This window comes from Melospiza melodia, chromosome 16, assembly GCF_035770615.1.
Source record: "Melospiza melodia melodia isolate bMelMel2 chromosome 16, bMelMel2.pri, whole genome shotgun sequence".
NCBI classification, from domain to species: Eukaryota; Metazoa; Chordata; class Aves; order Passeriformes; family Passerellidae; genus Melospiza; species Melospiza melodia.
In genome coordinates, this window is record NC_086209.1 from 7,359,594 (window position 1) to 7,503,772 (window position 144,179).

At 40.7% G+C, this 144,179-nt stretch overlaps 1 protein-coding gene and 2 long non-coding RNA genes across 6 annotated transcripts; 2 read left to right on the top strand and 1 right to left on the bottom strand.

The window, feature by feature from the left end:
* Positions 1–40,338: 40,338 nt before the first annotated feature.
* On the bottom strand, positions 40,339–56,552 carry LOC134425925 (uncharacterized). Its single transcript, XR_010029803.1, has 5 exons — positions 56,393–56,552; positions 54,753–54,799; positions 53,819–53,879; positions 41,803–41,889; positions 40,339–40,505 (listed from the first exon to the last, which is right to left on the bottom strand). It is a non-coding gene; the product is annotated as an uncharacterized LOC134425925 (long non-coding RNA).
* Positions 56,553–57,041: 489 nt separating this feature from the next.
* On the top strand, positions 57,042–87,134 carry FMR1 (fragile X messenger ribonucleoprotein 1). 4 transcript variants are annotated; one of them, XM_063170494.1, is made up of 16 exons: positions 57,042–57,219; positions 60,875–60,930; positions 65,297–65,349; positions 66,212–66,305; positions 67,308–67,379; positions 67,658–67,806; positions 68,802–68,895; positions 68,984–69,100; positions 71,766–71,936; positions 72,039–72,117; positions 74,415–74,524; positions 77,858–77,944; positions 80,745–80,940; positions 82,245–82,424; positions 83,363–83,445; positions 85,176–87,134. In XM_063170494.1, the coding sequence occupies exons 5-16, from the start codon at positions 67,365–67,367 to the stop codon at positions 85,335–85,337; spliced, it is 1,443 nt and encodes a 480-aa protein (XP_063026564.1). In that variant the 5' UTR covers positions 57,042–57,219; positions 60,875–60,930; positions 65,297–65,349; positions 66,212–66,305; positions 67,308–67,364; the 3' UTR covers positions 85,338–87,134. The 4 variants fall into 4 exon arrangements, with proteins under 4 accessions (XP_063026564.1, XP_063026561.1, XP_063026562.1 ...); XM_063170491.1 differs by lacking the exon at positions 60,875–60,930 and having other exon boundaries at positions 57,059–57,219; XM_063170492.1 differs by lacking the exon at positions 60,875–60,930 and having other exon boundaries at positions 57,059–57,219; positions 82,281–82,424.
* Positions 87,135–91,574: 4,440 nt separating this feature from the next.
* Positions 91,575–94,030, top strand: LOC134425872 (uncharacterized). Its single transcript, XR_010029801.1, has 3 exons — positions 91,575–91,633; positions 92,674–92,745; positions 93,982–94,030. It is a non-coding gene; the product is annotated as an uncharacterized LOC134425872 (long non-coding RNA).
* The last annotated feature ends 50,149 nt before the right edge of the window (positions 94,031–144,179 follow it).

Consider the following 144,179-nt stretch of genomic DNA (forward strand, 5'->3'; position numbering starts at 1 on the left):
TATCAATGACATCTACTCAAAACTTCATACATTAAACAATAGGAATTTTCCAGAATTATTGACCTCAGCATATCAGGGTGGATAGAACACTCAAGAAAGCTAAGATATTATATTCCAAAACATAATAATAAAAGCATCTGAGAGCTCCAAGCATTTGTTACTTACTAAGAATGTTGTACTTTAACAAATGGAAAAGAAAGAATACTTTTAAAGATATATATTTCACTCTTTTAATTTTCTTTCTCTTTTAGACTAACTTGTCTCAGCCCATTTGAACTGGGACAAAAAAAGAAGATGAATAAAGCTTGATGAAGCAAGGATTCCCGCAGAGACAAGATGATTATGAAAAAAAGGTAAGTGGAAAAAAAAACAGAATCAAAAGAGATTAAAGTAATTACTTCAGCTAAACTGTCCAAATAATATTAAGGCCTAATCCTACAACTTCTCACTCTCAGTAGGTTTCTGTGCTTTTACACCACTTGAAGGCACACAAAAGATGGTGGATTGAGGCATTTAGAAGACTTCTTCTATTATCCCCATGGTGGATATCTGAAAATTATAGCAGGAGAACTAGGAGCATCAGTTTTACAGTTAAAGATCTTTATGTATAGAATTAAACTTTTTTAAAAATTGTAATTGTACTTATTCATTAATACTTTTGAGATATATATATATTTATAAATAGCAAACAAATGCTGTTTCGTTCTTTTTTTTTGGAGGCAAGATACTATGAACCAGTTCCTTTTGCCATGCACATGTCACAGCAGATGGTGAGTATTAACATCCCTCCACTTCTCACAGCAATAGTAAGCAAAGTCATGTGTACATCAAACTGTGGTTTCCTGTAAATGTAATGAAAAATCTGTACAACTAAACTTCCACCCCCTTTGAGCAATGGGAAATATTAGCTTCCATCCAGTTATGTGAAGACTTCAGTGCTTTTGGGTCCTGCCTGGTTAAATGAAGGTAAAAGAACAAAAATTACATAGAACAAAAATTACCATTAAACAGAATAACACCATGTCTGAACTCAGGGCAACATCTCCAAAAGTTCAAGTAGGTGCCCTGAAACTCACTGTTAAAGAAAACCAGAAATACTAAGATTGCCCATAAGTTCTGGAAACTTTTTTTTTCTTTTTTAAATAGTCTGTTAATGGGGCTTTTTAATATCAAGGGCTGCTTGAGGCATTTGAATGATCTTTATACTTGGCATGTTATTAATGCAGAAGCTCTTGGAGGGATAAAAGTGTTTTGAAGTGGGGTGCTATTTTCATAAAATATAGATCCAGCTAATAGGTCTAGAAAAATCTTTTCTCCTATTCATTATCAAACATTGTCATGGAGGTAAAAGCAGATGATAAACTCAGACAAACTTTAATTCACAACCAAAACCATGGCCCACGCTGACAAGCAGGGGCAACCATGATGATGCTGCAATGCTTTCTCAAAGGTTCCAGGTCTCTGTGCTCCTCCCATAAATACACCATAGAAATTCACCAAAGGATCCTTGAACTAATGTGAAGGTGATATTGCTCACCACAATACAGTAGTTTTTTCCTTAAGAATGAGATTAAACAGTCTGAAATTTAAGCAATGAAGAGGAATGGCTGCTTTCTCCTCTTCATGGTTTCAGTACATCATAGACATAATGGATATTAATCTTAGAGACTTAATTCTTATCTTGTTTACCACAAAAAAACTCATAGGCAACTTCACTTAAATACCTGGATTTCTACCAAGGCTATCAAATTCATTCCCAGCTATCATCTTTGGAGGTCTCCAATATATTGCAACATGTGAGACTGGATCCAAAACAAGAACATCATTGACCCAGTCCTTGGACCAGAGCTGGTGTATGGATACCAAATTGTGCTATTCTACACAAATCTGCCCTTTTGTGCTGCCACAAGCTTCTTGATGTGTGTTTCTTGTATGAAATATGGCCTGTGTAAACCTTTCCCAAGGACTGAGGTCAGTGCATAAGCCAGGTATTTGCCAGTGACAGTGCCCTGTGTCAGTGTGGACACCAAAATTATACCTGGCAAGACACAGCAGTGTGGCTGCAGTTTGGAACTTTGGGTTTCACTTCATGAGCTGCTCTGCTCTCAGCCATGTTGAGGGGACTGGAACACATTTTACACAGAAAACCAAGAAGTTCCGACACTCTTGCATCTGTCTGTGGAGAGGAACAGGGGCATTACTGATGAAAATATCCCAGAACAGGTTCCTGATGCCCACAGACATGGGGAACACTGCTCCAGGTACCAAAATTAATCTAACATAAAATTTCGCTGACACTTATAGATCTCCATCAGCACAGCGTAATGTGGTTCAGTGTGTTTCTTTTCCCAAAAAAATAAAACAGGAAAGTTTGGTAGAAACAGCCTATGACAGTTAACAGCTCAGAAGACTGGTAGCACTAAAGGGCTTTGTACTTTTATTGGCTCAACGAACAAAAGATTGCCTGGAAGTTTCATGGGAGCTCTGGGTTATCAGTCCAAAGCTGAATTAAATTAGAAGTGATTGGGAGCTGTTACCATCTGTTGAGTGTGTGGTGGTTCATGCAATATGAGTTAATATACTTTAGCAGACAGATGGGCAGAAATGTGCAGGCCTTAGTCATTCAACACCCCTGTTAGCAATCTGAACAGAGAGATCAGGAACATGGACAGCAGAGGAGTGAATTTCTTTCTTTTCCCCAATAAAGTCCCCTCCATCATGTTTTTGGCCTTTTCCAAGGATGTTTCTACAACTGCTTCCTATGTTATATATTTTGTGTGGTTAAGAAAAGGATTATTCTTCCCAGGTGCTGCCAACCTTGTTCTTTCTCTTGCTCTAAAATAAAATTTAAAAACGAACCAAACCAAGCCACATTTCTGTTTATGACTTCAAGTGTTAAAACCCACACAATTTTTTTCATGGACTGAATGTCACAGCAGTTAAATGATGATGTGGGAAAACATCGCCATAAATCATATAAATTATGAAATCACACTCTCTCTTCCTTCTTTCCTCCTGCCCAACATAGGATTCCACGCCTAAAGTCACTTCTTTTCCCACAATACCAAGAAATTCCAGTCAGTACTGACAAGGAAACTGTTGTTTAACGGACAACTGCATTGTTTCTTGTAAAAACTGCTTTGTTGTAAGAAATTTTACATATCTCACTAGAAAAATCCCTTTCCTGTGCTACTTTGGCTAATGAAAATGAACTGTTTTAAGCAAGAAAAGAGGAAAAGAGAATAGAGCACTGCAGTGGGATTACAGAGGCACCAGAGCAGGTCTGTAGTTAATGCCACTGCTGTGTCCTGCCTCCCTCTCTGTGCATCAGTTTCCCTACTGCAATTGGCAGCTCTAAATCCACAGCAGCCACCATCAATCTCCCAGAGCCAATGCCATCTTTCAGGTTTCCAAATATCTCCTGTCCCCTACTTGTCTCAAATCATGCCTCAAATTAGACAACAAGATTTTGGAGCCAGGGGATTATCTTTTAATCTTCAAAATATTTACCACATTTTCAGAAGCATATGTACACAGAGTTTCATAAAAAAAAAATCTACATCAGAGATATATCAAGGTTGTGAAATCAGTCACTCAGCATTACCAAAGGCCAACATAAAGGCTTCACATCTTTTGCATAGCCATATTTTTTCATCAAGTGCAGCTTTCATGTATTTTCTGTGTACTTTTGTACCAGAAAACCTGTCTTTTCCTGAAATTCTTTTTCATCCCTTATGCTAAAAATGTGTGTAGTTGGTGTATCAAAACACAAACATGAGAAGAGTAATTGAAAGCTTCAGCACCATGCATAAAACAAGGGTGCAGCTTCAATAGTTCCTTACAAAATTTTCACATGGAAATTGGTTCTGTGCTTGTGACCAAAACAAAATCTCAGTGCAGTGCAATCAGAAGAAAATATGCTACATTATCAATGTACTAGACCTTTAAACTGGAGTTAAACAACCTTTCAATATATTTAAATAAAAGATTTATTTCATCACAATTTTCAAATAATGTATCTTACTAAATGACCAGCATAAAACATATTGTCTATCAGTTGAGCAAGGTAATACAAAATAATATGTAAATTTTAAAAAACAACAGAAAACCCTGGGATAATTGTCTTAAAGTATGTCTGAAGACTCCTGCTTTCTGGGAGGTGGACAGCAGAAGATGAGGGTGAACCGTAGTAAACAGGGCGCAGGGGCTGGCTGAACAGCTCTCACAGGCAAAGCTTTAGAGAGAATACTGAGTATGTCTGTTCAAGAAAGTGCAACATGAAATAGCACTCATGCAGGTGACAGATGAATGAACTAATGTCCCATCATGGTGCTCAGAGCTCATGAACTAACCATCTTCCATCTGAAATCTAAAACAAAAGCACAGGCTGATTATGTATTTTACTCTCAGTAGTACTTGTCTCCAAAGGAAAGCTTTAGCCCATAAAGCTCAAGCCAGATCCCACTCTGAGTAATTATATTCTGCCTACAGTAATTATGTTCCCTTTGTAGCTTCACAGGGAATAATGTCCACCCACTTGCTGCACCGAGCTATTTTATTGCGGCACAGTTGCTTTGAGCAGCTGAGGATTGCTGGGGTGGGAGAGGTAACCTGGGGCCAGGAGAGCTGCTGTGTGTGCTTGGGGGCAAACCTCACCCTGCTGAGTGCCCCAGAGCCCGCACTGGGGCAGGCACTCAGAGAAAGTTTATGGTTTATGGCTGGAGAAAGGTTATGGTTCCACAGGGGGTATTAACTCCAGATAATTCAACCTATCAATATCTCACTAACTGCTGTGGGATCTTACAAAGAGAAAGGCACCCTGTGCAAAGGGCAATCAGGTCAGGAGCTCTTGTTAAATGCAGCAGCACTTTCCTGTGCTGTACAGAGCAATAAGAGACACAGCACTAAGTACACAGAAAGCTTGAAAACACATCAAAAGAGCAGTGCCTTCTCTATTCTTGATGTGAGTTTCCTTTGTTATTAAGGTTTATATCAAGAGCAATTGAAATTAATGGATGTTTTTTCCAGGGACTTCAGGGCAATCTTAAGCATTGTCATTCTACCTGATGAATTTAGTATAGTCTGAAAAAGCCTCAGCTGAAGCATGGCATCAACATGAAATTCAGAAAGTGCATTAAACACAAAGTCTGAAAGGATGTTGCCATTCTGCTTCAGCAGAAATGGAATCCAGTGGAAGCTGACTGCCTGGATCAGTATGGGTTAATGGAACTGTGTGTGCAACTAGCAACAACTTTGTTTTCCACAAAGGAAAAACAGCAGCTGTTCTTCTGCAGACACTTCCTCAGTAAGGAGGTTTTTAAATGTCATAAAGAAAGAGAAGAAATCTTTCACTCAGAAAATGGTGAGGTACATGTAAGAAGGGCTCCCTAAACATCACTTTGTGAAATGCAGCAATGCCTGGCCTGTTGCAAAGTAGCCCATGAGCTCCTTCCAGTGCTTTTTCAACAGCACTTGCTCACAAACCACAGAGAGGATGCACATTTTAAGGACACCCTGAATGCACCAGCACTATTACAGCTAACTCAGTGACTCTGTCCTCCTCCTTTCCATGTTCCTCAGCAGATTATGTCAGTCCCCTCTCAGATTTCCACCTTGCTCTTACAACTCTGATTGTTGCTGGGAGCCCTGTCTCTCTGACTACTAGCTACTCATAGCAAGTGCTCTGCATTATCTTTCAGTAAGCATTGAAATATTTTGCTTTATCCTCAAAAAGCACTATAGAACTTCTAAAATTATGCAGATAAATACATATAACAACCTTGAATTTCCTTGCTCTGTTCATTATGTCCAGTAAGCTGTATCTTTCCAATTTAGTATCGTGGTTTGCTCCTGTGTTTTCACTGCTTGCTGCAAGCTGGGGTGTTTTTTAAAGTACTCAGTGTGTAATGAGCCTGACTGAATTCAGTGGGGCCCAAGTAGTCAGACCTAACCCCATGGTTTAGCACCACCTAGGTCTAGGTATCCGTCTTCTGCATATTCAGTACTTCAACAAAAGTTTTCATGAGCTTTTGTCCCAAGATATTTTTGCTGCTGATGAACAGAGGTCTGCATCTGTCTATTGTGTTGATGGGATCCAAGAATAAAGTCTAATTTTAGTAGTTCAAGATAGAAAGACAGAAATCAGCCAAAGCTGAATAAGAAGCTGAGTAGAAGATACAAGCAAAAAAGAGATTCAAAAAGGAAAATCACATGAATCAGATCTATTTATTATTTCAGCAGCTGTCTGCAATTTACCACCATGAATAACGAGTCAATCACAAAATCAAAGCATTTTTTATTAAACAGTACCTTTCACAAGGTGCTGAATATTATTCTATTACAATTAATAGCCCTTATAAGACATCATAACATCCCTCTATAGACATTGACCATTCTGGCCACAGGGAGCAGTGGAACTGAAAGATAATGCTTATATAATGATAACACATTATATCAATGCATAGATGAATATATCTAAATGAACCATGCCCAATCTTCATAAGAAAGGAAGATTTCTGGTTTGGTTTTTTGGTTTTTTGTTTTTGTTTTTTTTTTTTTTTTTTTGTCAGGGCCTACGTCCTAATGAAACTCCAGCATCAACTGTGAAATAAGAGACAAACCATGATAAAGTAGAGAGAGTATGACTGGACAAATTGTTTTCATTCTGCAGAGAAAAGCATAATAAATTAACACAAGTCCTGGTGTGGTCTGCTTTTCAAAGTGATGGCTTCAACATGTAAACAAGTCACAGCAGAGGGAAAACAGCACTTTTATTGTGAGACAGTGGACACTAGTTTATTCTTCATCCCTTGTTTTTCTCCTTTTAAACTTCTTTATCTAAATCATGAACTGGCTTCTTCCCTTTTTTCCTATTTCTTGTATTTTCAAGGCTATTAATATTCAGAATGGTTGATCTGCTCTTCTGTCTTGCATTGGGACTTCCTCAGTGGCTGCTGGGCCACGCTCCTGCTGCCCTTTTTTGAAACCTGACACTGCTCAAAATTCACATTTCCCATGGTGACCTTCCACAGTAGTTAAGAGCCTGTATTAAATGGATCTATTTGCCACTGAAAGTTTTCCACGTCTTCAGCCACCACTTACAGATTCTTGTGGTGTGCCAGCAGCAGGCAGGGAGGTGACACGTTCCTCTCCTTCTTCAAGTGTTTTAAATGAAGCTTTTTCTCCCTGGGCACCAGTGGTATTGGAGGTACAGGAGCCTCCTCATTTCCTGGCTCTGTTTCTCTGCAGGGCCTGTGGCCTGAGCCTCAAAGATGAGTCTCAGTGTCCATAAGCTGATGGACACTCATCAGCTAATAGAATTTGAAGAGAGAATCTACATGTGTTCCTGAAATACATTGTGAATATAATCTCCATATAAGCCTCTTACAGCACTCAACATCTGTTCTGTTGACTGACACTTTCCCCAGTGCTGTTTCCCCCACAAATCCCTGCCTAGCTGATTAATGTGGAAGTGAAACTGGTGTCTTTTAGGGCTGATTGTGTACTTTAAAAGGGTGCTTCTACAAAGGAATGTTATTTTGGATTTTAAGACCACTTGTTTGCCAAGAGGATTTGGTGTTTTTCCCTGACCTGAAAAGAGAAACCCCTCCCTTTTCCTGACTGCAGACATTTTTGCTGCTGTAAAGTGCTTCCAAGAAAATCCTGACCTCACTCAGCACACAAAAAAATTACATTGACTCCAGCATGGCCAAGGTTTCAGGCTTGCTCTCCAGATTATTTGTGACATAACTGTTTTGCAGGCAGTAATTGGATAAGCATCCACATTGGATAAGCATTAACCACATTAGTTATGTTTGCAATCCATATTAATTCTTATAAAAGAGACATGGTGTCAACAAAAAATAACCTGTTTGTGAAAAAGGAGCAAAGAACACGATTCAGAAAATCCCCTTCCCAGCAGAAGATTTTTCTTTGCTGGTTATTTACATTTAGGGACTGATGCCATGCATACAGAGCTTCTTATAGGGCATTTTTGACTGATTCTTTAAATTCCCTGATGTCCAAAGAAGGGATTTTTAAAGCAGCTATTTTGCAACTGGTTTCTGCTTTGCCTTTCTTCATGGGTAGGACATTGCTTCTGGTGTCTTTTCTTTGTCCTTCTATTTCTCAAACTGATAGAATTTTACCAAATGTGTCTTTCCACATAGCTGCACATAAAAATACTTCACATAAATTTTGTTTAAAATTATAAGAAAAAAAATTATTTAGTGTATTAGAGTCATAAAAGTTTTTACTGAAGGTTTCACTATGAGAAAGTTTCCCAGCTGAATCCCACCATCTCTGCAAACAGAACAAGATGAAGTAAACACCTTCAGTAACAGACTTTGGGTTGTGTATTTTCCCTTAGCCCCTTGGTTCAGTCACTGGGCTCCTGTGTTTCCCAGCATTTCAGCTGTTTCCCAGCTCTTTCAATACCATGGCACATGTATCTACAGGACTTAAAACACACTTGTGTCCGCCCAGCTTCAGCAGCAGCTGTTTGAAGAGATGTAAGATAATTTTAACCAAAAAAAAAAAAAAAAAAATCAATTTAGTGTTTATATACCCACAGGTTTACAGTAAGCTGAAACTGGTAACCCAAATCACAAAGAGCTGAGTAAATCTGGCTTTAGGTAAACTTTGCCATTCCTGGGACAGCTGAGGAGAGTCAGGGGGGCTGGTTTGAGCAGGGGGTTCCTGCCATGCACACGAGGCTGTCTCAGCTGTGCACTCTCCTTCCCACTGGGACAAACATGGGAACTGAGTATCAAACACAGAAAGGAAGAGAATTTTGCCTCTGGACATGTTAGATAGAGCTCCCAATGCTTTTATTTCCATCTCTGTAGCACTGTCCTTTTAAAACAGCAGGTGTCTGAGCCTGTGCCCAATTTCTATTGAGCAAATTTATAAAGGATTGGGACACTTTAAATTTTTCCTGCCAGCCCTGGTGAATGACTCAGCAAAGCACAAACCAACTGACATGTAAGCTGCCATTGCTGTCCACAGAAATACAGCAATCACCTCCAGAGGAAGGGTTTTATCCCTCACAGCATCTCCAGTTCATGCAAGAATTATATATAGGCTGTAGCAAATATTTACAAAACCTTTCCCTGGATATGATAACAGTATCTTTAGGGTTACAAATCTGAGCTCTTCTTCTAAACTAAGGAGCTACAAAATAACCTCAAAAAGAAAAAAAAAAAAAAAAAAAAGTGTGGAATTTTAAATAACTGTAACCCCCAAATATCCAGATGCTGTAGCTTGGAGTACAACATCAAATATTGTGAGAGTCATTATAAAAAACACAAGACTTGGCATGATGGAAGTGTGGCAGCCCATTAAATTGTAGCATTTTATAATCAACATCTGGCATTCCCAACCATCCCAGCCCCAGGGCCTGAGCTCTTCCCCTGTGGCACCCAGAGCCCACCAGGACAGGTCACCTTCCTCCATCAGGGCACAGAGAGGGGGGAGCAGGAATGAACTGCCTTGGACAGAGCTGTGCCAGCCCTCCCACTGCCCACACTGGCCAGCATGTGTCAGCTCAAGGCAGAGCTGCTCACTCTGCTTCACGTGGATTAACAGCCCAGGATTCCTACAGTGGCTGCTTGGAGGGATAGACTCACTAAAGCGCAGCTCAAATAAAACTGTTTAAAATATTTGGCTTCCTGGTCTGTGTGTTTGTCAAAAGGCACCTTCATTAGGCGACCTAAAAGCAAAACCACACTCTATAGAAATGAGGAATTTGACATAAAATCCAGAGAAAAGTTAGGAGCTAGGGAGACTGAAATAAACCAAGCTGTACTATCAGAAACTTTTCTTTATGTGTGTTGGAAAAGTGCTTCTCTCAAGAAGTGTTTTCATTTGCATTTTATTCTTTGATAATTTCCACAGCAGAGAAATGCAAGATTTGAAGCTGTGCATGTGCACAGAGCAGATCAGATGCTCAGCTGGTACAAATCCCTGACATCAGTGGAGCACTGCTGATCCACCCCAGCTCCATGTCTGCACTAATATATCTGCAGACCACTGATGTGAGAGGGCTGCTTTGCACTGTTTGGCTACAAATGCCTTGTGGCCAGCTGCCCAGGCATGGCCTCCCACGGCAGGAGTCAGTCCCACTGGGGTACCTGTGCACCCACTTGAGCCCTTTCATGAGGGTGATGATGGTCAGACCATTCATGATCTTTTAGCCAAAAATTCCATGGGATTTAAACAGGTTTACACACTTAGAGAAACAAAAGAGGGGTGAAACAGCTTGTTCTCTTTGAGCTCAGTCACTGGTAACCACTTAAGGCTTAAAAAGAATGTTTTCCTCCAAGCCAGTTCATTCTGTAAGATATTTTATCATGAGGCTCCCTGACATACGTGGGGGTGGCAACCTCTGAAGGAGGGATTACAAACTCACTAGACCTTCAGGTATGACCTAACATGACAATCCCAATATTTCTATCAAATATTGAGTGGCGCAGAGCATGAAAAGTGTACAACTACCTCTCTTCCAGTCATTTATTCTTTCTAATGGATCCTGGGGATAATGAATACTTTAGTGTCTGTTTATAATAGATAAATGTTCTACAATAGTGCCTCTCACTAAGAAAACATAATTTTAACTATGTAAGAGATTAAAAATAACTAGAGAAATATTGTGACAGATGGTGCTGCTCATGCTGCCTTAACATTTGGGCATGTTCTGTCTAATGTTTCTTTCATTCTCCTGATTCAGAACAGAAAATCCAATTAAATTAAGCATGTTGTAGCATTTCTGACATTTTTGTTCTTGTTTTGTTCCTTCATTTGCTGATGAAATCAGTCTGAATTTAATGCTCAGTTTAGATGAGGAATACAAGGCCAGGGGAGTAATTTGCTCTGAGCAGACGTTATGAAAATTTTTCTGCCACACACTGAACTACTGCAGAGGGCCAGCACAGACTTCAGGCTCTGAGGTTTTCAGCCCTCTACCTCTTGAGGAAATGCAGTGAGCTGTGCTAAATAAGTGATGATTTTTCTTAGGGAATATAGCTAAAATTTCCCAGGGGGATAGGGAGCTACATGACATTGGATTTACATAATACTTTCCTGGATTTTTCCCCATTTCAGAGGTCTTATGCCTGCCTCTTTAAAAGGTGCAGGAGAGATGAGAGCCCATTCCCAAATTTCTGTTCAAGCTGAGTTAAGCACAGTCAGACTCAGGTGTACCACAAGTAGATATTTTTTACCATATCTGTCACAGGATTCTAACAAACATGAACTTTAATTTCTTCCGTCAGCCTTAAGATATTGCCTTTCCTTTTTCTTATTTCCAACCAATTTTATGTTTCTGGTGGAGGAAGGAGGCCATATCCCAAAGCTCCATATCAGAGTGCTATAGCTCTCATTGATTGTGGATCCAGACAGAGTCTCTCCCTCTCAGAAATGTCCCTGTTTCACAGGAGTGAGGCTCCACCAGAGAGGAAGGACCCAGGTGTCCCCCCTTTCCTGCCTCTGGTCATTGCCCACGTATGAATCAGGTGTTGGCAGCCGAAAAGCCACTCTTATGCCTCAACTTCTCAGGTTTTTTTACCAAATAAATTCCATTTCAGCCTATTTTAGCTATTCTTGGACTGCATAAATATTAATTATTATAAACTTTGTACAGACAATAACATCAAACATTAACTGTTGTCCAAATCTGACACTAAAATTTGATCCAACTGCACCCACAGCTGATTTTAAAATCCACAAGGATTTTAGAAGTTTTAGGGGGTCCTGTCTGGAATTCATGACTCATTGTGAGGGTCTTCCTTATTCTTTGCATCTCTCGTCTCTATTGAACCATTCTAATCAATTTCCATGCAGTAATTAATAAAGTGCCCCTTACCACTGCACTTATTAAATCTTGTCAAACCACTGTTAAACAGTGTTAAAGTCCATCTAGCTTATTGAACTCTGACAAATTACTATTTTACTTCAATAAAAGAGACTGCTGCTTCTCTTTTTTAAGTGGGTTGCATTCCACTCATCCATGACAAATTTGGATAGATGTCAGGATCCTGAACCTGGATTCACAACCCACCTTGGCAGGGGCTTTTAAAGAAAACTCCAGTCCTTTCTCAGCATGAACAATGGTCTTTTCTATACATCTTACATAGGTTCTTCCATGTTTTGGAAAGGGGAAGGGTAGGAGGGATATGAATTCTCCTCAGTCAGACTCACAGGCTGGCACCAGACAAGTCTGCAGGTGGGATTCCTACATAAGGATCTCAATATATTGATTTTATTTCCTTATTTCAGCTCTATCAAAATGTTTTTTCCATGGGCAGGGGTCTGTAATTCTTTGTTATGGCATTGAACTCTCCCTCCTGTGAACTCATCCCACAGGTGCCTAGAGGACTCCTAAAGGAAGTCAATGCTTTCTCCAGCTGGTGCCTTAATGCTGGAAAGTGGAAAACACCTCTCTGCTGAAAAGGAAACGTCTCAATGTCATTCACTCTGGCTGTGTAGAGCTGCCTGCACCTTTTCATATGAAGAAATTCAGAGAGATCTGCACACGGAGCACAGCACAGGTCAGTGCTTGGGGCTGTCCCGGGCAGGCTCTGGCAGCACCCAACCCCAACCTCCCTCTCACACCCCAGTCCTGCAGTGTCCATGGGGGGATCAGAAACACAGCTCCAATTTCCAGGGAAGCTCACCACCAAGAAGTAACATATGAACACACTGTGGCCACTTCAATCATTTTTAGGTATTTTGTCTCTACCACTCCCAGAGGAGAGTGAAATTTCATTCTGTTGCTTGGAGAGGTGAAAAAATATGCAATAAATCATTTCCACAGAGAAGAAACAATCCCGCATCTTTAACTTCAGCTTTGGTTCCTAAATATGTCCAGCTGCCTTTACAAGAAAGTAGTACTCAGTAGGTGTGAGGCTATTTGTTATTAAAAGAGTTGCAGCTGAAAGCTTGGTGGCTATATGAAAATTAAACTTAAATTGCATTTTAACTGATCAATATCCACTTCCTATGTTTTTTTCTAGGTATTTATATATGAGTTCCTTTATAGACTGAGAGTAGCACACTGTGGAAAACTCCCTTCTTACAACTGGCAAAACTCAAAGAAAAGACAGGGAGTTAGGCTTTAAAAAGATTCAGTTAAGGGTTTTTCTTTGCTATTGCAGAAATTTTTTATTCACTAGACTTCGAAGATGTTTCTGTGATATTTCCATGCAGCAGATCCTGTTTTATTCTATCAAATAAAAAAACGCAATCTGAAGAAATCTAAAAATATATGATCCCCTTCATATTAATATGAAGTTATTTCAAGTGAATACAAGCTTTCATCCCTCTATTCCTCTCTACATTTTGCAGGTTTTCATTTGCATTCCCTATATTGCTTTTGGAGGAAGAGGTAACTTATTTTTAAGATTATGTAGGTGATTTGCTTGTGGGCTGTCTGTGTGTTGCCCAGGTACCTTTCCTGCTGTTTTGGCAGGATTGAGTTTCCATAGCATGAGAGGTAAATGGTTTTTGGATAATGAAAGGAATGATGAGTCGAATGAAAGGAAAAGTGATGCACAAGCAGAGAGTCATAAAAGAAGAGGCAGGCACAAAGGATCACAGGGCTATGGGGTGTCTCATCAGAGTCTAGGGAAGTTAGCTATCCTGCCTTCCTGCAGGGAAATAGCATAGAATCATAGAACTATGAATTCTTTTGGCTGCCAGGGCACACTGTTAACTCACATTTAACTTGCCATGAACACAAACCCCCAAGGTTTCCAGGAGGAAGAGAAGAATTTAATCTCTGCCCTGAACTAGAGAGACCTCCTCAGCACTGTACCTGCAGAAATCCCAAATTCCTCTCTCACTCAGGCAGAGCTGCAGCCAAAGGAGCTCCTGCCCCTCTGCTCTGCCTGTGAATTTTCAGTTCATACCAGATCAGAGGGAATTCTCAGCTGGCTGCAAAGCTGCAGCTCCTGTTTATCCTTGCTGCTCCTCTGTGCCCTGGCTGTCCATCAGCAGCCAGCGCCCCCCTGGCCCAGGGAGCACTCCTGGGGCAAGGGCAGGAGTCTCTCTGTGTGCCCAGACAGCACTCGAGACACTGAGCTTGAGAGCTGGAAATAGCAGCCCCTATTCTGCCAAAGGCTTTCAGTTTGCTGTACTATTGATAACAGCTGAAAACACTTTCTCACTGCATATGTGTGTTCCTTCCTTATCCTCTCCATATCTCTGGCTTCAGGAGCAAAGATAGTGGGACTGCTTCCCTAACATCTGTTCTTTGAATAATTACCTTTCTGGGCAGAGTGGATTTGGGGAAATGGCCATGTCTCACCCAGCCACTCACACATTTTCCTGAATAAACGATTCTATCTGAAAGAATATTTTGCATAAGCAGAATTAATCAGCTTGCTCCTGCTCTTGTGGTCATGGAGAGCTAAGCTCTTGTACAGATTTCATGCACTGTACAGAAGCTTCACTATGACAAAAACAGTGAGAGAGCACACAGCTAAAACTCCTTTAGAGAAGCAAATGGTAGCCAGCAAATAAGCAGGAGCATCTTCCACTAACTGCTCTGCATGCTGCCAAGCACTGTTTTCCCAAAGCAGAAAAGGAGACCATTCCTTCTCTGAGTCTCTTGATTTTAGGGGTCCATTATATTTTTCAACCATATTTCCCAATGGATTTATGTGCCAAACAAGTCAGCATCAATGATGCCAACCAAGGAGTTCTGGCATTCTGCAAAATGCCAAGGATTTCCTGGCAACCCAAAGTAAACAGGTATGGGGGACTGGGCAGAAGGGATATTTTCACTGAAGATCCAGTCAGGAGTTTACCTGTCCTTCTTTTTAATGGGATTTCCTTTGCAGATGCTCAGATGTTTTGAAACCTAAAGCTTTATTGTTACAAATACTGCTGCAGTGCACACCTCTGTGACAAACAATTGTCAAAGCCATCAGCTTCTGCTGCCAATTTATGCAAAACATTGGGTGAAATAGACTCTCACATGTCTGAGTGATTGTCTTTGAAAAGAGTTCTTAAAAAAAATAGATGTCAGGTTCTTGGTGAGTCTCATTATTTACTCCGGGCTACAACATCTGAAGGCAGATTTTGCATCTGGCTGCTGTCACAGTGAGTGAAGTCAAAACATCCTGCTCTAGCTTTTGTTTACATACCGCAACCAGCTCCCCGACTCGGTGTGCATCTTGAAACACAGCAAAAAGCTGCTTAAATATGTGTTCCCTGACATAGTTCTCTTTGCCTAGGATGGACTACAGCAGTGATCCTAACTGCCAGAAAGAATGCTAGCATTAAGTTTGCAAACAATGCTCAAAAAGCAGGACTTTTTTACAAAACAAAAGTACTTGGAAAATCTGCCAACCAATGCTTCAACCACTGCCACGGGGGTTCTGCAAGAAGGCATCTCAAATTTCACTCAGAACTTCTGTTTGGGAAAAAAAAAAATCAGGGAGGAACTGAGCACTTGTGCCCTGATGTCTTGTCTGGCACTCACTGAGCATGGTGAGGGAATGTTGGAAGGGGTGAGGCTGCTCATAAGTGGAGCAAGGATTAGAGCAGAGGTGGGCTGCAAAAAGCCCCTCAGAGTGTCCTCATGTGCTCTCTGAGGGGTGCTCCAGCATTCTGAAAGGGAATTTTCCCTGGAGAGCTGGTGCTTTCCTGTGGCTGGGGCTGGCCTCTCTCTGTACCTGCCTGGGGTTCCTGGGAGGCACCTAAATCTGACCACCAAGTCAGGAAACCAAGAAATCTGATATTCCAAAGTGACTACATGAGATAAATTCCCTCTCCTTCTAATATAAAGTTCAGTGTCCAATTATTATTTGATCTGCTTGCTTTTAACACATCAAGGAGCTGGGAGAGCAGAGAGCTGCTGAGCAGAGGTTTCTGTGCTGACAGTCACCTTCCCTCAGCTGCTCCCAGAACATTCCTACTTGGCAAAGGCACTGAGAGGGTTTGATCCTGCTGACTGCCAGACAGAAGGGGAATGAGGAGTAGGGACAGACAGACCCTGTCCTTGAACACACCAAAGGGTTGAGCATTCAAGTTGATTTTTCACTCCCACCTTTCTCTCTCACCTGCAGGTGAGTGATGTTCTCATTCCAACTTCAAATAAAAGTGTCTGAATAACCTGATGTCATCCTGAGGATAAGATGTAAATGAAGGATTTATTTTAAAGGGAGACAAAGCCACACATGTTCTATTCCGTAAAATGCTCTTCCCATGGAAATTAAAGGCTGTATTATTTGGACATGGATTACTCATTGTTTCCCTTTAAAAATGTAAGACTGGAGCAGGATTATGCTACAAAACTTTATTCTTAGTGAGAGCAAGTTCCAGTGGGAAATTCAGTCTTTCATGTTTGTAATTTAGGGATGATGTTGGTCTTTACTATGCCACAACAAGTAAGACTTCAGAGAACAGAATGAAATTTGTATGTAATATTAATATATAGATGCTTCTCATCTCAGTCTTTGTTCTTGATTTAACATTTGCATGAAAGCCCATTGCTAACTTATTTAGCATTTTGGCCTCATAAAGGAACTGTGTTTCTTATTAAAATGCTACTACATTTTCTTTCGAGCCTGATCATTCTCTGGTTTATTGTGCTCAGCCTCCTGTGATGAGTGTGTCCTCTTCAGCACAATGTGCAACCAGTAATTTTAATGTACAAAGATCACTTCAGCTGACTTATCCTTGGAATGAAAAAAAGTTTTGTTCTTGTGCCTGGGAACTTTTTAAAATGCTTATGTGCATGGCTGAATGTTTCCAGTATCACAGCATCCTGGTTTTATGTTCCATGCAACAATTTTAATTGGAGTAGACTTTATGTTCAATTCTAAAATTATGATGTTAGAGGATAATAACATCGACATTATCATTTCATTATCCAGCTTAATTTCTTAAAAATAATGAGTTTGAATTTTTGTAACAAATGAGTTCTGAGGCCTCACTTCTACGAACTGAGCAGATATGTTAGTCACAATTAACAAAAGGGAAACCATTAAAGAAAGTGAAGGAGGGATACTGTGCTAAAGCTACAGTCTTCCTGATATTTCAAATCCATTTCCATCACATTACTTAGTTCCTACTTCATGGAGTCAATGCCAGCTGGTGACATTCACTGTAAATCCTAAATGGTGTCCCCTGGCTTGTTCCCATATACTCATTCATAGATGGAGAAAGAGAAAAGAAAAATGACAAGATTTTCAGCCACTTCAAATGATTCCTTGTTGGAAGCCCCCGAGAGTTCACAGGAAGTCCCTGCAGCACAGTTAGTGCCATATTATAGAAAACATGGAAATCCATGTCAGCTAACCCAACACCATTTCCACAGACAAGCTATTCTTCATCTGAAGGCTTAAAAAAATAAAATATCTTCTCATGTCTGTGTGGCTCCTTGATTCCTATCAATAAGTAAAAACACTAATTATCTAGAGTGTCTAGACACCATGTTAAAAATCTAGCACTATGAGATCAGCATATGCTGAATAAAATTATTTTAGAGTTCATGGAAGTTTGCAGACAGCTCGAGCACCCTCAGACAGAAGATGGGAAAGAGATGGAGAGAGAGAAAGAGGATGGAAATTGTATTCTTGCCCACTGTGCATAGGACAAGAACAACGGAATTAGAAAGCTATGGAGAAAGTTTAAGTTGAACATAAGAAAAATGTTGTAATGCTAAGAATATCAAGAATGGGACTGGACTGTAAGGTTAGAGCCTTGCCATCATCTTAGGTTTTTAAGAACAGCTTAGAATGATAAATTACTCTTGACAATTCTTTTGGTGTAGTTCATTCTGCCTAAGGGGGAAGAGATGGACTCAGTTATTTCTCAAGGTCTCTAGGAGAGTTTTGTGTCCATCATGCTCTCTGTGTGATTCCACAAAACTGGTACCACAAGGAACTTGAGCTGAACTGATGCATCTCACTACCAAATCTATCTCAGTCTGCCAGGTGCAGTCCCTCCAACAGATAGATTTGGGCAGAGCAGTCCTAAAACCAAAACAGACCCCTGGATTTTGACCTGTATCAGAGAGCTGCTAGTGAATCATTACTTTTGGTGTTAAATTGATGTTTATGAAAACATGCCTCTACCTTGGACCAGGAAACCCTGTCCTCAGTAATGCCCAGCTACCAATTTGGGATCTCTGGATAATACCCAAATATCACACAGCTGACCACATTTTCTTTTCAGGCTTTTATCAGAGGTCCCTAAACCATGAGCTGCAGCCCAGCTGGTTGGAAAGCACAGGAGTGTTACAGCTCCCAGAGTGTGAGTGTCTGCTGCCCCTCAGAAAGGAGAGGAGTGGGCTCAGTCCCAGCTCCTGCCTGGGAACAGGCACAGAGGGAGCCTGGCTGGCGCTGCAAACCATCCTCCCCCATCAGCCTGCACTGCAGACCCTGCTCCAGAAACCAGCAGAGCCCAGAGCTGGGCCACTGAGGCTTTTTTGTGCAAGGGTTGTTGCACAAAACCACAAGAACAGTAAATTAGAGACAGGAATGGAGCAAGACATAAAGGCCCCCATGGCACAATCTTAAAAGAATTTAATATTCTGAGTTATTTCACTTTCTACTGTATCCACATGCCATTTATAACACAGACAAAGCAATATCCAGAAAACAAATTAGGTGTAATTTTCATGCTAATTATGCTACATTCATCTATCCTTTTGTCGTATTTATTTTTATACTGTGTCTTTAAAACATAGAAAGACAATAATATTAAAACACAGAAATCAAATTTTAACATTGTTTTGCCTTCTGCATTCTTTCTATTTTGCATAATAATTCCCAGGTGACATTTTATCTTGTCTTCTCACTTATATTCACAGATGACAGTTATTTATTCCCTTGGCTGAAGCCTGGGGGATTATTTTCAATCGCTGCACAACAAAACCTTGAATGAGAGGTGCAGGTGTTTTGAGCAAGGGCAGGAGGAGACATTAGAAGGTCTAATATTCTTTCACTTGTGACTGTGCAAGCCAGGAGTAATGTAAATGAAGTTAAAGAATTCACCAGTTTTACAGTGATGTATGTGCCTGGGAAGAATTGGATTGATCACCAGCATTTATACAATATCATGTCACCAGTTGATCAACCAATTCTTTCTCATTGCTGTTACATTCTTCTGAGGCAAATTAAATTGTAGATTTAATCCATCAACCGGTCCTTGGGTCAGAATAGAGTTGCAGCTATTTACAGCTATTTTAAAAACATGTTTCATAAAGGGGCCCAGGTTGAAAATATTGTAATTTATTTATCAATGTTCTTTAATATTTCAGGAAGTTCTGATTATAATTTTTATTTATTTATATATTTCAGGGTTTATTTAATATGCCCATCATCCTCTCTTGATGATTCTACAAAACTCATATCTAAGGAACTTGAGCTGAACTGATGTGTCTCAACACAAAATCCCTCCTAATCTGTCCCAAGAACGCCATGTAGTGCCCTTGTGAAATCACAACATTCAGAACCTATCTGGGAGCAGGGAAATAAAATTTTATGTCTGAGAGCTCTCATGGATCTCTTACCCAGGACTCAAAAAACTTCAGTCTCTTGAATTACATTTCCCAAAGGATCTTTCTAGCAGTGAAGAAGAGCAGGATGAGGAGATTTCTACTCTAGCTGGAACATTATATCATCTTGGGCCTCTTAGGCTATGAAATAACACAGGTAATTAATTCCCATCCAAAATGACTCTGAAAAAGTGCTGAGCTTCAGACAGACACCCAGCTTATATCCTGCTTACATCTGAGAATAATCCTTGGCTTCACCTCATAAAGGACAAACATAATGCAAGGGTTTATGTCAGTATATTTGCTGTTTATCCCTTAATCTTTTCTCTCCAAAAGTGAAATCAAATTGAGAATCTACCATTTTCTCTATTTAAAGAGACTGGCTCTGCATCTGCTCTCACAACTGCAAGTTTTGCTACTGTTTTCCCAAATATGGTTCTTTAGACACATGTGCTGAAAACCTAGTAGTCACAGAAATTAGTCTAATTAGACTAGATTAAAATTACACTCCCAAAATTATTGCCGAGCCAAAGTTTGATGCAAATTTCTATTTGGTTTTTATAAGCCCCATCTCAGCATCATGCCAATTTTCACATCTGTTCATGCTAAGAAGGCAAGACTGGTAGTGTTGCCTCAGGTTTGAGCTTTTCTATTTTCCAGATTCTGTGCTGTTTTAGTGTGTGGGTCTGGGCTTCGCATGAGGGGATGGTGAGCTCTGTGCACAGAGTTGGGAGACAAAACAATTCCTGCTCCAGCTGGGGATCAAGGACAAACGATCCCAATCTCAGGCCCAAGAGCACAAACGCCATGGGCTGAAGAGAGAAAAAACAAGAAGGATGGGAAGGATAGTGTAAAGCTGTAATTGGACAATTAACTCCAATATGCAAATGGACCAGAACTTAGAAAAATGAGAGACCCCGTGACTGATTGTCCATTTTATGACCATTTTGGTTCATTTAGGGTGTAGGCCTGGCTGGGCTCTTTTGCTGCCCAAGGTGGATCCATTGAGGCCTTTTAATAAATCCCTACTTTATTCTTTAGCTCTGTCCAGTCCCTGCTCTCCCTGTTTCACAAGGCATTGGCAGCACATCCCTCCCTTATTCAGAAATCGCCTGCCTGAGACACAGCCTGACCCACAGCAAGCCATGATGAGGAATTCCAGGCAATGTCAAAGGTTCAGCTGAGCAAAACCAAATGAGCAGAGCCCATGACACATCCTATATTACAGCTAACCTCATGTTTCATAGCAGTTTGAAGCAGCACAGAAGACAGCTGGCAGGGACTTGCTCATCTAACCAGCCAGCTACAGACAGATGTTGTGCATGAAACAGAAGCCATGGCCATTGACACATCTCACATGCCAGACACTGGGGCAAAGTGACTCAACCTGACACAGAGAGGAAATTGTGTATGACATGTCCTTCACTTCAATGAGTAACGTGTCACTTCTGGCCCAACTTTTTATCTGAAGCATCAAATGCTATGTGACAGGACTTACATGCGATTTCTGGGGTGCTAAAAGTTTGCTTATGTACATATAAACACACTAAATATAATAAAAAGCACACGACTATGCAACAGGAAAGCAGAATTTCTGCAGTTAATTGCGTTATTGGAACCCCTGATCAGGATTTTCAATTTTTTGATTTCTTAATCTGTTTTAATAATACACCTTATAACTGCTGTCCACAAGCATTAACAATCATATTCTAGAGAGGTAATTGCCAACTATTAATTCCTTCTTACAAATCACTGGTTTGCTTCCAACAGTGATGTTTCTGGCTGACTGGACTGAAACATGATTCTACATGAATGGGAACATCAGAGATAATGAGAAACTCTGTGAGAAGTGAGACTGTGAAGTGGGCAGTATATGGCTGTGACAGCACAGATTAAGAAGTCTCCCCTGTCCTTTGTCAGGTGCTTCTGAACAGCAGTGCTTTCTCAACTACCTGATTACACCTTGAGATTTCTTTTCCAAAAGCAAGACTCCAAATTTGATAGGAAATTGGTATTTTATAGTGATGACAAAATCACAGAGCTCAGAGACAGATGGAAGCTCTTTCACAATATAATTTCTCCAAGTGAAGACTAGCCATGAGCAAAGTTATAATGATGTGAATGAAAATAGAATCCCTGTGTAACTATAGGTATAATCATTATATATATACATATATATACACAGAAGGGTCCATCCTAACCTGTGCACAGAGCGTCTTTGGAAGAGATTCACCCATGAACACTTTCAAGCCAAAACAATTCTTATTTCCTGCAAATTTTATGCAATGTTCTAACCTCACATAAATCATAAAGGATTTAAAGTCGGTGGCCTTACTTGTGTAATAGATTTCTTTATTACATTCAGACCAATAAAGTCAGTACAGAAGGAGGAATTGCCCCAGAATCTCTGCCCAAACAGCCCTGGGTCAGAATTCCAGACATTGATCCAGCAAAGTACTGGATCATGTGCTGAAATTCAGACAATTAAGACACCACTGGTGAGTTTGGCAATCCTTCTGTAGTCTACAAAAGCTTTGTGGACTTTGCTAGACTATATGTTAATTTAAAAAAAAAAAAAAAAAGCTCTGAAAAAGGTGTACTTCCTCCCAGCTTCTCCAATTAGAGATTAGGAGAAAACAAAATTATTTCTGTACAAAAGGATGAGCATCTTGGCCAAGAGCAAGCTGCAAATTACCCACCCACCTCCTCATTGCTCACTTATAGATATAAAGGGCCTATAATAAACAGAGAAATCTGGGATAGGAGGTCTTGTGGCAGTGTAGCACCTCCAGTAGTTTGTACTCAATAATTAACATTTTTCCTTGATGCTCTGCATTACTAGATATTCCCAAAGCATATGCAGCAGAGAGCAAAACAGATTTACAACGCTAACAGGAATTTTATTAGTGGCAACATTGGCAGTGTGCATGCAGGCAGAAAGCCAGTGGGTAACAAAATTGGGTGAGGTTTTCTGTTGAATTAGTCATGCTCCAGTGTTAATCAAGCTTTTGTTTCTGATACTTGACTTTGCAAGACCTGGTCCAGCTGCCAGCATTCAGGGCTTTAGCTCAGGTATTAGAAAACTGGATAGTGACTGCAATAAACCTCAGAATTGATTCTGAAGCTCTTTATAGCTCTGCCAACACATTCAGTGCCTGCACCAACTCCTGAGTTTCAGTGTTCTGTGGATTACACCCACCCCAGAGGCTGCACCCCTGCAGGGGCAGGTGCTCCCCTGGCCCCACAGCTGCTCTGCCCATGCTCCATCTCAGAGCTGAAAGGTGGCTCCAGGACTGACCACCCAGCCCTGTGGGGCTGCTGGGATCTCTGCTACCGAGGATTCCCAAATTCCAAATGTGGCCACTAGCAAAACCAGCAGGAAAAAACTGCCAGAAAGTTCAAGACAGATGAACTGTGTGTCCTTCTCAAAACACCTGCTGTCAGGGTTAAAAAATTTTTTTTTTGAAGATTTTCTGATTCATTGGGAGCTGAAAACACAGCATTGAGATCTTATCCACATCTAATCCCATAAAATGCAAATACCCAATGAGTCAGAAATAAAACCTATTTGATATCTCTCCAGTTTTGACTTGCTCAGTGTCAATTACAAATCCCAGAATTGGGATTTGTGGATAGCCACATTATTGCCTCCATTTCCTTCAGAAATAAGGACATTATGACCATGCAGACAGGTCATTAAGTCAGACAAGTCTTCTTTACTTCCTGTCTGTTATTTATTTACAAAACAAATATTTTAAAGAATGAGATGTGGTGTCATATGGACATACACTATCCTAATTCGATCACAGCTTTTTAGACACCATCACCAATGTTTGTTTTGAAATATTTCCATGCAATGGAGGCATTAGCAGCTGCTTATGTTGATTCTCTGCTGGCTAATAATAATCATCCTGCAGACTTTATCTTTGTTTGGTCACTTCTGTGACCCATCTGCTCTGTTTAGCCCTCTGCTCTGGCAGAACCAGTGGCATTATGATTACATGGACCTGTATCACTCTGACAAATATAGCTGAAATTTACTCATGGGTTAAAAATATCACTGTGAGGGAGAGGAAACACAAACAGATATACAGATGGTCTAATTGCTTAAGTCTTCCTTCCTCCTGAAGATAAGCTTTAGAACTGGTGATATAACAGACTGATGTCAACCAGTGTGCCATGGGAATGGGCCTCAGTGCTTGAAGCATGATAATGAACTCCTCTAAAACCTTACAAGTGCAGGCAATGTTCCAGAGCACCTTCCCAAATAGGAGAGCAGTTGGTGAAATACGTTAAGAACATGTGTCCCTTGAAATTCAACTGTAGCTTTTAAAAAGAGGGAATCTAGAATAATGAAGGGAAAATACAGTAAGAAGTACAGAGCAGGAACCATTTGCCAACTGGAAACAGCACAAAGGGAGCATCAGCCTATGCCAGGCTGCCTGGGTCACTGCTTCCTGCAGTGAAATACAGCAGCTATTCACAGCTGTCATCATTTTTAAAACATATTAAGCTACCAAATAATCTTGAGGTAATGTAGGATTATGTTCCTCTCCTGTTACAATTGGCTTTGAACAGCTGTCATATAGTTATTAAAACATCCTATAAGCAACATAACAGAAAATAACCATGCACATAAATAACTCTGCAAGTTGAGAAACTATTTTTTTCTTTCTGAATTAGCAATTGAATTAGTAACAAAAACTTTTCACCAGTGTAACAATTCAGGCTGGGATGGAGTTAATTTTCTTCATAGCAGCTTGTGGAGTGCCATGGTTTGTAATTGTGACCAAAAGAGTGTTGATAACACACCAATGTTTTGGCTATTACTGAACAGCACGGAGGCCTCTTCTGTTATTTTCACCCACAAGTTTTCTCACTTTTCCCTTTCAGTTCTCTCCACCAGGCTGAAGGAGGGGAATGAGTGAGCAGCTGTGTGGGGCTGAGCTGTCTACTGGGTGGGTTAACCCACTAGACACAGTTTTTATTCCATTCATCTTGCTAAACTGAGTCAACACTGACTCATGCTTTCAGGTGTCTTAGAAATGTTTGATAATGCTGAGCAAAAAAATGAATATATAATCAAGGAGTACCATGAAGGAGTCCTTGAAAGAAGCTGGACTGCTTCACCTAATTCCTGCTACATTTTAAGTCAGATCCATGAGAGATTCATAAACCATGCCACAAAGTGCCTTCAGTAAATGGCAGCTGATGCTTCTATTTTGCTTATATTAATGAAATATCTCACAATGCTAAAAAATGCATCCAGTTGTTAAAATACACAATGAAATGTCTAAGATGGGTGAAAAGGTTCCTCTACCAGTATCTGATGGGCCATCAATAAGTGCTGCTCCTTAAGGGAAGGGCAGAATGGAACATCAAGAAAGCAATATATGTGCTCAGCTGGAAAAGATCAAAGACTTGAAAATCACTTTTAACAGACAGGGGTTGATGTCACGCTGGGTTCCCAAATTCTACTGAATCTTATAGATATCAAAAAAAGGTAAGGACATGAGTTGTGGTTTTTCTTTTTTTTTAATGTGGCTTCCCTTAGAAAGCCTCCATTGGACAAGACTTCTAAGCCATGGAAGTAGAGCAGTGGCTGGTGAGTCCCACAGCTGCTCTGTGCAGTATGAGAGCACTTGCAGGATGAGAGGCAGAATTGAAGGTAGCTCAGGGAACAAGAAAGCCATTCAGGAACTTAAAAAGAAAGGTTTGGGCTTTGCTTTCTCATCATTGGGACATCTCCATGTTTGGTCTTCCAAGGGACAGTCCAGGGACACACCAGGAACAGCAGGGAACCTGGCTCCCTCTGGGTAATTTTGGAGTTTTGTTTGGGTTTTCTTATTTTGAACTGCAATTCCTTCTTCCTTAGCCTAATTTCAGTAAGAATGGAGGCTTTCACCCAGAACAGCACCCTGTAGGAAGGACACTCTCCTGGATGTAGAAGCTGCCACTGCAGACACCCTTAACCTGAGGAACCCCTGAGACAGCAGCCTCCCACCAAATGAACACATTCAGACAAACAGAACAAAATAATCGTCTACACAAAGTTCAGCCTTTGAGCTCTGGTGCAGCTCTAAATAGACATGGAAGCTAAATACAGACTTTCCCCTACATCTCCCTCTCTCTCTCTGACACTTCCTATCCCCTGAGATCTACTCCATCTGCTATGAAGCCCTGTGGGGAACAGCCTCCACCCCCAGGCTGGAGATGAGATTCAGCTAAATTAGCACTGTGACCTCCCCAGTGGAGCAGGGCACGCAGTGTGGGGAGGGCAGTGCTAAAAGGCACAAATGCCTTTTTGTTTGGAATCCAGATCACTGGGAAATAACACAGGCTCTGTAGGGAAATGTGGCAGAAGCCAGGCTGGAATCTGGTCAGCTCTGCTAGAATTCCTCCAGATCCTTTTCAGTCCTCCAGGCACACACCCTCCCTTCACTTAGAGGATCTGTTTATTCCCAAACAATTTATCCTTTCAGTTTTCTTTGGTCCATCCCAACAGAAACACTTCCTAAACAGCATAGAAAATTGTCAGATTGCACTTAGCTGGAGAAGAGATGGGAGTGAAACTCTGCTGGATTGTCCCCTGACTGACAGCAGAGCCACAGCATAGACTCAGTGATTCCATGTCCCTCCTGTCAGCTACTCAGGAGCAGCTCCTGCACAGCACCTAAAGTAGCTTCAAGCTTATCTTTGGCAGAAGCCTTTTTTACAATTTTTGCCTTCTCCTTTATTTTTACTTGCCAAAACTCCTGTGATATTGTCACCAAGGCTCTGCAGCTGTCCCCAGGGGCAGAGGCTAACACAGCCATAGTTCTTATGTGCTGGTTGAACTACCAACTGGTCAGACTGGTGGGTTTTTTAACCCTCACTAATAACAGCCAAAAGCATTTTAAAAAGGAAAAAACACTTGAAAGCTTGTCATTTTCTGCCAAACACTTTACACAGAAAAATAGATTTTGTTAATACCAGTTTTCCCAAGTGTCTCAATTACCTGAAAACACTGCTTAGTTTAAATGCTACAAGCGAATATAAGAGAGAAATAAACACTGCGAGCTGTCAAATCTAAAATTGAGAAATCTTATTATAACTTATGTACAGCTCACCCATTCCCTAATGCTTCAGCCTGGGGAAGGAACATCTGGACATCAGGAACACTCATGCTACACTTTCTCATGGCTTGTAGCTGTTCCCAGCTTGCTCACAGCCCTGAGCACAGCCACAGAGGGGATTCAGGTCAGGAATGCTGGGCATGTACATAGAGTGTGTGGGAGCAAACAAACTGGGCTGGGGTTTTACATGATCCTGTAAAAAGGGAGATCTCTACCTCCCCCCCTCTGAGCATGGGTGTCTCTCATCACACACCATCACCACCCACTGATTTGCACTGATTTCCCCTGGCAGTGTTTTGCAAAGGTTCAAGTCAAGGATTGATATTGTCATCTTATCACAGAGGTTCCCTACTGTTATCTCCTCATCACAAAAGTTCCATACCTTCTTGGTGCTTCTCATGGACACCTCCTCAGAGCACTGACTCTTTCTTCTTCACAAAGCAGCCACTGACTCCAGGTCCCTTCTCACCCAGCCACCCCACTCTTTTATAGCATCTTCTTCTCATTGGGTACAGCTGTGGCCTGTTAAAGTCAGGCCTGCTCCTAATCCTTGATAATTGGCCCAGCTGCAACTCCTTAGGGGTAAGATTACTTTCTACACTATCTTTATTTTCTTATATTCTATCCCCCTACAGGTTGGACCCTCTTCCCTGTCAAGCCTCAACAAAGCAATTACTGACCTTTGTGGTGACTGCACATACTCCTACAATGAACTGATGCCTCCTTCAAGAATTCTTTAGCAGGAATTCATAACAGCATGGACAAAGCTTGTCAAAGGACAGCATGTTAAGCCCTTCCATCAATTTACTTAATTTCCTTTGGTTTTACTTCACCCAGAATGTCCAAGATATTGGGTCAGTAACCAGAGGTGAGACTTTCCACCAGCCTGGGAAAGCACTCCTCACACAGGCAGAGAACAGTTTTACAACAGAAGTCAGTCCAATACTGTAGCTGAAAGGAAAGTAGAATATGGGTCCTGTGTAATAAGAATATGGGACTTTCTATGTAGGTAAAAGGAAAACTTTCTTACAGCAGCCAAATATTGCTTACTTTTTGGCTTGTATAATTCCATTTAATTAGCAAAGAGAGTAGGATTAGTGCCTTGGTATTATAAAACAGACCTTGTATTTCATTGACATATGCTTGAAACAACAGCCACAAAATCATCTGCAAGTAATTAGGCATTCTTGTGGATCTCTTGTCACAAAGCTGGCACACCTCAGAGAAGGATGAAGCTAATGATCAGCATTTTTGAGAAACAAAACCCACTGCTTTTCTGTTCAACCAAGATACTTTCATTATTCATTTTAAATGTTACAGATCGAATCAGTTCATTTCTGGATATAAATTCAATCTCACCCACAGTCTAAGCAGGTTGATTTCATCAGACTGATAAAAACAGTGGAGCTCTGGAGCCTCCTATGGGGAGGATTCCACAGCCTTTGAAGATCCAAAGTCTGTCACTTTGACACAGGTTGTTAATCTAAGCCTTCAGGCTATAGGATGAAACACCCTGGCACACTAATTTTCTGAGGTTCTGTGATGGCCTTGTTTTAATCACACTCTTGCCCAGGCACTGCAGTTCTGAGCAGTGGCACGAGGCCAGCCTGCTTCCCAGATCTGATGATCAAGTACCCACTCACAGTCCAAGGGGTGTCAACTGCCAAAATGCACACCTGAATTTATTCTTTGGATTTCATAGCAATTCCACATTTTCATTTGTTCAGCAGAGCTAATTTAACCATAATGTGCCTCATTATCAGCTCTCATTGCAGCAGGTTATTAAGGAACTATGACAGTGTGGGATAGAAAAGCTCACATTCTAGGCAAGTACAGTTTGTCCAACTGCTGAAATTTGCTTTTTCTCTCCTGGTTCTGATAAATGTACGTCACGTCTCACCTCTGCATGGCTTTTGGCTCTTGCTCAGAGCTTGCTGCACTACTTACATACTCACACAGAACATGCAGTATATGCAGTGCTCTGTTTGTGCTGTTATAAAACATAAAGTAAAAACACCTACATATGTCATATGTAAAAGTAAAACTATCAATCATAAGCAAATCTCCTGTTGAATATTTATAAAGACCAAATTGGGTTTGGAAAGTGTTTTACATTAGTAATAACAGGGTCAATAACTTTCCTAAATATATATTCAGTATGAGCAAAATGCTCCTTAAGAAGGGGACCAGCAAAACCTTGTGTGGGCTGCTCAAATCCTGTGTAGAACCTAGTTTCAGGAATTAAAAGTTAGGGGGAGTGGGTGTCATAGTGAGCCTCTGCTGAGGGTGAGAGTAGCTGTAGATGTGTGTGTGCAGCACAGAGCGCTTGCTGCAGCCTGGACAGGCACATTGAGCATCCTCTCCTCCCCCTCAGTGCCCACCCATGACAATGAAGTCATGGAAACAGTGGCTCCTGTGCCAGCTGGATGAGGCAGATCAGCACAGGCTCCTCGTTCTGGCAGCCCTGTCAGATACCGGAGCTGTGATGCTGCCTCTCACCTGCCTGCCTGCACTGGCACACACACAGAGCTGCAATTCTGCCTCTGCCTGTGTCTCTTCTGCCAATGTGCTGTGTCCTTGTCCTGGACATGGGCTATTCCATGGCTCTACCCAGCCCCAGGCATGGGAACCAGCTCATTTTCAGTGCCATGATGAGACAGCAAGAAGCACAGCACTGGCCCTCAGCACCCTCACTCTGAATGAGATCACCCACTCGTGGCAGGAGCTTCTGCTCCACGATCCAGCACAGAATGAATAATACCAGAATTACAATTTCTGTACTCTGGGTACCATCTCACAGCTTTATCCTCAGAGAACACACAGCATGCAATAATATCATGACTCTGAGTTCTCACTAACTCTTATATTGCAAAGGGGAAAAACTTCTGCTTGCTCAACTTGGATTTAAGGAAAAATACAGAACACTGGCATTTCAATTTTATGGAACCAAAGATTCTTACACATTTCAAAGCACAGTGAAGTTCAGAAGATAGATGTCTCTTATATTCTTCTAGCCAACATATGGGAGAAATGAAGAACCAAGATAAGTAATTCACTATTTCATAGTGACCATCATTATCCTTCATGCTTTTAGATGTCTGCACTGATGAGCAATTACATCTAGCTTCATGCAACTTTATGGTGGAGGAAAGAAGAATGGTGTTCATCATCCTCTTTTTCATCCTTCATGCCAAGTGCTAAGGTCATGCAGAAAATTAGAACAGGTTATTTTACCCCCATTCTCTTTTTTACAACAAAATTGTCATGAATTGTACACCATTTTATGAAATGGATTAGAGAACAGGATTGCCCAAAATAACAAGGGCTGAATTTGATAACTAAATAAGCCTTTTACACTCTTTGCTTACTTTCCTGTTCAAGGATTTGGCCCACACGCTGCCTGGTCTGAATTCCATGGGATCTCTGCACATTCTGGGTTTACGTGAGAAGCTGTATGTACTGAATGAAAGCTTCATTAAACATGGGAACTTCCTGGCCTTTTCTCTGCCTTCACCCTTTCCCTTTGATAGCTGAATGTGCTGCTTTACTCACGGAAACCAAAGTGCCCTGGCAGGAGGGAGGCATAACACAGGCACGTGCCCTGAATGCGGAGAGCAGTGAGCGCAGCTCTGGCAGCACAGCTCACAGCCAGCCTGGCACCTCTGCCACCTCTGCAGGGCTCACAGGGCAGCCTCAGCTGCTGGGGAAGGTGAAACAGGAAAGCTGTATGAATATGATTGCCTGGCAAAAGATTTTGAGAATATGGAAACTTTAAGCGAGATTGAAATGAAAGCAAGTTTTGAAATACCTCAGTTACTGAACAACGAAAAAACAATAGTATGGCCGGCTAAAGGTAATCCCCTTTTGATGGAACAATACCCTCTGCTTGCAGACAGGTCCCAGGGTCAGAGCAGACCCTACAGCTTGGCTGAAGGGGTCTAAAGAGGAGTTTTTAGGGTTTAAAATGTAACACAGTATGGTAATGTAGTGATTCTTATAGGCTGTATGTAAATGCTATAGGATTTGTATCTTGTTTTAGATTGGTTAGTGAGAATTAGAATATTCAACACAGAAGATTTATTGTATTGTAACGGGAACATTGCTGTCTTATCCTCTTTTACTCTTTATCTCTTTTACTCTCTCATCCTCTTTACCACACTCTTGCCTTCCCTCTCTCTCCCATTCTCTCCCCCTCTCTGGGGCCTGCTCTGAGCTGTGGCTGGCAGCTCCCAGCAGGGCCCTGTACCCAGGCCCTTTGCAATAAACCCCAAGTTCCACAACCTGGCTGCAGAAATCTCTGGTCTCTGTCCATCCTGACCATTCTACCCCTGTCACTCCTGCACTCAGCACACACAGCAAACACCCTGTGTCACGGTGCAAAATTACCTGCTGAGGCCAAACCTCAGAGCAGCGAGCTCCTGCTCTGCTTAACTGGAATGTGAGGATATGGGTCTTGTAAAAGAAAATGCCAATAGCGTGTGCCACTGTGCCCTTTCCCTCCTCAGCCTCTTTTCCCATCTCTCAGCAGTTCATACCTGGCCAGTGAGCCCAGCAGTCCCACATGTGCTGTGTGAGGTTCATTTCTCAGTGTGAATAAAGCGCTGTGTGTACATTGAGGGGAACAAGAAGGCTGGTTTCAAAATTGAACATGGATAAAATGACAATGTAAAATGCTGTGTTCTTTCTGGCTTAAAGTGGAGTTCTCACACATCCATTGAAGCATTCTGCTTTGGCAATTTCAAATGAAGAAATTTTGCATCACACACTGGGAATTTATGACTACTCACACACACATACCCACACACAGAGTATTTTGACCAGTAATAAAATCTTCTTATTTCTGAAAGAGCTACTGAAAGTCGCAAAGTTAAATGGGATGTTCAGACCAGCATCAACATTCTGTTTCTTCACTCCCCCAGCACCTCTTTCATGCTGTGTTTAAAAATATTATATTTTCATGCAAGTTTTACACTAATAATAACACAGCTAAGAATATTAAAATACAACTAAAAAATACCCTTAAACCCTCATCATTTACTCTAATATCATAATACTGCTTTTTCTACATGCAATTCTTATTCTCTTGTATTTCAGGAATGGTTCCTTGATGCTGTTTAAAGTAGCTTTGTAAATTTAATGGTTCACTGTGAATTATTAAGCTTGCACAATATATAACTACTTTTTATAAATGTTTCTTGTTGGTCCTCTAATCATTTTAAAGTGCAATGACAAATATAGGGTCAAACTTAATATCTCATGTCATCTCTTCATATAACAGTGCTTTTGTTTAACAGCATGAGCACCACCCGAGAGGAGTCTGCTCTGCCAGTCCACCTTCAGCAGCTGAGCTGCTCTAATTGTTCTGGCATGCCAGAACATTTTGCATTAATGTTGAAATGTTTTGCTACCCATGAATTATGTTATGTTGCAACTTTTTGGCATGTCTTCTGACTTTCAGTGGGGTAAGAAGCTTTTATCACTAACACTAAGGGGTTTCAGTTGTGTTTTTCCAAGCCTGTGTTCTGGGCCATATCTACGAGGAGGGGTGCAGAATTGTAAAATTCACATTTCTCTGCAGATCAGAGGCTGCTGCACAGGAGAAAGGATTCAATCCCAGGTAGGAGGAGACTTGGAGATGCTGCTCGGATCCTGCAGGATTGTCACCAGCAGAATCAGCACAACTCCCAGCTGGTTTCACCCTGCTGAGCACTCTTGCATTGGCTGATCCTGACATGTCCAACAGATGGGAGCTTCCCATTCTCTTCCTTCTTTGCCTGCATGAATCTCCCACCACAAGGAATCGAGGTACACCAGACCTTCTGTGCAAATTAATTAGTGGTGCTGCTGGAAACACCATGAAAAGGGAGTTAGAGAAACTTCTATTGTTGGTTTCCTTTAAAGGGCTGATAAAATGTAGCTTTTTAATGAACTTATAGAAAGACAACATGCCTTTTCACCCATTCTCCATTACTGTCAATATCTTTCTGATTTAATCCATGTTTGTGAACTCTCTCAGTGTGGATTACAGGTTACCATGTTGAGCAGCAACATGCCCATGTCTGCTGAAATGCTGTAACCACATCTAGTTAGAAAACTTATCTGTAGGAGGATAGAATATAAGTAAATAAAGGTATTATAGGGAGTAATCTTACCCCCTAAAGAGTTCCAGCTGGGTTAATTATTAAAGATTAGGAGCAGGCCTGATTTTAACAGGCCACAGCTGTAGCCAATAAGAAGAGTGTTATAAAAGAGTGGATTGGTTGGTTGAGGAGAACTGGAGTTGGTTGCTGTGAGGAGGAGTCAGTGCCTAGAGGAGCTGCCTACAAGAAACATTGAGGAGGTACAAAACTGTAGCAATCTGGAACCCTTGTGATGTACTGACAATAGAACTCTTACACTATAATGATAACACTTATCTTCCTCTTCTTTTAAATCTCTGCCTTGTTTTCTTTTATTGCAAGTACTGGACACTAAGATTTTTTTCATGTAAATAAACAAAAAATTGTTTAGGTTAGTCTGAAGGAATGGATTGTGTTTTGGGTCAGTTCATTTTTCTGAAAATTACTGCTAATTTTTCTGTTAAGTCACCAGAGCAAAATGAGGTATTCACATAGTTCTAATAAGTACCTCACTGCTGGGCTAGGAGGCTTAATTAAGTAGGATTTGTGAAGTAATCTGAGAACTCCAGAAATGCTGACTAAGATTCATTTATGCCATTTCTCCTTTTCCTACATCCTCCTTCATTGGTAGGACCCTGACTCATCACTTCCCTGGCGCTAAACTGTGCCCTTTCCCTCTTCAGCCTCTTTTCCCATCTCTCAAACCCCCTGGCAGCAGGGGGGGAGGTTCAGAAGATCGATGTCTTTTGGTGCACTGTTCTATACACCAAAGAACAGTGAGAATGGGCCTGCTTGGGCTTCTTAAGGTCCAGCTCTGGTTATTAAGGCTGATGGAATGCAACATAGAGGTGTGACACAAAACTGATCAAATATTCCTATTAAAGAACAGATTAAGCATATCAAATTCAGGTTCTATATCATGTCAGTAAAAGACTGATGTTTAGCTTTTCTTCCCGTGATAATTCATGGTTCAGTTTTGCCCTCCATTTAGGAGGGGTGGATATTGTACCTTCTGCACAAAATCCCAGCTTTTTTCAGCTCCGAGTGCAAGCTGGGGGTGCAGATGAAGCACTAATTTGGGGACAAAAAGGACATCCAACATCATCAGCTTCTTATCTCCCTCTTTAGGGTGGTGAACTAATTGTAAGAAAAGAAAACCCATGAATCAGTGCCTGGTAAATCTGCCCTTTGCTGTCCTGCAGAGAGCTGGCTGCAGCCATCCAGGCCTGTGACAGCTCTCGCCTGGATTATTCTCTATTTGTGCCAGGGTAAGAGGCTCAGTCACAGCAGCTTTGATGGGGATGAGAGATGGCAGACAGTTATGAGGTAGGACAAGCCAAGGGGAGCCTATTATGTCCATCCTGCAGTTTGCTCTGATTAGTCACAGCCAGCTCTACAACAGGGCTTTGATGCTGCCTGTACCAGGGTCCATGTGGGGCATTTACCAAGCACCTCCTAGAGCAAACCCCAGGAACAGATGAGAGAGAGCACACTGCACCCTCAGAGCTGTCCCAAGCACTGAGAGCTGCTCTCCCAAGGAAGGACAGCCTAACACATAGGGTTGCACTGATTTAGAAAAGTGTGGATGGATTTTTGCTCTGAAAACAAATTAGGTTTGCCTTTTTTTTTTTTTTTTTTTTTGTTGTTATTTGAACTCTTCCCAGTATGTTTGGGGGTTTTTATCGAGTTACTAGAAAACAAATTATGTTGTGCCTTCAGCAGTCAAAAAACCCACAAAAAATTTATTGCCAAAGACAAGGGAAAAATTGTTCTGTCTTGTTTGTCAGCCTCTACCCCTGATGTTGGGTTTTTTTTTATAAAACTTTCTACCCTATTAAATGCTATTTTCTCTGCAAAGTTTTGATGATAAAATGTTCATGCACTTTGTTCAATGGCAAATTTCACAGTATCTCCTACCATCTGCTTCACTGCAAAAGATTTTCCCTATGAAGACTAAATATATAAACACAGAAATGCAGATTTCATGTCAGCAAGTTCTTCTCCAGAGATTAGGAACTATTTGCATGAGCGGGAGCTGTTAGCTTGATTATATCTTAATACTGAGCCATCCCTAAATTGCTGGTTAAATAAAGCCAGACAAGAAACAGATAAACTCCAGGGGTTTTTATTTATATAATGTATATAATTGAGATAACACAGAATCTGAAGGAGCTGTAAGAATACAAATCTATGTAAATAAAGAAATCAGATCTATGCAAATAACTGACCTGGGGCATGAAGAAGAAGGTTCTGGTTAAATTAAGTTAACTGTTTGAGTTGACAGACCTTCCTTTGGAGAGATTTAACACTTCCTTAAACATTCATGTATGAATCAACTTTTTTTAAACAAGATACAAATCCCAAAACCTTATTGATCTGACAATATTTTCATCCAAAACTCTTTCAAGTTGATCTGAATTTTAATCTTTCTTTCCTTCCTCCTTAACAGACCATTTATGTGCTCTGGTATTTACTTATTTACAGGGAAACAACTTGCTGCTGGAATGAGAGGTGGAGTATCCTGAGCTCAGTGCCCCTCAGTGATGAACACACTGAGGACTGTGGTGTGCACATGAACTGAGCCAGTGCACCAGGGTGGGACATGGAAATGTGATTTAGTCCCAGAGAGAAGCCTGGCTGACACAGACACTTAGCATTTGTAGGAAGGCAAGCCTTGTCTGACCTGACCAAGTGCAGCTGGTGTATGCTGAGCAAAAGAGAATAGTTTCAGAAACCATTCTTTTGAGACTGCTTGGGGTTGTAAAGTCTAGGATGTGTTTGCAGTACTGGAGCTCAACAATGCATTGGCAGGAGAGAAAGAAATGAAGCCTGATCTTTTTACCCATGAAACTACTCAGAAATCATGAAAGCTTGATATAATATAGGGCACTTAGAATGTAAGTGCTGTATTGAACTTTGTTTCTTTGGCCAAAAATAACTTCTCAGTCTGAGACACCTTCCATATGAATAGCTGCTACTTACAGGATCTCTCCTGCTTTTCTACTTTGTCCTTATGCTGGAGTGGTGACCTTCAACAGAGCTAAACAAGCCAAATCTCTTGATGTGAGAGCATTCCAACTTTGAGACATCTACACATCCCAGGAATATGAGCCTGTGGTCATGGGGAAAGTGAACAAATATATTAGTCCATCTTTTAGGAAGCCCTGAGGAATGGTTAGTGTGTGAAAGAAAGTGTGCCTGCCATTTCTGATTTAACAGCTGGTTACCTGTGTTTGAAAACTTTCAAAGGTTTACTGCCATTAAAGGCTACACCAGGTTGTTTGCTTTGAACTGCTTAAAAGCAGAATTCATGGTTTGAGAACTCATTCAGGCAATTATGTGGCTTCAGTTGGTCAGGTACTAAGTAGCAGCAGTGATATCCAGCACAGGCCATGCCCAGCACTGCTCCTCTGTGGTTCTGCTCTGGTTCTGGGTTTGCACTAACTAATCACTTAGTTTGTACTAATTGATCTCCCTCCAGGGCCATGGAGCACTGCCTTGCCCTCAGAGGGATCTCAGCTAGCCTTGTCACTTTTTGTAGGAGTGCCATAATCCTTTAGAAACCTGGGGAATCATGCTAAAACTCACTCTGAAATCTCTTCTGGGTGCTCCAGAAACAGGCTGGTCACACAGGGAGGCAGAAATACCCAGAAACATCCTTCCTCTGCCTCCCCATGACACCTCAGGGCTTGGGGGGCCAGGTCTGCATCCATCACTGCTGAAGGAGAGGTACTGAATGCAGTAATTATCTCAGCACAATCAACACTGTTCCTAACAAGAAAGGAATAAAACACTGAACAACTCATCCCCAAACCAAACTTCCACAGGCAAAGGAGAGGCTGCTCAGCAGTGTACAGGGCAGCTGGGAGAAGCTGTGGGTTTCTGTTAACAAAACCTGCCTCTGAAGAGGAGCAATGGCTGGATCACTAAAGTGCAAAATATTTCTCATTCTCTGCAGGTACTCCACAAAAAAATGATATTCCGATGAAAGAGAGAGTGGATTAAGAAAAAGAAGATAAGGAATGAAGGAAGTAAATAATGAAATTCCCATGTTGAGCTTTTGCAGACTAAGATAAGCATCTGAGGGCTTTCAGTGATATGTATTTTCTATGGGCTGTTTTAAAAACACTAAATGCAGAGTCTTTTCTGGTTATACCATGTTTGGAAGAAGCACAAGGCATTGTTTTAGGAATAACTGGATTTGAGAGGCTTGTGAACATTGCTGTTTGAGACACAAAGAAACACTGATACATTTTCCTCAGATTTTATCAACTCTATTGCAGAACTGATGAACTTGCAATGGAGCAAAGGGAGATTTTTCATTTCTAGGAAAAAAAAGGCATCTTTAATTTGTAGCAGTGTTTCTCAAAAAGGCTGTAGATTTTTCTCAGGTTAAAATCCACATCCCCTTCCACAGGAATTCATCAGTGCTTCTGTGGTTTGGTGTGTGACTGTTTACCCTTATGTTCACTCTTCTGCTTTTTTTGAGACATGTAAACCTAATAACATTCATTTACATTCACTCTGCTTTCATCTTTTTCCTATTTCCACAACGATTATTGGAATCCTATGCAACAATGGTTTTCACTTTGGTGGGAGGATCACTGAGGCCCTAAGTGAAAAATCAGATTTGGATTCCCCTCTCCTTCATTCCTGTTCTAATAATCTTGTATCCTCAGCTTTTTAACTGCTTCTCTGTGCTGCTCTGCACCAATCAAACTTTCTATAGAACTAATTTCAAAGTACATCAGGGCTGATCCCTGAACTGAACTGCTGCTGCACCACTGGATTATGCATTTTTTAAATTTATACAAGCTGAACTAGCTCTGTTAGGGACTGAGGGAGGGAATAACAAACAAAAAATTCATTTCATCCTTCCAAGGAGCCTGAATCTATTTTCATTCATATTCTACATAAATGGAACCTGCTCCATTAATGAGGGGCAATCCCATACGGTGATTTTTCTGGAGTGTGCCCATCACTAGCTCTTTATAGGATCTCTAGATCCTAGAGAAAAGGATGGATCAGAGGTGATGCTCATTAGCTCTTCTCAAAGTAAAATGCCTGTGGGGCCAGCACTTGTGGAGGTGTTGCCACCTGCAGCTAAGCAGACACAGGTAGCTGGGCTTCCAGGGAATGTCAGGTTTTGGCAGGGCAAAGTGCTGCAGCAAACTGAGAAACTGAATTTCAAGGTAGAAAAAATTGATTCCTAAAAGATTGTAGTTTGTCTTACAGGAATGATTTTGTTTCTTTTTCCCGGCTTTTTACCATTCCAGTGGTGTTTCTTTTAATAATGTCTTTTTAACAAATTTGCTGTAAGATAATAAAGGTAGCACACATTGTCCAGGGAGAAAAAGAAAAAAAAAAAGCAGGTCTTGTAGGACATTTAATTCCTGAAGAATCTAAGAAAGCAAGGAAATAATTTTCTCCCATTAAAGTACATTACAAAGACTTACAGGAAGCACTCAAAATCCAGTAAATTTAAAGTCTGAGAAGGAGAAATGAGTTTTAGGGAGTACAGGTAATACCTCCCTAAACAAAATCTGCTTTTCAGCCTACATTTGAAACTTTGTTTGGCTGCCCAACTTGCCCCTGAGCTGCTGGGAGAAGAGCACAGCTAATTTGTATTGTGCTGTTCCCAGAGCTGCCCTGCACACAGCAGCAGCCATGGCAAGGCTCAGAGTGGGGCTGGACCTGCTGTGCTGCCACTCATCAGCTCCAGGTGAAGCACCACAGGCTCCACAGCCTGCTCCTTCTTGCCTGCTTGGTTTCCATCCTGCAGTGGTGCTGGTTTTCACTGTACCCTTCCTCGTGGCCTTTGCACTCACTGTGCTGGGACAGATGACTCCTTATTTTTAGTCTGAATGTCTGTTGCTATTAAAAATGAACATGTACTCACAAGTGTAAAATTTCTCAGTAAATTACTCACATGTGTAAAATGTCTCAGTAGATTTGGGTGGTTATGAAAGTAACAACTTTTCAGCAGGTGCTGATGGCTGCACATCCAGCACTAGGAGCAATGTGTAGCTGTGTCTAACCCAGTCTGTGGCCCAGCCTGGTGTGCAGTGAGGAGCCCACAGCACAAAGGGCACCTGACAGGCTGGGCACAGCTGGCATTAAATGAACAGGTGGGGTTAAATGCTGGGGGTTGCCTCAGAATTGCTCCGTGACACAGCTCCCCAGCTACAGATGCTCCTTAGCTGAGATATGCTGGAATTGAGATCCAAAGCTCCGTGGTATCAGGTGGATTCAGATTCATTTAGTTAGACACAGGAAATCTGTTGATATTGAGGAATGTGATCTGGTGTTGATTTGTCTGAGCAGCGTGGTCTGACCTAACAACTGACCCCACTTTCAGCAAGATGTTGGCTTAGATGAGTTCCTGAGATCCCTTCCTGCCTGAAATACCTTGTGGTCCTGTGCCATTGGGCTTTGAGGGATCAAAATTACTTATGAATTTATGAATTCCAGTTAAATTCAGTAAATAATTCTGCCTAGAGAACGGACAAACATTTTTCAGTTTATGTTAATACTAGATTTTAAAAATTATATATTTGAAAAAGTTAAATTGTTTCACTCCTATTTTTTTCTAAATGGCAGTTCTCATTGCAAAACATATTCTTTCTATTTGCATGTTTTTCTCAGTGAAGTTGAGGAATTTCTTCAGGGCCTTGCTTTGTTACTTTGAGTGAAGTCTTTGCACTTCACAGCAGCAACCTGAAACCAGCAGCTTTTCTCTCTCAGACTGCTGAGAGGGAATGTAAAGGAAGCCCTTGTGACATGACAGAAGCAGCAAGATATTATCTTCTGTTTAAACTCTTCAGAAGCCCTTTGAATGAAACACAGATTTCTCCTCCTAAGTTCAAAAACCAATTATTAACTACATATCAACCTTAGAATATTTTTTTCTGCCAGTCTGAGGTTAGCAGCAAACAACAAAAAAATTAGTAACAAAGCCTCACACAACCTCATTTTCCTCTAAATACAAAACCTGCTCTCTGTTCTGCTATTCCAAAGCATCTAAATTACATTGCTGAGACTTCAAATTAATTCACCCTGGCATTGATAGTTTGGCCCCAATTGTAAGATTTTAGGAAAACTAGAAGGATTCAAGTGAAAGAATAGACAAAGACTTTATTGCAGATTTCTTGAAGACAAAAAATACAGTTCCCAAATCAACAGAGCACTCCAGCTCTGAGCATGAGCACAGTCTTGACTGGCACATACATTAAAAACAGATAAATACTGTCATTGAAGTATCTGCTTTTTTTTTTTTTTAAAGCCCATAGCAGACTTGCATATTTTTCTTATAATGGAGGAAAACCTATAAGTTGCACAGATTCTTCTTGGTGCCTTTAAGAAATCAAAGTGTCCTAGGAATTGTCAGTGTGACTTATTCCTTATGAATTTTCACTTGAACAGAAGAAGTCTGTAGATTACCTGGAAAAAGATGGGAAAATACTTCAAATAATGTCCTAAATAGGTACCATGAAAGCTAGCTTTGGGTTTCTATCCTGTAGAGCTGGATGCTAATCACAGAAGCAGATGTAAATCTTTAGTAAATTCTCTGATATCTCTTAAAACTATTTACCTTGTATAATTTAGAAACTCCATTTCTTGAAGTATACATTTCTCCTTTTTTCACCTGGGGAAGTTTTTCACCTACGTGTAGAAAGGTGCTACTTTATTTGGGAAAAAAAATGTATTTTTTATTTGAAGATTTCTTTGGCAGAGGAGAAACTCAGTTGTAGAGTTGCTCTTAAAATCCTGTGGGAAATAAAAGAACAGAATATGCTGAAGGGTGGTTGGGAGGAAGGAAAGGAAATGTCTTCAGATATGTGTCACTATATTATTCTGATCTATAGAGGCCTTTCAGAGTGTAATGCAATGCAATTTATTTTAGGTGGCACAGCACCCCCACAAGGCACAATTTTGAACTGAGAGATGTCAAAATTGGGAGTGGAAGCATAAAGAGCCTAGCAGGGAACTGCTGCTTGCTTCTGGCACATGCTTAGACAAAAATCCATTGGCTGTGAGTAATAGCGGCTCTGCAAGCAAGGTGGAGAGAAGTGTGCAATAAAAGGTGAAACAGTGCAGTGATTTCTGGTGCACTTTTCACACATCTCTGTGTGTAGTCATGTTAGGAGAAGACTGCAATTCATGTAAATAACTGTTGTAACAAATATAAGGATTAATTCTACTAAACAGAGTATTTTTGAATTCTGAAGGTGTCTGAATACCAAAGTCTGTTTGTATTAAGAAGGGAATTAGAAAGAGGTTCTTTTCCAATAATCACCTAGCCCTTCAATGAATAATCAGAAGGAGCAATGCACACTATTTAAAATTAATAGCCTTAGCTCTCTTTCCTTGGAGGAAACTAAAACCCAACAGGAAATTCAGGCTGAAAGGCAATTTGTATGCATAAAACCATGCACATAAAGGCTGGATAAACATCTGTGGCTTGGATCACCCTGAAGTCCACAATGCCCCTCCTGCCCTGGAAAAAGGAACTGCACATTTGTTACACATGGCACGGCACTCAGTCTCTGGGACCTTTTAAACTTTATACTTCTGAACACGTTGCTACTTTCTGCCTTCTAGGACAAGCTCAACAATTCATGCAGTAGAAGATATTTTGGATTTGCACATAAGCAAGCCATTTAGTGCCTGAAACAACTCTGCATTATAGGTCAATAGGAACTCTTTAGTCAGCTTTTTCCATTTTCTGTGTACAGAGGAAATTTCAAAACATGTCACTCAGCCTAAGAAACAAGCTGATGCTCAGACAAGTTATTTTTAAATTTAGGTCTTCACAAACAGAATATCTAACAGACTTCTTAATATGCCACTCATTTGCTTTACATCTACAGCACCATTTAGAAACAAGACCAGTTTTGCTGTCAGTCTTGCTACCTGCTTTCTTGTACCACTACCTGCACCTGCAGTACTGGATGCCAGCCTGTGTGGTTAAACCAGGAGCAGCTTCAATTATAGCTTAAGCAAACTCAGGGGGTTGTGATCTAATGGATTAGAATGCTTACAGTGCATCTGTTTTCATACCTACCACACATGAGCTGAGGAGCTCTGAGTTTGATTCCACACAAATAAGAAGTCCTGCATTTTTAATACAGGGGAGATGTAGGGCTTAGAGCTACATGGCAAAACAGAAAAAGCAGGTGAGTTCCAGCCCTCACTTTCCAGTAGGTACTTTACCCATAGAAATTCTCTATTATGGTCAAATAGGTCTTGGATTGCTCAAATTAATGAGTTTGTACTGTAATCATTGTGACACTGCCAATAACTACCTGAGTTGAGAGCACCTTAAAATTTTGACTCCACACACCTCAAGCTTGTTCTCATTATTCATTACAAACTTATTTCAGATCAGAGACAGAAACCTACCAGTGCCTCTTTCTACCTCTGTCCTTCTGTTCAGAAAACACAGAATTCTGCCTTAGTGAACACTAAGTGGAAAGCATTAAGGTGGTTTGCCGTTTTCATTTCCTTCATTTGTCTTTTCTGATGAAATATCCTTCTTCTACCCAACCATTTCCACAAGTACCATACTCAGCCTCAAAGTCTCTGGATGCCTTGCTGTCTGAAAGACTTTAAGTTCTACAACAGTGAAAAGTGATAAAAAGGTTTTCTATTATCTTCCTCCTTCAGCAGTTCCTTTTTTCCCCCCACTTTCTATTTAATATAACCTAACAGACTTACTCATAACTCCTTTCCAAGTTATGGCATAAATTTAATAAATGCAGAAATCCTTTAGCTTACATTGCATACACTCTATATCCTTTCTCTAAAATCATTTTGCCTACTCCTTCTGTCAATGGCTTGGAGCAAGGACAAACACACTCTAACTTTGCTATGCCAGCCAAGTGAGCTCCCACTCCAGGCTCTCTCTGATGCAATAAGGCAGCACATGTAGGAAGAGAAAACTGCAGGAAATGTCTGAGAAGCTGATTGCCAGAAGCCACAAAACAAAAAATAAAGGCATATATTGCCTTTTTGCAGATAAGTTTGAAAGAAGTCTGAAATAGAAAATAGAAAATCAAATAGGGAAGGAAATAGGGAATGATAGACCAAAGAAAGCAGCAGAAATCTGACAAAGAGATCTGGGAAGTCAGTATGTTAAACCTGAATTATTTGCTGAATACTTCATATTCTTACAGTATTCTAGATGCAGTCCACTATTTCTATTTCTTTGATTCTTCCAATGATTTTATTTCTTTGGCTTTTACATTCTTTCCACCAAGCAGGGCTTGTTGTTTTATCCTGAGCTCATCCCTCTCTTTTATAAGCCACAGCCTCAACCATGCACTCAGAAACCCGAGTTGGTACCTGATGCAATGAATTATTTTGGTGTTAGAGGACCCCCACCCAGTCTGCTGTGTACTCCAGAGCAGTGACAGCAGCCTGAAGCCTTCGGGTGGGATCAAACACATCAACCAACACCGCCTTTAAAACAAAAGAATTCCAGCTACAGATGCAGTCTGCAAAGTGAAATCTCAAACTTTATGGCTCTCAAAACCAGCTGCAATGAAAACTTATGATAAAAGGGAAGAGATCTTGATTATTTCTTCCAATGTTAAAATCTAAATATAAGTAGTCTAAAAAACCCAATTTTTTTAGTGGATGTCACACTCCAACAATACAGGCTGCCTGCAACAATGCTATTAATATAACCATTCTTATTAGCACATTTTTACCACAGGAAACATGATGTTATTGTTTCTAATCTCTAACATATTGAATAATATTTTCAACAAGATAATTCCAAACACATTTCCTCTTGTAGCTATTTTATTACATTTCCTACAGATAATGCTTACAAAATTATCTCACTTATTGTTATTACTGTAGCCTCTGGCTTAGGAGACAAACTCTAATAAAAAGAAAAATTCTGTTTTACATTTTTAGTCCTAGCAGGGATAAAACCTTCCTGTCTTTAGCCTGTATTATCAAAGCCTACAGTGGAAAGTGACCAAAAATCCATAAATAAATCCAACTTCTAAAAAAAATCTCCAAACCTCCTAGTGTCAATCACCCCTAGCCTACCAAACAGGACAAAATACCTTCAGCAATGCTTCTAAAGAAGTTATAATTAGTTTGTTTTATATGACTGAAGGCTCGTGCTGTATTTCAGGGGAAAAAAAGAAGCAATAAATTGAATAATCACTTGCTAATGACAGGCTTTCACAGTGAGATAGGAAACCCAATGTTTTTACACTATGGAGTATCTGAAACTATGGTGTGATAAGGGAAACTGGGAACTAATGCAAGTTGTTCTGTTTTATAGTACTGACCAAAAAGAAAATTTAATCCTGTTTTCTAGCTGAAAAAGCTTTTTTTTTCTTTTTCTCTTTGCACAAGAATAGCTGGTCAAGCAAGCAGTTCTAGGTGACAGCAAACAACTGTAATGCAAATGCTTTCCTGGGAAAATTGTATTTTTACTTTTCTGTGTAGTAGCTGGACAGTTAAAAATGAGTACCTACTATTATTTTATTAAGACTGCCATCTGATAAGCACCCATTTACCAAGAATACAGGTTAGGAACCAAGGCTTCATGTTTTGACAGACACTGTTGTAAATTAAATCAGTTTGGATAAGTTCCTAATGGTGATTAATTTGACATAGACCAAACAGAGTAAAGTTTTCAGATAGATCAGATTTTTATTAACAAAGGTATTTCCCTACAAATAGCTACTGAAGAACATCCTGATTTTCTTCCATCTACACAGATTCATATCCTGAAAACAAAAAATTTGCCCCAAACCCTAGCAGCCTAAGTTCTGTTATTTTATGTGGTAAAGTTTGAGGATTTTTCTACCTTTTTTTTCCTCAGTGTCTCTCTAATTTTGATCCAAATCTCTGGGATTTGCCTTCCTGTCTGCAGAAAGCAAAGAAGATGTGTAGCTGTTGGGAGGGTTGAAAGGTTTGCCCAGCATGTGCTGCAGGCTCTGAGAGAGCTGGAAATGTCTCTCCCTGGTAGAAGGATCATTGATGTTTGTCTGATCACTGTTTACTTAATTTCGACTGAAAACAGTCTTAGAGAGACCTCACTTGTGGTTCCTTTTCTGTCTTCCTAATGCCCTGTGTATTTTTATCTAAATATAGACCCTCACTTTTCTCCTTGGATAATTCTTGATCGGTTCTGATGCACAATTTTGTCAACCACAGGGGCACAAACAGCCTCTCAATCCCCTTTTCCCATTAAACAGAATCTCTGAATGACTTATTAATAACTCCTTTTCATGTTGGGAAGCTGTCAAAGTTAAAATCAAAGCAACAGCTGTAGCAAAACCCATCAGCAATAGCTAATTTCTACATACCCGAGCAGGGGCTGGTGTTTGACAGATCTGTTTCACACACAGAACATTGTTGGGTCTACTCTGCTCCTACTCAGGTAACAAACAAAACTGTTCTTGACTTTACTAGGAATCATTCTTAGTTGTTTGTCTTGCTGGGGTGCCTAATTAAGACAGACCTGAGGGATAATTCAGGGAGATGCTGTGCCATCGCTGCCCACGCTGCTGTCCCCAGCCCAACCACACCCGGTGGCTTTTCCTGCTGTCCTCACCAGGACTCCTGCAGGACACGGGGAAGGGAGAATGGGCAAACAGACGCCCTGCCACTGCTCTCACAGTGAGTATCTTGTTTTTTTCACTCCATACAGCCTCACCACCAACAAAGTGTTGGCTTATACAGCTGCTTGACCACCAGTACATAATTCTTTTCATTTACAGAATCAGATTTTCATCCCTTTCAGTGATCTCTTCTCTTTGGCCTTTCATCCTCGTCTCAACTGCATCATCCAGAGTTCTTTCTGTCTTGTCTGTAAAACTCTCACTATCATTTTGGTAACTGTCATATTCCCTAATGCTTTAGCCCAGAGGCTGAGATTTATTTATTCTTTGTCCAATCAATAACAAATAGTTGAGACACTACCTGATGAGCAATATTGTCTCAATTCCTCTCCTCAAGTAACAAGAGTTGTGATATTCCTCCTCAGGCTGTTGTAAAGCACATAATGACTTTCCAGTGGGCCAAAAGCTTTGACTACCTTAATTTTCTTCCCTTTTATGAGTGACATAACTAAAGGCTTTGATAGACTTTACAGTTTACCATATGAAGTTTCTTGTTCTTAGGAATTTTGGTACAAACACAATTTGTTATGAATTTTGGTATAAACACAATTTGTGTTTATACCACTTGGAAGCTGTTTTACATGAAAGTGCCACACTGTTTCATCAAGACAAATTCCTTCAGTGAGTAGGATGCCTCTCATCATAATGTCATCTAAGAACAATTGGTGTGTTGTGATTTGGACTGATAACGTTTGTCTCTTCCTGGGAAATGTTAGACAGCCACTTCAGAGACATTTTTCTTCTGTTCAGAGATGCTTTTCTCAGCAGTTGGCTAACTGTGTCTTTTGTTATTTTATCTTTCCATGTTCATCAGCTACTTTTCAGCAACACCTGACATCCCTATAAATCCTGTGTGGCAGAACCTGTGTCCACACTCCAATCTTTCTCTGGTATAGTTTCCAACTCACACATCTGCTGCAATGCACTCAGCAGATGAGTTTTAACAAGGCACTGAAAGAGTCAATAAAGAAGAAAAATAGTGCCTCTTAAGCTTTATTTTAACCACAGATGTGGCATTTTAATATTTAATGAGAACTGGACATGGACATCACTTCTTGTTCCATCAAATAGCATGAATATCTGAACATGCCTGAAATGCAGAATTACTGCACCATTACAGAATCACAGAATAATTTATAGTGGAAGGCATGTCTGAAGGTCATGCAGTGCAACTCTGTTCTTAGCTGGGCAGCTGAGATGCTGCAGACTGAAGCAGGGGATGACAGGATGAGCCTTGGCCTCATTGGAACAGTAGGAAAGCTCTGGGGCACCTCTGTTCAGCAGAGCCTGCACCGAAACAACCTTGTCACAGGACCCCAGTGTTGGTGGAGAGGGGTACCTGGTGACTCTAGAGTGAGAAAATTACCTGTGCTTGCTTTCTGCATGTCACCAACCCAAGGTTCTGTTTTTCAGCCCAGGGGATGCCAAGCTGCCCACACTGTCAGGCAGCCAACATGAAAACAGCCCCTGCAGAGGAAAACACCTCTGCAAGAGGAGCCCTGTCTCTCCCTCGCTGAAATCTGAAGTTTTCCTTCCAAAGTTAAAATTTTCTTTCACTAGCTCTCAGGCCCAGCAATTTTTCTTATTCCAAGAAATTCAGAGAGCACTCATAAAATAAATATACCAGTCTTGTTTTCCTTCACTGTCTGAAATCTCTTCTGAAAAATGTTACATGTACAAAAGGAAAGCTGATGCACTGAGTGAATCACACCTCTTCAAAATGCAAATCAATAATCACAACTGACATCTAAACACTGGAGTTCTGCCAAATCTTTTGTAAAGGTGTAAATTGTTAATATAAAATCTAGTACAGGACTAGATGTTTTGACAATAATATTAACAAAAGCAGATGTATAAAGTGGGGAGACAAATGAGTTCTGACAAAACTCTACTTTGGCAACTTTCCTTTTAATGTCGTGATGGTCTGCTGAAAATCTCATTTGCTTTGGTTAACTGATACATTATTGAAGTGGAGCCTTTCAAAGTGTAAAGAGTGCAGCACCAAAGTTTTTACTGTTGAATGAGAAAATTTAGTTGACTTTTCACTACAACCCAAGAGAGCAAAACCTCACTCTCAACTTTCAATACATAAGATTTTCTTCGAAAGGCTGTGAAAATGAAAAAGATCTCTAAGCCGAAAGGAACAGGACCATTAAAGTAAAATAGGTTTAGTGCAGTTAAAGGGTACATAAGGGAACTTCAGGACTTGACACATGTACTGCCAAGTGCTTGACAGTCTCCTGAGAGCCTGCAAGAAATGGACGAACACTCTAGGTCATGTTATTTAAGACAGCTCTCAAAATTAAAATACATTCACCACAATAAAAAAAAAAAATCCTTTATAATAGTCTAAATTTACCATTAACAAAAACAAAAATTAAAGGTATTATAGGCTCTTAGTGTGTCATTTGTTTCAAGCATTTCTCCTGGGTTCTGTGAGACGCTGTGAGTCCCGAGGCGGTCCGGAGGCAGGATTTAGGGAGCTGGGGCGGTGTGCTGTCCCCACAGCGATGTGAATGCAGTGACAGCATCACGAACCGGGCACTGACACCGGGCACCGGCACCGACACCGGGCACCGACACCGGGCACCGGGCACCGACACCGGGCACCGACACCGGGCACCGGCACCGGCACCGGGCACCGACACCGGGCACCGGCACCGACACCGGGCACCGACACCGGGCACCGGGCACCGACACCGGGCACCGACACCGGGCACCGACACCGGGCACCGGGCACCGACACCGGGCACCGACACCGACACCGGGCACCGACACCGGGCACCGACACCGACACCGGGCACCGACTCCGGGCACCGGCACCGGGCACCGACACCGGGCACCGGCACCGACACCGGGCAACGACACCGGCACCGGGCACCGACACCGGGCACCGACACCGACACCGGGCACCGACACCGGGCACCGGGCACCGACACCGGCACCGGGCACCGACACCGGGCACCGACACCGGGCACCGACACCGACACCGGGCAGCGGCACCGACACCGGGCACCGACAGCGGGCCCGGAGAGCCCCGCACGGCCGGTCCTGGGGCGCCCTCGTGTGGCCGCAGCCCGGTACTGCAGCCTCGCTCTGCTCGTATCAAGTGACGGCAACAAAAAACACCCAACCAAAAACAAACAAAACCAACTACAACAAAAAAGCATAACTAAAAGACTGCTATTGAAGGGTAATTTTTCCTTTTGCTTGTTGTTTTTTTTTTTTCCCACACTTCATCTGTTGCCTCTGCATAAGATTACAGCATTGTTTTCTGTAACGATTTAGTGGGAAAATACAAATCATTTAAGTTATATATGGTTCTAATAGGAAGTTAAATATCACAGTCTGTCCAGAGAATGGCATTTTATATAGTAGTTCCATAGCTGTTCTCACCAGGGTCAATACAAATAACATTAAGGCCATATAAATGTACTGGCATATATAGCCTTTGAAATACAGACTTACTGCTCCTCGACATCCCTGGGAATTCTGCTATGGATTGGAAAGAGTCATGTGATGTTTTCAGATTAAATTCAGCTAAAAGTGCAGTATATTCAAGAGAGGTATTCATCAGCCTTCATAAATCTCTGTATCAGCTTCAGACTGAAGCCTCCTGTTCCTGCACGTAGCAAAACAAATGCCTGATGGTCACCCAAAGGATTTACAATGGGCGCTAGAAAAACATGCCCATGTTCTGTGTTATAGAATCAGATAAGTAATCTAGAAATGTCACTCTATTGACTAAAACTTCTCTAGTTTAGATGACTAGAAAATTAGACTCTCTAAGCTCGTGAGTTCCATCTTTGATATTGTTGCTGATTGGGCACACTCAACTTAGGGAAATTAGTTGAATGTATTACCAATCAAAATCACACCAGGAAAATGAAAAGTAAAAAAAAATCCTAAAAACACCTTCCCCCCCCACCTCTCTTTCCTTCATGGGCTTTGTTCCCAATACTCTACCTCCTGCCCCCAGAGATGCCAAGGAACTGATGGTCACTTCATCAGTTCAAGTTTCTGCTGCTGGTCTGCCATGAGAAGAACTTCTTTCCCTGCTCCAGCATGGTTCCCTCCTATGAGAGACAGCACTCTGAAAACTTCTCCAGTGTGAGTCCCTCCCACAGGGCACAGTCCTCCAGGCACAGCTGCCTCAGAATGGGTCCCCTGTGGGGTCGCAAGCTCTGCTGGTAAACATGCTCCATCCAGCATCAGCTTCTCTCTCCATGGGGCCTCCCTGTCATGAGCCTGCTCCAGCACAGCCTTCCCATGGCTCACAGCCTCCTTTGGGCACATCCCTGCTCTGGGGTGGGCTTCTCTCTCTACCAGGACACCAGCACAGCCTTCCCATGGCTCACAGCCTCCTTTGGGCATCCCCCTGCTCTGGCCTGGGCTCCTCCCCGGGCTGCAGCTGGATCCCTGCTGCCAGGCCCCCCTGTGCTGCAGGGCACAGCTGCCTCTCCATGGCAGCACCAGGGGCTGCAGGGGAACCTCTGCTCCAGCACCTGCAGCACCTCCTGCCCCTCCTTGGGCACTGCCCTGCCTGTCTGCAGGGCTGCTCCTCTCACACATTCTCACTTCTCTCTTCTCTGGCCACAACTACTCCCACTCAGGTTTTTTTTCCCCCTCTTACCTGTGTTACCACAGAAGCATTATCATCATTCCTGATGGGCTTGACCTTGGCACCAGGGGCAGGTCCATCCTGGAGCTCTCATTGGCTTTGTCAGACCTGGGGGAAGCTTCTGGCAGCTTCTCACCTGCCAGGCCTGTGATGCCCTTGTCACTCGCTACCAACACCTGGCCATGCAAGCCCAGCACACTGATGAGTGCCGCCCTTTGACACACAGACAGGGGCTGGGCTGGCTGAAAACTCAGAGAAGACCCTTGTGGAGTCCATCCAGGTGCGCTGACCTCAGCACAGCCATCTCCATCTGCATGGCTACCCAAGGCTCTGCTTACAGCCACTGCAGTGGAGGGCTGCATTGTGAAGCCCTAAAGCAGATAGCCTTCTGGAAGTAATGGGTTAAAACATGGAATGTGAGGCCTGTAAAGCAGGGCCTAGCACTAGAACACACGGAGAAAGCACAGCACTAGGAAAACAGAGTAACAAATTAGATAAGGGGTAGAGCATCATGACAGGGGAAGAGATAGGTATGGGAGAAACTAATGGACTAAGCAGGTTTAGAGCCAGCAATGTCGAAACGATCCTAAGGGTTTTGCCAAACCACGGGATCTAAGCCAAACACACCGGGAATTGACCAAATTAGGAAATGAGTTCAAAAGTTTAAAGAGGAAGACTCATCGGAAAGACCCCGTCTATGATGAAGGCAACAGGAACGACCACCTGAAAATTCCCCAAAAGAGATGTCTCCACCTGCGCTCCGCCCACGCTCCGCCTACACCACGCCCCATATGAATATGCATGATTATGTACCTGATCTGATGTAATCCTATACCCAAAATTGTATATAAGGCTTGCTTTTGCTATGTGAACTCAGAAATCCATTTTGTGATTTCTCCGACACGTCGCAAATAAAAATACCTCCTGCTTAATTGACTTAAGTTGAGTCTAATTAGGCAGTCACTCTGCCTGTTTGGGGCAAAATTCGGTATCAATTGCCTCCCTCTCCACACAGTCAAGAGAATCAGGGCCATTTTCATGCCAGTAACTTTTGGATACAATTCTTAATTCTATGAAGGAAATCCATTCCAGATAGATCAAAGCACCAAAATCTTTCCTTTTCTAATCACAGCATCAATGCCTATAGTTATGATGATCATAGACTTTTAAGGTTTTAGTTCTCAGAGAAAAAAGCTCATATTCAAAGGCTGTATGTTCAATCTGTGTTATACACTCAGATGAGTATTCCAGAAACATCCAGAACCCCCTGACCTGAACTGAGGGCTGTGTGTCCCAGCACACACTGCACACAGGGCAGTGGTTAACCACCACAGAGGCAGTTATGGAGGTGTCCAACCACAGGAAAAAACAGAACATTTCTCTTGTATTGCATTCTAACCAGTTGTATCCCACATCTTCTGAGGGTTTTTTTCTGTTTAAATTAATTAACTTTCAAGATATACATGATTCAGAGATATTCAAGATACACATAATTCATTTTCACTTTCATCTCATGTTATTTGGTTAGTGATTTAAAAAATTAGCTGAGTAAACCAACATGCAGTTTTCCATATGAATGTGAATGTTGTCTGTCAAAAAGGACTGTTGACAACACCAATATGCTTCTGCAGAGGAAATGACATGCAGGTTTAGTCTAATGATAAATGCATTTGTGGGGTTATGACAGAAGAGGGTGGAAACTTATGAGTGGGAGCTGAAACTGAATAATTAAGCAGCAAAATGCTACATAGTACACTTTTAAATTCATTGACATGCAAAGAAAGAAAATCTGCTACTGAGAGTTGTGAACCAACGTGATATACAGCCATAGTTCTGGAAGACTGCAGAAATTACTATTAATTTTAAATGAGACCTGTTATTCCAACAAATAACATAACATAAAGCAAATAAGAAAGAGATTACCCACTAACACAATTATTTCACAGGTGAGTTGAATGACAATGTTGTTTTTGGAATAAGCAAACTGAGCTAGCGATTGATAGTTTAATAGGTAGTATTTCAAAACCACATATTTTTAGAAAATGATATCTCTGTAAACTAAAAATTTTAATAACCTCCTGAAGTTCAGATTCCAGTATTTATTTCTTTGACTCTTCTCTGTGAAACTGGGAGGCTTCTGTCCTGCAGGCACAAAGTACTCTTAAATCCCTCAGCCTTGTTTCCATATTGAGGTCAGGAAGACACAGTACACCAGAGAAACTGAAAACCACTCGTGGAAACATATAGCTACACTACAGTAGAATCTGTGGTAAAAATGACCCTTGGATGGCTCTCTACTCCCTGGCTACTATGCAGAAAACTACATATTCAGAGGCAGAGGTGAACTAATGACTTAGAAAATAAACAGTCAAGTTTCATTGAAGGTCAGTTTAAATAAAGACAGAAAATAGACTAGTTGGCTCTTCCCACTAATATATTTTTACAAGGTTAAAGATTACCAACCGTCCTCATACACGTAATGAAGGATTTTTTTGGTTTAATCATTTGCAATATTCAGGTTTGTCTTTTTGAGATTGTTCTGCTCTTTTTGCCTCTCCACATGAACACTACCTCACAGAGTATTTTATTGGCATTCCCAGAGAAAGCTCACATTATCTATTCAAAGAACTGAATGAACAGGCATCACATAATCTGATTTCTTGTCCACACACACTAACATTTCAAATCCTCCCTAGTTTAGTTCAGCTTGTCTTCACAAGCTCTGGGAATACCCACTGCTCTACACCCTGATTGGGATATCTGTCACTTGTGTGTATCACTTCAGCCAAGGAGAAGCTAATAAAACTGCAATATTTTGGTTATATTTAACCTTCAGCTATTATTGATTATTCATAAAGCAATGCCTAAGAAGTTTTTCATCTTTGTATCTCTATTAACTGCAACTGCTTCTTCCAAGTGCTGATCTGGTTATTATAACATCACTATTTCAGTGAGGTTATAGAAAAGCCTTTCTTGAGGATATCATGCAAATTAGCAAGAAAAGAACATCTGAGCATCTTTATCAGAGTGTAATAGTCTTCTGTGCCCTGAAACTTTTGAACTGACAAGAAAACAGCCTGGATTGTTTAGTCTCATTGAAACAACTCACAATCCTATGAATCTCACATGAATTCAAAGTCCCTTTGTCTCAGTATCACATCAGAAATAAGACACATATATTGTGACTTCCAGTCTTAAATGGAAATATGGAGGTCTGAGCATCACCTGTATGGCATGCCACAGATCATCATGAAGTCAGCCAGGAGAGGCTGCCATGGGAAGTAATGCACAAGGAAAACCAGCAGATAGAAATTTGAAAAGTTGAGTTAAAATCTCTATGAGTCTTGTCAAGACTGAAGCCCAAAATAGGTAAGTAAGGAAGACTGTATAAAATTCCATTAAGAGACTCTGATAGTTAATTGGATTATCATCTATTTAAAAGATTGTTTCATGAGTCACTCTTATCTGTAGTTCTGGCCATCCCTTTAGGTAAATCTCTCCAGGTGAGGATAACACTCAGTAGTTCCTGTCACTCTCAGCCCAGTGTCTATGGGAAGAGTCTCTCACTGAGCAGGGAGGGTGCTGGGGAAGGCTCTGATGGTTGCTGCTCTTCTGAAAGGGTGGCACCAAAGGCTACATTTTAAATTCTTAACTCCTTCAATGTATGGAATCAAGGCTGGCATTTCCTGGTGAAGGTCCATGAACAGATGGAACATCTAAGATACAAATCCTCAGAGAAAAGTATTAGTTAAACTGGTACCAATGATCAAGGGTCATATCCTGTGATATCACTGAGGAGTGTCACTTACCTGAGCTTTCTGTCCTTCAGCTTTCCTGAGGAGATGGGAAGAGACCTTTTTCTTACATTCTCTATAAATATTTCAGAAACCATTTGAGTGAATCAATTAGTGAATAAAAGCCAAAGTTGTTTTATTTTGCCTTTTAATTATTTGGATAGTGAAAAGAGGTATTTCAAATCACGAGGAGCACAAATCCAGCCAGCAGATCAGCCTGCAAGCACCAAGCTGTGCAGATCTGAGCAAGAAACAGAAGCACTGGGTTTCCATTCTACCCCCAGGACCAGACCTAGGACTTGGGACAGGTCAGTAGAGACTGGGAAATATGAAAGAATTCAAGGAGGTGGAGGGGTGGGGAATTTTGGTTAAATCATAAAAGCACTGCACACATCAGGGCTGGAACTAGATGATCTTTCATGGTCCCTTCCAACCCTAAACCTTCTGTGATTCTATGATTATATATCAGTGAAGTCTAATATTTCAATTAAATAACATTTTACCTTTAATAGTAAAAGACTGTAATGGAATTACTGAGATGTATTTTTATAGTGTCACCACATTTGAAATAAAGACACATTGGAAGTCTACCTAAGAACTAGTTACTTAATTTGTGAACACATTGCAGAAGGCACAGACAGGTCAGTCTGAAGATAGTTCAAAGTAAAAATCAAAGTAAAATAGGAAAACAATAAGTAATTTGAAAAGCAAGAGGAAAGGTTAGGAGTAAATGAGCAGACAAACTAGGGAGTGTGCTCTGCAGATATGTACATGCTCTCATTAAGCAGACAAGGATTAGAACATCACTAGTCAGGCCAAAATAAAGAATGTTAAAGTTAAGCAATGGCAAGGAAAATTTAAGTTAAGCATTATGGAAGATTATACAGAACAGCAGCTTTTATCTTGGGGAGAGTAGAGAAATCATCACTGGAAGAGCTAAATTACACACCTCCATATTCTGACTGCTCAGAGATAATCTGCCTTCATGACAGCAACCTATTTGATTAAAAAGAGAATTATTATGATAAACAATGAATGGGGAAAAAAGAAAACCAACAAAACTTCATCTAATTTTCAGAGCTGGGCATCATCACTCCTGGCAACTGTTGAAATGTTGAGTTGAACCATTTACATGGTTTCCAGTTAAAACAAAATAAAAACAAAAACAAAAACCCAAACATGAACAAGTCACAACAGTGAGCCATGGCATCTAAATTCCTTCATGGAGACTCTGTAAGATCTAATCTGTCTAGTGGGGTTTTAGCTGTACAAAAAAACTTGTCATTGCTCCTCTATTCATGTTTTTTTCCTTCAGTTCCTCTTGGACCCTCTGCCATCCCCAAGCAGGTCAATCCTGTGACTGCTTGTCTAATGAGTGCAATGGGTGTAGAATTTCACCATGACTTGTGTAGGGAGAGCATCACACACAGTGAGAGAAATCATAACCATAGTAATACATTGTGATTTTTGAGCATAAAGGGGATTTTTTTTCCCCTCTGATTCTTTGCAGTTATGTTAGAAAACATAAAGATGTTAATGTTTGTGCAGGGCTAATGTAAGGCTGAACAAGAAGCTTTTGTGCCAGTGCACTCTAAGTTGTAGATGTTCCATCATACAGGAGCTCTTTATTCAGCACCAGGCTCTACAGTGGGCTGTATGTGCAATGTCACATTGAAATGTCCATGGGAGTTTAAGTGCAGCTGAAGGATGCAGTCGATGATATTGGAGATCTTTCCCAAAATTATGGAACCCTCAGTCCTAAAATAATAGTATGTGTTACATGGAGAACTTGTGTGTTGAACACAGGAACTGCTACAGGGCAAGGCACAGGAATCATCCCTTCAGCTCAGCTCCTCTGGTGCCAGACCCTTGGGAGCTGTTCAGGTCTCCAGCAGAAGCAGCCCTACAGGAGCAGGAGCATTCCTAAGGCAGTCACGATTCCCAGAATCGCAGAACGCCCTCATCTGGAAGGGACTCGCAAGGATCATCAAACTCCTGGCCCTGCACAGAACAGCCCTAAGAACCCCACCCCGTGCCTGAGCATTGTACAAACACTTCTTGCGCTGTGGCAGCCTTAGGGCTGTGACCACTGCCCTGCAGAGCCCGTTCACTGCTCGACCATGCTCTGGGCGCAGACCCTGATGCTGATACCCAGCCTGGACCAGCCCTGGTGCAGCCTCAGGCCATCCTCTCGCAGAGAGCAGTGTCTGTCCCTCAGAAGGAAGCTGCAGGCTGTGATGGGGTCTCCCCGTAGTCTCCTCCAGGCTGAGCAGACTAAGTGCCCTCATCCTCCTCACACGGCTTCCCTTCAAGGGCCTTCACCATGCTCGAGGCCTCCTTTGGACAGAAGCTCGAGCTGTCTTGTACTGTGGTGCCCAAAACTGCACAAAGAACTCAAGGTGTGTGCTCAATTCACATTTATTGTTAACTCCTGGCCATGGCCAAGCAGGCAGAGCCCATTCCACAGCTGAGCCTTCTCCCCCCACAGCGCAACCCATCAGGGACCAAGCCCCAACCCCACGGGCCCAGCCGCCATATCCCCCTCCATCCCAGGAGCCCCCGCGCTGTTCGGACCGTCATTCCCTTCACCTCGCCCAGGGCCCCGCAAGGCCATCGCTCCCCGGGGCCGTTACTCGGCGCCGTTTCAGGCCTCAGCACCGCCCGCACCGCCCCCGCCTGGGCCGAGGCGGGCACACGGACACGGGGCCGCGGCCCCACACGGACACACACTCCCCGCCATACGGGCCTGGCTGAGGCTGCCGCGCGCCCCGACCAGCGCCGCTCAGGCCGCGCGATCTGATTGGCCGGCAGTGCCGGTCACTCAGGCGCGCGGCGCGGCACCGCGCGACCCGATTGGACGCCAGGGCGGTCACTCCGGCGCGCGCCGGGCGGGGTGTGGCGGAGGGGGGGAGGCGGGACCTCGGCCCCGCAACTGCCGGGTTCGCGCGCGCCCCGCGCCACTGCGGCTGCGCGCGCGCGGGGCCGTTACAGAGGCGGCGGCGGCGGGTGGGCGAGCGAGCGGCGCGCGCCTGCCCCGGGCCCGCTCCCGGCCCCGCCCCTCCCGCGGTCACGTGACGCGGGCCCCGAGCGCTCGCGTGCGAACCGGGCGCCCTGCGCGCGCCCCCCGCGCGCCGCCCGCCGCCGTTTCGGTTTCATTTCCGGCGGCCCCGGGCCCGGAGCGGCGGCGCCGAGCGGAGCCCCCGGCGCTGCCCCCCGCTCCCGCCCAGGGTGGCCACACCCCCGGGCTCGGCGTGAACCGAGCGCCCCCGCCCCGCACACACACACCGCTCCTCCCCCGCCTGCGCCGGCACAGAGAAAGGGAAGGGAGGCGGCGCCGGGCCCGGGTCTCCCGCACCGCGCACAACATGGAGGAGCTGGTGGTGGAGGTGCGGGGCTCCAACGGGGCCTTCTACAAGGTACCGGGTGCTCGCGGCCGGGCCGGGCCCCAGGGGAGGGAGCGGGCACGGCAACGGGAGGAGGAGGAGGCGGCGGCGGCTCCTCCTCCCCGCGCTGAGGGAGAGCGGAGGCCCCGGGGCAGGAAGGAGGAGGGAGAAGCAGGCAGGGGTGGAGGCCGCGGCGGGTCCCTCGCGGTGGCCGCGCAGAGCGAGCCGGGGGCCGCCGGCGCTGAGCGGACTCGAGGCCCGATGAGGAGCGAGAGCGGGGAGGCCTCGGGCCTTCCCCCTTTGTGGGAAGGGGCGCCCGGGGCCGCCTCGTCCCGGGCTGAGCGAGGATCAGCCCTGGGATGGGGCATTAATTGCTAAATCCTCAGCTTTTGTCGCTACTTAAGGAAAGTCTCTCTCGGCGTCCGGGTTTCCAGGAGAGCTGCACTGCATGAGCACGGCCTGCAAGGCGGGGAGGAGGGGGGCCCTCGTTAATGCACATTCCTGATGAAATGCTGTGGTGGATTCTTGCTCCTAATGCCATGCCTGGTGATATTAAAGACCAGGCATTGCTTGGCCAGATCTATCTGTGCTGAGTCCCTGAATACATATAGATATCAAATCTACCTCTTCTTACTGAAATTATTTAGTGGCATTGTATGTTTGTTTCCAAGCCCTTGTGCTTAATAAAGCCAACCCTGAGCCTTGAACATATGAGCGCTGAATATGTTTTATTAATACCGTCTAGTATTGTGTGGCTTTGCATGAGTTGAGTTGTATTAATCAGCGTATTAATAGGGTATAATTTGCAGTTTTACAGAAAATAAAATTCGGATATGGTTGGTTTGGGCCTAGTCTCATTGACCTGTTATCAGCATACCAGGAGCAGCCATGGATCAGTTCCTGTAGGTTTCCCATGGTTTAAATGATCCTAGGACTTTAAAAATTGGGCCTAGTTATAGTGCAACATCCAATATTTATGTTAGCATTGAAGGACCGGGTAGAGTTTCGCACTCACGTGTTCCTGTGCTAAGCCAGGTAGATAGCCAAATGATGTAGTTCCAACACCTCTGAGTTTTTCTAAGAAAAACAGACCTCTTAAAAGCTTATTTTTAAAATTTGTGTGCTGTCCTATTCTGAAAATAATTTTTTTTCAAAAAAAAAAAAAAAGAAGTAGTATGAGATACAAATCAGTGGTAAATAAGCATCCTGTGAGCTCACAGTGCTGTAGTCAAAGTTCTAGATCTGTATATTGCTTCCTGGAATTAAATAATCTAGCACTTCTAAAAATGTTTTAGTTTTTAAAGGTACAGTATTTGGTCAGAAAGAAGCAGAAGGAGTAAATGCATTGCACATTAGAACTTTTAATGAGGCTTTCATCAAATTATAGTAGTTACACAATGATGTGAAGGAGATGATGGTAATAATGACATGGTACTTTCTTTAGTGACAAATATTGAATAAACCTGGGAGAATTGAAAGCTTCTGAAACTTTAATTGTTTGTTTTCAGATTTGACACCATGGGGGCCCAGTACCCCTTGTGTGTAGGTGAAAGCTTAATTTGAGCATATGTTCATGGAAGCTTGGTCATGATTTAGTGCACCCAGGTTCTAACCAGACATTGCCCCAAGCAGTATGGTTATGTTTATCTTTTAACTTCTAGAAATTTTGACAGGAGTTTTTTTTGTTTCCTCTTTCTCACTAACCAAGCAGCTTTGGTTAAATTGTCTAAAGGGAAAAATGGGCATATGGATTTATCTGTCTTCACCTGAATTACCTCTTGAGATGGAGCATCGCATTTAAAATAAATGCAACATTTATTTTTAAAGAATAAAAAAGTGGGAGTTGTTTTACACTCTCATGCAATAATATTCAGTATAAACTAGCAATTTTCTTGTGGTTTCCCCTAATTTGAATTACTTGAATTCTAATTACAGATTTCTCTTTCATCATGATGTCTGACTATCACTCTGTTATAAAGTAATATATCTAATGTTTTTCTTGTGAATTTTATGCCCATCTTAGAGATGGCAATTCAGTTGTAAAAAATGAATGTTGACCCAGCCTAGCAAGAAGTGTGCAGTGATGTCAAGCGTGAAGTTAATTGCAGGATGATTTTATTTTTCCATTTTACAAGTTTCTTTAAGCAGCCTCCTGAGAAGTGATTTACAGCAGTAATGTTTCAAACAAACCAAAAGCAAAACAATTCTTTTATTCAATCTCATGTTTTACTGATAACAGGTGAAGATTTATTTGGCTTTGAATAATTCTGAATTAATGAGAATACGTAAATTTTTTGGAAAAATACACCTCTCCTGTTACTAAGACATGGAAGGGGGTGGAGTATGAGGCTGCTGTAGTCAGGATGGGATGAAGTGGCTCAAGTAGGCACCCAGTTGTGGCTTCAGCTTTTCATATCCTCCTTGCAGGTCTCTCTGAGGACCTGAGCATTTTTGAGTGTACCCACCAACATCATCTGGATCTTTACAGTACAAAACTGCCCACATAAGCCCTGCTGAAAGTAACAAACCAGTGTTTTCTGAGATACATCCAGAGGATTCATGTCCCACACCAAGCACAGGAGATGGTTTGAGGATGCCTTCATAGCCAGCTGTGAGATCCGAATTCAAATTTCATTCTGGTCAGGTGCACTGGAATACTGGAGTGTGTTGATGTGACTGCTGTAGTGCAGGCTGGTTCTTTCTGAATGGAATTCAAATACTGCTTAGTGCATACTCTGTACTCTGATGATTTTTTCCCTCCTTGCCGAAGATGAATGATTCCATGGAAAGCACAGTGCAGTAAGTGGGCATGATTCAGGGATAATTGACAGTCTGGTACCTAGAGATGCTTAGTCATGACTTGCTATGTGCTTGGGCCCAGAATCCTTGGAAAGAAAATGTTAGATTTCCTTACTTATTCCATGAAACCTGGTCCAACAAGCACCAGGACTGTGAATCCAGGGAGAGGAAATTGCCTTTTTGCAGCTCACAGCCAGGTAACTAGATCTTGAAGGTGTGCAGTATTAGCACATATCTTCTTATTATCTTTTCTTGTATGGGAGTAGTAAATTGGGTTTTGAAGTTCTTATTCACAGAGGACTAATAGATAGCCTTTGCCTTATCTTTTTGGGATTATCTTTAGGTGTTTCCCTCTAAAAGGGGACGTGCTGGATGCCTTTCCAACATGGGATTGATTTTTCTTTTTGAGTTTGGGAGTGATTCTCTCTTGTGTCCTCTGCTAAAGATGGAAAACATCCTGTTTGAGGCAGTCAGTTTTGTGATGATGTTTGTTGTTAATATCTCTGTGTTGTCTGTAACCCAATTTTTGCCACTTCTTGCTCTGTAACCTTGTGAAAATCTTCCACTTTTTATCCCAGTAGTTTCAGCGCCTTGCTGTCGTTTGCTTGGTTTTATAGATAACTTCATTGAAGCTACAGCTGATAAAATAATTCATCTTTCTTACCACTTTATTACTCCAGGTCTCACTATTAGCAGCTGTTCCTGTGGCCCTCTATCCATTTTTTTCTTTCACTGTTCCATCCAGACACCTCAGCCAGTATCTGCAGTCTGTACATTCATGAGCTGTCTGCTCAGTCCATCTGAGGATGACCACCTGTATGCTTTTCCTTGTCTGGTGACCATTTCTGTGACTTTTTCTTCTCCCTATTCTGTTCCTTTGTATGTCCAGCCTTTCTCAGACTTGATTATACACCGAGTTCCCTTTTGACATTCTCCTTCCAACAGGTATGAAATGTTACAGAATGGTTACACTAACAGTAGATGCACGTTTGTTATCAACACAGCCTTTTTATGTTAAAAAGCATATTTTCCCTACTTTCCCTTCTTACAGTTAATTATCCTCCTTTATTAAAATGGTTGAAAATGCTCACATCTGATGATGTGAGCAGACTTTAAAAAAGCAAAATTTCATGGCAGCTGAAGCCTTTATTTTTCCCTTTGAAGTGTCCATCATTCCATTTAGCATAAAAATATGCTTGTGTTTCCAATAATTCTTATTTTTTTAACAAATAATTTGTAAAATTTAAACCATATATTCAGCTATAGCCATTCTTAGAATGTGAATGTTTATGTGTTTGAGAAATGCCATGCTGTAAACTTTTTTACTTTATAATATCTGAAGCATGGAGAGAAATGAAATGGTTTATGTGACTCAGAGTCAAATTTGGTGTAGAAAATTTGATTTTTTTTCCCACATTACAGAAGAAGAATCAACCTTTGCCATTACAAAATGTGCTTCTGTTCACAATTTTGTGTACTCTTTCTTGGTATTTCTGCTGTTAGCAATAATGGTATGTCAGCTGCTTCAGTCTTTCACTGTCCTGTTACCTCATTTTGCTTCTGTCCAGTTTCACTTTGTTTTTAAGGCGTTTCATCTTTGTGTCCAAATTCATCAGAGCCACTGTTCTGTCCCTTCATGGGGGTGCATTTTCAGCTCATGTGTCTGCACCCTTATGTTTGAATTTCCATGCCTACTTACACTCCTTATCTAAAAAAGGCTGATGAATGGTTATTGTGTTTCTCCTGATACTCCTGTGAGATCAGAGCCTCTTCTCTGCCTTTACTGACATCTGGGGCTGGCTTGTCCTGTCTGTGAATTTGGTTTATGGTGTTAAAGGCTTCATTTCTTTTTAACATTGTGTGTAATTTCACAAGTATTACAAAAACAAGACTTCCAAACAGTTTGGATAAGTATTAATTTTGGTTTCCCAAAGGCATTACTGCTGAAATATTAGTTTTTTAAGGAAAACTTAGAAATGTTTCAGACCTTTTCTGTTTGTACTTGAAAATGTACAAATTGAAATATATAATGCTGAAGAATCCAAATACATTTTTGTGCTACAGATCAGTTTAAATATTCATATTGGAGGAAAATTGACATGGTGCTGTGGTCCAGATGATGGTAAACTGATGTGATAAGTGTCTGACATTTTTGTGTGTCACAAGAAACTTGAAAACAAGGAGAACCCCCTTTCTCTGGATAGATAGGATTAGACACCCAAATATTAAGGACTGTATTAATAGTCACTAAAATATTTTGCATGGTGGTTCTAAGCATAAAGATCACAGAGAGTTGTGCAGACATGTTTCATATATTGCATACTTGAAATTAGTTATTTGGCAAGGCATTGTTCACTTTGTAATTAATTATAAATTTATTCCAATGAACTCTTGTAATTTTGCGAGACTATTAATTAAAAGACAAACCACAGAGTTATGACATCAGTGTTTTTGGCCAGACTGAAGGGAAAACCAGATATTTATCTGCTTCTGTGGCTGACTCTTCTGAACCTGGTGTAAGCTAAAGAAATTCAGATTTGTGATTTTCCCTGGCAGCGTCTGCATTGATGCTACCAGTGTAAGGTCAGCAGTTTAACCAGTGTTCCTGGTTCAGGCTCCCTCTCATTTCTGGATTGTGACCAAAGCAATGTGCAAGAGCTGTGTAAGGAGAGCTCAGACAGGACACTGTAGTTCATTCCTCTTTCAGCCAGCTGTATCTCTCAACTTTTACTGTTTCCAGATAATACAATTGCTAAACTCTTTGAAGGTCCAGGCTAGTCTTCAGCTTAACTTAGATTTATTTGTTGCACATCGTGGTTTACTTATTAATGGTAGGTTTTAGCATTATTACCCTTAATGAGGTATATTGCTGTATCCCCTAGGATTGTGCTCAAGGTGTGTTGGATGTTAGGAGCTCTCTTCCATTTCTCTCTGGATATGAGATGTAGTCTTGCTCTTTGCTGCTGTGCTTGTGAATTTTTCTGCCATTTTCTGTCACTTTTTCAGAGTGCTGATGAGGACACCTTTTGGTGTTTTCATCACCACAAAGGTGATGACTTCTCCCAAAGTACCTTTCATACAAGGAAAGGTGATTTTTTTTGACATTTTATAAATATGAGAAAATTAGGTATGAACAGGTTGTTTCTCAGGGCATGAGTTGTGTTGCTCTTCCCTGTTCTCCTGAAGGCTGTTAAGTGTTCCTGGTATCATTTCTGTGGAATTTGCTTTGTAAAATAATCTCTGCTTTTACATACTTGAGTAGTACTGTTAATCCTTGTCCAGTCTGTGGCACAAAGGAGCCATGCCTACTGTCTGGTAGTGATCCTAGTGGTTTTCAGGTGTTAAAGGTATTCATTTCAGCTGCATCTGGAAGAATAAGTGGCACTTTACTACCATTGGAGACACGTGGGTGAAGCCTTTGAAGGTGATCTGTGTAATGTGAAATGAGTCAGGACTACTATTGTATTGTTCAAATGCATCTCCAGTTCTGGAATCATCTTACAGAATACACCACAATATGAAACATGAGCTAAATGTATCAATAATGATCACCTGAGAGCTCTGTTGCCTCTTCATGTAAATACCTTTTCTGTACTGCTATGAACATGATCTTGAGATGTGGCCTTAAGTCTTTTTTATACCATGGCATTGAAAAACATCAGCTGTGCTTGTAATCCCCTTTGAAGGAATATGGAATTTTGAAATTCATAATTATGCAGATACATTTGGAGACTTCTAAAAGTCTCCTTGGTTTGCTGGCAATAATAAAGTCTTAAGTTCTTAAGAGTATTGAGAGGCGAGCAAGGTGTAAAATAATTTTTTGCTGTTGTCACTGTGGCTTTTCTTCAACTTCTTTTCTTCAGCTTCACAGTGGCATTGGTTATGTTTCAGTTCTCAACCTGGATGGTTTTTTCCTTGTACTGAATGACTCTGGGTGATGACATTCACATGTATTACCACTTCATTTTAGCCAGTTCTTGGAGTTCTGTATTAGCCCAGGTCAGGTGTTGCTCTTTTTTGATACTAAGATAGTGCTGCAACTCAGGAAATATTTTGGAGTACTTTGTAAAGCAAAAATAGCAAAAGAATTTCTTAAAAACCATTTAGTTTCCAAATAAGAGAGACTCTTACCTTCTTGTAAGAGATAAGATCTCTTCTTGTCTTGGAAGCTTGCAAGGGCAAGAATAATAAAATGGAGAAAAATAAAATGTTCATTAATTAATTCTTCCAAAGAAGTGGTAGTTGCTGCTAAATTAGTTTCAATTTACTGAGATGTTTTTAATCTACTAAGGTGGATCTCCATTAGTAGAAAAAATTTTTCTATTCTTTCATGTTCATGGGCTTTTATTTACCTACCTTGCAATGATACTATGTGTGGATTAATGTTAGTGGAATACTCAGCACTTCAGCACCTTGATTTAGAAGTTCATAGAGGTACTTTAAAAATAAAGAATAAAACCTCCATGATCTTTTCATCCCTGGTTAACCTGTGACCTCCATCGTTTCAGGCTGAGAAAAATATTTTCATTGGTACATCCCAAAGTTCTGAGTATGCTGGTCTTGCTGTTCTGTAGATGGAGAATGGGGGAAGCATTTGGGGCTTTAAGCTAAATATTGACAAATCCAAATCAGGCAGTGGAGTGCTTAAGGCAGGAGGAGCCCTCAGTGCTGAATTCTAGCTCTGTCTCTGCTTTGTGGGGGCGTGGAGAGCACAGCTGCTGTCCCTCCCCCAGGAGACAAGGGAAGGGAGGCCCCAGGGCATTTATCTAAAGTTTGTGCTCTACAGATTTAGTGTGGTGAAGTAAATATGGGGAAGACACTGCTGAAATCGATATAGATGAGTTTTGCTGGTGCAATGTTCAAATGTACTTTGAGGTAAAGAAGGAAGAGACAGGACCTGGAGGTTTTGTGGGCTTTGGTGTCATTTGTTTTTTGAGGAATACTGATGTTTAATTTCTGTGCCTGTCTATACATTAAATGTGATTATAAAAACCAAACATTTAAAATTCTTGAACTATCTTGTCATTTCCTACTAACCTTTCCTGTTGCTTCTAAAAAGTAGAAATAATGTCTTCACAGCTGAGGCATTCTGTTTGTGTATCAGTGTGCTGCCAGTCATGGACCCAAGGAGGTTATCAGCTTTCAGTATGTGTTTTATATAAGTCTGTTGCAAGATTAAAAAGGTTGACTTTAAAACATACTTTCATTGTGAGAGTCATCAATATTTGTGGAAAGGAGGTGTTTTACAGGCTTAAAATTACTTTTAAAAGTGTCTATAAACAGACATAATTATACTTTGTTTCCTCCACAGGCATTTGTAAAGGATGTGCATGAAGATTCAATAACAGTTTCATTTGAAAACAAGTAAGTGTATTGCTGGTGTTGTACCTGTAAATGACAGAGTATCAACCTTGCATTTGATTGACCTAAATATGGCTTAGTGCAGAGTAGTGTATATTAGATACACTAAACTTGCTGCTGGCATGTTTTACAGTTATATTTAGTATCTACTGTTTTGTGATATTTCTGTATAAATGCTTTTAATGATTTAAATACTTTCAAGTGCAAAACCATAGTAACATGGGTTTTACTGGGAAGATAATCATGTTGTCACTGAATTTACCTGATGACAATCCATGTTTGAGTAAGTCAGCAGTTGTACTATTACTGACTCTTTCACGTGTGAATGTCTTGCCTTGGTTTTAGAAGATTCCATTATTACAAAATTTGTTCTATAGATAAATGGTGAATACCAATTTTCTGATCTAGAAACTAAAATTATCCAGTCTCCATTAAAGAAACTGAAAATGAAAACGGTATTCAGACTGGATCCTGATCAAATTTTCATTACCTGTAGTAGAACCAAAGAAAAAGAAGATACAGACCTCTTTTGAAGGAAGTGTCCAAATATGTTATGGAATGTTTTTTTATCTGTGTTTCTAATGTTGGGGTTAAAAACCATCCCTGTAAATAGAGGAAGGGCTTCTACTAGAAGATTCAAAAGACTGCAGGGGGGCATCAGGGTTTCATTTAAGATGCTTAGTGGTCATTTAGATGTGAATTTTTTTCTTATTACGTATACATTGGATCACATTACCTTTAATGCATATATGCACAAAAGCTCCACTGAATTTGAAACTGTAAAATTATTGGATTAAAAATGTTTGACTTTGTTTACAAAGAAGATGAAAATATTTAGAGCATTCACTGTGATTTTTGTTTGCAGCTGGCAACCAGAGAGACAAATCCCATTCCATGATGTGAGGTTCCCACCACCTGCAGGCTATAATAAAGACATAAATGAAAGCGATGAAGTAGAGGTGTGTATGCTCCATTAACAGCTCTTGTCTTGAGAAGTGAGAGAACTTGCTGTGAGAAATGTCAGCCAAGCCACTGGAAGGTTTGCTTCCATGTTAGGTGATGTCACCTCCTTTGATTCCAAGTACTGCAGAAAGCACAGTGTCAGGCACATCTCCAAACCCAGAGTTTGACAGTAATAAACCATGCAAATTCCGTGTACCACAAAAGGCCATGTACAATTCCATGTACCATGAGTTACAAATATGCTGATTTATAGACATGATCAATGTTACATTGATTACAGATCAGTCCTTTTTAGGACATTTAATTCAGAAATATGAATGAACTGTGGTTATTAAGCCGTAAGGTAATAATGTCTCTGTTACCAAAGCTTCAAGCTGAATCATAATTTGCATTATATGTGTGTGTACATGAAAACATAGAAATATATGTGTATATGTAAATACTTACGTGTATATGCAAAGAGATTGACTTTAAACAGCATATTTCTAAAACCTTATTTTATAAAATTGTGACATTTATTTTCATAATTAATTTAAAGAAAGAGGACTTGCAAGATTTGCATTCTGCTTGCATGCTCTATAGACTTTTAATTTGAAAAATAAGAAAATGGCAAAACTTCTGTAATACAGGTGTGGCTGATAGCATATATGTGCTAAAGAAGTGTAGATAGGTAACCTCCCTCTCACCCACTGGTAGGACTTCATCAGACCTACACACAATTAGTAATACTATTGATTAAATATTAACAGATGTAAAAGTCTGAATTATCTCTCTTTTAACTGCATGCAAGACTGAGGCAGCTACTGCAGTAGATTGTGCACTGTATTATTTATTATTATTTGTCCATACAATCTTGCTGGTACATGCTTTCTGTGTTGTGCTCAGAGACTTTTTGTACTAAGATGTTTTGCTGGGTTTTGTTCCTATGGAGTTCCTGATCATATTAGTGTCAGCTTTTGTGATGTCTTTTAAGGATATAATGTATGTATTTTGTTCAGGTTTATTCCAGGGCAAATGAAAAAGAACCCTGCTGTTGGTGGTTGGCTAAAGTGAGAATGATAAAGGGTGAGGTAGGAGTATGCATATATACATATATATATTTATTATATTGACTTATACTTTTTTCTTTCTTTTCTCTTTATATATTGATGTACACTATGGTTTGAACTAATCTCTATTCATTTTTTTAAGAGTTTCTTGATTAGGACAATTGCAATTACCATTAACCTCAACCTGAGAAGTCAAATTTGACTTGTACAGTTAACAAAAGTACCTTTTCCTTAATAGTGTAATGCTCACTCATGTCATAAAATATGTGGCTTGGATGATTTTATTATTTTTATATCAGTTCTACGTAATAGAATATGCAGCCTGTGATGCTACATACAACGAAATTGTCACAATTGAGCGTTTGAGATCTGTGAACCCCAATAAACCCGCAACAAAAGATACTTTTCATAAAATCAAACTGGCAGTACCTGAAGATTTAAGGCAAATGTAAGTACAAGCGTTTCTTTATAACTTGTTTCAGAATGTGGGTAACTACTTAAGCCTGAGACAAGAAGAATAATAATGTTTTTTACCACTCTAAATTAACTTATTGCAATGTAAAAATGTAAAAAATACAAATATTCATGTGGTCATACTTCAGAAATAGAAACGATGATTTTTTGAATTGTGGTTTATTCCTGGAGGAAGAAACACTTTCTTCAAAATTTTAAGGTTTGTGTGATACAGATTAAGATTTTCACTCTTAGCACTGTTCACTAGTCTGCACAGGTTAATCTGAATCCATTCTTGGTCAGTTTTTGTTATTTCATGATGGCTCTGGGAATAGTTGAACAATAATGAAACCTCCCAGAGTATGATACAAAGCCAGCTAACTTTCTCCTAGGCCGTGGACCTGTTGTTGTTATATAGTTACAGCTCTAAAAGTCACAATAATACTGACTCCCCTTGTTTACCTTCAGGTCACTTTCTGCTTTCCTTAAGATGTATGTTATTGTCTCAGTGTGGGATGAGTTATAAATTCAGGTTAGACTAAAACTTCCTGAAGTTAGTGTTACAGCATACACAAGTAGACACAGGAAACCTGGAGAAGCCAAGCACAGCATGAGATGAGCATATGGTCCTTAGAGTGCTGCAGGGGTTAAAATGAAATCACACATTTTAATGGTTCATGATGTGTTTGAAATCTTGAACTTGCTGATCATAGTGATTATAGTTTTTAATGTAGTTTTGTCTAACTTGTCATTCCACAGATTTACATACAGAAAATTTCTGAAATATTTCTAATCCTACTCATGTGAAAGCAAATGAAAAAAAATTAGTAAAATAAATTATAACAGAATAGAATAAAATAACACCTGCTTTGAAAGGGAGAGCTTGCAAATCTTTATTTACATTCTTTGTATTAAGGAATTAATCTTTTTGACTGTTAACCATAAATGCAGTGGTTACTATTTTTAACTTTGTTACATTTTTATTCCTAGGTGTGCCAAAGAATCTGCACATAAGGACTTCAAAAAGGCAGTTGGAGCTTTTTCTGTAACATATGATTCTGAAAACCACCAGCTTATTATTTTGGTAAGTACAAATGTTTTACTGGAGCATTGGCAGTGGTTTGTTTCACGAGTCTGTGTGTAAAGCACTGTTGTGTTTATTACCCATGCAGTCAATCAACGACGTGACCACGAAGCGAGCCAACATGCTCATTGATATGCACTTTCGGAGTCTGCGCACCAAGCTATCCCTGATACTGAGAAATGAAGAAGCCAGCAAACAGCTGGAGGTATGTTGGTTGTCTTCCCTGAAGTAATTTGAGTGAAACAGATAATAAAAAAATCCCTGATGTGTTTCTTAGCTGGTGGGACTTGCATTGAGGTGAAAGTATTGATGTATTGATAATAATCTGGGTGGTAAAAAAGGCAGGTGGAAGTGTCATCCAACAAAGATCTTTACAGTTACAAGGCCTGTTCTTTCAAAGACTCATTTTATCAGCAGGATTTTGTGGGGGATTGAATACAGCTATGTAAATACACATACATGTGTATTTCTTTCATATTTTGAAGCATAAAATAGCCATCATTGCACAAATAATGCCACATATTTGGTAGCTTTAAAAATAGATGGGAGTGAATATGTTATGATCCTGATAGGACTAGAACTGGATCTAGCAAAATAATACAGTGAAAATGAGATGAAGGGGGTGAAAACTGATGCTGGTAGAATGTATGAAGGGATAGGTTTGTCTATAGATAAAATGTTAGGAAATAATCTTACAGCAGATACAGCTTCTGATACTCCTGTGACTGGTGAGTGGGTGTTGACTGGCAAGAAGCTTGAGTCATCCTTGTCCATGGGTAAAAGAAAAAAAAAAGAAAAGAAAAAGAGTAGGCAAGGAAATAAGGGTTTTTTTATACACCAGGATTAACATTTCTTCATGGTTTTTCTCCTATCTACAAATTAGAAAAAATAGCAATATTTATGAAAACTTTTTAGATTCGCTGTCAAGAATCAGAGGTGCCACTTAAACTCCTGTAACTCAGTTTGACACAGGTGTATACCAGCAGTGTTTCTGCAGAGCCAGGTTTCATTCCCCCTTCCCAGGGGTTCCATCTGTTTGAAGTGGGATGTCATGTTCAGCCCTTGTGTGTCCAGTGGGCATACTCACTTTTACAAGAACTTCTCACTTCTGTTCTTCCCTCTTTTATATCTTGATTTCTGTGTTTGAGAGCTGAAATCTAGGTTTGTTTGGGTTTTCATTTTTCTCAAGATGAGGGATGGACCAGTTTCTTCTCACTGGTGTTCCTTACTGAGCACCCCATTGTAGCTCTTCAGTAATCATTCTTCTTTATCCTCCAGAACTGACAGTTGTGTGGGCAGTTTACCTCTTGAAGTGCAAAGTATTATTTTGGAGGTGGGAAGAACAACAGCCTCTTTAGAGCTAATTCTCTTTACATGCCCCCACAAATGCATGCACTAACAACTGTTGTCATTGATTCCTTTCCCAAACTAATCTTGGATTCTTCTTGTCATTGTAGCACTGAGTCTTTTTGCTGCTGTGAAAGTCTCAAACTTGATTTGGTTCTCACTGGAAAACCATTGTTGAACTTCAGTTTCTACCTAAGTACTTAAATAAAGGTTGTGAGATAAATATATACAGTTAAAATTTGTGTGACAGAAGTTGGCTGCTATTTTTCATTTTGGCATTTGTGTTTCTTGTAGTTAGAGTAAATATAAAATCAGTTTCATCCAAAGTTGAAAGCAAGAGCTTCAGATAATAAAAATCATACTCATGATTATTGTTGAGACACTGACATACCAACAGACTGCACATGTTCATCTGCAGAAAAAATATTTAGTGAACACTTTGGCCTTTACTGCATTACTAATAGCAGCTCACTGTTTTCATCAAGTAAACCTTTTTATGTGTCTCATAGTCACTGAACTTTCAAAGTCTGCCCCTTCTTTTCTTCCAGCAGTTTTACCTATTTTGTTTCCTGAGTCATTATCGCTAGACCAGCTTCTTTTGTTCAGTGGAGTTTTTTTCTTCCTATTTGTTGCACCTTCTTTTTTGCATATTATCTTCTTGACTTGCATGGCTCTACTTCTCAAACATGGCTTTTAGAGCATCAAGTGGGTCTCATTTTGCTGACATTAAACTGCTAATTTGAAGTGTGCTTATGTATGTCTTGACAGTAGTTACAGCTTCAATTGCAATGCAGAAACATGGACAGGATTATATCTCTTGGCTTTTATCTTGTTTCTTCCTTGCAAAACACTCCTTCCTTAATAGTTTATCACAGTTGGAAATTCTCTGTCTTCCCACAATGCATTAAACAATTGTTGCTTTCCTGTGTTCTGTTATGCTCACGCTTGTGAGTGCTCAGTATGACCCTTCTGTCTGGGTAGATGTGTGATTCCTGGCTGAAATTCTGAACATATTTGTTCTCTGAATTCAAACACTTTTTGTGTTGTCATGCATAGGCACAGATTCTTCATTTTTTTAAAGTGCAGTAGATATCCACAGCTGCTCTGTTTTATATATAATTGTGTCAGTCATTGAGTTATTACAGTTTCACCCACCTGTTGAAATTGGTGCAGTTTTTTTCTTGGAGATTGTAAGGTTTGCTTTAATAATCACCAGAGTTACTGTTTCACTACCTTATGAGTGCTGTCTTCCCTAGTAACACCTGATAGCTGTAGCTATTAAAGGGTAATTCAGAATGGAGGTGTCAACACAGCTAGAGGCCAGCCTTATGTTAACATTTAAAACATTTCTGAAGGAGACTTCTTGGTGGTTTTGAAGCTAAAATAAGAGCAGTAAAGGGATTGAGTAAATAAAAAGTAGGCTAAGCATCTGATTGAATAATAGGCTTGAAATTTATGTTGATTTCTCTCTCCAGTGTGCTGGAGAGACAATCAAAGGGAGCTGACATGAGATTTTTCTTCAGAGTTCTAGGCAACTTGCATCCCGGTTCCATGAACAGTTTGTAGTACGTGAGGACCTAATGGGTTTGGCCATTGGCACTCATGGTGCTAATATTCAGCAAGCCAGAAAAGTCCCTGGAGTGACTGCCATTGATCTTGATGAAGATACTTGTACATTCCATATTTATGGAGAGGTGAGTTCCCTTCTCTATCGTTTCCAAAAATACCTGAAGGAAACAAGCGAACAAAAACCTTGGGGAAATGTATCTTGTTTCTTACACTTCTTTCTATTGTAGGATCAAGATGCTGTGAAAAAGGCAAGAAGTTACCTGGAATTTGCTGAAGATGTCATACAAGTCCCAAGGAATTTAGTAGGTAAGTCATTTCTGGAGGCTGCCTGTGTGGAAGTAAGGAAAAATGCCTTCTGAGAACTGCACTGAACTGGAAGCAATGTGCTGATGCTCAAGTACAAGGTAGAATGATTTCTGGATTGAGCTGGAGAATTATTTACTTCCCCCAAATAAGTCCAGACAGTAGTTCAGCTACAGAAAAGATGAATCTGCAGTCTCCTATTTTCCAAGTATATTTTGAATAATTTCTTTGACTTATATTTGTCTTTTTTTTCCCCTGTCCTTTTAGAGATGTTTAGAAGCAGCACTGTGAGATGAACTAGGTATCAGTGATGAAGAAAATTTAAAACACTTCCATTGCCAATCAATTAAAAATGTCTTAAAAACGCATGCAGCCCTTGTATATGTGGAGAAGTATTTTAATAATCTTTTGATGCTACAAAGCAAAATAAAAATTCATTATTTCATTCAGTAGATTAGAAAAGAGCAGAGAAGACATTTTATGGTAAAACATAGCCCTGAAAGCAAATGCTTTAATAGGTTGTCAGGGAGTGTATGAAAGCTGGTGTTGAAGCAGTGTGAAATTCTGCAGCAGGACAAGTCCTAAGGAATGTGGCAGCTCAGCTCTGGAATTGATTAAAAACAGTTTTCCCTTCTTTATTCCCCCCTGTTTTTACTGGTGATAAGTGAAAATGATAAGCTGCCGTCATTATTTTAATGTGAGGTCTTAAAGTCTGTTTCTCTTTAGAACTTAGCAATTATATTTTTTGGCAGGTTTTCATTTCTACTCTTCTTGACAAGGATCCTTTAGAATATAACTTTGGCTGAACCCTATATTATGTCTGAAATAAGCTATGTTGAATAATTTGGCATTTAAAATTCCTAGTAATTTGCTTTAAAAATGCAGAAGGCTTTTTTAGATAGATATATATATATACTGATACTTTTTCATCTAAAGAAAATGCAAACAAACCACCTTTTTCTATTTAATTCTATTTTTAAAAATTCAAACTGAAAAAAATCCAAACAAAGAAGAAACCCACCCAAGATGTTATTTATTTTTTAAAGTCTGTATGGACATTTTTATTTGAAAATATTTGTGTGTGTTGCCAAATCCTCACAAAAGCTTGGATTGGAGTAACTGATGTAAGTTGTGGAGGTTTTGAGTGATTTATTTTTTAAATCATTACCAAGGCTTTTTTAAATTTATTAGTAAGGTGCTGTTCCATTTGCCAGTAATATATAATGAAATAAAGTATTCAGATAAAGTACTCAGAAATAGTTTTTGACAATCAAAACAGCTTTTGTCATTGAGGAGGAACTTACTGGGTATATTTTGTCATGTTTTCTGCAAATATTCATGTCAGAAAAGTTGAAACACAAAAATGAAACTTTATTTAGCTTTGAATGATAGGAGCAATAGGAGTCTCTTGTAACTAAAAGTGGTATTTAAATTCTTCTTTATGGATTAATTGTATCAGTCAAACAGTAGCTGTTATGCACTTGGGGTTTTTACCTCTAATTTAGTGATGTGCCAATGAAAAACGATCATGTCTTAAGACATGTTCAACAGTTTGTTAAATAAAAATACTTTTTTTGTTTCATCCAGAAAACATGTTTGACATTACTCTTTAAAGCTTTTCTTGAAAGCTGTGATTGAAGGATGTGTCTTCCCTCATCACAGCCCAAGCAGCTTCGTTTTCCTGCCGGTTTGCAGCATGTTGTTTTGCTGAGATGGGAGAGAGCTAAATTTTCATTTTCCTTGTCACACAGTAGAATGTCTCCTTCAGAAGATACATGTCTGCATTACTGGCATTGGAGTATAATTTATTTCCATTTTTATCCTGGACTTTTTAGTGAATTATAAACTACTGGCAAAAATGTCTGAAAACCTCAGTTTTAGAGAATTTTACATCAGCCTCAGACCGTATCTTTGGTAGTGTTTGATCAACTAAGATTTTGTAAATGAACTAAGTTTTGCTTACACAAGGAGTAGTTCCAGCAGATGTTAAGGCACTGTAAAATGATTTTTGTTTGTTTTGGTTGGCTATTTTAAATGCAAACAGAAATATTTGTAATTTTTGAAGTTATTTTAAACCTACCAAAGCAAAGCCAAGTAAGCATTCAAGGTATCAAGTATTTCTGTAATCAATATGTTTTATAAGTTACCACCACAAGCTTATGTGAACATTTTAGTTTGTGGCTTATTAGCTAAATCTTTGTTGTAGAGGATCAAGTTCTTGCACTGGCACTTAAATAGTCTTGTCTAATTAGAGTATAGCAATACTCTCAGGTTGAATGTTCTTTATGTTCTTTCTGTAGGAAAAGTAATAGGAAAAAATGGAAAACTGATTCAGGAGATAGTGGACAAATCTGGCGTTGTAAGAGTGAGAATTGAGGCTGAAAATGATAAAAATATTCCACAAGAAGAGGTATGTTTTCAGTTAATTTTTCTAATTGGTTATATTCTACCCAATTATCAAGTAATTTCTTCCTTGTATCTTTGTATTGGTAAGATAAGTGATTAATGTGTTTTCTCATGGATTCTATCTTTTTCTATTAATGCTGAGGAATAAAAATTTGGAGTATAATTTTTTATATAAATTTGGCTTCTCTGTTTTAGAAAAAAGCTTTGTGGAATTTATTGGTGGTGCATCTTTTTAGAGATTTCATGTGGTTCCTGTTGGAAGCAATGACATTTCCCAGCATGTGCTATAAATCCATATATATGAAACTTACTGATTTCATTCATTAATCTTCTTTGAGTTTGATTTCTTAGCTTTTTACCTGGTTTAATTTTTCATTGCAATTTTTTCTGTTGAAATGAAAAACTTGTGCCTTATGTTAAATCTCTGCTTTTAAAAAATACTACCTAGGTTCACAAGAGCCTGTAAATTATAACCTGAAGAAAAAACAAGCATGAACACTTTGAAAGCCCAGGTTTGCACAGGAGGGCTGGCAGCCTTGCAAAGTGCCTGAATGAAGTCTCAAACATTGTCATTTGAGGCACTTCTGTGTGGGGCTGCATTGAGGGGCAAGGTTGTGGTTTGCAAAAAATCTTACAGCATGAAGGTCTTGACATCTCAATGCAAAAAGACTCCCTGCAGTTCCAGGTGTGAAATGTGCTTAAAGAAAACTGAACTGCCTTTCATTTACCTCAGAATCCAAATATGTACCAGCTAAGAACCTTTGCACTTTGGATAAGCTATGAAATGTGGTTTCTTATATTCTTGCTTGAGTAGTTATTTCCTCTGCTGTTTTATCGCTGTAGGACTTAGTGGAAATCCACAATCCAATTTCCATCTTTGTATACAGAGTGGCTAGGCAATTAACTAAGGGCTTTTTTTACTATTCTACTAGTTTTACATCTGTCTGAAAAGGTAAATGGTCAATATTTAGACTTAAAGGTTTCACTGGTCAGTCGTATTTAATTTCTAAAGAAAAATTCCTGCAGCATAAAGTGGAATTAGTTTAATAAGCAAGAGGGTGCTGCTATTGCTGCAGGCTAGAGAATCACAGAAGGGTTAAAGAGCCAGGACTCATGGCTGCAGAGAGTATGTCTGGCTTTATTTTTTTAATTCTGACTTGAAAAAGCTGATTTGCTTACATTTTTCTATCCAAAATGCAGCTTTGAAGGATTATCTTGAAAGGTCTTTTTTACCTGTCAAGCTCTGCATTCATACTTCTGTTTTACCTGTAATGACATTACTAACACTGGCATTGCTTGCGCTGCTTCATGTGTTAGTTGTGTCATCTCAGAAACCTGAGATCAGACTTGAACAGGTAAGAGTTGGTACTTGTAAATTGAATGCAGCTTTATTTCAACTATAAAATCCAAATAATCTTTCCATATGTAAATTTGGATATTGCAGCCCTTCTTCTTGTAGTAGAACAGTAGTTCAATTACATTTTAATACAGCACTTGGTTCTTTTTATGTGACTGAAATGTTAGAATACTGCCTATTAGTCTGAAGTGCAGTTTTATACATCCCATTATTTTATAACAGGCTATCTTCAGGCTTTTCATATTTTAAAATGAGATAGGTACTGTTTGTTACAGTAATGTATATTACTTTTATCTCTGTATTTAGTATGCACGTGCAGGCTGCTCAGTTTCCCCCACTGCACCCAAGTTGAACATAGGTTCTTCTGCTTTGAAGACAAAAATAAGGTTCAATAAATAAGCACTTTGCTGCTTTTGTATGGCTGAAATTGCTTGACATGGTTACCAGCTCATATTCTTAATAGCTGGCATTGTTATACCTTGAATGCACTGCCAGAAGCAACAGAAGCAGTTTCCTTAAATGCCCTCTTAAATCATTTGTCTTGTCATCATTTAATAATTGATACTGTGAGCTAGTTAGTGCCAGTTTAGTAGAAATTTCACTGCTCTTTATCAGGTTGTATAAAATATTTATGAAACTTAAAATACCCCAGATAATAAAACATTTCAGTCAACAATGCCTGTGGCTAAAGAATTTTTAATGCTTATGAAAGTCAGTGTTAATGTTGAGGTGCCTTAGGACTAGAGGACTGTGTATATATTATTTTTCCTGGTTACTTAATGTAGATGTGTAAGGTCTAATGTAAGGGGTTTGCCTGTAAAAGAAAGGGATGGGGGAAGAAAACCAAACACAACCCTAAAAGGGGAGACAAATTATAGACTGGCCACTCCTGGGCAATCTCAGCATAGTGTGCTTTTAATTTTTAAGACATTAGTGTCTTACATGATTTCACTTCTGCAGCCAACCTTCCTTTGGAATGCAATTCTGTAAAGGGTGTGTGTACAGTGAAAATTAAAGGCTTCTGTAGAGGTAATGATGAGATAGCAGAACAATCTTTGAGATAATCAGCAGGTGTGCCAGGCTCTGCTCTGCAGTGCCATGGGCTTCAGCAGCTGAGTGTTGGAGATGCTCAGCTTAACCTCTGCAGTCCACAGTGAAGCTTTTCCTGCCCAGGTGCTGCAGCTGCTGGAACAGTCAGGTTCACTTCTTGGGCACCTCTGAAATGCTGCAGGGACCTGGCTGAGTGTCAGAAGTTTTGGTGTAGAAATTGTCCTTCTATTGCTAAGGTTTACTTTGTTTTCCACACTCAGTGGAACCTTTTAGACAGTTTTTGTTTTCACCTGCTTTGGCTACCTAAGTTAATCTTTAGGTATTTTGTCTCTCAGTGTCATAATTCCAGACTTTAGAATTTCCAGATTTATATTTTCCATGTGTTTATTGAATCACTTCACATGCTTGAAAGGTAGAAGAACTGTAAGTTAGAAATCATCACCTGAAGTACTAACTCTTCCTTGAATATTTTTTGGCGCTTTTTTTTACAGCTGTACAGATCTTCAAGAAGGATCAGGTTTTGTTTTGTGACAGAATGTTAATTTGATTTACTTTTTTAAAAGATCAAAGGTAGACCAAAAGGAGCTGTTGTGAGAGAATGGATGCAGTCCGCAAAGGTGGTATTAGCTTGAAGGGGGAAAACATAGTGTTCTAAATTGACTCTTTTTCACTTGTTCAGAAAAATAAATATTGACATTGTGATGCAAATGATGTAAATCTGCCTATTGAAAAAAACTCTTTGCATAAAGGGAATTAGAGTACATGGTGCAGTCAATATCAGAATTAAAATGGACTGTTGTCTCACTTTTTCATTTTTGCTTATTCATGGTGTAAGAATTGTTTTCAGGTTTTACAGTAGTTTGAATTCATTACCTAATTCAGGATTCAATACCTTATCAATAACCAAAGCCTATTGTTTCTGTGTTTTAGGGCATGGTACCATTTGTGTTTGTAGGAACCAAGGATAGCATCACTAATGCAACTGTTCTTCTGGATTATCATCTTAATTATTTAAAGGTGAGGATAATGATGCTGCTTTACCACTGATTTTTTTTCTATCAATACTTAGGGTGGTAACAGTGTGATGATGATAAACTGTTCAGATCCTGAGACTGTTGAACAATTAGTATTATAAAAGGTTTTCTGTCTGAAAATGAAATGTTTTTAAAAGAATAATTTATCTGAAGAATGGGATGACAACATCTTTCAGGATGCACATTACAGAAGAGTAAGAAAATAAAAAAATCTGTCAAAATGTGCTGCCAGCTTTATATATGAGAGAGTAGTCAGTCCTTCATGCAGCTGCAGAGCAAACGTCCTTCCATGCAGAATCTTGTACAGAGTGGATATTTGTTTTAATGCAAAAATGCTAAACTACTTTTTCTGTAATGAATTGACATTTCATACCTGAGTATGTTTTGTAGGCAACTCAGCTTTATATGTTGTGTTTGCCTCTTGGCTCCATAACTTCCTCAGTAGTCTGTGATGAGTGGTCTGTTGTATAGGGAGCAAAAAATATCCCATATTGTTGTTTATAGTTACTTTTGCCTGTGGTGGTTGTTGCCAGGTGCCCAATGGCAGGGCCAGATGTAACAAGAGGGACAGCTTTGAGTTCATTTAATTAAATAAACTCTTGCATCTGTTTTGAAGCCTTCAGATCATTCATGGTTTATGTCCAGTCAGTGCAGTAGCCATCAGTGAATGTTTTAGAATGCTAAAATTTCTATACATTGTTAAACTTTTCAATACAGGTAATCAGAGAAGTCAGGAGAAGAAACAACTTTTGTTTTCTTACCAACTCAGTCACTTTTACCTTTTAACTCTGCTTTTGTCAGTGTTTTGGAGCAGAGGTACAGCAGTTCTGCAGGTGTCACAAGACAGAGGCAGAGAAGAACCAGATGAAAACTAATACTAAAAATCAAGTTCATTTCTTGGATTCTTGCTATGCTTTGAAAAGATATTTCTGGTTTAAACTTCTTTGGCTGCCTAAAGTGCATACTTGCACGTGAGTCAGTACTTGAATGTGCACTGACATGGTAGTGGGAAGTGTTTAATAAATAGCTCAGCAGTTTTGTTTTAAATTGATCAGTTCATCATGAGCTATGGTCACTTTGTCTTTGTGCTCTTAAACCTTCCTGAACCAAAGGTCACAAGTAAGTGTTCATCAGTCTGTGATAACTACTGGATAGATTCTTCCCATCCTATTAAACATAAACATAAAAGGAAATGTTGTTATCTTATTGGCCTGTTGCCTTATGATTCAGAATAATGTCCTCCAGTTCACTGACAAGTGGGACAGACCTGTTCCTCTAAGATTTTCATGTTTTTTATGCCTCCAGGCAAAGATTATTAAGGAAACTTTTTGTAAAAGATGCAGTACATTTGATGCTGATGCACTATTATGTATCAGCTCAGAGTCATGGTTTTCTTGGTCTGTTAAAAGAAGAAAGCAGACTTGGCTGGAATGACTGTAGTGAATTTTCAGGATCTTGAGAGGACTGACTTAGACCAGGATTCACAGCCTCAGACTGCAGGAAGGTGGACTTTGGCCTGTTCAGGGATCTGCTTGGAAGAATCCCATAGGATACATTCCTGGAAGGAAAACAGGTTTGGAAGAGCAGCTCTTAAAGCATCACCTCTGAGCTCAAGAATAGTCCATCTTGATATGCAGGTGTTCACACAAAAGTAACAGTAGGGTTGCAGGGATCAGCAAGAAACCTGTGACTAAATTAATATAGGAAAACCAAGGATACCAGGAGTAAAGTCAGGACAGGTGAATCAGATGGACACAATTTGTGTGGGCAGGGATGAGTTTGGAAAGCTGAAGTCCGTCAGGAGTTGAATATGGCAAGAGGTGTGAAGGGGAACAGGAGGAGCTGCTGCAGAGATATTGGCAGCAAAAGGAATACCAAAGAAAATACAGGCCTGCTGCTGGATGGAGATGGGAACTTGCTCATAAACAGGAAGGATGAGATGCTGAATGTCATCGTCAGTTTTGGGTTTTTTTTTTATTTATAAGTTTCATCCTAAGGAACATCAGCCCCTAATACCAATGGGAGAGTCAGGAGCAAGAAGTCTTACTTAGTCTTCCTAAAGGAAGGTTGAGTTAGGGAATATCTTAAGGGGGAGAGAAGAGCCATACACCAAGTCACTGATGGAGTGCATTCCTGAGTACCAGAGCATCTTAGCAAAGTCCTGGCTGGGCTAGGTGACCTGCAGAGAATGCAGTGTCAGAATGAAACTTCTATCAATAGATTCCTCCCTAATTAAAGAAAAAGGAGATCGCCACTCTGATGTGAGCTAGATAATATCTGAAACTAGCAAAGGTACTTCATGAATATGTGTTGCTGTATCTCTTTTTACCCAGTTGTATATGGGAAGGGTGCTGTGTGCTGATGCTTCTGTGTCTGAGTTACAGCACTTTTCTCTCTATGCTTTTATGCTTCCTCATACTGTTCATTATCATTGTGTAGGGTTTAACAGCAGAGTGCCTTTTAAGGAACAATACTGTTACATCAGAATTGTTTAATAACTGTTATGTGCAGCAGTGTAAAGAGCTTGTGTTCTGATCTGAATGCTTTTTCTTGATACAAACCTAAACTTGTAAACTGTGCCACTGTAAGAATTGTGTTGGTAGCACATGGATTTGAACACTTGAAAGCCTTTCTGTTAGACAAGTGATTCTCAAAGCTGATTTACTGTTTGAGTATTAATCAGTTGTAATATTTCAGTGGTTTTTCTCTCTGAGACCCGTGTGTGTGCACATGCAGATGGTTACATAGTGGTGGTCCATGACTTGCTGGTTGTGTTTGCACAGGAGGTGGACCAGCTGCGTTTGGAACGATTGCAGATTGATGAGCAACTGCGCCAGATCGGAGCCACTTCGCGGCCCCCCTCGAACCGCCCGGACAAGGACAAAGGGTACATGACGGACGACGGGCCCGGCCTCGGCCGCGGCAGCCGCCCCTACCGGAACCGCGGCCACAGCCGGCGTGGGCCAGGCTATGCTTCAGGTAGGTGCCTCCAGGGACACCTGCACTGCTCAGGGAGGCCTCCTGCTTTTGTGACTGCTTGGAAAAGACTGGACTTAGAGCTGTTTACAATGCAGTTACTATTGAGTGTTAATATTTGAAGATGATACAGAGCTTTATGCTGTAGGAAAGTACTTCCAAGTGTAGTGCTTTCCTGTAATCTACACTGATTTCCATGCAGTTCCTGCTTCTTACAGCATGCTTCTGTCTCCTACATTATGGAGCATAACTAGTTATTCCCTAACTCCTTAGGGCAAGGATTGTTGTTTTATCTATATTTTGAACAATTCCTGACCATTAAGTCTCAGTTTTCATTTAAGCCTGTGAGTCTATCCTAATATAAATATTTATAGGTGAAAGTACTGTGTAGCTCAATTTACAGGAAAGCTATTTTCTTCTTAATAAATTGAACTTTTATGTTTTAATAGAAGACCATACTCACCAAAATAATGTGTTACTCTTTGAAACCTTGGATAATTCATTAATGAATAGTTTTCCAGATCGTGCTTCTTCAGAGCAATCTATTACTTCATTATCCATAGTGTAGGTCAGCTGGTGTTTGTCCTGACTGAAAGGCCTGTAGTGTGAACTTTGTATGAAAATCATAGCTTACGTTCTGCATATACAAAATTAATGTTTTTGTGATGTTTACTATTTTTAGAAGATGTGAACTCACTTTGCAAATAATATGGGTTATGGGGGGGAAAAATGGGGAAAGGACCAGCTTTTGTCAATAAAGGTGATCTGTTAATTGGAAAAATTGCAATGGCCATTTATTTGAATTGATACATTTCTAGCATTTTGACTTTGTTCTCTTCTTTTGTAGTCTGTTTACAGGCTGTTTCATGATGGAATTTTTTTCTTTTCATAGATGAATTGCAGTGGTGAGAGGAGACAGGACAGGTTACATTCACAACTTTCAGTTGTAGAAATACAAAGGAGTCTAGTCTATTACACTTATGTCTTATTAGACGTCTATTTACATTTTGTAGTATATTCAGTAATCTATTGATATACTGATAACACCAATTTTAAGCATGTGACACACTTAATTATTTAGCCTTAAACACACAACTAATTTTTATTAGTCGGTCTTGAATTTTGAAGAAGTAATATATATTGTGTACCTTTCTGTATTATGTATGTTATAGAGGCAAAAACATCCCAAAATTGTCCATTAACAAAAAAGAAAGAAAGAATTTAAATATATACATTTTGCATTCTACTATAGTAATTCCATGCTAAGCTACACTGGCGTGTTTGGATTTTTTTCATCCTCTTGATAGGAACTAATTCTGAAGCATCAAATGCTTCTGAAACAGAGTCTGATCACAGAGACGAGCTGAGCGATTGGTCGGCGGCCCCGGCGGAGGAGGAGCGGGACAATTACCTGCGCCGGGGGGACGGGCGGAGGCGCGGCGGCGGCGCCCGAGGCCAGGGCGGGCGGGGCCGCGGAGGATTCAAAGGTAAAGCAGAGACTCCCTTTGGAAGCGGCTGTCAGTGAGCGAATCCTAAAGCAAACTCCCTTCTGCCGGCTGCTCCTTTCCTCATCCTCCAACTCCCCATCTGCTGGCCTCTCCTGACTTTGTCAGTCTTTTAAATGGAGTGTTTTGTTTCAGATGTGTCGAGCATTGAGCAGAGTGGTATAATTCTTTTTGACCTGCTTTATTTTTGGGGGGGTTTTCGCTATATTTGTTTTCCTAAAATGCCTCTTGGCTCAAGTTTGTCTATCACACATGGACATCAAGGAATCAAATTCTAGTTTGTCTGTAGATACAGAAAAATCTTTTAAAATCTGTTTTACTCATTCAGCTGTCCATATTCACATCTTCTTATATTTGATTTTCTTGGAACAGGATAACATTGTAATTTAGGTGTTCAATGGAATGGACCAGGCAAAAGTAACATGGGAGAACTTGAAAATGCTAAATATACATACAAGAACATATGATGTTCCATTATATTTATTGGTTAAAATACTTTATTCTGCAGCTCTGCTTATTTCTTGATTTTTTTTTTTCAAAATATGGGTGCTGCATAATAAAGACAGTAATGTATAATTTAGGAAGCTTATAAGCCATTAAAAAATGAGAAGGCATTAAGCACTGCTGATTGTGTACCTCTCTTCTGTGGTTAATCATTTTGAGAAGTGTTCTTTTTCCAGTCACTAGTCAGTGTTTTTTAAACTGTGGTGATTTAAAACACTGAGGTTTTGTCTGCATCATCACCTGAGAACATTTTCTTTAGTGATTCCTGGCCCATAGTTTAAGAGCTGTTAAATGTTAGTAATAATACTTGTTCATGAGCCAGAAAATTCTGAATTGCCTCCTGTGCTTGTGTAAAATTTAAGTGGCAGAAGATGATGTCTGTGTTGAACAGCTTGGTGGATGAATTCTCCTTCCAGGCAATGACGAACAGTCGCGAACAGACAACCGTCAGCGCAACTCAAGAGAGGCGAAAGGGAGGACAGCGGATGGGTCTCTTGAGGTAACCCTGCTCATGTGGGAAATCTGTACTCTTAAAATTGCATTGTGTCCTATAGTAACAGAGTCTTCTGTTGTGCATTGTGAGTGATACTGTAGCCTTGTGATTCCATATTCTTTGACTCCCTAATCACATCTACAAAAGTTGTGTTACAAAACTATGCAGATGCTCAGGACTCTAAATATATCAAGCTGTGTAAAGATGCAATTTTGTAATGCTGTTGAGCTCTGTCTATGAAAAACTGATGACAAGTCCCAAGGATGTACTAACCAGTTTGATTTCAGTCTCTGTTCTTACTAGTGCTTTGGTTTTAGCTTTTATTTCTTGCTGTGTTGTGTGTTTTTGTCTATTTTCTATGTACCTGAGGGATGAAAATCCTTAACATATATAAAGAGTGTGTGTTGTAGCCAGAATCCTCACAGTAAGAAAGATTAAACTTCAGAAACAACCTTCACTACTAAATCAAACATTTGTAATTGAAGGCTATTCAGTCTAGAAAGTAAGTTTCATATTCACATCAAGAAACTTTTCAAGTAACAGGTTTGAAATATCTTGTAACCTTTAAATATTTTTAAGCTTTTTATAAAGATATTTCCACATTTTTTCAAATGCTTTGTTTCATAAAGTTATCAAGCTGATACCTTATGTATATATGTTAAGTTTCCCCACATGGAAACTGTCCTTGCTGTAAGTGGTAGCTTGCAAACCTTCCACCATCTCTTACTGTATAGGATGAGTTAAGTTGGGAGGAAGAAACACAGAGCAGCTGCAAGCTGCTGCCTCTGTGTGGTGGTACCAGGAGTCAGGGTTCCGAAGGGACATCAGGGTGACTCTTGGCTTGGTTTTTGGAAAACCTGGTTAAGAAAGGGACAAAACTGAATAAGTGACCAGCACTTAAGTTTTTGAAATGGGAGTGCTGAACTTAAAGGTGTAGTAATTGAATAGGCATATGAAATGCAAGTAATTGACTTTGCAAAACAAAAAATAAATAATGGCCGTGTGAGTTTTATAATTAATTAGTAATTACCTTACAAAGTTTGAAGTAGGCAGTGAGAAAATGTGGTGCTGAAAAAAAATACATAAGGCACTTAAATCATGGGGGCTTTTATCTATTGCCACAAGATTTGGATGCAGTAACATGTTACAAGAAAATAAGGACTTGCATGTTGTTCAGATATGGCTGAGCAAGTTGCAAAATCATGTTACATGTAAAGGAATAAGCATTTGCCTCCTTTGCAAGCATAAAAATACGCTTTCAACATGCTCTCTTGAAATTTTTTATGACCACTTAAAAAGACTGCAGAAGTTTTTTGGGTGTATTAAATTGATCTTTTTTTTTCAGATTCAAAAAGGTCTGAGTAGAATCTGAGATTCAGAGATGCTGCTATGAAATGACTCTGTGTCATTTGGGGGCTTTTTGCATATAAAGAGTAGGAAGTCAAATTACTAGGAGTTGAAATAATGTTTCAAGGATCCATTGGATATTAATTCAACTCTTTTGTGCACAAACAAACTGGAATTTTTTCTCTTAGCTCCAAATGCTAGGTAGATGGCAGAGGATTTTTTGGCTCACAGGTATGTGGCATTTTTTGAACAGAAAAGAATTTTCACCCTCCCCTGCAGCTGGATACATTTAACAAAGCCATGAGGGGCTGGCACTATTTGCTGCTCCGAGAGCGCCCAGGGGTGGAGGAAAGGAGGAGAATGCTTTGTATAACTGTGAATTGTTCCAGATCAGAACTGACTGCAATAATGAAAGGAGTGTCCACACTCAAACCTTACAGAATACCTCGAGCGAAGGCAGCCGGCTGCGCACGGGCAAGGAGCGGAACCCCAAGAAGGAGAAGACGGACAGCGCGGACGCTCAGCAGCCGCTGGTCAACGGAGTCCCCTAAACTGCATAACTCTGAAGTCATACTTCCTATACTGTTTCAGTAATTCCTATTCCATGTTAGAGAAACTTGTTAGGCCAAAGACAAAATAGTAGGCAAGATGGCGCAGGGCATGAAATGAACATATGTTCTCTGTTAGCCTTTTTTAACATCAACAGTATGCAGTTGTTTTCAGAATAAGAAGTTATTCAAATATTTGCATAAAAATACCTGAACTTCTGAAAATCGCTTCCAAGTACATATTGCAGTTCAAAAGATGAAAGATTCTTTTTTGTTTGTTTTAAAAATACTGAGCTGTGCATTGGTAAACTTTCTGTTCAGTTGTACCATTTTAACACATCGGGTCAAATTCACTGCTCAATTTCAATTTTCAGAATAAATAGTGTTTGCAGTAATCAAATTGGCTTCTGTTTTCAATCTAACTTACCAGTTCTTCATGAAATGCTATGTCGTTTTATGTCCTGTGTCAGTTCACATTCTGGTCCACCTTTTTCAATATTTTGGTGGACCCTGAAATCTGTGTGATGTAACAATTGTCATTTTCATTAGCAAAAAAGTTGTATGATCTGTGCCTTTTTTATATCTTGGCAGGTAGGAATATTATATTTGGATGCAGAAATCAGGGAAGATGAGTTGGTAACACTAAATGTAAAATATATGTAGCAATCCTTGTCAGACGTTAGTACTTTATAGACAAGTGCATGCTTTCCATAATTTTTTCCTTACATAAACATTCAGTTAGGCAGTTATAAGAATAGGAAATTTATTTTGCACTGAAGATTTGGCAAATAGTGTTATTGAAAAAGGGGTGTAATTTTTTTCTTTGTAGGCAGTACAGAAGCTTTTTTTTTAAAAAAGAAAAACTAAAAAAAAAAATCTTTCCATTGTGGAAAACTAAAAAACTCATTGTTACTGAGGGAACAAGTGTAACATGTTCACAAGCTAGTAATGGGTGCCTGCTGTTTGGCCAGATGACCAGCCTAAAGCATTGATGGTTTTCATCCTCCCAAACTTTTTGAATTGCTTATTTTAATTTGGGGGCTATTTCAGGAGAGGTAAGAAGAAAGTCACGACATTATGCCCTGGCAACTACAGATACAGTAGTTGAAATATTGAAGGTAAAATAAAAGTTCTTCATATTTTGAGCTGCAGGGTCCTAATTACCAGCCAATATGAAGGTGTCACAGAATTTGATGCAAAGTACAGCTGTACACCAGGGAAGGGTGGGAAGTGGTGGGAGGAGCTGTGCTTTCTTTCATTTCTGATCACACGTTAAACTTACTGGGCACAACTGCATAGAGACCTTCATTTTAGTCCATTTTTGTTCAGATTACTCCAGAAGGAGAGCCACTGTTTATGTACAGAATTGTACAAACTTGACCTTGCCTCTGATGTATTTTGTGAGTTTTGTTTCTTTGCTTTCTTCATTCTTTTTTTTCCTTGCATACAGGTGAGCATACTAAAACTGGCAACGAACTGCACATGATTTAACAAATATAAAAATGTCTTAAAAAGTATTGCCAAACATTAATGTTGATTTCTAGTTATTTATTTTGGGAATGTATAGTATTTGAAAACAGAAATTGGTACCTTGCACACATCATCTGTAAGCTGTTTGGTTTAAAATACTGTAGATAATTAACCAAGGTAGACTGACCTTGTAATGTAACTGCTCTTGGGCAATATTCTCTGTACATATTAGCTACAACAGATTGGATTTTATGTTGACATTTGTTTGGTTATAGTGCAATATATTTTGTATGCAAGCAGTTTCAATAAAGTTTGATCTTCCTCTGCTAACTGATGTTGATGCAATCCTTATGAATGATTGCTTTAAAAAATCTCAACTGACAAAAAGTAGGAAGTATTTCTTTGTTTAGACTTTAACTGTAGCCATTGTTTATTTACACATTTTAGAAAAATCTCAGATACTACCAGATTTCAAAAATACAGCACAAAATGCTCAAGACACAGTCTCCTCATGGAATGGTACAGTACCTGTTGAGTGGTCACACTTCATGCACTCATTTCTCACATTGAGTGGTTGAGTTCACTAAGGTGCTAACCCAGGTAACTGTGAAATTCCTAAACCACAGTCTGACTAATTGGCTGCATTCCATTTCCACGTGGGTTTTGGGGTTATGACCTTTTTCAGTATTTGTGTACTTCACATACATCCCTTTCAGTTCATATTCCAGTGATTTTAAATGTTATTAAATTTCAACAAATTAACCTGTGAATCTAAATGTACACATTTATTTTGAAAAGTCATGTTGTTACAAAACTTGAAAGTGCAACAATTGTCTGATGCTTGAGTTCAGGTCCGTCCTATTGGTAACTATTATAAAGTACGGTCTAATGAATGAAAATTATTTTTAAAATAAAGTTCTTTGAAAGAGTGAGAGGTATTTGTGAATCATGCCACAGTCTGAATTCAGGAAGGTTGAGCTCAAAGCTTATGAATTAAGAAATGCTTAAAAAAATAGAAAGTTTGTGTTTCTGTTGTTTACCAAATGCGTTTTTGTTACTGATGGGTGGGGAGTTAAGATATTCACAGTTGTTATTAAAACTTTGTCAAGGAAAAAATCTCTTTATTCAGCTTTTTTTTAAGCAGATAAAAATCTTTATATGAGCACTCATGAGTTCAAGAAGATAGGTTTAGTTTCATAAATACAGGAGTTATTTGGATCAGTTGCTGAGGAGCTTTTTCAGCCCTTCTTTGTCCCTAATATCAAATATTGTGTACCATGTTCAGGAAGGACATTGAGTGCTGTGAGTATGGGGCTGAGTGTAGACCTTGCTTCTTCCTACAAGCACTTACTGTGAAAGGCAGCTTATTTTCCTGTACTGCCGTATGTTTCCCTGCAAAACCCTTCAATATTGAATATTAAAAGGAAAAATTTTAGTTTCCAGTGAATATTCCTCAGTCATTTCAGGACACCTGCTGTACAGTTTGCTAAGTTCTCTGCTAATCTGCAAGAGAAGATGGGTATCAAATATTTTTATCCTGTGTATTGTTAAAGGTTTTTTCTATTTCCAGAAGCAGCAAGACTTGCAGTGGAATACCTGTGTTAAGGGGTGGGAGAGATGTGTTGCTGGTTCTGGTAGCTACTTAAAAGAATCTTTTTAAAAGTGACAAGGCTGAGCTTGTTTTTTCCACAGTAGTGTGTACTAAGCTTATTCATCATTCACTTGAACTTAACAGATTTTTATCCTAAAAGATGCCCGTCAAAGAGTATTTTCCAGACATTCACACCCATGAAAATTGGGGTGACTAGGGGTGTTTGCACAGTTAAGATATTAAGGCAGCTTAATATATGTTAGGAAAAGTGAGGTTAGACCTCCCGAGCTTAGTGTTCTGAGTAGATTCCACTTGGATCACAAGGTTCTCCTTGCCAGAGGTTCATTAGACGTAAGCACAATGTGAGTTTCACATATTTTTATGCTGTGATTTACAGAAACAGCTCTTTACTCTGGCAGGGGGAGTCTTTAGAGGACTGTGGATCTTTTGCCTGCATGGGAGATGAATCTGGTTTTCAACAAACAATTTTTTAAAATGCATCACACATCTGTCACTTGTGCTTTCACAGTTACAAAGGTCATTCATCTGAAATAGTTTGATAGAAATAATTGCTGTTAAACCCAGATGAGTCAGTTTGCCATAATTATTCTTTTTTTACATTGTTTAAAAATTACTTTACAATAGACTTTAAAGCAGTATTTTTGTGTGCTTTGAGTACTGTATAGAATTGGATTATAAGAAAGAACAACCATCATAGGTAATTTTGTGTATTGACTGAAAATTCGCTAGGAGAAAATGTTTACTTACAATTTTGCACTGCATTTAGGAAACTGGTTTCCAATAAAATCAGTTAATTTAAAGCAAAAAATGATCACATGGATGTAGTCTGTAAATGCAAAGAACTTGAGTGTTGAAGAGAGATTAGGACAAACATTAAGGTGTGGTTTGGGGTCTGGATGTGCTTTTTTGCCTGGTGCACTCAGGCTGAGCCTCAGGTATAGACTACAGCTGCAGCAAGGGAAGTCAGCACTCCTAAATGTAGTTAAATCAATTTAGTGCTCTGTTTAAGGGGGGGGGGGGGATTTTCTGTGGTTCTTAGCAGTCTGAAAAGTCCTATGTCAAAAATCCATCACTGTCTGGAGTGTTCCATGAGGTAAATCAGCATGGAAAATCTCACATGTAAATCATATGCTTCAGAAAAGGAAGGCTTGGGGATCAGACATTTCCAGGTATCTCCTTACTGGAGCTGCTGAGAGTGGCTGAGTCCAGCCTGGGTGTAGAGTGAAACAATGAAACTGAGGATACTGTGTATTGTTGCTTATTTTAGTAAGCTAGTGCTGCATACAAATGAGGTTAAAGAGAGTCACCCTTTAAACTCATTTTGCAGTTAGCTGAAATGAGGAAAAAAACCCATGTGAATATATAAGTTTTTTCAGGCTCACTTATCAGTTCAGATGGCTGTTGTAGTAAACTGCAACTGCTTTAGGCAGCTCATCTGTTAGGGGAACTGCTGATTTGATGACATCTGCATTTACTTTAGGGCTTCTGTATATTTTAAAAACACTGCTCCCAGTCTATTCAGAGCCTTTCCTTAATACAAGGAATGGAAGTGGTAGAATCCTAGAATGTTCTGGTTTGGAAGGGAGCTTAAAGATCCTCTAGTTCCAGCCTCTGCCTCGGGCAGGAACACCTGCCTGTAGACCAAGTTGCCCAGAGCTCCATCCAGCCTGGCCTGGAATGCCTCCAGGCACAGGGCATCTACAGCTTCTGTGGGCAACCTGTGCCAGGGCCTCACCACCCTCATTGTGAAAAACTTCAGCTTTCTATCTAGTCTAATTAGAACCTCTTTTTGTTTAAAACTGCTGCCCTTTGTCCTATTGCACAGGCCCTGTTATAAAAGGCTTCCCCATTTTTCCCATGTAGCCCCTTTAGGTACTGGGAGGGGCCCTGATGTGTCCCCAGAGCCTTCTCCAGGCTGAAGCACTCCAGGTCTCTCAGCTTGTCTTCAGAGCAGAGAGGCCTGTTCCAGGCCTCTGGTCACCTTCATGACCCTCTGGACAAGCTTGAAAATCTCCTTCATGTGGGGAGAACTTGTGGTTTAACTCCAGTCAGCAACAGCAGGTAGCTGCTCACTCACTCACTCAGTGCTCTCCTCCCCCTCCACCCTCCCACTGGGGATGGGAATCAGAGGAAACAAGAGAGTAAAAATCATGGGTTGATACAAAAATACTTTAATAATTGAAAGATAATAGAATACAATCATAATAATTGTGATGAGAAGGAGCAAGAGAGATTAAGTCCAATAGGAGTGAGAGCTGCCCGATACAATTGCTCAATACACTGACCAGTGCCCAGCCCACCCCTGGGCAGTGTTTGGCATCTCTCGTCCAGTTTATGTCCTGAGTGTGATGTGCCATGGTGTGGAATACCCCTTTGGCCAGCCCAGGGCAGCCATCCTAGCCATGCTCCCTCCTGATTTCTGGTGCACCTGCCCCCTCCCAGAGCAGGGGAACCCAAAAGTCCTTGATTGAGAGCAAGAACTGCTTAGCGATAACTAAACATCAGAGTGTTATCAGCATTGGTCTCATCCTAATTCCACAGCACAGCACTGTGCCAGCTACAAAGAAGAAAATTTAACTCTATCCCAGCTAATATCAGGCCAGACCTCCAGAGCTGGTAGCAGTACACCAGGTGGGGTCTCAAGGGAGTGGAATAGAGGGGCAGAATCACCTCCCTTGACCTGCTGGCCATGTTCCCTCTGATGCAGCCCAGGATATGATTGACTTTCCAAGTCTAAGAAAGATGTGTGTCAGATTTGTGCTTCAAGTGTGCAAATATTTGGTAAGCAATACCTAATTAATTCACCTTTCAAGGATTAGTGAGAAGCTCTAATTTAAGTATTCTGACTGAACTTTTTGATTTGAGAGGAGTGTGTTTTGATCTCTTACCTGGTCTGCTCAATTAGGTGATATTTCTGTGTTGTACACTGGAGTGTGACTGGTAAGAGTATGAACTTGTTTTTAACTTGGTGAATTAGAATACCTGAGAGGCTTTCCAACAGGGAAAAGCCAATTTCAGGTTGGGGCCAATTTCACCCAAAACCCACTGAGCTTTTTCTGGCCCCTCAGTTGCTCCATCCTGTTCCATGCACCTGAACTGGGGGTGGTGACTATGACGTGCTGTGGTTCCACGGTTGTCAGGGCCAGTCTGTGCTTGCTGCACCGTGGGGAGCTGCTCATGCCCTGCTCAAGCATGGCTGGAGGAGACAGCAAAAGAAGTAAGTAATGGCAAGAAAAAGAATTTTCTCTTTACCTTGTTTTCCTTCTCCCTTGTTTTCCCAATTTGTCATGAATGGTGTTAAATTTTAATAAGACTCTTGGAAAACATGATTCCTGTCCTCTTCAGAAATAATTTCACATTACCAAAGTAGTTTCTCTATGGGATAGAACAGGTTTGTATAATCCTCTATAGCACAGGCACTTCCAAGGGCAGGGAACTTTCCTCACTGAGCAGGAGTGCAGAAAGAGCTGACCCTTCAAAGGGCAATATCCACATGAAATGCAGTCAGTCTCTTCCCTGTGCAGCACTTCAGAAAACAGGGCTCTCCCCTCCCCAGTACTAACAAACTGTCTCTAGGTTTAAGCTGTCTTTAGAACTAAGTGGTAATAATTGAAAAAAGCCCTTTTTAGGGTAAAACAGGAGGGGCAGGCAAAGTGAAATACAGCATCTGTCAAAGCAGTCATCAGGGGTTGCTTGCAGGTACAAAACCCAGATTAAACCTGCTGGTAAATTACTATGAATCACATGGGGATTTCTAAAAGTATTTTTGTCCCTAATACCATTTTGAACCACCTTTTAAAAATGCTATCCAAAGCTCTGCATATGCTCCAATTGTGAAAAGAGTGAAGAATTCAATGAGCTAAACTAGAATTCAGTTTTAAGCTTTCAAAAATTATTCATTCTTCATTCTTGATTCTGTTCATTGAACTCACATTAAAATTTTTAGCTAAATATTATCTTTTTAAGTGCCAGGTGTCCAGCTCTGGGATACTTCAGAAAGATAATTTTTTGGCTAGTCTCTGTTAACAAGATGACTTCCTTTCAACTCCCTTCAAATGAGTAATTCCTTCCAAATCATTTATTGTTAATATATACACATATATTTTCAATGGGTTTGGGCCTCTTTCTTGCAAAAAAAGGCAGTCCTGCTCTGTGCAGCAATCAACTGTCAGGTTTGTTCTAACCCATAAATATGAATATTAACAATTTGTTTTATGCAGGGCCCCATACCTATTACTGCTCTTGGTTTCATTGCAGTGATGCTGCCCTTGGGCACCCGTTGGATGTGGGTCTTCCTGGTCCTGCTCCTGCTTTGTAGCATCCACTCACGTGAGTATTGCAAGGACAAAAACATTCTCAGAGAAGCAGCAAGCACTTTTACTAGCAAGCAGTCTTGGGAATGCTTGGAAAATACTGGGAAATATTACAAGCAATTGCTTCAGATTGGATTGATCCATTCTGAGACTTAAATAGAGCAAAATATATTTTTTCCTGCAACTATATTTCCTATTTTCCTCTGTGCATCTGTACAAGAAATACATCCTGCTGGTTTCATCCCTGTCAGTACAACTTGCTTTTATTTCACAGTTGATCATTGATTTTTCTTTTTTTCCCCCAATTTTAGATTATTCTATTTTTTTCCTTCTTCTTGCTGAAGAATTATCCAAAAGACTGAAGTTGCTCAATACCTGAGTTTTTGGTTAGGCTGTGATCTCACTTCTGTCACAAGGACTCTAACACCATGAAATGGCTTTCAGCAAACTCCATCACTGAAAGCTATTAAAGTGGTGATGGTGTAAGTTTCCCTCATGGAGAGGAAAAAGGAAAACAGGTGGGAATATTGGGTCTCTTTCTTCCCCCTCACTGGGGAGTGGTTGATTGCCAGTGGAGTCCTACTGTGATTTGCACTTTTGGTGTAATGAAAAAGAGATGTAGGGAGGCAGCAAGGGTTACTGATCCCATTTTTTTTTTTTAGAATAGTGAAAATGAAAGGTGATTGGGAAGTCCCAGAGTAAGAAATCAGCAGCATTTGTGTAAACAGTACCTCTATATTTAGAGATGTTTTGCTCTACTATGCAACTGCAGCAGGTCACTGTTTGAAATAAGAAGCTGGAATAGATGCATATTTGGTTGTGTCTGATAAAGGTGCCTTTCACCATATTTCTGTGTTTGAACTGGGGTCTGATCTTTAAAAAGTTAGAAGTTCTGCTTGTGTGCATAGGAAAAATATAACTATACATGCAGCAAGCTTTTTCATCTAACCTGCACCTCATAGGTGAGCAACAGGGCTTTTTATCCTTGACAATTTCCACCTGAATGCATTCTTTAATTTAAATTTTACAGCTTTAGTTCTTTACTCATTGTGGTTCATGAAGCAATTTAAAGCAATATAAGTGAATACAACAGAAAGACATCTGTGCTTAACCTTGCTAGCCATCAGTAGACACAGTTTCCTGATGACTGTAAATGCCTTCCTAATGAGCGATAATCAGTATGAAAATGTCATTGCTTTAATTAATTACGGATAGTTTTGATGGTAATGAGCTAATCATTGTGAACTTTCAGTTCTCGCGGCACCGATTCAGCCTGATTCAGAGCAGAGTGCAGAGGAACCCAGCAAACCCAACATGACAATGAAAGGTGTATTTGAATCTTTCTTAAGCTTCTTCAGTCCAATGAGTAAGTGTCACTTCACCCTGCAGCTTTATTTCTCTCTTCCTTCCCACTTCTGCCTCACTTCCAGTCCACCCTCCCTCCCATCACTGTCAGCAGTTCATGTGTTTAAAACCCTCAGTCTAATACTGCAAAACTCACTAGAGCTCTTGAAAATAGGATTGTTAAGTGCCTCTTTGGGACAATCACAGATTTGTTTGCATTGCTACCCTCCTGTAAAACCTCCATCACCAGTGATGTGACTGTGCTGGAAATGCTGGAATTACGCTGGAAGTTTGGCACGGGATCCACCATGCCTAGCTTTGTTGTATCTCATCTGGACTAGTTTTCCAGTCTTCCCATGTACACATAGAGAGAAAAGAGAATTTGTCACAGCCTGAATGAAAGAAGGATTTTGTCCCACACTGGTGTGTCTCCCACTTCTGGTGGCTAAGGAAGGCTTCAGGCCTGTTAGATTACACTGATCCACTCACCTTTGGACTGCTGAAGTAAAATTACAAGAACTACATTATTTCATAAAATTATGGAGACGGAAATTGTAGGGGGATAGAATACAAGAAAATAAAGATAGTGTAGAAAGTAATCTTACCCCTAAGGAGTTGCAGCTGGGCCAATTATCAAGGATTAGGAGCAGGCCTGACTTTAACAGGGCACAGCTGTACCCAATGAGAAGAAGATGCTATAAAAGAGTGGGGTGGCTGGGTGAGAAGGGAACTGGAGTCAGTGGCTGCTTTGTGAAGAAGAAAGAGTCAGTGCTCTGAGGAGATGGCCATGAGAAACACCAAGAAGGTATGGAACTTTTGCAATAGGAGATAACAGCATGGAAGCCCTGCAATAGGATGACAACTGGAAATCACAATGCTAACTTGCTAATATCAAAAAGCAAAGTAATAGGAGTACAAAATATATTTGTTCTGTATAAAAACTGCCAGCCTGGTTCCATAACCAGACCATAGACTAATGAGAAGGAGAAATGCACTTTTCACTTGGTGTGTTTCTGCATTAATATCAGTGTGTCTCCACCACTACTGCTCACATGTAGGCCTAAGTAAACACGGAGGACTGATGAAGATTCCGATCCCCCACCCCCCCTTTTAATAAACTGAATTTGGCTACCAGTAATGTCTCTGATAAATGTGAGACTGACAATACAGCCAGTCCTGGGGGAGTTGTTGGAACCAAATGATGCTTTGCAGCTGCTGTGTAACATAAGGGATGAGATATGATGTTTTATAGGGATTAAATATACAGAGGCGTCTGCTATTTATAACTATCTTACACATTCAAACCATTCCCACAGAGCATCTCATGATTATCAATAAATCTGCTATTAAATAGGAAATCTCAAAAACTGCTTAAATGTGTTGTTCATTAACTGTATTGTGGGGGGGTTTTCATAGCAGCTGATTTTTCAGCTGCTTGCAGAAACAAATAATAAATGCCAAATAGAGATGGTTAGTTGTAATGTAGTCCTACAAAAAAGAAAAGAAGCCTTAAATTTCTGCTGGTTTTTAATTAGAAACAGAACAGTCAGAAAACTTAGTTTGTCTTTTTCACTTACTTTACCAATCTAAGTATAAAATGTGCCACAATGTTTAGATTCAGCTTTGTAATAGATCTTTACAGAAACAAAGCAAATTGCAGAAGATTTTCTATGACGTGATTTAGCTTTTCTGCTAATTTCAATATAAAAATTGGTTCGGTTTTGGGAAAGAACATACATGAATGTCAATGATATTGTTTCGTGGCAGATTTAATTAATCAAAACATTCTAGATACACCAAAGTGATGACTTCCTTCTGTTTCACATTGCTCCCAGGACAGACATCTTACCCAACACTGGTTTTTTTTTTTCTTTTTCAAGCTTGCCGCCTCAGCAATGAGCGACTCTTAACTCCTTGTCCTGTAGAAGGCCTGAACCTGACTGAATGCTCAAAAATTCACTGCTGTCCTTTCAGAATTGGCCAGGAGGAGCAGTGCTACATGCCAGTGAGAGATGGTGAGTGTGCTGCTCGGGGTTGCTGCCCCAGAGCAATCCCTGCCCCTGGTCACACAGTATAGTTCTTGTTGCTGTTTGTACCTTTGGCTTTCCAGGACACCCCTCTCTTTAAAGTAACTGTAAGCTTGCATGTATTTCTTCATCTATACTAATAAAGGAAACAATTAATTAATAGAAAATATTCTGGATACTGTCAAGCCCAGTACAAACAAAGAACAAGTGCCATACAAATAAATATAGTCACATATGTCATTACAAAGAATGAAGTAAAGTTTGCTGAGAGTGGGGGTTAATCCAAAGTAGTGACTCCATGAAAGTGCAGTGAATAAAAAGTGAAGGAACTGGATTTGTGTTTTACATGGTGAAGAGGAGGCTAATTGGCTGTTTAATAGCTACTGAAGCCTGTTTGGGAGGGGAGTTACTAAAATAAGAGTCACAAATTCTTCCTGGAAGAATCAGATGATTTAACAAATAGGAATTGCCACTAACTGATGCTTAAGAAATTCAGCTCAGACATTAGGGAGGGAAAAGTTCATCAGAAAAAGGATGGAGTCCCCAGCCTTGGAGGTTTTCAAGACTTGGATATAAAAGATACAATTCACTTGATCTCATATTGGTGGTAGCCTTGCTTCAGGAGGAAGATTGATCTACATGATCTGCAGGAGTCTCTTATAACCAAAATGTCAGTGGTTCTGTATTATCAAATTATAGCCTTAACATTATATTTTACCTCCTTTTTTCCTTTGAGCATCAACTTGGTGGGCATGATTTTTTTCCTCATATAAATGCAAAAAGCTCTTTTTGTAGATCCTATCTTTCCTTATAACTCCATAGTTATCTTTGCTCTACTGAAAGGTTTGTGTAAAATCTTAATTTTTAGTCTAAACTTTTCCTATTTGTCTAGCTTTCTAGAAACAGTTGTTGCTTTTCATGGAGGTTGCTTCAATAAACTGAAAAAAAGCAAACAATTTAGAGGTGTTTTATTATAGGCATAATTACTGGGTGTGGAAGGCACCTCTCACAGCCATATAGTTAATCCTCCCTGTTCTACCAGCATTAGTTACAATGGGTTTCCCAGGGGCTGTGTCCAGTCAAATTCTTAATTTGTCCAAGGACAAAAAACCAACAATGTAGGAAGAGTTTTCAGACACAAGCAATCTTGCTGAACATGGATAATAAGTTAGTAAAAAGAAACAATAATCTCAAACTTAGTGATTTAGTTCTTCCTGGTATAATTCAGTATACCTCCACTGATTTCAGAGGTGATATCCCAATTTTTAGGATGAGCTGACTTAACACAGATACGAAACCCCAAGGTTACTTGTCAGCTAACATGAATTCACTTTCTCTTGTTTGTGCTTCTTCAGGAGCAGGCTGAGGTCAAAATAAGACTTTGAATTTTTTCTTGTGCTTGAGCAGCTCCACATTCCAGTGCTGGGGCAGCTGGAGTTACTACCAGCTAGATAACTTTGTATTGAAGGAAGTTTTATTCAGTGCTATCAGAATCTGTTTTTTAATTAGGGACAAATTACAGAAATTAAAGGTTTTAATAATATTCAGTCCTAGTTTGGCCCTTTATATTTTGTATAAAAGACACTTCACTACAGCAAGAAGAAAAGCTGTACAATGAAAATTATAGCTCCTCTGCTCGTTTTTGAGATACATACTGAAGCAAATTTTAAAATTAAATATGCTTATTCATCTGTGACTGCTTGATTCCTCATTCCAGTTAGCTTTTATTGTTTGGACATCAATGTCGAGGGCTGACTATTTTACAGAATTATTTGTTCATAGATTAATGAGCTCCTTGAATGCTCCTAGATGCACAGCATATGTCCAAAGAAAATGCAAACACTTACTGTTTGCCTTGTAGCAATCTGTTGACAAAATAGAAGCACTTAGCAGATATTAGACTCATGGCAGTTGTGTTTCTCAGCTGGTCACAGGCTGCATACTGAATGGTTCTTCTTGTTGGAAGGTTTGCCTTGAATTTCACTGGGAATAAATGAGGCCTTAAGAAAATGCTACAAAAGTTATGAACTGAAGTGGATTAATAGAATTCATTTGAAAGATTTTGTCTCCATTCTTAAACCAGCTTCTGGAGGACTTTGATTGGTTTTCTTAACTATTGTTTATTCCCCCCACTCAACAGTGCCCCATGCCCTAGGCTCAACCAAACCCTGGTTGCCTCTGAAACTAAACAAACACTTGTGCTTTTCCAACTGAAGTGAAATTTGAGACCAATTCTTTCTCACCTGAGCTCATTCCTAACATTTACTGTTTTGCCATTGTGCTGCTGAATCATAGAAACATTTAAGTTAGAAAAGATCCTTGTGGTGATCAGTGAGTCCAACTCTAAATTCATCTGAGATGTGGCAGTTTTCCTTGGCATTTACTGAAGTCTTTAGGCATGAGTGTGTCTGAGTACAGTCAGAGTTTGCTGATGAAACACCTGTCTGAGCTGTGATTTCATGGCACCAAAGGTGTCTCTCTTAGAGGTGATTGTGCCACCTGAGCCTCAGTGTCTGTGTCAGAGTTGTTCAGAACTAATGCAAACTTCTGCTGGCTCCACAGATGTGCAGCTGGCCATTCGAGTGGTTTTGATTACCGGAGGAGGATTTTTATTTTTGGGATTTCTACCGTTCTGTTGCTGTGCCCTTTTGCAGAGAAGGTAAGTGTTTGCACATGACCAGACCTAATTTATGATGTACTGGTTCTAAATGGTGAAAATATGGAGAACTGACATGTTTTAACTAGGTGAAGGGAGACAAGATTGGGGGAAAAAAGGGCAAGAAACTAATGTTCAAATATAAAAGATGAGTCCTATTTTGAAGCTGCATAAAACAGAGAGTCAATTTGGCTTAAAGAAAAAAAGGTTATTTAATGCCCCAGTACTCTTTCTAAGACCTGGAAATAAAAGACTTGGACTTAATCTTACTTCACTTGCTTGGCAAGTTGCATGTAAAACACAAAAGCAGATTCCCTCCAGGACAGACCTGGAGTTATGCAGCAAGACAAGGAAGGGAAGAACAAAGTGTGAGGCCTGAGTAGAGTAATAGAGAGGGGCTGTGAGCTGGGAACTAATGATCTCCAAAGTTTCTAACATGCAGAGTGGGGTTTTTAATGTATAGGGCACTTCACAGCCTGCAAGTTCTATGCAAGCAGTTTAGTGTCTGATAGTGTGAAGTGTTTCAGCATGTGTATGTGTTCTCAGGATGCAGGGAAAATGTAAACTCCACAACATCAAGGTCATTAAACTGATGGAATGAATTAACATAGCTATGCTTTGTTCTGCTTAGGTAGTAGTTCATATTGAATGTTTGGTGCTACAACTTGGTTAATATGACAGAATTGTCTTTTTAGTGAAGATTTTTTTCTTCCAAGTGTTAAACTTTTACTCTTCTAAGACATAGTGGTCTGTGTGGGATCATATACTTGCACATATACACACACACATAGACTTTACTAATGAGGCTGCCTGGCAGATGGCTGTTTGCTGTGGAGTTCCACATTTTGACAAAACCTGCTGTGAAAATCTCCACATTACATCTTACACTGTGCTCAACAGCTGATGCTCAGCATACAGATAGCTGCACTGAGTCATCAGTGACTCTGAATGCAGGAGGCAAAGAATTGACATGAAATTATCATAAATTTTCTGGAAAATGAATTAATATGTATTCATTTTGCGAGAATTCACATTAATGTTTAAATGATCATTTCTGTGGTTTTTCATAGCCAGTGAAGCTAGGAATTTTGCTCTTCTGCTGACTTGATTTTTTGCTTTGTTTTTTAATGCAGTAACTAATCAGATGCTAAATGGTTTAAATTTCCAATATCATACACTTAAGTTTGAGGAAAGGTGCAATCCTACCACACTGTAATTTTGAGTTTTACCAGTTTTAGAGACAGTTGATAGAGCTTTGAGAAACATTCCTTTACTAAGCCAAAAACCTCTCTGGATAGAAATTCTTTTGTTTTCAACATTATACAGTCATTGTTGAGAGAGTCCTGTGTACAATGCCAAATCTGTGTACAAATGCAACTGGTGTGCACAAAAGTAAAAACTGTTCTCTAGAGTTATGGAAAAAAATAAGAGGACTTTCACTGACAAAATTTGGGTTAATTGTTTAACTCCACTGTGCCTCTTCTAGAGTAAATTGCAAGGTTTCTATACCATGGCCAGACAAAGAAAATATAGGAACATGAAACTCCTGTAATATTGATAGAGGGAGTTGAGTACTCCTCTCCTTGCCACACTTGATCAATTCTAGTTGATCTAATTTCCCAAGCCAGTGAGGCTTTGTTACTTTCCACATCCCTATGGACAAACTGTGTGTTTGCCTCCTTCCCATGGTGTTTCTCATGCAGGAAGCAGAATCTACACATCTGTTCCCTGCCAATTGGCAATTTCCCTTGTGTGCTATCAGCGCAGTATTTCCTGTCTAGAGCTGGGCTCTGATGGCTTTGCTATGCCCATAACTGTGCCAGCCTATCTTAATCCTCTCACTTTTGTTAGTCTTCTTTAAGAACTACATGCAAGGACAGGTAGGTTAAAACACTAAAGGTTAGAAAAATGCAGGTACACTTAAATAGCCCTATTTTTGAATAATACGGAGTAGATTTTAAAAATTGAATGGAAAAGTTTCTTCATTCCTGCCCAATCCCTAGTACAGCTGTGTTAAGAAGCCAACAGAATTTTGTTAATTTGTTACTGGGGAAATTTCTGGTCATGGTTGCATTGTCTCCCTATCCTTGCCTGCTGGGGATGAGACAAGCAGCCCTGTGCAGGAATTCCTCTCTCAGGAAGAGCTGGGCAGCAAGGGGTGTGCCTTGTGTGGACTGGGCAGTGCTGGGTTAATGGCTGGGATTGATGACCTTAAAGGTATTTTCTGTCCTGAGTGATTCTGTATGAATCAAAAGGTGAAATCCATGAAAAAAATGTAAGAAATGGGAAAAGCATTGAAATGCGTCTCCCCACCTTAATCTTTCTTCTGGTGATGAATCTTATGATGGCCTCTGAAATCAACTATAGCCTTTTGAGGTTTTTTCACTGGAGCTAGGATTTCATGGCTGAAGTTAGGTGACCTTCTCTAAATTCCTACTTTGGAAATCAACCAGTTTCAGCTGTTTTAATATGTTGCAGTCCTTGTGTCAATCCTTTACAAAAGATCAGCAAAAAAGTACAGAAAATTGCACGGGAAAAAAGAGCTGCTGAAAAAAAGAGCCGTGATGAAGAGATCCATCGCCACTTACTGGACTGACCTAAAGAACCAAAAGGACAAACAAGGAAGGTAAACTAACTTTAGGGTATTTTCTTGTTCTAAGTTTAGGGTTGTTCTGTTGAGTCTGTGTAGAATACTAAAGATATGCACTACCAAATACCTGCTGCCTGCCAGTGCAGCAGAATTGCTCAAAGGCATTGTCAGGGATCACCTCCAGTTCCTGTGGTGGGAGAGGTAATGAGTTTGCAAGAATTTGGTTGCTGTGCTGAGCTGCCAGCTGCCAGCAGTGCCATGGACAGGCTGAGGGTAAAGCCCTCTGCCACTTCAGTGTTCCTTATCTCACGTGCAAAGTGCAGCATGAAAAGTGGAAACACAATGGGGTCTGCTGCTTTCAGGAGAGGCAGATCCATGTACAGACACTGAGGAGCCTTTCTTACTGTATGGATAGGGTGGTTTGTAGCTGGGGCATTCCCATAGCTCCACACCTTGGCATTCTTGCCATTCTTCCTCATTCTGAAGAGCAATTGACTACTGAAATAAATGTAATCTGAGAGTGAAATGCTATTTACTTCATGTGACCATGCCAAGCTATAGCCTCCTAAAGGTCACATGAAATAATAAAGTGTTAGGGAGGTCATTAGACAATAAAGAAATATTTCAGGGAGAGTATTGATTTGGCAGAAATGTAAAGGTGTCCCTAAATCAAGTCACACTCATATTTGGGATTTTTTTTTTCTCCCTTTGGTGTATAGGAACATCCACCTGATCCTGAAAATCAAGCAGAAGTCACCAGGACTATTTAGCTCTCTCCTAGAAAAGGACATGTTTTATTTTAGCATTGGAGTAGTACAAAGTTGTTAACCCTTGATAATATTATTGATTTTGCAATTAAAGCTTTTTTCATTCTGGTTTCTTGCACTCATTCCATACCTCCTGTACAAAAAACAACCTGGTAACACTGGGAGGCAAACTGCTCATGGCAACCCCTGAACAGTGAAGTCAGTGTTCTTTTCATCCACAGCATCCCCGTGGAGGGATATAAGGAGAGCAGTTATGTGTCCATCTGAACCTAGGGGTCAGCCTTAGAAAAAGATTAAGGGAGTGCTGTCACTCATTCAATTGGTATTGAGAGGAAGCTTGCTCTGGTTCCATACTGGATGGCCCCACAGCACAGTAGTGCTACTCTGGCTGAGGAGAACAGCTAATTCCTTACCAGGCTACAGAGGAATTGGGAAATCTGCTGTTGGGCAACTGCTTTAAAGATATGCTTGGCAAAAATATAGAGCACTTAAGGAAACTGTGAGATTGTTGTCTCTGGAGTTGTTCTCTCTGCTGGGTATTGCTGCATCACACAACTTTTTTTGATCCTAGGATGACCTGTCTCCTGAAGTAGGTGATTCCAAAATGCAATTTCTTTCCATTTCTCTGTAGTGTAACAAAAATAAAAGAAACAAATGTGTAACACTTTTTGACAGCTGAGTGCAGAGTGAGCACCTGAAAGAGTGTCAGTGGAAGTCAATATCACCCATAATAACACAATCACTTGTCATATTTCTTTGGGGCTGTGAAGTCCATGCAGCAGAATTTCCAAGAGCTGCAACTGGCAGGAATGGAGCTTTGGTCCTAAGCTGGAGAGTAAATATTTTGAGTGATTCTTTGAAACTTTGTACATTCATAATTCCCTGTTTAAAACATTTTTCTTGGTTTCCTAAGTCGTAAAAAAGTGGATCACTTAAAATCCAAGTGTAATGTGGGTGGAATATGCATATGGGTGATCTCATGAAGGGCTTGCTGCTGATCAGATGTAACTATATGCAGGGGTTTAAAGGCTGACATTGCAACCACTGTCACAAGCATTGTGTCACAGATGATTTGGTTAAAATTTTGTAAGCAAAGGTATTACACTCTCTTTGATGTGGAGCAACAGAACAATGGAAACTGAATAGGGCAATGTTTGCTTTCTAAATCTGATGTGTATTTGCTCTTTTTTGATATTATTTTTATGGAAGGTGAAGCACATATATAGACATCTTGAGAAAGAAAAAGAATGTTCCCTGCTGCAGGAATTTCAAGGCACTGTCACAGCTGAACTGTGCACGTGACAAACCAGAGAAATCCTCGTGGCTGGTGATCATGGAGAGTGAGTTGTGCTCCACAGAAGTTAGGATTTCATGTGGTTATTCATGATTTTGATTTGAAGGGCAGTAAATTCCTCCAGTTTCCATGTCAATGGCAGTACAACTTGTTTCAATGTCACATAACATCCTGACAAAGGGACACACTGATAAACCAACTGTATCTAAGTGTGAGCAATCAGCATCTGCAGTCACTGTGCCTGGCAGCACCAGAACAAGAGGAGCACAAGCCAAATGTTCTGTTAGAGGAGGAGGTGAGATGAAAATTTACAGCCAGGGTTGTGTTCCCCTTAGTGGGACAGCAGTCCAGAGCACAGGGCACAAACATGTGGCCTGTCCTTTTCCATGCAGCAGCTTTGCTCCAAAGGTTTTCTAAAAAGCTGGAAGCTTTGCTTTTCAGTTGGAGAAGACAAAAGTTCTGATTTTACATTTTAATTTCTCTGTTAGCTTGACAATGCATTGAATTAATAGCTTTCAAGCCATGGGTATCACTTAAATAACTGCTCTCTGTGCCTAAGATGTCATAAGAGCTATTTCATTACTGTTGAAGGTCAAGATTGCCACCTTAGGGTCACAGCACAGATATTTATTCACAGGTCTGTGTGTGATGCAAACCGTACTGTCAATGTCACATAAAGGTGGATGCTCTGATCAGCTGATTGGCTGCCTGCTTACACTGGATATTCAGATCCCGTGCAGAAAATGTTTTTGTTTACTTGTAGCTTGTGTTTGTGCTCCTGGACCTAACCATATTAAAGAACAATTTCAGCATGGGGTTCCCTCCCATCTAACTGAAACATGTCTTTTCCCCAGTGCCTAGGCTGCTGATTGTATGGTGCATATCAATTCAATTTTCCTTTGTCCCTTCTATCCCTTCCAAGAAGTCGATGAGGGCCCAGGTCAGCTACCAGAGGGCACAATCATTTTTGCCAGGCTCCTCACGGTACCTCTGTGGCTACAAAAGAAGCTGCTGAAAGCTGGGTGTGGTTCCCAAGAGTGCAGAAAAACCTTCCCGGCCCAGGCAGAGGGGAGGGACATCTCCAGTACTAAAACCAGGGACCACAAGATGGTGCTGCAGGAAAACATTTTTCCTGCCAAGGTTTTGGGTTCTGGAGAACTTTATTGATTTCTGCCTTTTACAATGTGGTTCATCAAGTCACAAAAAGGCAGATGGTGTACAATAGAGCAATGGTCACTCAGTAAAAAAGACAACATAATACAGCATATGATGACAAGGCTTTAGAAGACTTACAAGATATACAAACCATTGCTTGTGGCTTTAGCTCTGCTCTCATTCCTATTGAACTGATAGAGAGTGAAACAAAAGAGCTCTCAGTGGAACATCCTTCTTTATCTTCACAAAGATTAAACAAATACAAGGCTAAACAGCCTGGCCTGATGTTTGATAGCTGTGCTCAGGAGTGGCTGCTGCTGCCCCAGAGGTGGGAGCTGTGATAGGGCTTCAAGAGCCGGACAGCTCTGCCATCACATCACCTGCACCACATCTAATGGCAAAGGATTTGGCTTTCTGTTCACTCTGAAGCCTGACCCACACCTTTAGCCATGCTCCCTGAGATGAAAACTCACCATGTTTTTTTTGAAAGCTTTAAAGCAGTATGAAATGACTGCATTACATTGTGGGTGATTGTGGCAATATCTGGTACTTCTCTTTTCTGACCTTTAGAAAGCTTTCAAAGTCACAAGAATTGAACTTAAAAAATAAATACAGTGGAATGAGAGAATAGGTTTGAACTGTAAAGCTCAAAAATCCAAGGCCAAATACAGAATTGTATTTAAGCAAAATCTCTGTGACTGGGGAACTTGTATTTTTGAAGATTTGACGTTCAGTTCTAAAGCCTATTTTACCCAGCTGAGATCCATACAATGCCAGGTGGTGCACATAAAGGAGAAGAATGTACTTCATTACTCAACAAATATTTTTCCAGCTTATTTCCATGTAAGGGATATAATTTTTAAATGTTATGGTTGCTGTGATTTTGCTGACCTAGGCTTGGATGCACAGCTAAAATGAAGTGTAAAGGTTTCCCTGGAAAAGGTGTTTTATGTTCTCCTGTAAGGTCTCAGTGGAGCAACTGATTCTGTCTAACTCAATTTTGCTTCTGCTGTTTGTGCTCCAAAACTTTTTTGTTCTAGCAAAGCACTGGGAAAAAATGGTTTTTGCCAGATGAAAGGGGAAAACTGTCCACAGCTGTACTGCTTTAACCTTCCAACTTCCACTGTACTGCCTCCAAGTCCCTCCACAAAAGCCATGTTCCTTCCTGCACTGCTTCCTCACAGAATTCACCATCCTGTGTGTATCTCCCATCCCAGTGGAGAGGTCTGAGCACATGTGTGTGTTTTGTTCTGTGTCCAGGTAAGTGCAATGGAGCCTCACTCTGTTCTCTGTTCCTGCAGCATCAGCCACACCACTGTGCTGGTGGCTCTGAGGGTTTGGCTGTGCCAGCTGACACCCAGGCAGTGTGGGAAGGGGGATGCAGTTCCACAGGGGAGTGTGGCTACAGATGCTCTGGTCCTGCTGTACCCATCTCCCTGCTTTTCAACAGGGTCATTTTTCACTCTGTTAGGCTACAGCTGTTCAATATTCCACCCAGTGTGGGTCATCAGCTGAGTCAAAATGAAAACATTAAAACAACTTTCCTTTAGAAAAGGAATCTTCTCATGCAGGTCCTGGGCCTGCCATTAGCAGGGCACTCTTGCCCAGGCCCCTCTTCAGGGTTTTACTGACTCTCCAAGCTTTAAACATTTTCATATTCAAGGTAATTGATCCAGCACTAACACACAAGATGTGTATGGCAAAAAAACGAAGCCAACGCAAAGGACAGAACCTGTGCTTAGGACTTAGGGCACACCTGGGATATCCAGGGGATAATGCACAGGTATAAAATGCTCTTGCGTACATTTCCTAATGGGAAAGCCCTGCTTCAGTTGAATGCCCCAGGTAGGCAGCAGCATTGCCAAAAAGCAATTTCTTCAATTAAACATGGCCTTATGAACTGCAGTAGGTCATTGTGGTTGGCTGTGTGATGTGTCTTTTCCCATCATCTTCAAGGAAAAATTCACTCCCATTCCTAACATTGGGTGCATTGACAGCTGATATTTCAACTTTTATTTCCCAGATACCAAAGTGATAGCTTTAAATAATGACAGAACTCAGTCTGAAGGAAGGAGCTCTGATGGGCTCCATGAAAAACTATCAGAAGCAAGGAAATCTGAGAGCCTGGGGAAATGCAGTAATTGGGGTGCTCTTTACCCATTGTCTTGATGTCACAGTAGGTGGCCCAAGTTTTTGAATAGTGCATAAGCATGGCATAATTACTGTTGTGATGATCCTCATCCAGAACAGTCCTAGAATGCCAGAATATGAGTGTGTTCAAACCATGAAAAACCTGGGGTTGGGGCACATCAGGTAAAGATCAGGCTGTGCAAACTGGAAAGGAAGAGAAGGAAGTTCATAGGAAAAATGATCTTGTGAAAAATAACATGGAATCCTTCCCCAGAGTGCAACAGAATGTTACTCACATTTTCCTTTTGCAATTTATTTTAGTTATACATGAGCACACTAAAAGTCTGTCACAGCAACTGCTACAAGCTTTTATCATATTTTATCTATAAGCTTAATTGGTTATTCATTTTTGTTTGAAGTTTATTTGTAAGCACAACTACAATTAATCATAACTCAGCACAGCTAGCTAGAAAACAAAAGGTTAACAGCAAATTCTGTTTTACTGGTTAAAGATGCTGCTATAGCAGCATTTGCTCAAATGGTTGTTTTACACATGCAGTGGCATCATCCAGTTTAAATCCTGCTGTGTTTCTTTGCCAACAACTGCTAGTGAACATTTGCCCACCTTCCCTGCTGCTGAGTAGTATCAGGATTAGATGCAGGGAGGCGAACAGGCTTACAACTTCATCTGTTGGCACCACAGGAATGCAGGAGCAGAACAGCATGGCAATAGGGAAAACTTTCAAAATCATCAATTTTAAGGTCTTGCCTCAAAATGACTATTTCCTGGCTGGGGGTGGAGGGGGGAGTGGGGGGTTGTAAGGATAGTTTTCCCCAAATGTGCAAGGAATAAAAAAGGAAAAAGAAGCAAGAAGAAAATCTTTCTCAGATAAAGACATGATGGGCATTTAGTTATTATCCAACCTACCAGGCAGGTGAATGCCTCCAAAACTGTGTTGGGAAGTAGATTTTGACATGGGAGGACTGCCTGTCAAGAAAACACTGAAGTTATCCTGCTCTGTTGGGAATAAAAATTTAGGGAGCTTTAGTACATCTTGGACTTGTTGAAGATGATGGATAGCTTGCAGCAACAGGAATTTTCCTCCCCTCACCAAAGGATGCCACTTTTCCCTCAGTACTTAGCAAAAGTCTCTTTGAATGACATGATTATAGAGAATCACATTCTGAGCAGAGGCTGGTAGAGACAGCTGGGTTTTCTGAGCATTTATATTAGCTTTTGTGTGTGCTGAAAAGCAGCTGAACCCCTGCATTTCCCATCTCTGAGCCTGGTGCCTCTCTGACCCTCTCAGGCACTCGTCTGTGCTCATGGGCAGGGCAGGAATGCACTGTGCCAAATGGCCAGGAGACAGGGAAAGGAAAAGGTGGCACTGCTCTTTGCACTGAACTGCTCTGCTGGGAGCTCTCCCTGTGCTGGTGCACCCCAGTGTGCTGTGCACTGCAGGAGCTGGGCTGCAGCCCCTCGCCCAGCAGAGCTTCCCCAGCTGGCTGGCAGCAGGGAGTTGGGCTGGGAAGTGGGGTAGCAACAGATATTGCTTTTTAACAATAAACATAGCTTTAATGGCTCCTCTTAGGTTTTTAAAGTAGCAGAGTACAGAGTTAAACAAAGAAATAATCTGTCTCACATCCTCTCTTTTCTTTTTGTTTGTCCTCTGTAAACACATGGCAGGCATCTCTGTTATTAACTCTGAGTTTGAGTCCCCTGTGATTTGTCTGATGGCAGTGATACCTCTTCTTCATAGTATTTCACCTCCCCTGCTTAAACAATGCTCAGCTATGGCACTAAACAATCAACCTAAATTGTGCATTAGCAACTACAAAGTAATTAGGATTTTTTTTTTTAGATTAAAATAGATTGTGACCAAGTAGGCTGACAGCTCCAGAGCAGCTGTTATGGTCTGAAGTAACAGTGGTGTATACTAAAGTGCCCTTGACCACATATTTATGCAATAGACCTAATAGCTCTAAATTAGCTGTTATGATCTATCAGTTAAATAATATATACTCTTAAGAATGTCAGGCTAAACCCTAAGGAATTATTGTTACCCACTGCAGCAATTTTCATATTCTTATACTTCAACAAACTTTTTTTCTTAGAACAATCACTTTTCTATTTGCTTAATGCTGTTAATAAGAAACATACAGCCCATACAGAATGACATGCTTTGAGTTAGGAAATTCTGCAGAAAATACTGTGGTTCATTTAAAGTTGGAGTTCTTACAGCATGAATCTCACATCTATGGAATTATTTGGAACAGCAGCAAGAGGCATTAACAAGTAACTGAATTTTCCTTGTTTTGTGATTCTGTCTTTACCATCCAGAGGATTTTCCTCTTTACTGTGATCTCATGGACTGATGTTCAGAGCAGGATGCTCAGGTTCCAGCTCAAGAATTATGAGTAGTACAGCTCCCCTGCCCCAACTGTTTTACTGTTTCAGCTCTACTTCTAGACTTAGAGCTGATCTGGTGCTACCTGCAAGACCAGTGCTTTGGGTTTCCAAACTTTTTGATCGCTTTTTGGATCCCCTATCAGGACAATGCTTTTGAGCATTTACCCACACTACCATACCCTTTAAATTATAAATGCATTAAAAACCTTGTAAAACACACACACAAAATTTTAAAAGGAGGAGATAAAAATGGAATAAACACTAGGGGTTGATTTTATTTTCATTTTAATGGTGTAAAATCATCTTCTTCCTTCCAGCACATTGTCTTGTGTACCCCTTGAGGGCATGCACCCCACTCAGGAGACCATTGCATCAGTGTGGTACAAGGACACTCACTTTCTCTTATTTAAATATAAATTCTTCTGTGCTGGTATTCTCCCTCCATTTCCAGTTGTCCCCACACAGACATCCTAGGCATAAAGGAAACAATGACCAATGAGACAAGGAAATTACTTTTTCTCTCCCATTCACTCTTCACCTTGTTATTAAGCCTGTTACAGATATAGCAACTAAACGACTCCTATGACCAAGATGAGTAGATCATAATTATTCTTAGTACATCATGTAGTCAGACTGCTTTAGTAAGCCCCTGTAATCTTTGATGAGATTTGGGGCTACTCATCATTACAGGGTAGGGAAGGTGTTATCTAGTCCTGCCCTGCAGTTCCATATGCAGCCAGCTGCAGAATCTCATCATTTGCTTCTCCACATCTTTATTTTAAGGAAAATTTGTTCATGCTTCCCAGTTTATGGGAATGGCGCATGCCTGAGCCAGGTCTCGTGCTGGCAGGCATCAAACATCCCTGCACCCTGTGCCTTTCACATCCACACCTGGCTGGGAATTGTCTTCCAGGGTGTGAACCAGACCATGACCCTACATTGGCCTCCTCCAAGCTGTCACTTCCTGGGCTCAGTGGCTCCAGGGAAATAAAAGTGCTCAGGCCAGATCTTTGTGTCACAGGCTAAACTGGAGGGAGGTAGAGCTTCCTCTACAGACAAAGCTTTGAAGGGTCAAGCCTCCCCAGACCTGTTTTACTCATATTTACTGCTGTTGAGCAAGGAGACAGTTCTGTCAACCTGCCTGAGTCCAGCCTCAGAGGAAAGGGTAATTATTTCTTTATTCATTCAAAGCACCAGCTGGAAAGGGTTTCAGGTTTGATTGATTACAAATGCTATGCACCTGTGGGCAGCAGTGTAGGTAAAACCTACTATTAGTAGATTTCTCTGGCTTTGTGAGGGGCTCCTCCTTGTCTCTGAAGTTTTGTTACATAAAAGGATGTTATATAAAAGTATGCTTGAAATAAGAGGTTTTAAGAAAACAGTCTAGAGAAGGAGATTGAGATTTCTGCCTGGAAGGTGTTTGCCAGCAGCCATTTACTGACCAGCCCAAGTGAAGATGATAAAGCTGATGAGCAGGCCCCTGTGTGTGGGTGAAAAGAAGGCAAAGCACAAGGTAAGAGAGCAGAAACAGCATGGATTGTGCAGGGAGGGCAAGGTAAGACAAATAATAAAAGGTGTTGAGGAATACATTTAGTGCAGGTAGCTTGGGGTGAGCTGTTCCTGTGTTATTGCACTGTGAATAAATTGCTTTATGGAACAAGACATCTGAGGCTGCTGTGGGAACCCTGGGGTGGAGCTGGTGAGGAAACCTGCTCTGGCTGTGGGTCTGGGGGAGTCAGGGGGTCCTGTTCCTGTTGGGTGACTGGACCTAACACTGGGATGGGGCTGTGGTCCCAGCAGTGAGACCAGAGCTGGTGCTTTTGCTCAGTGGTTAGAATGGGGGGGAAGGAGAGTAAACCAAGTGAGTTTATATTGCTTGGCTTAGGCACGTACTTCCCTCTGATGGCTTTGTGCCTTGTGGTGTAGCTTGGTGCCTGCTTTATCACTTTCACAGAGAGGAAAGGGCAGCTTGATCAGTGCCAGCTGGTTTGTGTGGCTTCCTAGGCAGAGTAAGCAGCAGAGAGAAGGAAATTAACCCTTGGTGGGAAGAGTGAGAGAATCCTGCCTGATGGAGGAGGTGTCCAGGAGTACCTGCCCTGCAGAAGGTGGGCTGCTGTTGGCTTGGCCCTTGTGCAGGGAGAGCTCTTGGCTTCCTTGTGTGGAAGGGTGGAGCATCCAGCCCACCTTACAGACAGCTCTCCCCTGGCTAAAACAGTGTTGGTTGTGCAGCTAGAGAGCAATGGGCAGGTCTGAGGGGGCTTGGAGCCCTGCTCTTGGTCCCCTCGTGTCAGTCAGTGAGCTCTGTGGTACAACACAAACCAGTTTGTGACTACAGCAAGCAATGACTGGGAAAGTCAGCAGGTCTCACCTGCTCCAGGGCTTCTCACCATTCCTCTGAATGGCTCTCCAAGACACCTGCTACTTTCACGATGGTAACTTGGTACTAAAATCTATTAAGAGGGTATCTGAAACATATGCTATGAGGAGATGAAGAAGTATTTGTGTTTCTATCATAATCCAAGCAAAAATAATACTTGGTAGATAAGGGTTTATGACAATCTGTTTGTGCTGGTTTTTTTAAAAATATGCCCCTTTGTTTAAAATCATGGGGTCTGGGCTCTGAGATCACAAGGGTCTATGTTCCAATGACTTGACCAGTATCATCCTGAAGTATTAAATTCTGCAACAACATATGTCCTTCATCTGACTGGGAGATGGGCTTGTAAAGATTATATTTACATATGATTCCACAGGAAAAAAAAAATGTACACCATCAAAGCTGCTGCAATTAGGGTTTGGCTCTCAATCCAAAATATTTATGAATTGACACTGATGTTGTAAGTCTCAAATGAAACATTCATTCACAAGTTTGATTACTATAAAAATGTCATTTACAGAAGAAATAAGTTATGAAGAAATCAAATTTCATATAAGAAACCCCGGAAAACAAGACCACAAATGACAAAACATAGTATTTAGAGCCCAGATGGCTGCATAAAATAAATAGCCATTTCCCTGGTGGAAGCACAGGCAATTTGGCTGTGTGAAGCTACAATTCCAGCAGAGATCCTTGAAACAGATGTTAATATTGCTTGTGCATGGAAACTTTACTAAAATGCAAGATGTTCAGGTAACATGAATGTAATAACTGACGACCTCAGATTTCTTTGTCTGTAGGAAATGTGCACTTAAAACCATAAAGTGGCTATTGTAGAGCCTGGAATGTAAATATCTGTATATGTGTTACAATGAGCTTATAAATGTGGCTGCCTAAGAGGTTTGATACATTTGGTAAATTTCCTTTTGCTGCTGTAACTGGTATCCCAGTGAAATATTTTAAACCAGTAAGAAAAATTAAAGCTGAGTGTGAATATAGATGGATATGCATAGGTATATATGGGCATAGATAGACATAAAGGTGTAATATCTTTACCTGTCTAGAGAAGAAAGAAGAATTTAAACGCCTTCTTCATGTCAGATTTAAAACTGTCCTGTGTTAATGTGTTGCCTTCATCAAGTCTGTGCTATCCTTTGTGATGGACCTGGTCAGGCTCAGTAAGCCCCTGATGTGAATAGAAGCCAGCCCTACTGATCTCCTTCTCTGGTGGTTGCATCCTTGATGTAAGCTTAGCCTAAGAAATATGACTGATGGAATACATATTCTGGAGACAATTCTCAAAGTTTCTCAGTGTTTTCTACATAGAGTAAGAAAGAAAAGTGACAAAAATTGAATTATTTGGAAAAAATCATGGTTCCAGTTCTTCTTCAAAATCTTTCATGGCGTCCATTTAGTGAGTGAGGGGCACCAGTCCCCTGAGTGGCAGCAGCAAGTCTCATCTCTTGTGGCTTGCACTGGTGTGGCTCTCTGCTGGTTGTTCCCTGTTCCACCCTAAATATGGAGCTTGCACAATGATTCAGTGTGTCCCTGAGTGGCTCAGGGGAGTGCTGCCATTAGCTTGGTGCACACAGGACCAGGCAGCAAGGGCCTTGCTTTGGAGCAATAATGAGGTTACAACACACTAAACAAAGACCACATTGATGCTGCTGGGAAAGGGGACAGACTGACATTTCCTCCATGAACTTTGGTGACCTGTCCAGAGATCAGTGGGTACAGGCTGTTTCCCCCCTTCCCTTTGATCCAGAAGGTTCTGAGCAGAGGGCTTGCACAACAGCCGGTGGGCACAGCACATACCCAGACCATGAGAGATCAGCACTCGGTTCTTGCTCAGCCTGGGGTGACTCAGCCCCACCAGGGTACCCAAACCATGGGTGTTCTAGGGAAATCTGCCATTTGCACAGCTGTGCTCGGAATCCAGTGAGGCAATACCAGAGGTCATGGCAGTGGGGTCAGGATAGTGGCAGTGTTGTTAAAATGCAGCCTGCTACAAGGCTGAGTCAGTGAGAATTTGGTGTTCTTGGATCTGAGGGAACTGCTTAGGCAGGAAGCCACGTCAGGGCCTCTGCGTGCTCATTGTCATCATGTCTGAGCTTTCTGGGAACCTCCCAAGATCTGGGCTGGTCCCGAGGTCCCCAAAGTAAAGCAAAAGCAAAGCATATAGCAGCTCTCTGAGGAAGATGAGAAATGTTCCTCTCTTCTCAAAAAAATTAATATGAAATTCTAGGTTCGAATTTTGGTTCTCCTCGTCTAGAACAATTTCAGAAGACAGCTATGTCTTTACTATGTGGTTTGGAGCAACAGATTTGTTACTCAGGTGTGTTTCCTTAATTCAAGATGCCTCAGTACTGTCTCACATCAGACTAAGTTAAATTAGAAAAAGGAAAGGGAGGAGATACCCTATAAAGATTAAGGGTGAGAAAGGCCTCTGGTACTTGGAGAGAGATTAACAGGGTATGTAAGCCACTGCAGGGGATTTGATAGCATGTGGCAGAGAGCTGCTGTTGGCTGGATGGTGTTGGGACTGCTCAACTTGAACCCATGTCCTCAATTTGTGTTGAGAAAATTATCAAAGGGGCTCTGGAACCCCTCCTCAGCCTCACAGCCTGGTTCTGAGTTATCTCATTGTACAGCTCAGGGGCTGTACAATGGCCAGTGGAGGATCTGAGAATACCTCTTATTGCAACAGTAAAAACCCTTTGTGTTCCAAGGATTGGAGTCTCCTGGTTAGAGTGGGGGAAAGGGGATAGAGCACTGTAATTCAGAATCCTAAATCATTCACCTGGCTGCTGTCCTTCTAAGTAGCTCCATCTCTGCTGCATTTTCCCCATCTGTAATAACAGACATGTGCCTGTGCAGGAACTGATAGCTTCAGCTAAAAGTCTAGTATAAAATATACATTTTCTAAAAAAGCATCAAAAATCTTTCCAAAAAGAAATAGCTTTACTTTAGGCTAAATTGCTGTGCCTCTACTGTCATATGATACTGCTTCTCCACCACACCTAAGGTAGCTGACTCAACAAGCTAAACACTGCACATCCCAGTATTAATTTCAGCAATCTTGACACCTCTGTGTCATAGTGCTACACTTCTTAACTCAGCTGTCAGCATGCAGTGAATGTGGCAGTGCTGTCAGCTCACACAGAATAGGGCTTAGTATCACAAGGAGAGTGTTTGGTACTCAGAGAAATTCCATTTTCATGTGCTTTCTACATTTACAATAACAAGGGCTGGGTTTGCCACTCTAGTATGTTAATGTCTAGTGCTAATACTGTGTTAAATGAACATGTGCTTGGTGGTTCTTTCTCTCTAAAGAGTCCCTTTGTTTGATACAGGACCAAAAAAGTCATTCCTTCAGTTTCAGAGGAAACATACATCTACTGATCACTCCTTCAGCTGGGACACCTCTTAGTCTGACTGATGAGACAATAAAATCAGGCTGAAATTGCTTTATTCAGTAAAGATACGTGATAAAATCACAGGAAATAAAGTCACAATAAATTCTTGTTCCATTCACAGCTGTTTTAATGGAATTGCTTCTCATGAAAGCCACAGCTGCTTCAGGGGGCTCTGGAGCTGCAGCAAGGCTTGTCCTGAGCATCCAGGGCTGCCTTCAAAAGTGGCCTGAATTAGAAATGCACCTAGATCTAGGCAAAAGGTGCAAAGGGCTGTTTGTTGGTGACCACTGAGGCTGTAGCAGATCTTGTGAAACTTCTGTGTCCTGCCCCTTAGGAACATCAGTACATTTCCCTGCTGCCAGTGAGCAGGGTCCTTATGTTTGGCAGAGATTTGCAAGGCAGATTCTTTGCTTGGTGCATGAGTGCTGGTGGCATCTTTGTCTGCAGTAATGAGCCCACATCTTTGCAAGTTCAGTCAGTTGTGTTAGATGTGGATCCAGCTTGTTAGACAAATGTTAGACAATTCTCTAACTTGTGAGTGTGGTCAGGAGTTAAACAGGCTTTCCCCCTCTGTACTCACTTGGCTTTCACTTTGAAACTCTACCTTCAACTTCTGCCACACACAAAAGGACTCAATTATCCATTTCTAGATGAGAATAATAAACCCCCTTATCTTGCAGGGAAATTGGGAAAATAAGTCAATTGGTGTATTGGAAATGGTCTGATACTGCACTGACAAATACAGAAATGATGTTGGTTCAGAACTTGGACTAAATAATATGCAAAAAGTAAGGCTCTAGACCAGTAATGAACAGTGACCGAAGGAGAAATTATTGAATCGTTGCTCATTTAGTGAACATGATTCCTGCTGTGCATTGGATGAAATTGGCCCTGTGGGGAAAATAGAAAGACTGGGATAATTCTTACAAAGAGAGAAATGACTTATGGTTGCAGAGAGAAGCTTATATTTAGCATTTCCTCACTCTTGAGTGATAAGTGTGGCCATTCAAAAACGTTTCTGGGAATAGTGTGTGGGTGTTTGATTTGGGTGATTTTCTGGCTTTTGAAAGAGAATTGACCATAAAGCAATTCTGTCCTGAGACATTGTCCTAACACCTGCTGGAGGTGTAAGGTGCTGAACAGTGCTGAAATGCCTAAATCCACAGAGATCTCCCACAGTGCAGCTAGGGGAAGCTACCCAGATGTTCTGTCACCCTCTCCATGAGGAGATGTTGAGGGAGATACAAACTTTGTTATGAGCAAATGGGTGTGGGAAATGGATTTGCAGAGAATTTTTAAATTAATCTGACAATGGAGCTTTTAACCTGGTGTCTGCAGGAGCCACCAGTGGAAATCACTAGATCTGGGTGGACACTCAGCAGAGTCCCCACCCTGGTTCTTACTCAATTTTAGATCAATGCAATCAGGGATGAAGCTGAAAGACTTCACCATCATTTTATGAATAAATTTGTTTGTGGAAAGCAGAATGAATTACAACTTCCTAAATGCCAATGGATTTTCATAAGGACAGCATGAAACAGCCTTCTCTTAGATTTCAAACCTTTTCCAAAATGCATTTTCTGAAATGGATTCACTTGGGGGTTTCATCCTTGGAAAATGAAGTGCTGTGGCTGAAATTCTCTAAAATGCCCACTGTGAAAACTTCAACCCAAATAGTTATAATTGAGATAAATTGTAAACAATTCAATGCAGGATCATCTAATGAGAGTTATCAAGGAATATTAATAATAGATATTATTTCCAGCCAAGCCTGTAATAATACATGATAGGATATTTAAGGTAAAGAGATGCAAGCACAAAGTGAGGCAAATGTATGTACTCATCTTTTACATTTTAATGGAACTAATTAATGAGGCTGGCATGCTTTTGAAAATGCTTTAATTTATTCTTTGATTAAAAAGTAGAAGTCTCTCATTAGTGCAAAAATATCTTTTCTGAGTTACACTTCTGGAGTGTATAAAACAGATCAGTGCTGATATAAACTGGGAATTTCAAAATTATTGTTTACACTGCATACTATTTCTGCATCATTCATTGTGGATTTCCATCATAATTAGTTTGCTCTGTTTTCCCTGCAATGAGCTTGACTTGAAATGGGAAATTCCTTTGGATTTAACTGTTGCACCTGATTGCCGTTTAATTTTCAGACTTTGACCATGAGACATGTATGCTATTTTATTTTTTATTTCTATGAGAAGGAATTAAAAAGAACACTTCTGTATTTGATTTATCAAATTACCTCTTTTCAGTTTTGCTAGTCTTAGGTAAGGTGACCTCTGCATTTGTGGAATGATGTTTTGATTATAAAACATTGCTTTAGCTAGCTCACTGCTTTTTTACATGTACCTTAATTATCTTATTCCCCTGCAGACCTCATTTGGGGAAAAAGGATCTGCTGCAGCAGTTTCTCTTTAATACCAGGTTCTGTAATTAGCATCCTCCTTCTACTTACTCACGATTTTGAGAAAACATTAATTGATATTAAATACTGTGAGTGTGTGTGTGGGGTTGGGGTGTTCCCAGCTGGAGCTGCATTCATGGCAGTACCAGAGGGGGAACTGTCCCAGGGGGACTTTATGATGCCTGTATCCCCAGTTGTGTGCTCTGTAGCTGTACCTTTGGATAAATGTGTGATTCTGGTACTTCTGTGTCTCACTTTAATGGATGAAACTCTCCCTAGGCCAGAGGGTTTATAAGGACTTTACATTGCTGAAACACCCTTGAGCTAATGCAAGAATCCTACTAGCTTTGAGGAATTGTATCTGGATAGTGCAAAATCTGGGTGTGTTCCATTGCACAGAGCAGCCCTGCAGCTCCTGTGCCATCGCTGCCCTTCTGGGGTTGTCCTTCCCCTGTGGCTGCAGCAGAAATGTCCCAGGTCCCTCCTTACAGCGCTCACTGACACCTGCAGAGCAGCAGGGTGCAGGCTCAGGGGCTCCTGCCCTCTGGCAGCTGCCCAGGTCCTCTGTGCTGGCCTCTCTCACCCCCCTGAGAGCCAGCAGGGAGGTGAGGAAGAGGAGGATGATGGTGTGGTTCACCAGAGCACCGAGCTCCGCCTCAGAGCAGCTGCCACTGCTGGAACCCCACCATGGCTTGTTGCTTTCAGCTTGTCCTTTTTCAGATTTCTGCTACATAAAGTTCAGACTCAAGTGAATTTGCAGCCTTCCTCACTCTTGCTTACCCCTGTTTTGTGTCTGGGAAGGTGTTGCAACAAAAGACCTTCTAGAAAGGCAGGATAAGATCCAGAGCATCTTGTAGGCTAAGTAGAGCAGATGGGAAGCACACTGCTTTGCCCTCCTCAGCAGGTTAGAGTCTGGTGGCTTGTGTATGAGATTTAATGTGGATATGAATAAATAATAGAGTGAAGGGAAAGAAATATTTGCTCAAAAAGGAGTTTACAGAATGATATGCTCCACTGATAAATCAGTCCAAAAATACCTCCTCATCGAGACTCATTTTTCAGCTCCTTTGACAGCAGCTAGTGTCCCAGTTTGAAAGGCTCTCTGTGGATTTCAATCCCACTATTCCTTCCTGTCCCAGCAATGTTATATATCCCAGTTTACTAATACAAGGCTCTTTCCCACATAAGGAAAATAAATTAGCAATTTAGAAAGGCTGACCAGAGACAAATCATCAAAGAGGAGTCCAGAGCTGTGTGAGTGGCAGCACTATCTTAAACACTCTATAAATACTGATGTCACCCCATGCACATCTTCCTTGGATTTTGCATTTATTTCTCCCAATATTATACACCAACATGGGTAGCAAAATATGAAAAAGAGGAGACAGCCGAGATTAGGGGCTGGAAACATTTTCACAGCAGTATCTTGTCAGCTTTCCAGCACACTCTGACTTATCGAGATCCAAACACTCACAGCTGGTGCATATTTTAATGCCAAATGACTGGCATGGCTGAAATTGGAATTCAGTCTCTCAATGCACCATACTAGTGCATTTAGTCAGCACATTGCTTTTGTGTGACTCTTTTAAAGTTAAGTTACATTTCAGTGAGGGGATTTTTATGGAGGCGCTGTGAACTTGCACGCAGGAGTGTGTGGCTTGGTGTGCCAAGTGGTTCTATGTCTGATTAAAATTAGAAGTAAAACAACATGAAAAACCCTTCTAATTTACTGCCCTAAAATTGTCAATTAGAGCAGTGCCAAGCAGTCTGGCAAGAGCTCCAGCTCTTCCAAAAGGCAGAAGAGCAGTGCCAACTCTGAAGCAAAGGAAAGCGGAGGAAATATTTGTCAACTCTATCCAATAACTGGTCACAAAATAATTGGGCAGTAAATTCTCCAACCTGAGTTGTTTGGCTGATTGGAAAAATGCCTGTTTTGGGGTTGGGGAAGCTGGGGATTGCTTAAATGTTTTTTGGGTTTGTTCTTTTTATTTTTATTTTTTGTGGGGCTTTTCTCTTTGTAGTTTCTTTTTAGTATGGTTTTATTTTGAGGGTGTTTTTTTGGTTTTAAGTCTTTTCATCAGTGCATTCTTTTTCATTGGAATTGTGATAGGTTGCTGTGTAACTCTGTGCTGAGATGAATGTTCTGCACTGCCATGTTACCTGAGCAGCTCAGTAAATGATGTTGCATTGTCTATGAAATTGGAAATAACCATCAATTTCCCACATTGACAGTAGAGGAAAGGTTTTGGCACAAGCTGCTTTGGCAGGGTGATAGCTGCTGTATATCCATCCTCTGAAATACAGTGACCAGAAACATGAATTGTGGCCTCCCAGTACCTGAAGGGAGACCTCAAGAAAGATGGAAAGGGGTTATTTACAAAGCATGAAGTGACAGGACAAGGGGGAATGTCTTGAAACTGAACAGAGAGTAGATTTAGATTGGATACTAAGAAAAAGTCTTTTCTGTGAGGGTGGTGAGGCCCTGGCACAATGTTGCCCAGAGAAGCTGTGGCTGCCCCGTCCCTGGAAGTGTTGAAGGCCAGGTTGGATTGGGGCTCTGAGCAACCTGGGATAATGGAAGGTGCCCACAGCAGGAGATGTAATCTTTAAGGTCCCTTCAAACCCAAAACTTTTCTCAGATTCTATGATTTCCCCTTTAGGAATTGCATTTCAGGCCTGTAGTGAGACCTTGCCTTGACTTTGAGTCCCTGAATACAGCCAGGGGTCCCTGTGTGGGGTTGTGGTCCATGGCCCAAGGGGTCCTGCAGCACAGCTCTGGGTCTGTTAGCTCTTGGGGGCTCCTTTGGGATCATCCTTTTAACAGAATTGCTGGAAACGGTTGTGTCATGCAGTGCTGGGGTGTTTGAGGGTAGCCTTTCACAGATTCACATTGTCCCAGACACTGTCTAAATTGTCCTAAAGTCATGGAGCAGCTCAGATTTTGTTCATTAACATTCTTGCCAGGCTAAGAAATGAATTGAATCCAATTCAATTAAATGGAAGCAAGATCCCGATACGAGAGATACTTTTGAACTCTCCAAATCTACAAGAGTGTTTTTATGTGTTCCATATGTTTAAAAACAATTATCACACTTGAATAATTTGACACAGAGGGTGGCACCAGATCAGCCAGTACTTCCATTATGTCTCAGATTGTGTATTTTTTTGACCTGCTATATTTGCTTTTCCTTTCTTAAATTTTGTTCCTAATCCTCGATTTCAGTTTACCTTAATGGCTGCAATAGGCTTTAAGGATGAACAAAACAAAAGATGGTGTATGTACCAATGCTAAAAATTAGTTAATGAACAATCCTAGCAAAAAAACTGGGGATGGGGGAGGTGGGTGGAACCACAATACAGAAGGTAAATTGTGACTCTATCAAGAGCAGAGTTAAGTCTGGGCAGTTATAGAAGAACATGTGGAAAACAAAATAAGCAACAGGTGGCACAGGACACAAAGAGGAGCAACAGAGGTATCTGGGCCAATGATCTCTCATGCTGTGCTGAACAGGGTGAATAATCCCTGGCATTAACTTCGTTCTCTTCCTGTGCAAATCTGTACCAGGAAAGAAAAAGTTGTTTGCAAGAGTGACAGGGAGATATGGTCAAACTCCGAAGAGAAGTGGAAAGGAGAGACAAAGGGAAAAGACTTCAACCTGTCTCACAATAATAAATGGGATTTGTTTTGGTTTGTGGGTTTGGTTTTTTTCCTGGGAGGCTGGTCTGAGAAAATGAGAACTGGAGCAGCTGGCATTTGTGCCTGGTCTGTGTCAAGCTCCTGCCTCAGGAACTTGTGGGGTTCCAGGCTGGGACCTCAGCACAGCCTGAAGTCTGACTGAATGAAACAAACCACAGTGTCCAGTTTTGTGTCCCTGAGGCTCAGTGCATGTGCACCTCACAGAGGTATGAAGAGGTGTTTCACTACCTTAAAAAAGCAAGATCAGACTGTGAACAGTGCAGTTTACTGTCAATATCAAGCATAAGACGTATATGCCACAGTGCTACAGTATGCGTACTTAGCCCATGTTACAGGTTTAGATTGGTGCCTCCCAGTGTTATGGGACAGTTTGTTGAGGTATGAAATTGTAGGAAGAAAATTACTTTGCACCCAGTAATTGTAACAAAGTTATCACAAAGACACCTTTGGCACTCAAGAAAAGCTAAAGCAGCACCAGGACCAAATTGTCCCTGTTCTCCACCTGCAGCCTGCAGGCTTTGTTCTTGCAATTCCCATCCTGCATGAGTGCAGAAAGGATTATTTATGTTCAAAAGGACAAACCCCTACCAAATAATCTGGGACAGCTGCATGTTTTGGTACCAAGTTCAGTGAGAGCAGGAAAAAGGGCATGATGGGTCAATAAAAAGCTTTTGGCTTAAACTTCTGCATTTTACTCTTTATTTCAGATTCATATTGCCTTCTCAAGCTCCCCCATTCCTGCATCCATTCAAAGACAGAATATTTGCCAAATGTGGTTCTTTATATGTCTCTGGAATTGCACCTATTTAATGAGTTTTAACATAATTTATTACCAGTAGAGAGCAGTCTGAGATTAGAATTAATATCAGACATTGCATGAGGAAAATACCATGGTTGAGCCATCCATACAATACATACTGCAGAATTAAGCTGTATAATTTTTAAGCATACACCTTATATATTTCTATTTTATTTTTGCCAATGTGTCTTTAAAGAGAAAACATTTGAAAAATTTGTATATAGCATAAAGCGAAGGTAAACATGATTGTGTTCTTTCCAGTTTGAATTTTAAAGGTGTGATTGCTGGAGGTCACATTTCTGTCTTTGCCTTGCCTTGTTTAAAAACAGAACTGTTGTGAATATTATTTGTGGTTCATGGTTTTCTTTAGTTTCTAAGCTTAAAACTTTCCCTGCTGGACAGTGTGTAAAGTGTTATATTCTTGCCTTCATTTCAATTTGCTTCCATGATTTTTAATAGTTTTCAAGTTATAAATATAAAGCCTGTTTTTCATCAGTAGCATCCTGCAGAGTGTTTAATTCATACGGCTGAAAGATGTAAGAAATAAGAATCATTGCCAAAATCAATAAACTGAAGTATTGACTTTCAATCCTGTCCTGTTTAGAAGGCATTAATCTACATGGTAAATCATGTCATCATTGCAAATCTGTCCCTCTTGCAGTTTTCATCATTTTTTGGACCATGCCTTCTAGTTACACTATTTTTGTGGGCTTTGTGTTTTGGTTTTGGGGTGGGTTTTTTGTACTGTAAGGGTTTGTCTTCAAATCCTGTCTTGTTTTATTGGTTCACCCTATAAGTTAGTCAGTGCTCTAATTTTACTGCATTATCTAGCAGACATAGGAGGCTGTTAAGGGTAGATCTCCCAAATGTCTAACTCCTGAGCTGGTTTTTCTGGAGGCCAGAGCAGCAGGTTATTTAGCTGTATCCAGAGAGAGATCTGCTTGTGGTGTACAGAAAGCCTCAGTGCCTGGAACTGGATCTAAACAGATCTGGGTTTATTTTCATTTGATTTTTTTCTTAGGTTCCAACTCTCTTAGGATCAGACCTCACTTTTTGTGCACTTTTCTTGCGGTTGCATGGGTGGGCACCCTGTGCCAGATGGGGAAGAGCTCTCCTGTCCTGCTGTCCCCCATGAAACATGGGCAGGGAAGGGCTCTGCCTGGCCCACCTGCTCCTGCACAGGGCAGGGCAAGCCCATGAAGCGCAGCTCAGCCTTATCACAGAAGCCTCATACGTGTTCAAAGCAGAAATCAGTGCATGGCTGGGAGTTGATGTGTGGATGGTCAGGTGGCCCAGCAGGAGAAAGCGTGTGGGAACAGGGCTGAATGCAGAGTGTCAACACCTGTCTGGAGAGATGAAAGGGTAGGTGTGTCCTGTGTACAGTCATTAGTGTAGGAACAAAGAGGCATGACCCATCCCTCCAAATGTCTAATCCAAGCCAGCTCCTTTCATCACAGCCTTTAAAGACCTCTCCAACAAAGTTCAGCTTGCTTTCAACTCCACCAGACATCAGTAAGCCCATGTGGGTCTGTGGGGATCTTTCTAGGCATAAAAACTTACTGATAACACAACTTCATTTGCATGGAATCATTTAGTTCTTAAAGCCACAGAAGGTGGGTATGGCCTGATGAGGAGTTCTGTGTTTGCAAGGCTTGGTGGGATAAAGTGATGTTTGCACATTTTATTCACAGACTTGGTGATGTTGGAATGGTGAGAGAATAATCTCAAATGAGGATTTGGTTTGTGCTCTGGCTGTCTGTAGAACCCCAGTGCATCTGTTTGAGGAACAGCATGGATTAGAGATGTGTTGAATTGTATTATTCACTTACTTTTGTGGGCTTCTAGGAAACCCACTTGGGAAGTGGCTGAATTTCAAGGGGGTAATGAACAGAAGTTCTAAAGGAGAACAGTTATAATGAAAAGAGAACACAAAAGTTAAGGGAATGAACCTGACTTTGGTCTCAGGCTGAATCAGAATTCATCATTTTCCCCCACCACAATTTTTTACTTTATTACTGCATACCAAGGATGTACAGTGCTTGGGGTTTTTTTTGTCCATGTTAAATTGATACAAACTTGAGGTGTCAAGACCTTTTTGTCTTACTGCCAAAACTACTGGAGGGGCAGAGATACACTAAACTTTTTACATAATTTAACTGTGCCTATAATCTTGCACTACTGTGCTTATTAGCCTTTAGTGAGGAACTGGTTTCATCACAGTTTAATTTTGGTGATTTTTCAGAATATGCTATGTATGCCATTTTTCAAAATCTATACAGCGGGTTAAATAGAGAATCACCAACAATTCAACTCCAGAATTCTTGTTTATATGAATTAGCAGGTTGCCCTATTTGAATGCTATAAATAGCCAAGGCAGAGGCCCAGCCTGCAGGAGCCTATCTGGGTCTCCATCACCGAGCAGGAGCTGTCACTCCATGGGTGCGGTTCCCTTGTTTCTTTCATGTGTTTCTTGCTCTGGCTCAGCCCAGCCCCGTCCCATGAGAACTTGTGGCTGCTGTTTTTCTCAGTGCTTCCTTATCTCAGGTTCCAGGGTTGGCTTTTTTTAGCTCTCTTGTTGTGCAGCAATCTCTCCAGGCACCCTGAAATGCAGTGCAATAGGGCAGCTGGCGGGCATTGTTTGGCTCAGGCACATTTTACCTCTCTGGTTTTGTGCAGGAATTGATAATTAAAGATGAGAGGCTCATTGCTGCATCATAATGTAGGAATACTTTGGAATCAGAAGGCGAGCATCACACTCAAGAGGAAATGAAAGTTCAATAATGTCCACATTATTAATCACTTGCATTGTTTCTCTCTGTGACAAAAACAATCTGTATTTTCTACAGCTCTGCATGAATATTTACATTAAATAAATCAGTGTGTTCTTTTAACAGTTTCCTCTTAATGGCACTCTTAGGAACTCCTGTATAGAAATATCATTTGAGGAAAAAATACTTATATCTAAATTCTCCAGAAATAAAATAAGAATATCCATTTGAAAATATTTCCCTAAATGTTATGTGTAATCTGTAGAATATAAATTCTTGGGGATGGAGATTGCCTTTTATTCTGTAGCAGTAAGGTACCTAGAACAATAGTGTCATTGTAAGTGACTGTAGTTGAATAGGTATTGAAAACTAATATTTCAACAGCCACAGTACTCAAAATGTGTTTTGAAAGATGATAAATAACAGCTCTATTGCAAGTCTGTAGTTGGTAAACAATATAAAAATAAAAAATATGACACTTCTCTTGCCTCTCCTGTGCCCACATAGTCAAAGAAAATATAAAACCCTAAACCTAGGGAAAACAGCTTTACAAAATATTCTGCTAACAAGAAATAGTGTGTAGTAACTTGGCTTTATCCTTGTGTATGCACATCTTAATCCAGCCCTCAGTTAAGGCTGAATGTGATACTTCCTCTCTTGTAAAACCCCACTGAAGTGTTTAGCATAGTTTTGCTTTAAATATGGAATATAAATAGTGCATGTAAAACCAAGGGTGATGGCAAAAATTGCTGTTCAGAGGGCTGGGTAACAGAAACAGCTCTAGGGATGGGGCAGTGGGGCTGGATCTCCATCTCCTGCCCAGGGGGCTCCTCTGTGGCTCCTCTGCTGCCTGTGCCCCTTTGGGGTCAGCATCTGCTCTGCAGGACACCAACAGGCAACAGGGGGAAAGCAGAGAAGGAAGGGGAGCCAGTTTATGAGGTTTCTGCCCTGGTGAAAGCTCCTTTCCCCCTGTGTACCCACCTGAACAGTGAGAGCAGCAGCACACACTGGTGATCTGAGAGATCCTGTCAGGGCCCAGCAGAAGTACAGCTGCTCCCTGCAGCCTGCTCCTCTGGCAGAATGGAGAAAACCCAGGAAGGAGCACATGCTGGATTTATGGTAGCAGTTCCCCACTTCCCTTCTTTGATATCTGTCCTTGTCAAGGATGGCCAGCCCCTTTCACAGGCAATTGGCCTCAAGGGGACTGCTTGTCTCTGGGGAATTGCATCTGTTTCCTTCATCTCTCTCCAACCCACACTCATCTATTTGCATGCCAATCAGCTTTTCCTCTTGGAGGGATATTATCTTTAAGGACTGCCCTTTTGTGCATGGCCCTTCCCCTTTCCTCTGGCCATACAGCCTTCCCCACATGGGTACTTTCTCTTTCCTTCCCGAGGAGTTTCCCTAAACAATGAGTAGAAACAGGAAGCCACTTGCAGTCTCTTTTCCCTTCCCTTTCACTGGAAAGCATTAGGGCTTTTTACACAGTGACCTTGAAGTAGCCTTCCTTTCCCAGCTCAAACTGGTCGTGGTGATTGATGTGCCTTTGAGGAGGGGGGGCAAAGGCAAAGAGGAGGTGAAATAATAAAAATGAAATAAAATAAAGAAAAGGAGAAAAGAAAATCTGCCCAGACTGAGGAATTCAGACATGAAAAGAAAGGGTAAAAAAAAATCCAACCCAAAAAAGCAAGGAACCCAGTTCACCTGTATAGGCTTGAATGTCTGTGAATAGCTACCCCATGGAGGTGTGATTGCTCTGTATTATGCTCTGTAGGTCAGAGTCACTGGGTGACTGAGAGCTTGCAGTCAGATGCCTGGGGCTTCCTCTTCCCACAAAAGCAGTAGGAAAAGAAACAAGGATTTTTTATGAAACCAGAAAATTACAGGTTTTTTCTACGGGCTTATCTTAAAATGTTACTCCTATCAGCATCAATGGAAGAGGCTTGAGTAAATTATGGCCATTTTCAGGAGTGCACACTTATCCAAAGGTGTTCAGCTTCACTTTTTCCTTGAGTTCCTGCTGACAAAACTGCACTGTGTAATGGCTGAGTGTCAATCACCAGCAGATGCTGTCGTGTTCAGTGGAAAGTACTGAGCAGCCCTGAGAGGGGGCGTTTAAAACATGAGCAGCCTCAAGAAATAACCACTGTGTCTTGCTCATTGTGATTTTGACTTTGCTTTAATACTTTATTTACTTGTTAATTTTACCCTCTAAGTTGCACTATTTAAAAACACCTTTAATAAAATACCTGATTAAAGGTTATGGTAATAAGCACATTATAGAATTTCAGGGCATGTCAAGTATCAACATATAAGTCAGGTAGTTCACTGTGTCTTTGAAACACTAGAAAATTACTTCCCTCAGACAGATGAGGACAATGCTGACTAAATGACTTGCCAAAGTCCTCCAGTGTGTCCAGCTGAACTGTCTCCTGAGCTTGCCTCATAATCAATTCATCACCTTGGTATGAATTTCTATTTAATAGAGTGTTCATTTCCTACAATGACATTTGAATTTTTCTGTTCACACTGAGCTGTGCTCATTTATCCTCTTATTTTTCCAGTCTTACAAAAGTGTGTTTTACTGGGTCTGGCTGGTGTTTTGATGGCTCCCATCTCCTTTCTTGCAAACAGGTGCATTCTGGAAGCAAGCAAAGAAGGAACGGTCCTTTTTGTTCCCAAAACCACAGAGATACAAAATCAACTGCCAAAAACATGTTTGCATGTGAAATGAACTTCTTGCTTGTCTTTGCTGTTCTTGACCTGACTCCATACTGGTTTTATTAATTTACTCTGGATTCTTAATTTGTCTGCTGTTAAGTCCCAGCTCTTCCACAAATGAGCTGTGGCTGACCCTGCTAAGCTGCTCCTGGACATGGCTGTCTGCAAATCTCAGAGCAGCACCCTGGATTTAAAAACAGGCAAGATGAGAGCTCTGATTATCTTCCTGAACTTAAATACAATCTGGTCTCTTCACATGCCTGTTACCAGTGTGAAGAATTTATTTCAATTACTGAAACTGGCTCCTTTTGAAATACAAGGAACATTTATGTTTGTCATGAGACACCTTATTCTCTTTGCACCAAGCATTTTTTGTAACCTGCTTCATTATGCCAACTCTGTGGAGAACCCTTTGGAGAACAATTATCTGCTATCTAAGGCATCATGATAAATGCTGGATACAATAACTCCTGAGTCACAAAAAGCATGAATGCTGCCTTTCTTACGTCTTGTATTTCTTGCAGCTTTACATCCAGATGGATTTCCTCATTGTCCCTGCACGTTAAATTCAAACCCATAGGGATTTTTCCATTAGGCACTTAACTCTTTCTGGGTCAGTTCAGCAGGTATTTCCCTCCTGCAGCTTCCTCTGTTCCTGAACACTAGAGGTGTTCATCACTCCCATTAATTCAGATTCTTTATGTGGGATCCAAACCAAACAATGCTCTTCCCATTCTTGTGAGTGTACTCTCAGGGAGATTCTTTTCTGAAACCAGTGGCAAGCAGACCTCTCAGCATTCTGCAGAGATTAATGAATTTGTTTTCCCAATGTCCCCCAGAGGCAGGAAAGCTTTTCACAAAAAAAAAAAAAAAAAAAAAAAAAAAAAAAAAAAGGGAAACTGGGAATCCAGTGAGATAAATGATTGTGGTGAAGTTTACAACAGGGGCAGTGGCACAGATGTGCCAAGCCCTGACTGAGCTCACAGTCCTTTCCTCACATAAGAAGTCATCTTGCCAGGAAAAATGGCTTTTCGTTTCTTAGGAGTAAATTTGCTGTTTAGCCTGGAACACAGCCCACGTGGCTTTTACAAAGGAAAATAAGAACCCATCCATTCCCAAAGAAATATATCATTTAAGCCAATAGCAAATACAGAACATGAGAGGAGAGATCTTTATATTTACAGGTGTCCAGGGGAGAAGATGGGGAGGGTTGAGGGACCAGTCCATGTGTTCCTCTTGCAGACTCATAATGATGAACAAAATTTAGGTCCCTGGCAGTATGAAGAGCTGCCTCTATGGAAGTTACTGATCTCCTGGTGTCTTTTTCAGACTTGGGTGTGTTGGGCCACCAAACATTGTGAGTAGGTGTAATACATTCACCAGAATATTATTTTTCTTGCTGTGGAGGATAAGGCTGGATTTTGCTGTTCTCTGTGCACCTTTGCACTACTGGAACAGGTAGGCTGGAAAGATTTCTCATGGTTTTCCCAGGCTGCTGTGCAAGTAAATCAGAAAAGATTCTTCAAGTAATAGAGAAGCAGGGTGTTTATTACTCATACGTGATTGAGCATGTTTTACTCTCTCAGATTTGAAAGTTTTTTAATAGAAAGAGATTCTGTTTTATCAGTTCTCAGATGCTACTGTGTTGAATACAGTTTTGTACCCCATCTAGAAAAGGAATCTGGGGTTCAAGCTTAGCTCTGGCTATAACCTGTTTTGGCCTGCCAGCACATGTTGTGACCCTCTTTAATTACACATTTCTTCTTTCTGAGGGCTGAGGAAGCTTAGGAGAACCATTGTTTTCTGTGAGGGCAGGATTAGGCCCAAGTGATGCCATCTACTTTGTGGTGATTTTTAAATGACCTTTTCAAATTCCTCCAATTAATTAAATTTATTTCAACTTATCCTGTATCACTGACTGAAGTGAAGAACTTTATTTTTGCCTTGAAGGTAGAATATGTACTGAATAGTCTTTGCTGAAAGCTTTAATCAAAGCTGGATTCGGATTGCCTTTCTTCTGTACTGCCAGAATTTTGTGAGTTTTTTTGTTTTAACCTTCCAAATGACCTCCTTTGCTTTTAACTTTTTACCATTCTCCTTTTCTGAGGCAAATGCCTGGAAATTCTTGGTGTAGATTTCTATGTCATACATGGGGCCATCTTTGCAAAGACATAAATTTGTCAGGCAAATTAAAGACCTCACTGAATTAAAATATAGAATTTAGAAATTAGTTACATATTTTCTTTAATTCTTTGGCAATTGGGCTACTGTGAAGTAAAATTTCTCTATTCTTGGACTACAAAATAAGTGGCATTTTCTCTCTAGAGTCTGCAAGTGACTGCTTTAGCAATACCAATGTTTTCCTGCCAGATGCAGCCTACTTAAATCAAGCATGCTTTTTATAGTAGTAAATATCAGGTCTATTAACTTTCCTGAAATGTAGATATGGCGATAGGTATCCTTATTTGAGGATACCATTAAGCTCCCCTGGTTTGTTCATCTCGTTAAGATTTATCAGGAGCAAATGAGGCCTGTGTTCAGCAGCAATTGCTTTATTTCCTGTGCCAGAGGCAGCTCCTTTGATGCTAGATGAGGTCACTCACAGTGTTGTTTCTGTCATCATCCCACACAGCTTTGCATGAGCAGCTCCTGCAGCATTAATCTCCTTTAGAGTTATTTCAACATTTAGGTTTTTATGCAAAATGAATTCTTCCATTTATGTAATTCCTGTACTGCTTTCTTATGCCAAGGATGCAAATCACCACCACACCCCACAATCTCTACATTCTCCAAATTTACTTATTCTTCTACTGATTTTTTTCCTCTAATGTTTTTTTAAAATATTTTTCTTGGGAGTTTTGCTTAGCTTAGTCAACTTGCCAGACTCTGTTCCAGACTATTTTAGTGTCAACCTGATCCATATGGAGCTTTCATTCACTAGTTGTGCTGTCCAACACAATTAATTTCTCAACCACAGCTCACCCTCTTTTCCAGTGAGATTATAGATTTTATTTTTTTTCATCAAGTCCATCTTGCAATGAGGTTCTAGTGTACTTTGCCTCCAGCTGTCTTGTGGCTTGTCCCTATACCCTACTTTTACTTCCTCAAAAAAAGGCACAAACAAACTGTATTGTGCTCCTTGTGTTGGAGTGACAAGCAGAAAAAAAAAAAAGAGCAAGTATTAACTTTCATTTTATATTTCCCTTCAGTTTTGCCTCCCTGATGTTTCTTTCTCTTTGTGGTTCATTTTTCACCTGCGCTGTTCAGTATTTTAGTTTTTTCCAAACGTGTCTCGTGACAGGAATGACAAATTTGTTTTCTGAGCAAGGCCACAGCTGAAGCCAGCTGTGCAGACGCTGCTTGAACCACTGTAGGTGTGGGAGCACGGCAGGATTATTCCCCATCCCTCTTGCTGTGCCCATGGCCCTTGCAGGGACACTGTGCTGGTGGCAGTGACGGTGGCGCAGCTGGTGGCATGGCTGGATATCGCCCTGATTTTTTAAGTTTTTATAAACCTTCTGATGTTTACATTCTTGTAACGAACTTTCTCACACACTTTCTGTAAATAACTCATTGTTTTGCATTCTTTTATGGAGGAGGAGAAACTTGACGGACTGTTGGTTTGTCCAGTGTCATTGGAGAGGTGGCACTGTCACCCTCCAATCCGCTGTCACTTTTGGAAATCCATAAGAGTCAGAAAATGAGCTTCCCCTTTTTACCCTGAGAGCAGCAGTGTGTGCAGGTGTCATTCCGCGTCCCGCAGTGACAGCGGGGGCAGCCCCGGGGCTGGCGCTGTCCCCGCCGGCCCGGAGCTGGCCGAGGTGCTGAACCGCGGCTGCGGCGCCCCGGCAAAGCGGCCGATGGCACTTTTAAAATCAGGGTTTTGTGCAGAAAAAACCCAACAGGTGATGTATTAGATACTTGAAAACATTTCTCATAACTAGTTTGCAGAGTTAGTGAAGTGAGAGGTATTTTCCTTGTTTGTTTGTTTCCAAAAGGATAAATCTTCCACCCTTTCTAAGCATATAAGGTTAGTGAGAGCGTGCAACACCTGAACTGATATGCTGATATGCAATTTTATGGTGTCTTCTCCCAGTTTTTAGAACTTTTTTATTGGTGTTGGTCAAATCAGGTGTATAAAGCAAGAACATCAGTATGAGAAGTTTGACTTGAATGAGGATGAGTTGTCTATTTATTCTGACGGCAGGTTCCAAGTCCAGTGCTATGACAGAATTCTGCCACCTTTTTCCCCAAGTTTGTTAGTTTTGGCTTGGCCAAAGGGATACTACCAAAAATTTAGGCCCTGATCCTGCAGTCAGATTTTCATGTGTGGGATCCTATTGACCTCAGCAAGTTTTTAAGCAGATGCTAACATCAGACAGCCATGAATTGGTTGTGAAATTGATCTGCCAGTTTCTTTCAGGAAACATTTATTATATATTCAGTGCCTTATGGTTTTTTTTCAAGTATTAGGAGACTATTTATACTAATATAAATCTATCTGTAGAAAACAGAAACCTAATAGAGAATATTGAGCTGGATCTTCTCTTACTCTGTAAAACAGCCCTTCCATCATACCAAAATGCCTAAGGCCACAAAATAATTCTGTAATACTCTGGAACAAGAATTTAGTATCCTAAAGTCTGTAGAATATTCAGAAAGATATTGATCCATCACTCCTCTATGTGCTGTATAACTGGATTTTGCAATCCAAGAAGTTAAAAACCAGCTTGCCAACATTCCATTCAGCCAAGCTGAGAGGTGAGTGTCCATTACACTGATTTTGCATAGAGCTGTGATGGTGGCAGGAGGGTGATGCAATGACCTCCTTGTCAAGCAGTGGTGCCAGTGGAGTTAGAACACCTCTGTTTCAACCCCACCTTAGGTAATGCTGCCCAGCTACTTTAAACCACACCACCTGTGAGCACAGTAGCAAATTGGGAAATAAAAGCCTGACTCTGAGATTCTTCTGCTTTACTAATTGCATTTTCACTTCATAATAAAGAATGTACATGAGGGAGCTGTAATTTTCCCAGTCTAGCCAACAATTTTTTATTCTTGATGAGTGTATTTATTCAGCTACAATTCTGTCCCGAGCTTTTGTAATTTTATTTATTGCTATGCTTATTTGTAAAAATGAGAAAATCAATAGAGTATTGGGGCAAGGGAGGGGAAGGAAGAGAAAAAAACATCACTCAGAGGCACTACAGTAAATTTGCTGCAGGATAAAAAACTCCAGAGACAAAAAATAGATAAATGCCTGATGATAAAGACTGAAGGCAAAATCTGAATCACTCATTGATTCATCATGTCTTTTCTTCAGCATTTATAGAGCCAAACAAATAAGATAAAGGGAAGAGATAATCCCAGTAGCTTAATGAGAGTTTTACAGTCACCATAAAGACCTATCTTCTGAGGGCTGAATGCAGAGATGTGCTCTATAGATTTGTATTTAATAATGAGCTAGAGGGTGTTGTGGACTCATCAGGGTATTAGATTAGCTTAGCTGTTTTTTGAAGCTTCATCAGTTGTAGCATGAGCTAAGTTCACCCTCTTGGTATGTTTTGGGGTTTATGATTTTTAAGGCTTATTTGTTTTAGAAATGAGGTTATGTGACCATGTGACAGAATTCCCCTTCTGTCCCACTTCTATTAGCTGGTTGTATTGATTATTGTAATGAAACAGAAGAGAAAATCAGCAAACTCTGAGACATGGTTACAAGTTTAATGGAAGTACAGGGTGAAGGAGACAATGATGATTATCCCACTTAAACAGGATCTGGATTCTGGGTTTCAATGACACATTTTCCAGAAAGGAGAGGCATGTGAATGCCCCATTCCTCTAGACTGTTTTAGTTAAGGGCTATGTCTGTCTAAGATGACAAATCCACAGGAAGCCAGTTGGCTTTGGCTCTGTTGGACGAGCGGTTACAGCACTCTTTGGGAAGGTTGCACGTGTGTGTTATTTTTGTTCATTGTGTTAAGAAACGACCTTATATTTTTTTTTAATTTTTGAGACTTGTCATCTAGGGAGTCACAGTTTTTAAGAAGGCCCAAAGTCACTATTTATTCATGCACACAGCTTTTAATTCCATTCCACTGAGCTCACACATGTGGTCAAAAACATAGTAGACAATCCTTGCAGCTGCAGAGACAGCCAAAGTAAAGAAGAAAGGATGGGCTCCAAGAAGTATAAACACTGTGGAGATGTCTAACCACTGTGGAAACTGGCGAGGTTCTGCTGGTGTTTATTGTTTGCAATGGACCAATGCCAAGTTATCGTTCCTTCTTGTGAACAAAACAAGAAATGAAATTTTTCCTGGCTGATGCAGAAGTGGGACTTTCCAAGATGAGAAAGGTTGAGGATACTTGACTGAAGTTCACACTGCAGACCTTTTAAACCTTTCCTTAGCTCTTCTATTGCTGTTCTGGTGGTTTCACTCCCTTGCAGAGCATATTTTATGCCAAGTCCTCACAGAGTATCTTTCAGGTGCTTGAAATATTTTAATGGGCAACACCAGTAAGCAGAAATGTCAGCAGATGCTGCTGTGCTGGCCTTACTGCGAGTTGCTGTCTCCCGTGAGGCCCTGGCCCAAGGGAATGTGAAGGAAGGCATATCAGTTTCTCTAGAAAGGCTACTGTTTTGCATAGAATAGTCAATAACATTGAGCAAACCTCTTGGTCTCCCATGGATTTCTTTTTTTCTTTATTCTTAACATATTCTTTTTCTCATTATCTGTGCTTGGCTTTTATATAATAAAGTGTTACTAGTTTAGGGACTGGATCTAAAAAGACTGCTTATTTTCCTTGCCTGCACCCTGATTCTACAGTTGAACCAAAGCTCTTACTTTCCACTAGATTTAAATTGGATTTTTATTCAACAGCCAAATAATTTAGAAGGTTTCTCTAATCTCTGCTACTCTAGCTCATTAAACGAAAAAGAATTGTCACTTCCACTCACCCTCATTGAAAAAACAGCTTTTAGTAACTTTGCATATAGCTTGAAGGCTGCTTTTGTTCCCCAAAATTAGTTTACGTTTAGCCTATATTAGTTATTCCCCTAGATGCTGTGTCCCAGGCAGCTTGGTATTCAGGAGTCCTTGCAAATACAGAAGAATAACACCAAAGACTTGCTACAAAGACCTCATTGTAAGACTAAAAGGATTTCCTGTGAATAAGAGCTACACATGGACTTAACACTGCTGGGAGCAAGAACATACAAGGAGAAACTAACTACACAGTGAAGCCAAGACATTACTGGTTTTTAATGATTTCTTTGTAGATAGAGAGAAGAGGTCTTTTCCCAAGGAGCTCGTGATAATGCAGCGTAGCCAAGAACACAAAGGAGAATCTTGTATGGAAGGAAAAAAGGGAGCCTTGAAGGAAGGGAGGAAGCTCTGAGCCTTCTCCATCCTTCTATTCTTTTCTACTCATTTAGATGAGGTGTGAATGTAACTGATGGGCAATGCACTCTGCCACCTCTGCAGAGAGGGGTTCCAATAGGAAACGATGATTCCACGTTTTGGTGCCAGTTCCAACGGGTAGCAGAGCACAGCTTCAAGGGACATCATCCTCAGGGCATATGCCACAGGACTGCTTGCTACAGCACACAATGAACCCCTGTTAGGAACCCCTAGTACCTATTGCCAGAACTGCATGGAAGGTGGTGTGTAATTTACACAAACTTCATCTTTAGCTATAAACAAGTGGTCATGATAGAGGAAAGGAGCAGTAACTCAAGATGTTGATTTCATTGAGCCAAATTTACAAATGCAATAAAAAACAAACAACAAAATAAAGTTCTTTTTCTAAAGAATTTTTTCCCTAAAAGTGTTCTCCTGCCTTGGATTACTTTAAAAAACCCCATGTTTCTACAAGGAGTGAACTCCATAATTACCATACATCAGTGCAAGATTGGAGCAGCTTCAGCCTGAAAATAAATAAGGAATGGAATTTGGGGGTCAGTCTTTCTCATATTGAATATTAATACATTCATGTAATTTGAGAAAAAAATAATATTCAGTTCAATATATCTCAGATGGTAGAGGAAGTAGAAGACGGAGTGGAAACACTCTTTAAACACGAGATAAGAATTAGGATTGTATGTTCTATGAAATCTGCTCTGAGTTTATTTGCTCAGTTGCATGACTAAAGTTGGCCAAGGGATGGTTTCTCAATCAGAGAGAATCTAGGAGAACTCTTTTGGTCTTAGAGTATGACAGGATGTGATATTCATTTTGCTGAATACACACACAGAGCAGCGGACTTTGTGTCACCCTCACCTCTTCTCTGTGCAACAAAATATGACATGGATTTGCTGCAGGCCAAAGAGCTCACCTTGTGTCCTATCTCCGACCACAAGCTGTAGGGGATGATTAGGAGGAGGAGAACAGCCGCAATACTCTCATTTTGATCATTGTGCAGCTCAGGAACTCCACAAAAGAGGACAGTGTCTACAGAACTGGATTTTAATCCCCTCTCCTTTTCTGTTCCATGTGTTCCTCACCTCAGTTTTGTCTCTAGCACATGTTTGGTTGGAGCTAACCGTGGAGGTGGCATTTAGAGCATTTCTGCAGTGTACAAAGGCCAGCTTTGTGTCTGTACAAGACATTTATTCTGGGCTGTACTTCACCGGTTGGTGGAGAAATTATCGTGGTATTTAGAAAGGAAGAGAGGCTCTGAGGATGACTTCTCTGTCAGCTTAAGGGCAGGACTGTCAGGCCATTTCATACCTCTTGGTTCTTTTCTGTTTTATCTAATGACACCGTGCTCATGTTTGCCCTTCCCTAAAGCTTTAGTGATGAATCTTGTAGCTGTTGGACCAATGTGATTACATGCTGAACCACACTGATCTAATCTTGCTCTTTCTCTTTCCTTGACCTTTCCACCTCTTTCCTCCATGCATTCAGCCTCTCATTTTTATAAGGAAAACCAAAAGCTGCTCATGCTCTAATCATAGTGACCTTGGAGTCTCAGTTGGTGAGAAGCTACCTCATTTTGCATTCTGAGCCATAATTAGTGTCAGTCAATGTCAATGGCATGAGAAACAGCTACAAGCAAGAAAGGTCAGAGCCTGCCTGCTCCTGCAGCCGAGTGCACAGTGGGAAAGGTGGGTGTCCACTCTCAGAAATTTGTGTCTGGGAGTAATCTAACAGGGTACTCGACCTCCCCATGCAGTTGCCAGGTACAATTTCAGATCACAGTTTTTCCACGTTGCAGTATTAGTTTTGATAACCATGCAGAGACAGATGGCATTTTGTCGGCTTTCCAAAGCAGAGGAATAATTTGCCGAGCTGTGGCTGGTGTAATGAGGAGCCAAGGAAGTTGAAGATGAGGTAAAACCAAAGCATCTGTCGGTCCTCGTGTGCCAGCTTTTAGATGCCGCATACAAACTAATATTTCCACACAAAAAAAAAAAAGTAGTGACTGTTACAGATTTGTGTAAAAAAGATGGCATTTGATAACAATGCCACAACAGATGTCGTTGAGTCCATGCTTGATTTTTACTACTGCTCTGTGCATTTTTGGAAGAGATACTTGCTCTGCACAGCTTGTATGGAGTATGTTCATTATAAAATTTTATTTTTCAGGAAACAATAAGATGGAAATTCTGTAGCTAATCTGATATCGTCCTTCTTTATCATGCTTCCTTAGTGGTTAGGGAGGAAGAGTTTATTCTTGTTTGATTCCTTTTCAATCTCTTTTATGTGAGAGAAGTGTCTATACCTGTAACTATATGCTGTATATAATATAAAAATCTTAAAAGAGATCTCTCTATTAAAATACAATGAAAAATTTGAGGTTACTTGCATTATCCAATATTACATTTTTCAGCATGTGTCATGGAAAATGTGTAATTATATCTTCCCTATTCAAAGAAATCCTTCTCTTCACCTTAATCCTATTCTTTCTCATCTTCTTTGATGAGAGAACAATGTTTCAAAAGTTCCCCTTTAAGAGCAGAGCTTGTAAAAAGAAACCCATGGAATACTATAGCCTACTTGACTCATTCTCCTTGGTAATAGATGTGGCAACTTAATAAAAGCAGCTTCTATCTAGGTCAAAATTATTTGAGGCATGCATACTTCACCTAAAATATATATATTTTTACCAAATACCTGCTATGATGTGGTATCCTCTGCACAGTCTGTGTTGGGAGTCTGAGGGGCTCAAGGGAGTGAACAAAGGGGGGCAAATACTCCTCAAAGGTGTGAACCTGACAAGGGCAAAACATTTCTGCCCAAGCCTTTCTCAGAAGCAGAAAAGGCAGGTCCATGGGTCAGTGCAAGGAAGGCTGGGGAGAGAGGAACACCTTGGGAGAGGGGAGAGAAGGGAAGGCAGCTCCCCCAGGATCCCGCTGCAGGCCTGAGCGTGGCTGGGTGTAAACTTCAAAGGGACCAAAAATAAACAGCTGTTGGTTATACTGTGTTTCTGCTGGGTTTTGTTCCTGGGTTGTGCATAGTGGTGCAAATGCTGCTTTGCTGGTGCAGGGGTGGGAGAAGGGAAGGCAGGTGTAGCTTTGTGTTCAGCTGGATGTCTTGTTCCCAGGGAGCTGCGCTGGCACGCTCCTGCCACAGCCCATTGGCAGGACTGAACCTCAGCCAAGAGCTACAAGTCCAGTTTGAGGCAAAAATGGCAACAGGTGGACTGGACAGGGTGAGACAGTGGGGCAAGGATATGATGTGTTGACTATAGAAAGATAGAGCAGAGGTTGATTGATTCTTTTTGCTACCTGGAGCCCCTAAGCGAGGAAGAGTGTAACTCTGAGATTATAAAGTGCTTGTGCCATGGGTTAGCAGATGCTCTCAGCCAAGGGAGTACTCTTAGACCTTGCCAATTCTTCAAAGCACTTTCCTTTGCCAACCAGAATTACCTCTGCCTTAGCCACGCTGCACTGAAGTCTCATATTCAGTTTTTATCCAGTACCAGATTTTGCCAAGTATTGCAAGAGCAGACATTTTTCTCTCAGTAGATTAAATTCACTGACTTTCTCTCAATTTCATAGCATCCAAAGGGTGTTTACAATACAGAGTTAGAGACTGAAATTGCCATATTTTATACAATTATCATAGAGTTTAAATTTATTATCCTAATGGAGATCTGCTATTTTCAAAATGTTGCTCTTTCTGGCTTTATAATGCTTATTGTAGACTGTTGATGCCTTATAACCCTTACACATTCTGTTTCCATTGTATTTGTTTCCTTATGAATGAGCATGAAACATTATCCAAAGGTTTGGGGTATTAAAGCCAAACCCTTTTAAGGACTGTGTTCAGTAGCAAATATTAGTACACAGAAAGTGTGCAAGAATGGACTAAATATACTTGTGCTACATGAAGAGTGAAAAACAGCATCTAATATTTTACTTCTGCACCTGTACAGGAAAATCAGGCTCATTCAATATTCTTTATTGTGCTTGAATGTTCATTTATTCAATACCATCTGCAAGAGCTTTGCTTCCTCCCAGATACTGCACATAAAACCCTTCATTTGATAAAATTAATGCTGATAATATCTTTGGATCCTATCCTTGGAGACAGTTTGGGTATCTCTGTATGAAATAGTTTTAAATGTCTGTAAAAGGCTAGAAATCCCAACAGCTTAAAATATTTGTATCTTTGCAATGTGAAAACCAAAGTTAAATGGGAAGGTGAGTAGGGGTTTTCATGGAGGAAGAAATGGTGCTGTGTGTTGAGACACATCCAGCTTGGGTTCTGCTCCCAGTCTGTCCAAGGACTTCTTGCAGAATGTTCAACCTTTTTTTCTCTTTGCTTTCCCGCTGTTGTATGAGTCTGTGTATGCTTAATTGGGAAGGGGTTTATCTTTTTCTTTATGGCACAAGGCTTAAAAAACACTGAAGGTTCTGAGAGACCTGGATCCAACAGGAAAGACCATGACAGCAAAATAGCAAAGTTCACTGTAACCTCTGTCTTTCAGAAATATCAACATTGCAAGTTAGTTTTAAACATGGATAACTAAAGACATAAGGGCAAAGGCAGCCAAATTAAATTATCATGCTGAAAATAAGTGGTAATAATTGGGCTCTTGAATACAAAAATTGTAATAAATCAAAATACAGATTTAAAATTTGCAAGTTTAATTGGAATAGGAATATTTTTAGTAGATAAGAAGATGAACACCAAATATCATACTTTAAACTTGGTGTCATTAAAGATGATCCAAGAAGCTAATACATTTCTTCTGCATCACTTTCTTGAAGTACTATTTTGCTTTAATGCTGAGCATAATAGATGACTATGATTGTGGTATGTCATTTGTTAGAATAATGTTCTGATGAGCCACTTGTACAGTGTCAGCTTGAAGCAGATTTAATCCTTTTTCTTGAACTATCTGTTATTCCTCTGCATGCTCTCTGTGCTGTGTTTTCCACTGACCCTTGTTTGCTAATGATACTTTTTATTAGTGCCAGTTAGAATAAATTGGTCTGCTAGGTTTTAGAGCAAAGATGTTAATAATGTTTTCAACCTCAGTGCAATGCACATCACACAAATCACTCAGCACACTTGAAAATTCAGGGGCACTTCAATCCATGCAGTTTTTGTAATTTGTGTGACTGGCACAATATTTTACAAAAATACTATTCACAAAACATTTTGGCTCCCAGGATGGATTGTTTCCTCTTTCAGATAATAAATTTTAGTTAGAGGAGCATCTTTCATACCATGGACTAATTAGGAAAAAAAAAAGAGCAAATAAGCCAAAGATGGTGGAATGGACTCCAGTGGTCTTCTCTTTGTTTCAGCAGGTGCCTGTGCTGTGACCAGAGCACTGACACAAGCAAGGAGAGCCAGATCTGCTGCTCTCCATTCACACATTCATGAAGTAGAGCAGTAATGTGAGAATGAGGACTGGGTCCACATCTTGTATCACTCTACTACACACAGCAAAGTTATTGTGGGTTGATACAAATTCATAGGTAGCATACAAATTCTGCTCATTTCTTTTCCCAGGAGACTAAACTGCTTTTGTGGGCACTGTGGGGAGGTCCCATTGTCCCTGACAGCTAATCAGTTAATGGTCTGAAGGACCAGAAGAAAGCAAAAGGCTATTTCAAGCACTGGACCTAGCTGACAGCTCTTGTAAATTGGCATTAGCTGAGTTGTTGTTGGTTTGGTTTTGGTTTTTTTGGTTCAGTGATACCTGATCTATAGGTTACAGTTCTACCGTTCAGAAAAGGTCCCGTTATCATTTTATCAGTTTGGGGTGTAGTTCATAGCTCTGAAATGAAATGTTTTTAGCTGGGAAGGTTCTGCCAACTCCTCTGTCCCCTGTGTCTCATTCTGGGGGTTGTGCTCAGCTGTCTCTCTGGCTCACCATTCTTTCTGTGGTTCATCCCCCCTCCTGGCAGGACCATGATCTCCCAAACACAGAGGATACTTTTCAGAGTTATTTTAGGCCCAAGAATTGTATGGGTGTGCATTTTGTGTTCATTACCCTGGGATGACCCAGAAACCCTTGTGGCAAGGAGGGCCAAGAGGAAAGGCCTGGATTGCACAGGGCAGAGCAATGCCAGCAGCTCAGGGAGATGAGCTTCCCATCCCCTCAGCCCTGGTGAGCCACCCCTGGAATGCTATGTCCAGGTCTGGCCTCCCAGTATAAGCTATGGACTCACTGGAGAGAGGCCAGCGAAGGAGCATGAGGATGATTAAGGGATTGGAGCATCTGTCCATAGCAGGGAGGGCCAGGAGAGCTGACCCTGCACCAGGAGCAGCTTTCCAGTCTGTGGGAATAGCTGGTGGAGGAGTAAAGGAGCCAGAGACAGATTCTCAGTGGTGCCCAGTGACAGGACAAGAAGCAATGGGCACAAACAGAAACACAGAATATTCCATTTCAACATAAGTAAAACCTTTTTTTAATGTGGGAGTGGTCAGACACACAGAACAGATTGCTCAGAGGGTCTGCAGAGTCTCCATCCTTGGAGATGCCCAAAACCCACCTGGAATCAGCCTGCTCTAGCTGATCCCCCTCTGAACAGTGGGTGGGACTGGCTCATCCCCTGAGGTGCCTTCCCACCTCAGCTGTCCTGTGATGAGACCTCAGACCTTGCTACTTTTAGCTTGTTGCAAATGCAGCACTGGATCTCTGGCATCTATCTGCTCCCTTGCCCATCTGCTAGAGTGGCATTGTGCCCACTCAGAAGGTTCTATGCCAGTTTCAACAAGGCACAGGTGCCAACCAAACATAGATTTAGAAAGATACCCTGCATAAGATCCTCCTGGTAGTAAGTAATGCCAAATTAGGCCCACATGCTTCATTACGAGGGATCACATCTGTTGAGGCTTGTGGGCATTGTACCATCAATTACAGCCTTTATCCTCTCATTCTCTTCCCTGAAAGCTTTAGTGAATGGAAAGCAAAATTTATGAGCCAATCAAGTGCCTTGAGAAAATGTGGGCTTTTCCCTAGTGATCTCTGTCTTGAAATCTCAAAATTCAAGCAGCTAGTGTTTATTTCCCTCTGTTAGACATAATTCAGTATACACTAGATTTGCTTCTGAAGGCAATAGAAGAAAAAAACCCCAAAAACATATTCTTTTTTGTCACTTATTACCATGAGAGAAGGATTGTGTGCAATTCATTTGATACTTGTTAGACCCTGAAGAATTATTTGGCCTGGTAGATTCATTCAGTAGAAGAAAATGCATCAATTTGGGTGTTGTGCATTCTCAAGTTCACTTTGGCGTGTAAAAGATCACAAGCCTCCATCTCTGCTGGCCACTGTTTTGTCTACACTGTGTGAGAACTGGAGTTGTTGTATTGTTCAGCACATGCTATGAGAAGAACTCATAACCCACAAAAAAAAAATTAAATACTATTAAGCCATCTTGCTTCAAGAAGTTTGGGCCTGTGTGGATAAAGAGGGGTGGCAAATGCTGACTGAGATCTGCCTGCTCACTCAGGATCTGTTACCTGTGGCAGTCTGTGGGATATTAGTCCCTCACATCACCTGGGCTGGCTTTGGAGTTTGCTATGCCAGGAAGAGTCCTCTCATCCTCTCACTGATCCTGAGTCATCCTGATCTCTGCTCAGGGGGGTTTTTTCAGGATCTCCCTAAACTACTGATAGTATGTGATTTGCTATCAGGGAAATATTTTCGGAAGGACTGAGAAATGCCAGAGCAGGGGTAAAGAAAACAATGCAAGAAACTGTCTAGTGAGGAGCAGTCAGGGTAACTGAGCATATTTACCATGATTTACCTTGGGCTGTAGCTGAGGGGAGGTGGGCACTACCTTGCACCTGTCTGTACCTCATATCCACCCTGATGAGATCTGGCTGGCATTAATTGGCAGTCAGTTTAATTTGAGTTATACCAGCCTCAAAGCAGCAGCCCCAGCAGAGCCCTGGGATGTGTTGGTGTGAGCTTGTCCCTGGCTGAGTCAGGAGGTTTGCAAGGAGAGGCAGCCCATGCTCAGCCCTGGCAGCTCGGGGTGCTGCAGGTTCAGCTCTGGCACCTTGTTCCAGCCATGCCTCCTGCTGCTCCAGCTGAGGGGCAAGGCAGCTGCAGCACCCCCAGAATATAAAGCATCATCATTCTGATGGTTTTCATCCCATTTTTACATCATTAAGAGAAATATGTTCTGAAATACTGGCGTGTCCTGCAGACCGGTTTTATTCCCGTAATGATGCAAATATTGATATCAGAGCAGTCCATTATTTATGCACCATTAGGAATTCTGCTCGTGGCATTTTCCCACATCTTTCCATCCCAACCTGGAGAGCATGTGCTGTCATCTAACTTACCTACTCTTTAAGAGTTAAAACAATAAAAATAGCACAGCAGGATCTTGTCCATAAACAATGGAAACATTGCTCTAAATTCAGTACTATTTCTGTTTTTATTATGTGATCACTTCTTTGTTGTTAATCACTTGCCCTACTTAATTCATTCATTATACTCAAAAGCTTTGAGATTAAACCCCCAGGCAGTATAGCTTCATATGAATCCTTTCTTTTTTATCTGTTCTAAGTTAGATTAAGTCTAGGTCCTGTTTAATGAGGTGCCACTTGCTGGCTTTTCATGCAGAAAGAATTCCTCATACTCAGCGGTATGTATATACCATATAAATTATAAAATATTTTACATTTTTTCCCTGAATTTCTAACTAATATGTCCTGCAGAAAAACACTGTTATTACAAGGTCCCTGGGATATGGGTGGCTGGCTACTTCTGATTTGAATTTTCTTTTTTTTCTTTTAGTAATGAACCTTGCTGTTCATTTTTCAGTTATTTCATAGCATTATTAATGGCAGAGATAAGACTTCTTTGCCTGTGTCTGCAACTCACTAAGTCAATTATTGGAATGTCTTCACCTGCCATGCAAATGTTGACAACCTGCCTGGCAGTGTTTGGTGTTTATGGACCAGTAGGGCCAGTGTGGTGTAGGCATGGTGAGTTTATGGTCAGCAACAGCTCAGGGACTGTGAAGGGGCTCTCATCTCAGTCTGAGGGCTGAAATACTTTAATATGGCCATGTTGAGAGGGTTTGGGCTTTGTCATGGGACAGAACTTGGAGTTTGTTCGAGGTTTCTATCTCTGCATCTTTACTGGGTTGTCTTTGTTGCACCACTCTGTCCTGTGGATAACAAATCCATTCCACACTGGCAGACTCCTTGTACTAACAACACCTCCTCCAGGTTCATGGAACTGCTTGTTCTGATCCAATTTTGTCTGGTAATTCCATGCTGGACAAATATCTGTGCTTTTGGCTTTTTCACATTCTTTCCAACACCAAAAATCTGTTTGGTTGAGAATGCCTTGCACATGTCAATCCCTGTGTCTATGTTCTCACATGTTGCAGGTTTCTTTATGCTCACTATGAGTGTTGGCATGTATATGGAGAGTCTGGCTACACTGCCA

Excerpts from the sequence above, each read along its gene's own strand:
- FMR1 (XM_063170491.1), top strand. The coding sequence starts at position 57,169 with ATGGAGGAGCTGGTGGTGGAGGTGCGGGGCTCCAACGGGGCCTTCTAC. Across the intron at positions 57,220-65,296 it reads CCAACGGGGCCTTCTACAAG|GCATTTGTAAAGGATGTGCA; the intron begins GTACCGGGTGCT and ends TTTCCTCCACAG. Across the intron at positions 71,937-72,038 it reads CATTCCATATTTATGGAGAG|GATCAAGATGCTGTGAAAAA; the intron begins GTGAGTTCCCTT and ends TTTCTATTGTAG.